The sequence below is a fragment of the Photinus pyralis genome, unplaced genomic scaffold, assembly GCF_008802855.1.
Source record: "Photinus pyralis isolate 1611_PpyrPB1 unplaced genomic scaffold, Ppyr1.3 Ppyr1.4_LG7, whole genome shotgun sequence".
NCBI lineage: Eukaryota > Metazoa > Arthropoda > Insecta > Coleoptera > Lampyridae > Photinus > Photinus pyralis.
In genome coordinates this window covers 282,717-404,612 of record NW_022170738.1, presented here as the reverse complement: position 1 = coordinate 404,612, position 121,896 = coordinate 282,717, and the positions used below count along the sequence as shown (strand labels likewise).

The 121,896-nt window shown below is 36.7% G+C and overlaps 6 protein-coding genes and 2 long non-coding RNA genes across 11 annotated transcripts; 6 read left to right on the top strand and 2 right to left on the bottom strand.

Annotated features, from left to right (window-relative positions):
- Positions 1-3,241: 3,241 nt before the first annotated feature.
- Positions 3,242-14,256, top strand: LOC116175976. Of its 2 annotated transcripts, XR_004146397.1 has the most exons (11): positions 3,242-3,394; positions 7,472-7,516; positions 7,686-7,710; positions 8,062-8,101; positions 12,068-12,240; positions 12,829-12,889; positions 13,166-13,208; positions 13,380-13,411; positions 13,587-13,617; positions 13,797-13,840; positions 14,047-14,256. It is a non-coding gene; the product is annotated as an uncharacterized LOC116175976 (long non-coding RNA). The 2 variants fall into 2 exon arrangements; XR_004146396.1 differs by having other exon boundaries at positions 13,797-14,256.
- A 65-nt stretch (positions 14,257-14,321) lies between these two features.
- LOC116175977 lies at positions 14,322-15,009 on the bottom strand. The gene is made up of 2 exons (XR_004146398.1): positions 14,619-15,009; positions 14,322-14,551 (listed from the first exon to the last, which is right to left on the bottom strand). It is a non-coding gene; the product is annotated as an uncharacterized LOC116175977 (long non-coding RNA).
- Positions 15,010-15,879: 870 nt separating this feature from the next.
- On the top strand, positions 15,880-30,781 carry LOC116175975 (constitutive coactivator of PPAR-gamma-like protein 1). Its single transcript, XM_031494375.1, has 15 exons — positions 15,880-16,087; positions 16,319-16,614; positions 16,665-16,837; positions 16,887-17,000; positions 17,055-17,201; positions 23,782-23,946; positions 23,992-24,184; positions 24,396-24,520; positions 24,573-24,669; positions 24,780-24,974; positions 25,027-25,284; positions 25,335-26,024; positions 26,078-26,352; positions 28,393-28,478; positions 28,528-30,781. The coding sequence occupies exons 2-15, from the start codon at positions 16,404-16,406 to the stop codon at positions 28,658-28,660; spliced, it is 2,862 nt and encodes a 953-aa protein (XP_031350235.1). The 5' UTR covers positions 15,880-16,087; positions 16,319-16,403; the 3' UTR covers positions 28,661-30,781.
- A 16,594-nt stretch (positions 30,782-47,375) lies between these two features.
- LOC116175385 (protein glass-like) lies at positions 47,376-63,669 on the top strand. Of its 3 annotated transcripts, none has more exons than XM_031493473.1 (5): positions 47,376-47,514; positions 57,675-57,928; positions 57,996-58,312; positions 58,369-58,612; positions 62,994-63,669. In XM_031493473.1, the coding sequence occupies exons 2-5, from the start codon at positions 57,712-57,714 to the stop codon at positions 63,404-63,406; spliced, it is 1,191 nt and encodes a 396-aa protein (XP_031349333.1). In that variant the 5' UTR covers positions 47,376-47,514; positions 57,675-57,711; the 3' UTR covers positions 63,407-63,669. The 3 variants fall into 3 exon arrangements, with proteins under 3 accessions (XP_031349333.1, XP_031349331.1, XP_031349332.1); XM_031493471.1 differs by having other exon boundaries at positions 57,675-57,938; positions 57,991-58,312; XM_031493472.1 differs by lacking the exon at positions 47,376-47,514 and having other exon boundaries at positions 57,638-57,938; positions 57,991-58,312.
- Positions 63,670-66,765: 3,096 nt separating this feature from the next.
- On the top strand, positions 66,766-68,496 carry LOC116176918 (facilitated trehalose transporter Tret1-like). Its single transcript, XM_031495754.1, has 2 exons — positions 66,766-67,035; positions 67,085-68,496. The coding sequence occupies exons 1-2, from the start codon at positions 66,921-66,923 to the stop codon at positions 68,488-68,490; spliced, it is 1,521 nt and encodes a 506-aa protein (XP_031351614.1). The 5' UTR covers positions 66,766-66,920; the 3' UTR covers positions 68,491-68,496.
- A 5,582-nt stretch (positions 68,497-74,078) lies between these two features.
- Positions 74,079-75,918, top strand: LOC116177360 (facilitated trehalose transporter Tret1-like). The gene is made up of 3 exons (XM_031496326.1): positions 74,079-74,149; positions 74,209-74,435; positions 74,486-75,918. The coding sequence occupies exons 2-3, from the start codon at positions 74,264-74,266 to the stop codon at positions 75,823-75,825; spliced, it is 1,512 nt and encodes a 503-aa protein (XP_031352186.1). The 5' UTR covers positions 74,079-74,149; positions 74,209-74,263; the 3' UTR covers positions 75,826-75,918.
- Positions 75,919-84,915: 8,997 nt separating this feature from the next.
- Positions 84,916-86,979, top strand: LOC116176776 (facilitated trehalose transporter Tret1-like). Its single transcript, XM_031495534.1, has 2 exons — positions 84,916-85,517; positions 85,599-86,979. Exons 1-2 carry the CDS (start codon positions 85,361-85,363, stop codon positions 86,939-86,941), a joined length of 1,500 nt encoding a protein of 499 aa, XP_031351394.1. The 5' UTR covers positions 84,916-85,360; the 3' UTR covers positions 86,942-86,979.
- Positions 86,980-97,451: 10,472 nt separating this feature from the next.
- On the bottom strand, positions 97,452-103,591 carry LOC116177297 (facilitated trehalose transporter Tret1-2 homolog). The gene is made up of 2 exons (XM_031496231.1): positions 103,261-103,591; positions 97,452-99,013 (listed from the first exon to the last, which is right to left on the bottom strand). Exons 1-2 carry the CDS (start codon positions 103,307-103,309, stop codon positions 97,680-97,682), a joined length of 1,383 nt encoding a protein of 460 aa, XP_031352091.1. The 5' UTR covers positions 103,310-103,591; the 3' UTR covers positions 97,452-97,679.
- Positions 103,592-121,896: the final 18,305 nt, after the last annotated feature.

Below are 121,896 nucleotides of genomic sequence, written 5' to 3'. Positions count from 1 at the left end.
TCAACTCTACTTTTAAAACACGAACCTGAATTTAAAATTTTATATTTTGCCAAAGCTTGTCGTTCTGAAACAGCACTTGCTTAGTTAATAAACTTTACGGCCCTAAAAATTACAATACCTATAACAGAATTTACACAAAAAATATGGTGATTAGGAAAGAAAACCATTCTTGTCAAGCTATCTTGACATATTTGTGAAATATTAAAGCCACAGTTACTCTTTAGTGTTCACTGTTTCAACTGACTTCGTGTCCCTTACGGTTTCCAGGATCACCATGGTGGCCCCTCAATCTGGAGTCCCCTGTATACTCCGTTAGTTTAATTTTTGGCTTGACTTCTTAGTCTCCAACAAATTAAAATTCAATTCAAGAAAAAAATGTTCTGAAAAAGGACGATTAAAAAAAATCCGAAAATGACATTTGGAATTGATGAATTATCCTATATTAACATACCCCACCCCACAGCTTGGAATACTCTAGCCTAGGCACGAAAAACCGACTTTAGTTTACCCTTTAGCTTAAATTCACATACCCAGGACTACGGTGCCCCCTTACCAAAGCGAACCTCCATAAAAATGTTAACACGCTGATACGGTGGACATAGGCGATTAAACACTATTTCGGATATCGCACTTGGTCTGCTATATTGATTAAATATCCATCGATATCGATTAAAAAATTTAAAATTTAAACCACTCGCGTTAGAAAGTAGTATTGAATTGGGGTAAACAATGCGCCCCCCCCCCTCTTTATTGACGGAAATACACGTTTTGAATCAATTGCAACCAGATTTGGTGCACATAATATTCTTAGACATAACATAAGCGTTCTACCAAAGAGTAACTCTTTGGTTCTACCCTTCATGGTATTATATAATGCAAGGTCTCATCCAAATGAATTGGTTTCTACAAACTATAAAATGAGTTGGTGAAATGGGGGGGGGGGGGGTTAATTTTATCTTCCATGGTACTCTAATTAAAGGTCTCAGCAAAAGGAGTTGTTTCCAATGTTAATGAAACGATTCCAATATTTCCGAAGCATTTCTGAAACAGTTTCTGGACCATTTTCAAAATTCTTTCAATATTCCAGAGACACTTAAAATTTTCCTGCACTTTTCCAACATCTCTGAAATCTGTGCATAATTTTTTACCAATTTTCAATATAACTTGGGAAATGTTTTCAAAATTTGTACACATGTTCCAATGTATTTCCAAAATATACTTCCATTATTCCTGAAGCATTTCTGAAGCATTTTCAAAATTCCTTCAATATTATTAGAGACTTGTCCAACATTTCTATATCTTACAAAATTTCTTACACAAATATGTATTTCCAAAATTTCAGAAAAAATGTGGCAAAATTTCTGCAATTTCTTAAACATTTCCAGTTTTCTACACATTTGAAATATTTTTATATATTAATTTATATTTCATAATCATTACACATTTCAGAGACATTTCCAGATTTCTTACACATTTCCATTTTTAAAGTAAGTATTGAAACATTTTTTGCACATATTTTTTTATATATATTTATTTATTTTTGCCTTTACTTTTGGAGTGGGTGGGGTTTCACCTAAGGCTGCTCTACCAACCCAACCCAACCATATAGGTATATATGTATTTCCAAAATTTCCTACGGATTTTCTAAACAGTTCTGAAAGATTTCAAAAATGGACTACCGACTAACGGTATTGGAATGGCTTGCGCCCACACTAGTTTTTCCTTGGCAAGTGGAAAACGGTCTCCCTATGAAAATGCACGCTATAAGGAAAAAATTGATAACTGTTTTTATTTATTGATCGATATGGATATCAATGCAAATTTAATCCAATATAGCAAACAAAATGGAGTTGAGATCTGAAACCGTGAGACGGACTGACGAAATTAACAGCTGTTTTTATCACGAAAAATACATAAGAAGAATATGACGCGCATTGGTTGTTTAATTTGGGCTGACGCAAGTGTAGTACCTCAGGCAATCGTGGTTTACGTGGGACTAATTGAAGAAGTTTCCAACAAGGACGCAGACTGGAACACAGATCTGGAAACCACACGTCGATGAAATTTGAAATTTTTGGAATTTTTCTCTTCCTATAAAACTTTCCAAAATTAAATTGCGCCTTGTAAATTTGAGCCACTTTAACATGTGCAATCTTTACATCAATTATCTTGATATCACCACCCATAAAAAAGAGCACAAACAAGATACCTCTATCAGAAACGACATTGATAAAAAGTATTTTTGAATTTTTGAAGTGTGCATACAAAGTGTGCCATTTATATTTACATAAGCGATTCTTTTGTTTTAAATCATTACATAACTATATCCACTGATTAACTATTTTAATTAATTCTAGAACTATGTATTTAAAATCGATTCTGGAACAAAGAGACTTACGATAGAGCCGTATTTATTTTTTCTCGCATGATGTGCTGAAACACGCCGATGTCATCATCTTCACACCGCCAACACAGTTTCGCAGTATCAAATTTTCTGCGAAAGTACATGCATGCACATTTTAGAAAGGTGATTAACTGTAATTCTCCATTAATCAACTATTAAATTACAATCGGCAAATGAAATTCGACACCGACGTGTTTCAAGGAAATTTAAGCGGATTATTTGCACTTCTACGCTAAGGGTAGGGGGTAAGTTGGGCACAGTAGCGATAGATGGCGGCCAGTAAAAGGGATGAATTAACAAAATTGTGCTATTCCTTTTAAATAAAAAATGTAGAAAAAGTAATTGACAAGCAAACGTCAGGTTCGAGGATTAAAATCTGGTAGGAAACCCTCGTAGTACCCAAGCGAACGATTATAAATTTGTAGGTAGGTATTGCATCAGATTTTTTTTTCATTGATTATATCGCGAGTGTTATCGTTTAAAAAATAAATGAGCCAATAGAAATAACTTAAATGAAATTAATTTGATTTGTACTTACATTTTCAATGCTGGGCGGACGTCGCGCACAGACGTGTTGTTTTAGCAAGGAGGATTTTTCAAATAAGCAGATTTAGCAGCGGTGTTTTAACTTTATGGAGGAGTGTATATCAATTGAAATACTTAGCTTAATTATAATTGCTAAAACGCGAACTTGTGTGTATATTTAACCGACCAATATATAACTTAAAAAGCTTAATTGATAATGTAGAGAAAGCCAGATAAGCCTTTTGAAAATGTACCCCATTTGATAATTTTTTGAGAAATTTTAATTGAGGACATGAAACTGTAATGTGATTGGTTACCTTCAGGTTTTTCACTTGCGATTGGTGTCGATCTGTCTGCGTCGTTTCTACCGTTTTTCTACACTCATCGCATTTCGTACACTGAAGTCGTTGGCTGTGCACGTCATTTATAATGAAAATCGCAGAGCCACCCAACCCATGTAATTAGGTGAGTTTACTTTTTTCTCATGCATTTTCTGCTAAGTCATGTTTACACAATTATTAACTAATTCCAAAATTAGCAATGTACCCATTAATTACGGGCAATTACAGAAAACGTGCAGCGGAAATGTGAGGTTATGGTACTGCACGTGGTTATCGATTTTTGCTTTCGTGCATTTTTCTCCATGCCAATTTATTCTTCTGTAAGGTGTTTCGTGACAATACTTTTGTGTGTGAAAGTTAGATTAATTATTACGTGTAGTTCTCATTATAACTTCCATGATAGGATACCTACTCGACTTGCTCTCTTGAGGTTACAAACAGTAATTTCGTTTGTTACTAGTGCTGAGGCATTACCTTTCCGAAGTCACTTTGTGGTGTTATACCATTGTCGATAAATGTTAATTTCTTGTCACATTAAAATTGCCTTGTTCATGATGATGCAATGCTTCTGTTCGTAATTGGCTTGTATGCTTGGTGAAACGGTAGGTGCTCAAGAATAGGCAACACAAAACCTGCCCATTTACCACAATGTGCTTTGTAAGGATAATAGTCCCAATATTTGCATTGTCTCTGTGTGCTAGGTTCTGACCGTATCTAGAACACTGAACAAATGTGTCTGGCACAATGGTAACCCCCTATATTAATCAAGGTACTCGATTTTGCAAGCCGATTGTGGGCCCCACGGATGAGAAAAATGCCACAAATGCTCTGGCAGACCGAGAATGAAACCTGGGTTCTCGTCAACCTTTCGCCCACTTTCGTAAGGGGTCTCATCGTACCTTACTGACTGACCGTGGAAGCTTGCGCTCTGATACTAGAGCGTTTCGGTCTGTTATCTAAGACTTATTTCATTTGAATTTTTGTAAGTCGTAATTTTTGCTGCATTTGAATTTTGTGTGCTCCTAAGCTGTTCCCTCAGTCTGGGAAAACAATTTTTGGATTATTTTGTATTTCACTGAACTTGATTTTTGGGTACATTTAATTTAATCCCTCCTCCTCTTAGATATCACCTGATTTGTATGCACACTCGGTCAACTAACCAAAATTTTTCCTTATTTTTGATTGCGGAATTTTGGTTCATACTTAAACCAGTTTTAGTTGTACCGCACAGCTTATGAATGAAGGCACCAATTACTTTGAATCCCAATTTTTTAATCAAATTTTTCTGGATTATTAGAAATCTTTAAGCTGTCTACTCGATCTTTTCGAACGTTTGTAAATTGAAATTTTTGGGTACAACCTGATTTTATTGTTGTTTCCTACTCAATTGTTAATATTTGTGTTGACATAATGGTTTTTTTAAAGTCAAATTAAGGTAGAGTTTCCATGAATTTAATTATGTACGTATGTTATAATTGCTTCCTCCCCCTCGGACAAACTTTTAACATTTTTTTATAAATAATTGAATTGTTCTGAATTTGGACCTGATTATTATCTAATCCCCACCACCTATTCTCGATTTACCAAGTAGCGCACTTAATTTAATTGATTTTTTTCGGATCGTACCTTTTTTCTTTGCAATTGACTGAATTTTGATTATTGTATCCCTATTTCCTCTTCGCGGAAAACTGCTTTTAAATTTTATGTACACCTGATAGAATTACATACATGCTTTTTTTGTCTACGTTTGAATTTTTTGTAATTCTAAAATGTTTATTTTCAATTTTATGATTTTTTCCTTCTCATTTGTTACTGTATCGCCGTGTAAAAGCGGTCTTAATTGATAAATTTTTTTCGAATTTTCTCTTTGTCTTTGCATTTGAATGAATTTTTAGTATCCTTGTTTCTGTGTCGCGGAAAACAGCTCTGAACTTTTTTTGTCTATATTTGAATTTTTTATGCGATTCTGAAGTTTTTTACTCTCAATTTTGTGATTTTTTCCTTCCCATTTTTAAATTTTTTTTAAATTTGAATTTTTGTATACCTGATTGTCTGATTTTATAGTTCACACTAACTTTTTTTGAATCCTTATTTTCGAGATTTTATTGGGTTATTTAATTTTTTCAATTTTCTAAATGGGTCTCATTTTCCTATGTAATGCTGAAAATCGCATTCCTGCTTCTGTCTAAGGGAAAACGGCTGTTCACATTGACTGATTTTTCATGAATTCAATTTGGCCGAATTTTGTAATTTTTTAATCCCTCAACTACCCTCGAAAAAAATTTTAAAATTTGAGTGTATCTTTGATGGAATTATTTTGTTGACATTTTTAATATTTTAAATTTGTTCCTTTATAATTATTAATTCTCTTTTGTGTATACGCTATGTAAGTTTTATTTTTGTTAATTAATTTTCAAAAATTATTTTATTTTTCTAAGCTTGTTTCATACGCAAATCACGTAGTAAAATTGGAAAACTACAAATTACCAAAGGCAAACACATCGCACTTAGTAAAAATCCAATGTGCGCATGCGCAGATTGCAAAATGCCAACTGTTTTACTTATGAAGATCTCTCTTTAACATTTTAACCATAGCCGCTTCTGGTAAAAACAAACATCACATGTAGATATTAAGTATAAATTAAATGTGTGCATGCGCGAACGGCGCAACGTCAACGTTCTTATTTACGGAGAGACATATTTCTTTGAAATTGTAACCATAGATGTCTAGTAAGGAAAAACAGCGCACATAGCTATGGCCTTTTGGGATCAATGTATGGAAAATGCGCCGTATGGCGAAAACCTTTTTACTTATTTTATTTTTTTCCTGGAATTATATATTTTGCTCACGTTCTATTACAAGTTTTTTTAAAATTTACCTCCTACTTTATATTCGAGTTTATTTGTTTTTTGTAAATTTGATTTTTGTGAACCGTATGGAATTAGTGAATTTTTTTTAATTTTAGCATTTGTCTTTGTTTTGAATTTTCTCACTAGATTTTAGTTTTCGTGTTTTTAATATTTGTTTTAATATTTATATTCCTACTTCTAATTTTATTCCCTCTTTGGGAACATAATTTTGAATTTTTAAGTACACTATGGAATGTGTTTCCGAATTTTCTATATTTTTTCGATATTTTCAAATTGTAATTAATTTAAATTTTTGGCTCCTTATTTCACTCGAGTTACTTATTCGTGATTTTCCCAATGTTTTTCAATCTTTCATGTTTGAATTTTTCTGTATTTGATTTTTGTCTGCACTTAACTGTATGCTTGTCACCCCCTCGCGAAAAATGATTGCAATTTTTTAGTTCGCACACAGCTTTTGAATTTTGCTAAATATGCATTTTTTTATACTTGGGACTTTCTTTTAATTCCATTTAAGTTTATTGTCGAATTTTTGCCTTGAAGTTTCATGTTTGATTTTTCTCCTCTGAGAAAACAACTTGAATTTTTTCTAACTCTTACTTCTCCCTCTGAGACAAAAAAACTTAATAGTGTTAACTGAATGGATCCTTTTAAATTTTAATTTGACTGAATTATTATGAGGTTTATTTTGTAATTGCTCTTCCTTCCTCGGAACAATAATATTTTTGTGCCCAAGTGATAGAATTGTTTTTGTCTGAACGAATGATCATATTTTGTGTGCATCCGAATTTTTCTGAATTTTTTAGTTTAGTATTATGCTTTATAATTGTTTATGTTTTGTGCGATCACCACGCAAGTTTTATTTTTCTGTAAGTATCTTTGTCGAATACAAGTTTGAATTTTTAGATTTTTGAATATTTTTAAATTTGTTTGTGGTAATTTCTATTGTCAAATTTTTTTATTTTTCTCGTTCTTCCGAATTTTTATGAATTTGAGTTTCTGCGTACACTACACCAATTTTTATGAATTCGCTTTCACGCTCAGTGACTAAAATTTGAGCACATGAGAAGATTTTCACATTCTGATGGAAAGTGCCAACATTTGTCTACTATGACGATAAAAAAACCTCGTACGTTCTGCAAATGTTTAAATATGAGAACGTCAAATCACTTTTAATGGGTGTACATAAATAATGGTGTCAAGAGGCTTGGCATATTCCCAATGTTTGCAGATGCCCTTCATGCAGATCTTAAAAAGCGGACCCAACTGCCAAATGGACTTAATTAAACAAAGTTGACCTTCATCCATTTATTAAATAGTTTTTTTTTTACAGGTGACTATCGTAATCTGAAACATGGGTCACCATAGGATACACAAGGTGAGTTCACCAAACATTTATCGATTACTTTACCTGCATTCGTGATGTTTTTCAACACCATCTTTCGTCAAGAATGAGTGATTGACAAGTTTACTTTTTCTGATGTCTTCATAAAAGACCACTGAAGGCAACAATTTCTTCTGTAATTAATCTGATTTTTTTGTTACAGATAACGGGGAACCTTCCTTTCAAGGGTGAGCCTATTAAAATAGGTTTGAATTATTTAAGTATGCAAATATAAGGCTTCGGGCAGATTAGAGAACTTAATTCCCATACAGGACATTGACACTAAAGTAGAAGTGATATCATCATTTCTATGACTTGCATTATTGAACAATGTACTTAGTCTTGCACAATTTAAAAGTGGTCTACTGCCATAAATGAATTTATTAATTTTCCTATGTTTCTGGTGTTTAGTATGATGCTTTTTAAACCATCTTTCGTCAAGAATTAGTGATTGATGAATTTTTTCTGAAAACTTTTTAGAAATTAATTAGTTCGTTGTATCGAATTGCCAGTAAATTTACATTGTACTTGTTTTACAGATTCTAGGAAGGACTGCTGTTGCTACTCTCCTACATGAAGGTTAGTATTTTAATTTTACATACATCTGACTTGTTGTTTTTTGTTGGATAACAAAGCTTGCAAAGCGCAAGTAAAGTGAAAAACATTTAATTTTGATAGATGCCTCGTGTACACTAAATTGTTTGCCCTCTTTTATCAAAGAATAAATATTTTTACATTAGGATAGGTTTCATTGTAGTCATTTCGCAACATGATGTCACTTGTTAATGTTATCTTGTTTGTTTATCTTTTTACAAAATTGGGCCTATGTAACATTTTTCAAGGGTTTAAAACATTATACTATTTTACAACAGTTTGCATCCCGATCTTTATGTCAGCTGTTATGGTTTCCACATTTCGTTTTTCTGTGACGTAGATGCGGGATTATAACTTCCCATAAGTGAATTAACAAAAGCTGGATTATGAAGATTATATGTTACCTTGATAAGAAGTTATCTAGTGGCCAAATATAATAAACTTAGTTTTGCCATGTTTTTGCAATTCTTTGAAGCTTTCCGTATCTCAATCAAGCCAACCGACAATACTTTAATTTAATGAAATCCTCCCAATCAAGTCTCAACAGCCATGTTTACGTACCAAGCATACATATATTGAACAAAGTTGTAATTCATTATGATGCGCCAAATACTATTTGAGATTGTTTTGCAAAATTCTGTTATGAATCTATTACAATTAATTGCTGTCTACACTTTATTTTGCCTAATGCTAGCCTTCAAATTTTTTTTGTTTAGAGTGGTGTGTATCTTGCATTTTAAAAATATCCAAATTGGTTGAAATGCTATTTACAAGAATTCAGAATATAACTCTTTGTTTTTATACTATGATCTTTTGCATATAAGTGGATGTTACAACTATTGTGTATGGTACTATCAAAAAAAGGTGCCGTAGTTTATGTTTCTGTTTTATTATCATATTGGTCTAAGTCACTTAAGTGACACTTTTTTGGTACCTATGCCCGTTGCGATGTTTTTAAAAAATTCATCTGCTAGATGGCGCATTAATGCAACGTACAAAATAAAATTCTAATTTGGAAGAAATTTGGTCTCTGGGGATTTTAAATTTCGAGAATAAGGACTTGTGAAATGAATTTTTTTCTATATGTACATGAAAAGACTTGCCCGTACCTTGTCTAAAAATATGAGAAAAGAAATGTAGATGTAAATCTTAAGATTTGTCTATAAACATTTTACTTGATTTTATTGCCAGGTGAAGGAGGTCCATATTTTTTGTGAGAATTTGAAATTTTTATAATTGATTGTTTAATGTATGCAGTCATCACTATTGCCAATCTTTTTTGGTAGCGGATTAGTATGCTGTTTAAGTTAGAAAATTCAATGTAGTCTTGATGTTATTAGGTTTATTATTTAAAATGCTACCATTAGCAACAAACTGAAGAATTACATAATTATATTATACAGTATACACCTTGGATGCATTGTGTTGTCATACTAGGTGTAATTAAAAAAAGTTATAAATTTATATTTTTGGGCGCTACTAATAGTTTACTTAAATATTTTAATGGGAATGATTGTTTTTTAAATTGAATTTAATAGAATTTGTCCTAAATCAATGATTAATATTCTTTTGATTGGAATTTTTCACCCAAAAAATTAAAAAAGCAAATTTTTCGAAATGTCATAGCATGCCATGGAAACAATCCTCAGTATGCATCGAGTGGAACAGAAATCGTGAGCAAACATTATGTATACTACAAAAGTGCTATAAATATCCCCAATTTAAATGCTGTTAATTCTACTCAAATTGACTACCATTTTGATCAGTGCACAACTGGCACCTATTAATTACTCCATACATGGAATGTAACAAAACACTTGGGGTATTTCACGACAAACATCAATTATTATCGGTCTCTGATGGTCCACACTGTCTGGCCCCAGAAAAAAATTCAATGGTGTCAGATCGGGCGAACATACCGATCTATCCTCCTTGCAAGAAAATTGCATCTGACCAAATAATTTTTATATGAAACAATGGATCTTGTTATGATTGAGATAGTAATTGCAAAATTTTTGTCTGCAAGCATAATTATCTTTCAGTGTATGTACTTTTTGGAGAATGTACGATTTCATATTATGTTGTTTAAAACTCCATGAACTGTTTGGTTTGATGCTGTTCTCTCTTCGGTTTTTTGAAGGAACCATAATTTTGCAAGTTGTCTAGTGGATTCTGGAGGATCTAGATTAGCGAATCGTTCGCGATGCAGACGCCCTCCTTGCTTACGGTTTATATTGCACTCGAGGTACATTTGCAACATCAGTTAATTGACTGAAAAAATTAATCTAGCTACCACACTAAATTGTAATAATGGCAGCTATTAAACGATTGTTTCTATGGCATGCTATAAAATTTGAAAAAATTAGCTTTAATTTTTGGTGTTACAAACACATAATTATCGTCGTTTTGTAGTATTTTTGCAGTCAGTTTTTGTTGCATTAAATTCCGACAAAAACTGTAAGCGCTACAGCTCGCGGCGTTGTTTAAATTATACTATATTACTTGTATGTAATTAATCACGAAAAACTTTCCTAATGTCTAAACATTCAATGAACACGTCCTCAACGTTTGTATTTAAAATTATCCAGGTACGACTGGAAATGTTGAATGAGTCCCCTCCCATTTTTTCAATTAAGAGATAATGACCTATTAATTAGGAGTTGTTAGGATAGGGTGTCATTAAAGAGAAAGGGGTTTTGCATAGCAATATTTCAAATTTTCCAAATTCCTGCAGATTGCAAGGTATCCAGGTCCAGTCTTTAGATATTCTCATGAAAAATGGTCATAGAGCAAGGGACACTATTCATTGTTGCCTTCTCATTGAAATTCTATAAAATCTACAAAAGAAAAGGTTGTGCTCAAGCCGGCATTTTGAAAAAATTTTTGTGTGACCAATCATGACATAAAATATGCAATTTAGGGCCAATAGTTTTCCTCTAATTCGTAAATGACCTCTGTGGTCTTGGTGAGAAACTAAAAAATCAAGTGAGATCTTGCGACCTGGGTGGCCACTGATTGATCCTCTTCTCCTTATCCCACCTATCTGGGAAAACTGTCCAATAAGCAGTCACAGATCTTTCTATTTGGGAACCAAAATCAAAATTTTAATCTAATTGGTCAATTATTTTATTAAAAAAGTATTTGTTTCTTTTACCATAAGGGCTAGCGCATACATACAACTTTTAGTTGAACAACTGTTTTGTTGTGTATCATATGTTTAAAAGAATATATTTAAGCGCACATACTGTCAACTCGATAGTTGCTCGACAAAAAAGTCAAAAAGCTTTATCGATTTGCTTTTGATTTAAAAGTTGGACAACTAACGATCAAGCGCTGAATTTGTAATGCATTGTATTATGTGCACAAACCATCGACCAAACAGTCGATCCGCGACTGACTGCGACTGCCAGTCTCGTATAAGCATTGGAAGCGGCGCCACGTCTCTTGTCACCATGGCGGGAACTATTTCATTATTTATTGTTTCAATCGATCTCAAGAGTAATCTACCTCAAATAGACTAGATCCTGCATATCTACACTATAGCAGAAACCTTTAGTAAAAATAAGTTTTCTTCGCTCATTCTATAATTTTGAAAAACTTGTCTGGGTGCTCTTTTAGCTTAGAATGTAACGTATGAAATATTCCACTAGCTAGATAATCTATCACTGAGTATCGACTAACAAGTCTGCTGAGTATAGGATGTACACAGTATCTGGTCGATTTGAGGACATAAAAAAATCGATTGTATACGCACCTCCATCAACTAAACTGTTTAGTTGAGTAGAAATCACGAAAAGTACAAAACTCCACAAAACAGTTTAGTCGATGCAACAGTTGTATGTATGCGCTCGGCCTAATTACACGGTTTATCAAACTTGCCTGGTTTTTTATTACTTTAATAAATAAATTCATTCTAGATAAACTAGTTACATTTAAACATTTTTTTCTCAGCGCGGAAAATTTGGACGAGAATTGCTATGCAGAATATACAGAGAAAACCTACATAAAGAAACCAGAAGTACTACAGTGAGCAAACATCTCTTCTGCACAGTTTGCATGAAGGGAGCAGTGACGCGCTAACGCAAGCTGACAAGGGAGTAGGTTCAATGGATACGTGGAACAAGGTAGAGTAACAATTTTGTCACCCCTTTGTGGGGAGTGGGGGGCTATATTATAATACATAATACAAAGGCGTTCATTTTCAAAAATAGAAAATTTTTGCAATGACAAATGACAGCAAAACCACCTTCATAAATCCTACTTATTTCAAAGATTTTTTTGTTGCAATGTTGTTAGTAGACTAAGTTATCTGTGCAAACCACTTTTGTGTGTGCAAGAGTGTATGCCAATATTTCAAGAAAAATTTAGTACCTGCAATAAAATTAAAACTAGATGTCACTAATTACAGAATATGTGTTGATTTATTAGATGTATCAAGGTTACATAGATCTAATATTGCAGACATGATTATAGACCACTGAAAAATACCAATAGTATTTAAACATATATGATCTCTTAATTGCGACTTGTGCAATAGGAGAATTTACATCAAGGGTAACTTGTAAATCTACTACTTAATACACATGATGATTTTAATCACCGTAACTGATTAGTGATTATATTTTAAACCATGCACTACCATCTGACGTTTAAATATAAATTCACGATCTGAAATTCTTCGACTTCCAATAATACCATACATTTTTTTACAGTGACATACTCTATTGGCTCAAACTTCCTATACACCGGCTGCACTGGCTGAAAATGTGAAACGTAAGTATTTACGTACGAAATTGATAACCCATAGAAAAATAAAAACAAATATTTGGACTATTTATTTACATATTATATAACTTCAATTCATCAAATTATTAACCATCAAGAAAAAGATCTACATACAATTTTTGTTGTTATTTCGATTACAAACTGATGTATAAATTTATTGCTAGATTTTACTGTGGTGGTATGTTTCAAGACGGAACTTACTGATATGATCACATAAACATTTATTAATTCCTAATATGTTCTTATACTCCATTTTTTTTATAGTCCATGGAGTACCACGGAGACGCAATCGCAGTGAAAGAATCATGTAAGTTGGTTTGTAAATTGCTAAATTCACTTTATTCTTTATGATGATTCCAATCACCGTATATGATTACCATTGATTACTATTGTAACATGCACTACCAACTGATAGTTAAAACAAAAAATTTATGAGCAATACACTCGACTTGTAATAATTTTTTGTCTTTTTTTGTAGGTCCAACTTGAGGAAAATTATGATCATCTCGAGTAAGTGACATCGAAAATCCATCATTTTAATTTTTGATTATTTATGATGACTTCTAATAAATCATCTTTCGGGGCTGAGAAACCTTGACTGACAACTTTTTTTAACTGATTACTTAATGACAAAATACCAGGGTGCTGTATGTAACCTTGTCTTATACTATTATTTGTGTTTCAGGTCTTTTGGACGTTTCAATCTTTACAATATGGTAAGTGTAATACTGGTCAATTGCATTTTGAGTCTCTATACTAAATGATGCTATTCACAAAATCATCTTTCGGGTCTGAAATTTGCTGAACGACAAACTTATTTTCTGAGATATTACTTCATAAAATTTTTTTATCTTCTATTAAAACTTTAGGTAGTAATTCAATGTTTTTATTTCAGATACTGACAGATAGTGGAATTCGTATGTACATAAATTAAAAGAGGTACGTAGATAGGACATTGAGAGAGTACCTTCTGCGGATCAAGTATTGTATGCGTTGAGATACATATACTTTTCTTTTGTTAGAAGGAGATTATGAACAATTTTTTGATGGGGGACCAAGAGATTTGATTGCTTGGTCCCTCAAACCGGATTGTAACAAATTAAAAAAAAAATAATTTTATGTTGTATTACTATTTCGTTTTGCAGGTAAAGAGAACAAAATTGACTTACCAAAGTCATCATTGTGCTGCACAATATCAAAGGAACTAGTAGTGATCGCATGTCTGTCTATTAATGGTATAATTTTTGTTTAATCCTAGGCTTAATAGAAGTGATCAGCAATTATATTTATTTAGGCAAATTGTGTGAATTTGAATATATTATATCAAATATAATAAAAAAATTATACAATTTTAATTGTGTCCTCCAATCCTGACCTTTTCAATGTGGTTGTTGTTTTTTAATAAATTATTGTTTCAAGATAATTTTCAGTGGTTTAGTGCAATTTTACAGATTATTGGATAAAAGTTTTATAACTTCATGTTTTAAATGGTTAACAGAATTTATAGTGAACTTTTATTATTTAAAATATCTCCTAGTGCTGTGATGTTGGCAATCGGGCACATTGTATTGTATAATTTTATTGAAGATGTTTCTCATTGTGCTATTTTCATATAACCTTGATCTGAGCATTCCACATAACTTTTTTAATCTGCAAAAAAAACGTGATAAACGAAAATTAAATGTGATTTAATTGAAACACTCATGATATACTTAACTGCATTTTATTTTAATTTGTACGTTGCATAAATAACTCTAAAATACCAAAGGGATCTAGTTGAATTAATAAAGTATTGAGAGGAAAATAAAATCTGAAATGAGGTTAGTGTGGATTATCATTAACATTTTTAAACATTGCAATTAATGCTAATGATCGTAATATTTATCATGTGGAGCAATTTTCCAGTCAAGATACCCTATGTGCACACATTGTTTTCATGGAAATTGATAAGTTTTAACTACAAACTCATACGAAAATTCTTAATGAAACTGGACGGAGTGTGAAACAAAGCAGCTTTGGATATTAGGTTATTTGTAGGTTTAGGACATTTTTTTAAAAATGCAAACTCATACAAAAATTCTTAATGAACCTGGACAGAGATGAGGGGCCTGGTATGTCGAATAGTCGTTGTGGTCACGTTCGGCTTAGTGTCCCTTGCACACGTTTCGGCGTTGTGTACTTAGCTACTTAGCACACTTGTCGACGATGTGGGCACGGTCGGCATAGTATCCCTAGTCGGCGATATGGATCATCAAAAAATCGTGTCGGCGAAGTGTCCTAGACCCCGACAACATCCGTAGATCCATACGCCACCTAGTCGCTAAGCGAAGTACCTCTCTGTACACAACAAACACTAGTTAATTTTTCTTTGGCCGTTACATGATCTTTCGGGAAGTACTGATCAATTAGCTTTTGGGCTACCCGCAAATTTAACTTTTGTTGGTTTATGAATTAATCAATAAATACATGAAAACACTCGATGAAGATTTTAACTAAGGCGCCATCTATTGAATGTTCTCCAAACTTATTGTATTGATACAGTTTTCCCCCTTTAGGATTCCCTTCTGTCACCTCTGCTGCAGGTGCCACTTTATCTTGCTTACGGACCTGCATCCAGATATGAAATTTCGTTGAGATAAGATAGGAACTGAATGTGTCAGGATGTTGGAACGTAAAAGTAGGTAAAGTTATTATGTCCTTCTTTTGCCGGAAAAAAAGAAGAAATTCCTAATTCTACGTATAACGTTTTAATTAGGGCCGCACTACCATACTGCGCTGTGGGCTCCACTGAGATAAATTCGTGACTGTGTAAGAGTAATCATGAAACTGAAATAAATATTAAATAGATACCCCTCGGAGACCTTTAAATTTTCGGGTCGAACTCGATTTCTCCTTACCGGCTCCAAGTAAGGTTAAGGCAAGTGTATTTCCCGCCAATTTTCAAACGCATTCTAACAAATGCTGCATCCGACATGCGCAGTAAGGTTTGTGTACTCTTTCCGCTAAACATTTTGTTGGTGTGTCTCTGTATGATGGCTATTCTTTATTATTTTCAGTAAGTAACACCGTTTTACGAGGCCTTTAAACGAGCAAAAAATGTTTTCAATTTATTAACGAGTGAAATGAACGCTGCACATCGAGTGTCCTTCGTCTCTACGTATTGTTATTACTCTCGTAAAGTTACCGGTAAGTGGAAGGCGTGCATCAAAGCGTCTCGAAATATTACCATTCAAACTAAAGTGAATGTTGACTAACCAAAATTTACTTCTACTAGCAATTAATTAATCAAAAAACGAATGTTTAAACCAAACCGTTGCCCTAAAATGACACTTCTTGGGTGTTTGTTGATCGACGTTTGTTTTAGTTTAAGTTGACATGGCGGCTGATCCTATGATTGAGTTTTCTCCTCACTTTCAGCTGATAATATTTTGCTGCAGATGTGAAATGAAGCAGAGCGTGTGCAATTTTTCAATTTAAACGCATTTAAAGAATCAACTTCAAAATGGGCATTCAGGATTTGCAAACATTTTTGGAAAGTCCTTCCTTGGATGGCGGTTATGTTTCCGTGGACTTATTAAAAATTGCGAGGAACGTTACACAACGCCAGCAACCGCAGTATGCAAGTCGTAAAATTAGACCGATTGGAAATAAGTTAAAGCTGATTATGGATGCTGAGTGTTGTTTGGACAGGCTGTATGGAGGTTATTTTTCGGGTACGTATTTACCATAATATTAAAATTTGGGTTTTATTCGTATTTTAAAGACTGGGCGTGTGGTGGTCAATGGAATAGGATGGTACAATTTTTATCTCTGCTGATGCAGGCGATTGAGCGTGGAAATATTGAACTTGCATTGGTATTTAACGGTACGGCAGTTCCCGAACGGATGTCAGAGTGGGTTGCGGAACAAGCGTATGTTAGGCAGAAAGTTGGATTAGTACGTTTGCGTTCATATAATTCCAATGGATGACCAATGCAACTTTTAGGTTTTAAAACACATAAATACAAAGGGTACACCTCCACCCAAAGTTTGGTGGACACCTCCGACTTGCATTAGGACTGCTTTGCGAATGGCATTGAGGCATTTAAATACGACTGTGGTATGTATCCGATAGTCTTCTTTTTATAATTGGTTGCATTATGTTACGTTGTAGATGTGCACAATGGATGATCATCATCAAGAGGTAATCGCGTACTGTAGAGAGTATGGGTTCCACGGACTGTTAGGAGATGATGCCGAGTATGCTGTTTTTGATCCACCCCGCTATTTCTCCTCGGAAAATATTAAACTCACATATAAGGTAAGAACTTTTCCTGGTATACAGAAGTCCCAAAGTATATGGGGTGTTACATAATCATAGACCTAATTTTTTATTGTGAACATGGCATAGGTATACAGCCATCGACATATTGCTTTGTACTGGGGGAGTGTAGATTCAAAATTGTAATCATTTGTTGTTTTAAACTTGGAAGTAGCATAAAATCAGTTTGTCTCATGAGGGTCACGTTTTTGTGTGTATAATTTCTCTATTAACGTATTGAACTGGTTAAAAGGAAGTTTCACGTGTATCTGATCTATTAATGGGGGACAAATTTGATTTATGCAGTTTTGCATAAAGTTTCCTGGAATTGATAAATTTCACATAAGTAATTTGGTGGTATGTCCGGTTATGACAGAAGTTGAAGTCAACTTTTGGAACGTCCTATATATTGTTTCATTTGTTGAGTATAATTATGTAAATTTCTATCTACATGTCATTTATAATGTTGTATACCTAAATTTAGCCGTTTTTGACATATTTTTGTTTATATGAAAACGTTTGCAGTCCCAATAATTGTTAATTAGTTTCCTAGCATGTGCTAGGTAGCTATTGCGATAGCCGTTTTTTGAACATTTCAAAATTTCATCAAATGTCGACGTTTTAGACCATTTTAAGCAACTTTTAAAGAATAAAATTTTTTCCGTCTGTATGTATGTACGTACGTTTGTTGGCAATTTTCTGAGAAAACGGCTCGACGGATTTTGTTGAAATTTTGTATATGTTTTAGGCATACCGAACAGAAAAATAACAGGCCGGATTTTTGAAAAAAAATTTTGGAGCGCCGTAACGGCATCGAACTTTTTTTTTCAAATAGCAACCTAAAATTTTTATTTATTATTTGGAAGACCTTATTTTCCTGTGTACAACCTACAAAAAATTGGGCCGGGTTATATTATCAAAAAACGGAGAAAAAAATTGGCAAAGTCAAAAAATTGTGTTGCATATGTGCAAAACGCAACGATCTTGTTTCTGAAGCAATTTAAACGAAATTTCTATGGTGTCCCTTTAATAAAAGCAAACAAAATTCATGCGCAAAAATCGTGTTGCGCATGCGCAGAAATGCAATTTTCTTATTTATGGAACAATTAAAACGAAATTTGGATGGTAGGTCCTCCTAATAAAAGAAAACAAAATGCATGCGCAAAAAATCGAGTTACGCATGTGTAACATCCAACTTTCTTATTTATGGAGCAATTTTAACGAAATTTGGATGGTGGTAGGTCCCTCTAATAAAAGCAAACAAAATGCATGCGTAAAAAAACATATGTTGGCAATTTTTGGTTTCAGCTAGGAAGCTATTCTGTCAAGAATTTGACACCTGGTTTTTTCTATATTATTTATGTGGGGCCCATTTCTTTTTAGAAGGGATTCCACATAGCAGAGTGTGTTGATTTTATTAAATACAGGAACTCACAAACGAACATAAAAAATCGTTCAAATTTTTTTTAAATAAAAACTCAAAATTTTTATTCCTATTAAGCACCAAAAATAAGGGTATTATAATAATAATGTTTATTCATCCTGTTCACATAGGACATAGGATTATGTAACTTTGTATAAAGTGATCTACCTACAGTAGACTCGCGTTTATGTGAACATTCGCATATTATGAACATTCAGTAATGTGAACAACAGTAGATGAGCAATGTATGTACGGGACCAGGAAGTGACGTCACACCAATCAGAATGCAGTATTTCGGTCACGTGGTCACGTGTGAGCCAATGGGAGCGCGTGAGTCGGCCATTTTGGGACGTCACATTTTGGCTGTTTTGCATCCGGTGTTTCTGGACCAGACAACGCGTCACACCAATCAGAATCGAGTATTTCGGTCGGCCATTTTGTCTACGTCACATTTTGGGTTGGATCAGGAAACGCGTCACACCAATCAGAATGCAGTATCGGCCATTTTGTCTACGTCATATCTAGTTTTCCCGCGTTTATTTCTGGACCAGGAAACGCGCAATAGTGTTTATTTATAGCAGATATGATAAGACTTTTAAAGGTGTAATAACCATTTTATTTTAATGCATGTAATAAATACCTACATAATATTATACAAAATGTAATGCTAGATGTGTTGAAGTTACAATTATAATGGAGTACATCAATGATATTATATTCCTAGTGGAGTATGCTACATCGGATGCAATAGTTTGAAGAGTTTCAGGCATAAATAATAAAAAAAATTAATATATTTATTATACAAATTGATTATATTTTTGTAACAAATTATTAAAAGCTTCATCATCCTCTTCTATTTCACTTTTATATTTTCCAATGCGAATACAAACGTCCATCGCAGCATAATGCGTGTATTGCACATAATCTCTAGTAGGGTATTCATCATCTTCTAATAGTTCCAAATATTCCGTTACTCTTCGCAGTAAAAGCAAAAGTTCTTTTAAATATCGAAATCCTCATCTCTCATTACGTTCCATACTTGCAATTATTCGCGTACGTTCCGCGTCTAAAAGGTCCTTCGCGCTTTGTAATTTTATTAATTTACTTTCACAAGAATCTGGAATATTTATGTCCACACAATCTTCTTTGTTTGAAAATTTGCTCAATCCCACATTAGTTATACAATTTTCCGTAATACGTAATAAAGTTGAACCATTTAATGGCACATTAATTAAATCATGTAACTTACTCAATTTTTCTTCAAACGAAATGGCTGTTAAATTCCCACCACTCATTTTTGATCGCTCATTATATTATAAAGATAAATATTTTTGGTTTTGGTTTTTGGTGTATTGTAACTAGATTAGTATAGAATAGTATAGTTAAAATATGAACATTACCGAAAATTCGCGAATATTCTCAATATTCGCAATAAATTACAGGAGACTTAGTGTGTGATTGTCAGAGGACACAACTTAAGGAGTGCAAATGGTTGGTTTACCTGCCAAACTATTGGGGAACATTCCTCTTAAATAAAAATAAAATTCGCTACAATTTTGGTCTAGTAACTTTTAGTCATAGAACCAAAAATAACAAAGTTATAAATGACAATTGATGAACATTTTGTAAAAAATTTTTTCATTTTACAAAAAGACATCATTTTTATAGAGGGGTTTCAAGGAACAATTTCATTACAAACTTCTTCATTGTTATTCATTTATTCATGATGGAATAATACAAAAAGCACGCTTAAAAAAGTCTAAATGCCTGTTCACAAATTCAGAACAGTTTCACTGAATTCAAAACCGTGTTCACATACCTCAAAATCGGGTCCACAAAATTCAAAATAGTTTTCACAGTGAAATACACAATTAAAAAATAAGTTTCTTCATAACTTAACAGGGTTACTGCCCAATGCAGCCAAAGATGTTCAATTTTGAAATGACTAGTAAGGTGGAAGTTACCCATTTCAACTGTAAAGTTTTACAACATATTTTAAGTTATTCAGTATTATTCGACGCGATCAAACATTCATTAAAACGGGGGGTTATCTTAGGGGTATTTCATTAAAAAAATTAATTTTTCCCATATTTAAGAAGGTTTTTGAGAAAGGTAAATTTTTGAAATACCACATACTCCATTAAGTTATCTCTGTGCTGGCTCCGACTCTTGCTATTTGAAAAAAATTGCATGTTTTCTAATTAAAAAATCAAAAAAGACACTGAAACAAAGTGTGACTAGACTAGAAATTTTGAATACTGGTTTTTTGACATGTTTCTGCTCTTTTTCTCGCTTTTTCTGACCTCATAATGGACAAAGACAAGAACACAGCACTTTGAACAAAAGTGAACAGCTACAATATTATGTTTCAAAGCTGCAAATTCATACTTTCTATAGTCTTCCAGGAATTATATATTGAATGTTGGCATATCTGCATGAAAAATAATGCTGAATAAAATTTTTGAGGGAAAGATTCAAATGCTAAATTGAATTGGGGACTGTAAAAATAAAAAGTCGCTGATTTGGTAATAATTGAATATAATCCTTGTTAAACAAGTCTCCATTTTTTATTTTATAACTTCAGCTTGAGGAGTATTGGTAGTATTTTTTTCTGTGACTACTTTTGATTTTCACTTTTTGTACTTATTAATATATCCACAAAATTTGTTGTTGGTAGGCCAAATGCTATCTGCTATACAGGGTGCTCATTTTTCATGCGCCATCATAGGATCTAAGTGGCCTTGAAAGATACTGTGTTGGTTAAATTTGGGTTAAATGTGTAGTGGAACTTATTATGAAAGCACCTTTTGAGCTAACTTGTTTTTGTAAGAAATAAATCTGAATTTTGCATTTTAAAAATTTTATTTTTGAATTTGAATCGTTCCCAGAGTTAATTTAGCAATCACTCTGTTAACTTATTGTTTTCCCAAAAATGGTGGTATCAGGGTCTTTGGAACACAAGAAAAGGTGCAGAATGGAACAAAGTAAGTGTCAAAACACCTACCACTTTATGTTTACCCTCCTGATACACTTACTTTTCCAAAAAGTCCCAATTAAATCATAACGGCTCTCATATACAAAAAATTGCCAATTATGCCAACGTCATTTTTGACATATTATACAGGGAGTCCCGTGAGGAAAGGGACAAAATGTTACTATGTGTTCCTTATGTGAATTAGAGTCGAAAATGTCTTATGAACATGGGCCTGCAAATGCTTTGTTATCGAAATATGATTTTTTTCATTTAATAATAGTAATTTTGACCTATGTTCATAGTATACTTTCAAGTCGATTCACCCAATGAACGAACACATTAAAATTTTGTCCCTTTCCTCGTGCTACACCCTGTATGTATGTCAAAAACCATTAAATTTAGGTATATAGCATTATGCGTGAAATGTATAGGTATAGAATTTTGAAATGAAATAATATATAGGGTGTACCATTTAAAATGAGCAAGTGGGCAACAAACTGCAGTATAATCAGAAGTGCTTGAAAATACGAGGTGCGGCTATTAAATCACGAGACTGGTTACGAAAAAGGTCTTTATTATAAAAATTACAGATCCAACGAATGTTCCCTTTCAATATACTCCCCTTCCCTCTGCTCACACCGAATCATTCGCTTTTCCACTGTTGGAAGCAGTGCTGAAAGTCTTCTTTTGTGAGCCCTTTGAGTAGCTGCGTCGTTTTTTGCTTCACCTCCTCCATTGACCCAAAACGCGTTCCTTTTAGGGCACACTTGATCTTGGGAAATAGGTAGAAGTCGCAGGGCGCTAAATATGGCGAATACGGCGCTTGTTCAAGCACTTCGATGCTTTTATCGGCTAAAAAACGTTTTACAGACAGCGCGTTATGAGCAGGTGCGTTGTCTTGATGCAAGATCCACGACTTGTCACTTCAAGGTTTCCTACGATGTGTTCATTTCCCCCTCTACACTTCTGGTACGCGTTCTGCGCGCGCAGTCTCGTTATATAATAGCCGGACCTCGTACACCTGCAAATATTTTAGTTAGAAGAATTCCTCTTATTGACATTATAATACTGCCAAATTTGCAAAGTATTTCAAGGTTTAGATATGGGCAGTTGTTGTAGGACACCCTGTATGTGATCTGATGTCGATCAGAGTTGAAATCTGTCTACGTGAACAAATGTGTTTTTATGGAAAGTAACTGTCAGGTAAGTTTCAATGTGAAAAACCATCCCTCGAGGTTGGTCTTTTGTGTTATGGTTATCTGACAGTTAATTTCCAAAGAAACAAATGTATCCCATAGGTAGATGGTACATGGAAACAAAAGTAATTTTGAGTTCATTAGTTGTATGTTTAACAAGCTAAAGAGACCCAAATTGACAGCGTACTATCTTGGAATAACACTATTTTTAATTTTTTTGCAAGATCTTAGCATCACACCCAATGATGCTTTCTTGTTTCTGTATACCTTCTGGTTGCTCAGAAAAACAAAGAATTGTAAATTGTGAGAGTTAAGGGTAGCGAAAATTTCTAGGCGCTTTTTCCGTCCTTTGCGTCCTCGTTCTTCTGATGACTGCCCTCTATCAAAAAATGTCCTCCCCTGACTAATGTACATTTTCACAGCACTGAGCACTTGCAAAAACTCTGTGACTGAACTCTAACCTTTAAAACCGAAACACGATGTGCCAGTTGAAGCATAGCCACGGGTTGGAAATTTCAACTGCACACCAGCCTTGGGTTGATGCAACGAGTCCATCCGTGGTTGGAAGCACGCGCGACGTTAATTAAACACAAAAATTGTGTCAACCCTCGGTTAACACCGGCCCTTGGAGAAATTTTTGGACCCTACGTTTATTTGTAAAAAAATTCGTTTTGGTTAAGGTACAATTTTTGTGTGTGTGGATAATACACCACAAAACTGTGTGAAAGCTCTCCGACTTTGTATAAATTTCGTTATAAAAAAATGTTTGGAAGGAGCATATCCTGACCTTAAGAGATTTTTCGGGGCGATTTTAACTGTAGATAAAAATAGACACATGCTGTTCAATGTTGGTTTGCACATGTAAGGCCAACACTGAATACGATATACGTATAGTTTATGTTAACAATTTGATCTTGCTTTACCATTTGTTTTCTGCGTACTTTAATGTTACACACAAATCTCCCTAAATATTGTCATTCTTTATAGGGATCACTGGAGACCAAAGAATACATGCTTAAAGAATTGACTAAAACCTTACAACTTAGCAGTGAGCAAATTTGTGTTGTCGCCGCGTTAATGGGAAACTTTATTTTACCTGAAAGTCACCTTCAAGATATTTACAGAAAAATTGTCCTTATTTCCACTGGGAAGGTAATTCAATAATATGCTGGAGACCTTGTTAGACTTTTTTTATAGTTAACGGGCGACACTGCGGTGAAAGCAATAGCTGAGTTCGTGCGATCTCTTCCCCCACCTTCAGATATGGAAGATTTAGTTTCACAATTGTTTGATAGCGGCGATAAACGCGCAGATCTGTTTAAACAGTCTGTACAGTATTATTTAAACGGAACTGCGAATGGGTTTTTGAAGTACTGCAGTGGGTCTTCCGGTAAGATATTACACGCTTTTTGAAATGTTGAGTCTTCCGTAAGTACCAGCATGATCTTCTACAAGCATGTTGGTGTTGTAGGAAGTAGATCATAGTGTACGTTTTAGCAAGAGTTGTAGGTTATACCACTCTGAAAGGAGCGTAGCAAACAGTTTCATTCTCTTATTATTATTTGTACATCTACAGACTTGACAGTCATTCTTTTGAGTAGGTAAAAAAGACTTCAAGAAGAAGAACCTACAAAACAATAACAACATAAATTGTGCAACCAATGCTAGGGTGGACGATGCCGAACTTGACACATCGGGTTTCGCATCAGAAACAACAGAGCAAGAGGTTTGTTTTTGCACTTTTTAAAAAAATTATAATTTTGTTTCTATTTTTTTAGCAAGAGAGCTTGCAAAATTATAAATTGGCAACTGCAAATGCTGTGATCTCTTCGGACATTGTTATAGGTTTAAGTGAAATAGATATTTCTGCCAAAGGTAAGTAAAGGTAGAGGGGGGAATAGCCACTTTATTTCTTCAAGACTCAAATTTTTTATCATCATTATTTGTTTGACAAATTATAATAGTAGCTTTCAACTATGTTTCAGATGATTCTTCGCCGTCATCAGACAGTTCACGATTAAATGGACATAGTGATTACGGCAGTGGGGAGGCGACAAATCACGTAGCCAGTCCCAGTACCAGTTCCACTACCCCTAGAGTTAATTTATTTGTAAGCTCGAGTAGTTCAAACGCGAGCAGTGTTCCAGAATCTCCTAAACATTCATTATCCCCACAAACAAGTGAGAACTCGACCGCCACAATTTATTTGAAATAATTTTGCGACTTTTGCAGATTTATCAAATGTAGTAAAATTGTCTGTCTCATCTGATGTATTAAGAACTGCTTCTCTTCGACACCAAAAAGGTCTTATGGCGCCGATGATTTTGCATCTATTAAGCTTGCAAGAAGTCCGCCTGCCTTGCGTTATGGAGGATGAGCATTGTCGCGAGTTTCCTCCAATCCATGAAATCTTCCGGCTGATTCGGCAACGAGTTTACGCGGTTCTTTTCAATCTACATCATATACGTTTTGTTCACTCGAAGAAAATAGGTACGTTTTAAATTGCTACGATTTTCTTTGTATATCGGAGTTTATCTTAGAGAAAGGAGAAGTGCCAGAAAATGATCCACCTCCGGATATAATTCTGAAAGAGTGGGTGTACAGTCGTGCAAATCCTTACCAAACTCCAGTATTGGTTAAAGCGGATCCATTACCATGGGCGGTGCCAACTCTTCACAGGTTATGGTTTGGACCGGGAGTAGATGACAAAAGGCGTAGGATGAGGGCGCTCTTGTCGTGTCTGAATTCTGATACACCCCTCATTCTGAATACGTCGTATGTACCGCAACATATGCTGGTTATGGCTTGCGTTTTGAGATATATTATGTCACAGTCTAAGCCAATTCTGAGACGGCAGGAATTAGACGCATTTTTATGCCAGGCTTACAGTCCCGATCTTATGAACGCGCAGTATCTACAGGAATTGACATTAACTATGGTTACAAGCAGAGGTGTACAATTGGCAGCTATGTTTATGGAGGGAGTCGAAATGGCTCTGGTAGCTAATGATGCATGTGGCGCTCCACTACCGTGGCTGATGTGTTGCCCTTGGTTATACTTTGATGGGAAATTATTCCATCATACATTATCGAGGTCTGTTCATGTGAAGAATTTGTTGGAATTGTGTGAAAACCACATAGATCGCGTGGTGAAAGTGGAACGTATGCGAAAAGCGATCCTGGAAGGATTGGATTTCCAATTTGCCAAACCACCACTGCCACCCCTTACAGGTTTGTACCTCGACGTTAATTTTAATAAACTCCTCTAATTCCAAACCATAAAGGTCTAGTTCGTCAAGGGTTACCTCCACCATGTAACCTGCCTACACTTCCCTTACCTTCGACGAGGGGCGCCGCTGGACTTCGACAAAATCCCCTTCCGGCTCGTGGTGGTCAGTTACAAATTGCGGGTGTTGTTGTAGGTTCCTGGGGGGCCAATTATGGTTACATGAGGCAACAACCGCAGTTAATAGGTGGCCGCGGTCGGTACATGCCTCCTCATCAAAGAGGTCAACAGCGTAAACCGGGCCCTCCCACATATCCTGTACATAAAAAGGGAGTAAGTAACTACTACAAACATTCTTTTTAAAATGTAGTTTTTTATTTATTTTATCAATAAAGTAAAATAGAGGAAGTAGTGTAAATTAAGCTCTCTGAAGAGTGGATTGTCACACGGGTGAAACTACAATGGAGAATGTGTTCTTAATACACTACCGGTGTGAAGAGTGTGAAATAGAAGGTGTGTGGTAGATTGAAGTAGTTTGTTTCTTTGTATTTTTTAATGGTAAACAATAATACTTGTTGATGAAAATAAGGTCTTTGATCTGATGTACTCAGCACTTGAGAACCAACAGAGTTAAATCCTCGTTGGGTGGTACTGTGTTGAGGTTAAAAAAACCAAGAAAATAAAATGGAGTCTGTATTGAATAGTTTTGCTAAAAATTATGATTGTTTTAAATCTTTTTTATTTGAATAAAATTTTTGTGAAGTGAATTTTTAACTTAAAATGGATTTTATTTTTTCTGCATCATCAAATTTCAGTTTATAAAATCTTCCATAAGTACCAGCATGATTTCATGCAAACATGTTGGTGTAGTAGGAAGTAGATCATAGTGTACATTTTAGCAAGTGTTGTATGATATACTACACTGAAAGGAGCGTAGCAAACAAAATCAGTGCTTGTCCTCTAATTGTCAATTCTCATAAACACCTACAGTAGTGAGATTCATGAATAACATGTCCTTTGCATAGGAGCAAAGCGAGCAAGAGAATTGTCCTGAACATTTTTTAAATGTGAAACCTTTTGTTAATAGATTCATTTTGATTGCTGTTGGTAACTACTACCTAATGCATGTGGTGAACATGGGGACTGTAATGTTCCCTGCAAAATATCCACGTGGTGGGCTGCTTTTTTGCTTGTATTGTGTCCTCTGCAGCAGCTTGTATTTTGTATCTTTTTCATTATTTTCAGCATGATCGTTAACCCAAATAAACACAATTCATTGATTGACGATTACAAAAATTTATTCCAAAACACATGAAACAATTATAACAAAATCCCTGAAGAAAGAGAAGCTTACAAAGCTTGTTTGGTACCTCGCAGCAGGCGGTCGATAATTGAAAATAAAAAAATCTAAAATTACTTACAATTTTTTTTCTTTAATAAACCAAATAATTTGTTTTAAATTTCGTCCAATAACAAAACTTCTGATCCCAAACGACCAGATGTCCCTACATTTTCACACACAATTTTATGGTTTACAATTAAATACACATATCTAGATAAACCATTTACAATAGTGATAAACTTTAAATATGGAAAGAATACGCATTTACAAACAATTCTAAAAGGAGAAATAACGCTGAGACACAAATTCAAGTAAAATAAAAATAAAATATTCTTATGTACAGGATGTCCCGTTATTACTTTTGGGGTTTAGACCGAAATAACGTCCATATGACGTCTACACAATAATGGATAATTTTTTATCCTGTTGATATCGTGAATGCATAGTGTCAAAGTTCTTAATCAATCATGCTGGTTATCAGGGCGCGTGGTAAATGGTTAATTTCATATCAACTTTCAGAAAAGGCTTTGCTAAAGGGGTAAATTGTTTGCAATGAAATTGCTCGCTAACCTTTTCATCTTTGCACTAAGATTACTGCTCCTAAACTTTTAAATTGCATACTGACTCACCTACACTTCTGAATTTAGGGAATTACGGCTGTTCTATTGATATATTACTTGTTCCATTCTGTGGAATTCATCAATTACCAGGCATTGCCCCAGCTTAGTACTGTGCATATCAACCGAACAACCGATTGTAACATAAAATCTGGTTGTTGATATACAGTGGAGTCACGATAGTTTGAGATTCCATGTAATTTAAGGCAACTAGCTCAAAACTTCTGCATTAAAAAGATGTAGTTTTCCTAACGCCTATTCCCTAACCTCAGATTTTTCTTTAAATGTAATGTGTAATTCCAATTTTTCACAATCCGAGGTACCTTCAGTCCTATCCAACTCGAATTACCGGGACTCCACTGTATTTATACAAAATGTATTTAGAACTTATGTTCTATCATGTATTGCTTTCAGCCAAACAAGAAAAAGAACTTTCCTGCCAAACAAAAGCAACAACCTGTCAGTCGCGGTAGAGGATTAATCTTGAAAACAGATAACGGGTATGTTCTTACTAATCATAGTTAGCATCGACTAACGCGCCCACTTTAGTGACATGCTGGCTAGTGAGGTATTAAAAGATCAGTTGACACCATCCGATGATGTACTGTATGAAGATTGTAAGGAACCCGAACATTTGGGCCAAGGTGACGGTTTACTACTTCACATGGATCCGTCATACTAGGTCGCTTACCAAATGTGTTTCGTGTACATGTGATTAATTTGTTTAGTTGATTTACATTTTATGTGTTGACTTTTTTTAATTGATATTTGTTTAAAGAAGATACTGTTTTCAATTATTGTGCGCGAGGTGTTTTACTTAGACGTAACAAAGAAGGAATTGACTGAAAGTATTTTATTGTCGTTTTAATGTCGATAAAAAGACAAGGTTTTACTACTTCGGTAAGTTGTCAACGATTTTTATATTAGCAGTGTGCTGGTAACATATTCATACGGAAAGAAAAACTAGATGTAAGTTGTGTCGGGTTGCTGTTAAAACTCTGCTGGCACTGCCTCGCTGTGTTCCAGATAAACCTGTACATGTCGACTGATTGTTTGAGAACAAATGTATATTTTTCTATGTTTGTTACAACTGTTATATAAAATATATTGACTGAGAAGAGAGAGCATGCGCCTGTATTGGCTGTGATCGTAATTATGGTATTTATACACTAGATCTGTTGGTCAGCTTGGTTGAATAGAAAATTTACGTTTACGAATCTTTACGAATGTTTCTTTTTGTATTGTATATTATTTATCGATAGTTGTAGTTTTTTTATCTTAAAGATGTAAATGGTAACTTTTATATTCTATCAAGAGTGTTGGAATTTTGATGTTGGTTTGCTCTATTTATGATAAAAACAGTTCATAATTCAACAAGAATTGTTACAAACGTAATTTATCCAAAGTTAAAAATTCATCATCTTAACAATTTGAAATGCAATCAATGCCCAATCTCTTAACCAAACTGCATTTTGCTACACAAATTAAACGATTTTTGATATGAGTACGTGCCCTGCTTTATGGATTATCATCGTTCCTATAATGCATAAAAAATCAATTTTAAAAGTGCGCAGGGTGTTGGTGAGAGTTTACGAAATTCTTGCCGATACTAGTTGTGTTTCCATTTCTTGCTCAATTGCTCATTGGAGATCAATATAGCAAAAACATTTCAACTATACACAATAAGAAGTCTTTAAAGAAATGTTACGATGTAAATCTAAAATTTACATTTCATTCACAATTTTTGCACCTTGAATTTGCTTATTTGCCAAAACAAGGTAATTTTTTTCTAGTAGAGGTTCACAAGTATATTCATGTATTTGATTCTAGTCTGCTTCGGACTATGAACGGAAATATTTGAACGAGATAAGTTCAAACAGAATTTTTTGTCAGTTGTAGATTATTGTGCGCTAGCAAGGTCAATTTTTACTATTTTCTTTCGTATTAGTTTATACCTCAATTTAGGTTTTTTAAAATTGTAGATGCTTTTTGCAATTGTCTTAGAATTTACAATGCCAATTGTATGTGAAATAATATGCAGTCTAAAAATAGTTTTACGCCATAAAAGTCTGTGTAATTTTTATTTTTAGGCTGTTTTAGAAACTATTTTTGAATTTATATTTAGATTTTTTGTTTTATTGTGCTTATTAAGTTAAAAGTTTCATGTTGTATGTAACTTTATATTTGCATTTTTGGAATAATTCTGTGAGCACCTTTAGATAGACTATGTACGATTGGTAAACTCACTTATTTTTTAAATGTAATAGTAACGAAAATTTCAATTTGAGAAACCGTTTAATATAAATGTTGGCGTTCACAGAAATTTGTCTGCCTATTACAGTTTTTCTGAAGGAAATATCTTCAGTACCAATGTTTATCCATTTATAAAGTTAAAATATACCTATCTGTTATTAACATAGTAACTTCAAATATATAATTATGTGTATATTGGCTCTTGTGGGTGAAAGGGCATCCATGAGTACATTAAAAATATAAAACTATGTATTTTTAGAGTAGTAAAGTGATTTTTTGTTAACGCAGGGCAATATTCCCTTCTTAATTTGTTGTTGCGATTAAAACATTTCTTTTTTAAATGACGAATATTGCCTATGTGGTTTATGTAAAATCGCTACATTTAAGTCCGTTTTTTGCTTCTCATGTTAAGAAACATTAAAAACAGAACAGTTCAACAGTTTATAGGGGCGTTTTAATTGAATTTGTATTGTCAAAATTAAGTAGTGAAGGATGGCACACTGTGCATGGAGAGAGAGATCGATATGTTTGGTATAAATTTTTGAACCAATATGTTTTTTATTTATCACGTTTCCCCATCTTTCCTTATCTCACTGAAACTTCTTCTTTCGTAGTTTGTAAATTACGTCCATGTGCTTTTTTATAGTTCGCGAACACCTTTTTTTAAATGTTGGGGTTTACTTTTCGCATTTCAAATTAAAATCGATTTTTTTCATAACTGCAACTCATTTTGTATTGACTGAACAATTATTATGAGAAACTTATTACAACATCCATGAATTGAACGACTTTAAACTTATTTTTTATTATGCCTATTATCGTAGGTAATTGCACAAGTGCATCAAAATTACCGATAATTTTTTTGAAAGCATGTTGTCTAAAAACTGCACGAGTTTTTTTTCATATTTTGGCAATTTTAACAAAATATGAAAATGACCGAATGCAGTTTTTTACTGACAACATGCTTGAATAAAAAATTATCACTTATAATTGCACAAGAGGTTTGTATTTTACCGAGTAAATTTGGGTTGTTAAGGTAATGAAAATCTGTTGCCTAGCAATTCGACGAGAAAAACTGTCAACTAATAAAAATGCGACACCGCAGGTGGAGCATTTTTAGGTTGACAGTTTTTCGAGTCCAATTGCTAAAAGGAAACAGATTTGAATTGCCACAACCCAAATTTACTCGGTTTAAATACAAACCTCGAGTGTAATTCGGCAGGACAATTTAACGAACAAGAAATTCACCAAACTAGTCAATTATTGACAGACGTCAAACTAGTCATATGGGTAAGGATAATGCGATAATTGGTTCGAAAATGAATAAGTGAAAAAACCACTAGTGCATTTGTCGCTGGAAAAGTTGCAGGTAACTTTTGCCGCTGTCAAAGTGACAATTTCACTGCGGCTTATGCGATTTTTTATACATGAGTTGAATTGTCACTTATAATTGCACAAGAGGTTTGTATTTTACCGAGTAAATTTGGGTTGTTAAGGTAATGAAAATTTGTTGCCTAGCAATTAGACGAGAAAAACTGTCAACTAATAAAAATGCGACACCGAAGGTGGAGCATTTTTAGGTTGACAGTTTTTCGAGTTCAATTGCTAAAAGGAAACAGATTTGAATTGCAGCAACCCAAATTTACTCGGTTTAAATGCAAACCTCGAGTGTAATTCGGCAGGACAATTTAACGAACAAGAAATTCACCAAACTAGTCAATTATTGACAGACGTCAAACTAGTCATATGGGAAAGGATAATGCGATAATTGGTGCGAAAATGAATAAGTGAAAAAACCACTAGTGCATTTGTCGCTGGAAAAGTTGCAGGTAACTTTTGCCGCTGTCAAAGTGACAATTACACTGCGGCTTATGTGATTTTTTATACATAAGTGCTCCTTCGCACTGGGCGACTTAGCAGCGCTTCTAAGCAGAAGGACAGGACGCAGTGCGGCCCTGCTAAACAGACCAGTATGAAGGGGCAGTTACGAGTATTTACTTTGAATTTTGCAAGTATAAGCATTTGCTTACTTTTATTCATACGGCCCAGTGTCGCATCTATGGCGTAGAGGGAGAGAATTTGCAAATGCACGAATTTTCCCGGGGAACGTCGGACTATCCCGTTCCTTTACTGTATAGGTTCTCTACAAAGGTCTTTCACAAATGAAACAAGATTGTCCTTATTCATGTTAGTGACATGGCACAGAGTCAACCGTCATCACATTAATACTTCGAACCAAAAACTTCAACAGAGAAGGGCAGAGCTCGAGGTTATATAGGAAGCGGGAAGGACTGTTTAGAGAAGACCAATACTTTGGACGCTATCTACAGACGACAAAAAATTGGTCTAGTTTGAAAGTTGGGGTGAGGGGAGTAGAGGTTTATCAACGCAGAATTTAAAGCTCTTTAGTTTCTTTCCGAGTATAAAGGTTTTCGCTAGGATGCGTTGTTTAGGAGTTATAATATAAGCGAAGAACGGAGGAGAGTCGGAAAATTTGTGGGTAGTACCTTACTAGCTACCAACATGACGATGAGGTATGCAGGTGTCAGTGGGTATAAGCGTTAATTGCAACAAGGAACGCGATTATTCAGTATAAAAGCTGAGCTGGTAGTAGCCAGTAGGTCATACTCATAGGATATAAAGATAGTATAAGTATAAGCATTGAGTAATCCTAATCCTTCACTCAACGGTATAAGACAGCATTTAGATTACCTAAGTACTATAATATCAGGGCCGTAGCCATATTAGTTACTAAGAGCGGACACATAAATCTACAGAGCGGGCGGGCAAAATGTTAATAATTTGCTGTTTCTCGCGCAGACACTACCCGCTGAGGGAATTCGTTTTTAGCACAACCCACGAAATTAGAGCGCATATCGTCACATTTCCGCTCGTCTGTCTGTCGTTCCGTGCTATAGCTCAGTTTCTAGACCTCATATCGACTTCGGGTTTTCGCTATATGAGAGCTTATGGGTTCCAGGTGTTCACTACCAAAAATTTACTTTCTCATTTATAGTGTTATGTTGCTCTAAATCGGTGAAAATGGTTAATTAGGGATAGGGACAAATTTTCTTGGGAAACGGACGGGGAAAAAGATCGAATGTCGGTTCTCAAGCAATCGTACATGTGCATTTTTGGTAACCAAAGTATTTTTGGACAAAAAGTGTAATTCGTTAACTTATATTATCGATTTTTTTGGGAAGAAGATCTCGTATCGACTTCGAATATTGGATAAGTATATGAAAGCTTATGGCAGTTATGGGTTCTAAATGTGCAACTACCGAAAATTAAATTTGACATCCATCACTTTTCTTGCCTTAAGTCGATTATCGATCTCATTTATACGATAGGTACCCCAATTTTCTTGGGAAAAAAACGAAACTCGATTGCTCGATAGCTATGAGAATTGATACATGTGTATCGTATTGAGTTTAAAAGTAGTCTACCCGCCTGGTTATATGTGAGTAAGTTGCGCTGGAAATACCCATGTATAGTAGAGCTTTTGGCAACTTGTTCTTAGAAAATACAGTTCGCATAATACCAAAAGGTTCCTGGGAAACACAACCACGGAAACAACAATAAACCTAACTTTAGTCCAGTCAAATAAGAAAAAATAAAAACATTAATCGGTAAAGATCTGAATTTTGGTACACATTTTCATTAGTGTTCCCTATTGGACATACTAAAAGTCCCCGTCAAAATCTGTTGCGCTCGAGGCGCCATCCTGGAAAAAAGGAGCACTTTTTCAGTTTCTTGCCTATATATCGGCAACAATTATCGATACGGAAAAATAGTTCAGATAAAAAATATAGTTTATTAAATTGCCCACAAAAAAGCGTATTAACATTTTTTTGTATGTCCAATACTTTAGCTATAATCCGACATCGAATAGGGAATCAAGTATCCTGAGCTCTCGAAACAGTCGCGCAGATATTTTTTTACAGCTTTTTACAAATCATTAAATTCATTGAAAATTCTACCAGTATTTCGTATATATGCGAAGTCGTCGCACTCAAGCTTGGTATGAGACACGTTTAAAGGTTTCTCATAAAACTCTCTCTCAATAGAACTTTCATCTTCAATGTGAGCACTGAGTGTGGACTGGGAGCCTTCAGTGCAGTCCGAACAGGGTCAAGGTAATTCTGAAGGTCTGATAACGATGTCGGTTTTAATATCTCTCACTAGCAGGCACGTTATACTTATGCAGATAAGGGCGTTCTTCGCTTCAGAAATCACATCGTTGCTCCAACACTTTTACACATTTTCGCTTACCTTTTTGAAAAAAACATGATATATCATCAAACATTATGTCATTGCTAGAATGCTTTATCGCACGACAATTCTGTTCATTTTTTGGCTCTGTTACAGCTATCGGTGTAGTCATAAAAAAGACGGCCTCCTTCTATAACTACGATACGGGGCTTAAACGCGTTCTGACGTATTCAACATGAGATTACAGCTAAAGTATTGGAGATACAAAAAAAATGTAAATACTCTTTTTTATAGGGAATTTAGTAAACTATATTTTTCATGTAAACTATTTCTTCGTGTCAGTAATAATTGCCGAGACATGGGCAAAAAACTGGAAAAGTGTACCGTTTTTCCAAGATGGCGTCTCGAGCGCAACAGATTTTGACAGGGACTTTTAGTATGTTCAATAGAAAGTCCCAATAAATGTGTATACCAAAATTCAGATCTTTACCAATTAATGTTTTTATTTGTCCAAAATTGTGCTAATTTGACTGGACTACTTATATATTTAATAATAGAAAACTCTTCTCTCCTTTTATTAAATTGATAACAAATGATGGTAAGTTTAATGACATCAAATACCTTAAGAATATGTAAAATAAAAAGACACTGGCGCTTATGTTAGTTACGGGCATAGATGGATTAGGATCCTGGACTATGAGGGTGATATTCTGAATTCCCCCCCTTTAGTATATCAAAAATGCCGAAGAAGGTGTCCATATTCACATGAATATCTATATAGCTATACCAGATTGCAGGGTAGGTCATTAGTGCGTGGTTCATTGTCGGGGCATGTTGAAGTTGCAGGACTCTTAAAGGCTACAACTTACAAATATTTGCACTGCAATATCAATTGTGATACAGGCTGATTTTTATATCAACGTTGCATTTTTTAAATAGAACCCCCATTATAGTATTATACATATATTTTGATTCCTTGGTCAATTTTAGTGCGACTTCATTTACCTCTATATGTATGTAGTGTCCGTCGGCGAAGTGGGCATGGTCGGCGTTGTGTCCCTTGCACACTTGTCGACGATGTGGGCACGGTCGGCGTAGTGTCCGTCGGCGTAGTGTCCCTAGTCGGCGATATGGACCTTCAAAAAATCGTGTCGGCGTTGTGGGCATTCGGCGAAATGTCCCGGCCTCGTTTATTTGATATGTCCAAGAAAATATTTTTCAAAACCTGCAATAGCTTCGATTTTTCATTGATATAAAAATGGCGAAGGAGGAAGTTTGGGTTGTATGCACCACTCCTTGACTTGATATCGGCCAGGTGCGAAATTGTTTGAACTTGTCTTCAAATTTAAATTTTTATAAGCCTACTTAAATCCATAAAATTCAAGTTTACAACTTGAGCAAAATACCGCAAGGGAGGGTGTCCAGTCGAGATACCCTACGTTGGATACCTACGTGCTTGGCAACCACGCGGACCCTAGCTGGTTACCTTACCTAAAAAGGTGTGCCATCTCTGTCATAAAGAGGTAATTGTGTAAAGGAGATTGACCTTGTTCTTGCCGTTATTCAATAACCATCATATTCGATTGCAATATCACTCGGTATAATGTTTCACTTTTAGGTACCCAGTGGATATTTTGAATGGTGTCCTATCCTACAAGCATCGTTACTCACTGGTTTGAGAAAGTGTTGATGGCCTATAGTAGCTTTAGGATTTTGGGAGTTAGGCCATTAGATATCTGGCATAATTTAGATAATTTTTTTCCGATTATATATTCGAATTTGGTGTGATTAGAACAATGAAATTTAAAAATAAAAAGAACAAAAATCATATGTATACAGACAGTAGGTACTTACAAAGAATATGGGTTATTATTTATGAAAATCGCCAAAATGAGGGAATTGGCACGATTTATACGAAAACTAGAAACATTATTTCTTATTGCCACATCTAATAGATTATGGAAAAGGATCAACACGGAGACAACCTCAAAGAGACACTCTTAACGAATACACTCATTGATTTGAAAAAGTATCCCTTTCAGAAAAAGAACGATCTAATGAATCAATGATCAAAATAGTTGTAATATTAGAATAAAATAATTCAGTATTGAGGGTATTTTAGGTAATAGAAATTATGTGAAATTAGTTTTAAATGTAAAATATACACAAAAACACAACTAATAGACTTTAATTGTTCTTATCATGAAATTGTTTGTACTACAGGTCCAAACAAAATTTCGGTACCTCTGACCTAATTATCCAATATTAACATTCATTAAAATTTTTCATAATTTCACATTTTTCATTAAAGACTCTAGCCCAATTTCGTTGAAGTTCGTACCAGGTACTTTACCTATTTTTGAATAATAGCGGATTTATTCTTTTTTTTCAATAAATACGTCAAAGGGCGGCATAGCAGTTAATTAATTGATTAGTTTTTGTAGGGTTTCTCAAGAAGTTCAGGGATCATTTACAAGGTTTCAGCACATTGCCTTTATTGAATTAATGTCCATGAAGTAGTGCGCATTATACATATATTCTCCCTTTTCGGACCAGTTTTCATACAAGCAACACTCATTTCTATTAAGTATAATATGTGCAGGATTACTGAATAATCATAAGTTAAATTCTTCTTGTAAATGTCAGAAAACTAAATTTCTTGTGATGAAGCTGCAGAATTGTGTAAATTCGTCAAATATAAGAAATTGTGATCTACCAAACGATGATTTTTCCAGGAACATTATTTTCAGCACCAAACAATACCTACACATACGCCTATTAACAGTAGAACATGTAAAATCGTTTGACTGACAAGATTTTACGGCTCATATTTACGACCCTATGCAAGTTTTACTCTTGTTTCGTAAGATTGTTCGTCTTGCAATACATTTCGACAAGTCTTCTTTGTTTTGATTTTTTTTTGCGAGAAGAAAAATACAAGACAATAAGAGTGACACGTTCAGATTTTCGTCAAATGATAATATATGTAGGTATCATGAACAGATTGAAGATTGCGTCCATAAAGCCTAGAAATTGTTCTTGTCGACACCCGGTGTGACCAATTTCTGATCTTTGTCAGAAGCACACTATAACATTAAGGGTTGAAAATAAAAACAGATAATACTTATAGTAGTGGATTTCATATTATTATTATACCTACAAATGAGAAAGGTTAAGACAACAATAATAATAGGATGACATGTAAGTAATGAATAAAAATTACACGGTGTTAAATATCACAAAGGCACGTGCTGGTAAGCTGCGGCACGCGTCTATGGCCAAATTAGAGACGAGTAGGTACTCTGAACAAACAGACTTGTTTAAACAAGTGGCTACTGTAATTTAACCGCGCGGTTAATCTCTTCCCTATTCTCGATATTTAGCAAAAGCACCTGTGTTTATTTAAAAGATCGCTTTACCCATCTCGCTCAAAATGCGAAACGTAATTCTTTATGCAAAGCTCGTTCGGGTAGGTAGATAGATGAAATCGAGTCTGATCGTAATACATACAAATGTCTGCAAGTAAATGGATATAATGGCTCACTTTAGATGATTACTTGTTGGATTAGATAAATGGAAATGTGCCCGATGAGAGGATAAATCGTGGCGGGCACGTGTGTATGTGGTCGTAGAGATTTTCAAATGAAACATCAACGATATCTTTAACTTCTAATTTAGAGAAATGGGGATTGATTAATATTATATAAGCTGGATTATTGGCAATCCATCAATCACGATTCTAAGTTGTTGGAACAAATTCGTACATAACAAAATTCAGGGTGTTTTCAGCAGCCTATTGTATGACTATTTTATCTTACCATTCACTTGTAATCAAATAATTAAACTCATCTCAACAATGACCATGTTTGAGCATATTTGGGTATTTGAACGTATTATAGTGGAACAAAAACTATTTTGCTTTTCTTGGTCTGCAGCGTTTTTCCGTAGGTTTTTCCAATTTAGATATACATGAAGGAATGCCATATTTACATGACATTTTATCAAATTTTAAGATGCGGTTTATTTTGAAATTTTTTTTATTTGGAGGGAATCGCCATTTAGCATAAGGAGATGAGATGAATTCTAAATAAATTTGACGTCTGCATAGCGCGATTGGACACAAGGATTGTGGTTGTACGATAGACCGATGTTGTTCAATTTCGTAATGGTCTTTTGCAAGTTTTGACATTATCAGCTCTACCAGTTTCTAAGTGTTTGGAAGTCCGATGAAATTATGAATTAATTAGAGCAAATATAGGTTATATACCTAGTACTTCTGTGTGTAATTTTTCTTCTTTTTTGCATCATTGAAGAGCGATTTTGGTTTACTTCTGCAGGCATGCCGTAATTAGAGTTTTTCAACGTAGTACGCAGTCATTCGATTTATGTTCTGTAAAGCTTTCTTTTCATGGATTTTTCCACCAGGAGATTCTTCCACCTTGCTCCTAGTAAAGGATAGTTGGTTCCGGTTGCGGAAATGCGGAAGCCACAGGTTGGAGAAAACGGACTCCAGGCATCTTACGGGTAGACGGCGGTTGGTCACTGGCGAATAATCTAAAACAGAATTACGGCACACGGCAAAACAACAATTTCCCAAACACGTAACGGAAGTAAAAATTTAATTAATCAACTATTGGAAATCGAAACCAATGAAAGGTCCATTTTAACAACCGTAATAAAATGTGTCAACACATACCTTGAAATTATGCGGTACGATAAATAACAATTTTGATCAGGCCTAACTACGCACGTTACCACGATGCAAAAGCAAAAAGATCCCCTCTAAATCACTGTTCTTACTTTCTATAAATTTTGTCAATTTCGGGAAAGGAACGGTTCCAACCAGTCCGGCCAACTCGTATAATAACGCTCAAGATTAAAACTTCTTTAACTAATTGCTCGGTTTCCTATCTTAAAAATCTGGGAAACATCCTGATAAATTAGCTAGCGCGTATCCAATGATACTGAAAACAACATAATCAGACGAGGTTTGCTACAGCACATCTGATAGCTACCGGTTATTACCTACGCTCACTTAAATCGCCGGGTTGAAATTCAAAAATCCGGTGTTTTGATATTAAATTCGGTGTGACTAGCCTCCCGGCTCCGGTATTCATACGAATCCCGGTTGCACTATGACATGACGCTAGTGACGTCAGCGGCGACCGGGATTATTATAAATCCCGGCTGACAACTTGGTGCGATGTTTGTGATTGTTTACACGTGGGTTTTACGTTTAATATTTCAGTAACTTTTTCTCTGGTGCTGTTTGGCAAGTTGTCCAACATTTTATCATTGCGAAAAGGGAGCAAAACGAATGGCTGTGTGTGTTATGCAATTCAGAAATTATCAGAAATCAATCTGATTGCATTATGTGTGCTTCATGCCTCCTGTGGAAGCACGTTAAATGTACAACTTTAAAGAAAATACCAAAATGTTCAAATAAATCGATTTGTTTGGAATGTAAGACGTGAACAATAATAATTAATATCTACGAGTAACTCAGTTCACACTATTAATACAATTCGTATATATAAGTGTTCAGAATTTATTATATTTTTGTTGTTGTAGGTACGATTAAAATATTTACCAATTTTGAATAAATATTATATACTCCTATAAAGTACCTACGTATTTAAGTGTATAATGCTATCAACTCTATCTTGAATGTTTAAATAACTTACCCCGCCGGGATTTATAATAATCCCGGTCATCGCTGACGTCACTAGCGTGATGTCATAGTAAAACCGGGATTCGTATGAATACCGAAGCCGGGAGGCTAGTCACACCGTATTAAATTCTGTGAAAGGTTGCAGAACTAGAAACGATTCATCTGTTCGATTGAAATTGAAATCTTTCATCTGATATGATTATATCAGTAGAACAGCCCTTCGCTCCTGGAGGCACTTCTGCTCCACCTCGGCTTGAGCGCTCGCGAGTGGGTGGGATTTCCCGGGGACGTAACTAATGAGTAACCTTGTTTTGTGGTGCAAGTTCGTGCCTTGGGTTTTCCATGGCTAACTTTGCTTGTGTTGGTTCTTTGGCAAAAATTCTCGAGTTTAATTTTATACAGTTCAAGCTCAAAATACACAAACGGACGATAACAAATATAATTGAGACCTAATGATTTTGAATTAATTAGAAATTCATGTACAATTTCTTCAGAACTTGATTTTTAGGTTTTAATAATATATTTGAAATACATAAGTAATCAATTTCGAGTTTATTTCTATAGTTCGATAAAAAGGATTAATATTTTTGTCTCTTGAATAAAATTTTGAGGTTCTAAGTTCAGGAAGATATTTGAAATACATTTCAGAACTTGTAAACATTTCAGAGTTTAATTTTGAGTTTTTAATTTTAGGAAGATATTTGAAATACCTTTCAGAACTTGTTAAAATATTCGAGTTAGGCTTAGATTTTTTATAGTCTCGCTTTACATAGGGATATCGCCCTGAGCGAAATATCGATTAAGATCCAGTACCGCAACATCCTGACGTATTTGGATCGGACATGACTTCTAAATTTCCAACTTCAAAAACAAGATATATTTCCTACACTTTCTGAAATTTTTGTTGAAACTTATGGTACCCCCCCGTATACTAGACCTTTACCCTTTTCTTTATCATCGACCACGTGACAGAAATTTACTAACAATAGTGACATGGCAAAGTTAACTTTTTTTACGAATGTGTTGGGAAAATCACGTTCCTAATTGCGCTGTAATAGAAATTCTATTTCCTGTTAGTGTTCGGCCGTCTACAGATGCGTTAACATTAACTTATTATCCTAGAGTTTACGCGGTTATAGTGAGATTATTATGCCCTTTGCGTGTGTATATTGGGTAAACTTCAGGAAAACGTGATATGTAAGTAAGTACAGAATCTTTTTCGTTTTCTTTAAACGTTTTGCTATTTTTTGTTTGTAAAATTATAATACGTAATTTGTCATTTTATGTTTGCAATATGTCTTATCTCTTTCTTTTCTTTACAACTCCCTCTTCACTCGAATTATTTAACTTAAATCATTTGGAAGTAGAGGTTTCACCCTTAACTATTCAATACTTCACTAATTTTTATTTGCAATAATAATTATAATAATAGTCACATATTATCCGGTTCTCAGTTTTGCAAATTCCACTTATTCGATTGGTTGTCTATTTTTAAGAACGCCCATGAATAACTAAATAATTTCTGAAAAATCATTTCTCTTATGCGGTAAAACTAACTCGAACATTAGACTTGAACTTCAGATTTTAAAGAGCGATAAGAGATCAAATTTACGCAAGGTGGGGGTAATAATAAACCTTTTTTATTACCGAGCTAGCTTTGGGAAAATTTAAAAATTAATTGTTGTATTGGGATTTTTGTCAGGGCCGTAGAGATTCAATTTTATTTTATGCAAGTGGGGTTATCAACCCTTGTAATTGTACCTAGTCCATTACAAAGTTCTGAAACGTATTTCAAATATCTTCCTAAAGTTAAAACCTCAAAATTCTCAAAAATGGTGTAGAAGTGGTACAGGAATCTAATTAATTTAAAATCTTTATCTTTCTATCAATCTTTTTTTATCGGTCGTTTGTGTAATTTCAGATAGCCTGAACTGTATAAAATTAAACTTGAAAATTTTTTATATATTTATTTAAGAAAAGTAAAGAGGAAATCACGTAATTTTTACAGACTCGTCTGTTATATTTATAATATTTTATTTTTTGATGATTTTTTATGATGACTTCCTGCGAAACCTGAGCTTTTACGAGAAAAAGTTTTCAAGTTTCTGCTGATGCATAGTTTAATTAATGCTCGTTTAATTAATTTGTAACAGTAACAGTATTTTTTAACCAGTGAGAGTAGTTATTCCCAGCACTTCTATTTCCTTTCTGTTTTGCATTTTCATTTGGATAGTTTATTATACGTTTGTATGTGTATGTGGGGTGTGCAGATGTATGAAGTATTCCAGTACTTCGCTAGTGGAGGGGGGGGGGAAGATTTATGGGTCTTTCCCCCCAAAAATGTTTAAAAAGAGACTGTTGAGCTTTAAATTAAGCTTTCTGTGTTGGATACCTGTCAACGGCTCAACGCTAACCTGTATTTGTGCACAAATACAGGTTAGATAACATGTTATCCCTTCAATTTCTAATATCATTTTGCTTCCGATGTCTTGTTTGGCAATATCTCCTAACCGTTTTAGGACATAGGATGTAGTTCTGGGGACTGCAATAGTACTTTAACCCCAAAATAAAGTTGAATAGTAGGATATAGGTACAATTTTATATAGCACTAAAAGGCAGCGCGATTAAAAATGTGTGTAAACGGGTTGTTTCAAAACTGACTTGCGAAACCTTGTAAACGACATGAAATGGATATGTATGATTAAGGGACTACTTTCCCTTTTGGAGGAGATGCCGCGTTTAAACTACCTAGATATTGAACCATCCTGAAAACGTAACAGACTATAAAAGATCTCGCAGGAATTGTTTATATTTGAATAAATTTTGTAATATAAAAAGATTGTGATAGGGGACTTGCAGTTCATTGCTCATTACTGGTATTAAGTTATTTAGTCAGGTGGTTAGCGAGTAGATATGTAAGGGAGAGGGTGTTTTACCATAAGTATCGATGGCGATCAACCACGGGAAGTTAAGAAATTTGATATCATCGAACCAGCGTGTAGTGTTTGATATTGACGTTAAAAAGTATCTCATGCTTAAATCCTGAAACGGTTCCCATCAATAAGGCACAGCTGAGAAATGAAAATTTCACCGTGTATTTTTTGGTCGTTTTTAAATCGCTAATCGATTGCCCCTACAATTTCGTGAGAAAAACTTGAAGCATAATTTAGAAATTTAGGTAGAAGAAACCGCAGTGAAAAGTGATATCTTGTTAGTAACGACCAAACCGAATGTAATCTAATACTAGCGAAGGTATTTCACCAAAAACCTTTCTTTTTGTGCAGAATTGGATTTGCGCGTTGTGCGCGAAATGTTAATGAGATTTTATAAACACGTAGACTTAGGTATTTTATAGGCAAGACTTTTGACATTTAAACTCTCACGGACCTTTGGCAATTCAAAACTGTTTTCTACGTTTTCATTGGTTGCTAGGGATGTTTTCACCCCTTAACGAAGGGTGAAATCGTGACGCCTACACAATTTCCGCCATAAGTGCCTTATTTTCGTTCATTAGGCCTTATTTTTCATTCGTCTTGTTTTTCTTCATCTAATTCTTAATTAATGAAGTTTGTGTTTTACTTCTCGTTACATTATTGCCTATTGCATAATAAATCAATAAGTATAGGTACGCAGATGTTAAAAATGACCTATTCGCTACCTACACTCGATTTGGCAAAGATTCTGATAATGCCATCTGAGCTAGGCATTCATCCATTCTTGGCTACTTACTTTTGGATTACGAACATCAAAATCGAATAACAGAAATGACCAAAATGTTCTCTTCTCATCATTAGCATACCCGTTTTGTACGTTTTACTGAAACAAGACAAAGAAAAATGGTTGAATTGGAGATAAAGAATAGGTATGGTATACATGAAGATATAGACTATGTTTCCTACTTTGTATGTTATTATATTATAGGTGAACAAAATAATAGTCATCATTCTGTTTTACCGTTAACATAGGTAAAATTAATAATACAGGCACTAACGGATAAATATATATACAAAAATGAATATATAAACTGACCCATAATAAACTCTAACTGTAAGAGTTTATGCAGTTCCAAAAAAAGAAACGTTGGACTTAAAATCAGTCATGTCGACTTGTTGTGAGAAACAGTTGCAATAAAAGTGTCATTTGTTTTCAAAAATCTTTTAACATAAAGTTACAAAAAAAACATAAATTGGTGCATTTCGGATATATTCCAATATTTCCAAAAGTGTTCAGAATTTTACTTTCTAAGCAGTGTAGATTTGCCCGTTTTTTTCTGATCTGTTATCTCTTACCCTGTCCGAGATCTTATCGCCTTTGAATTTGGGATACCTACCCTATACCACAGATAAAATACCCAATTTATCTGTGCCTATACGTTGTTTTGGAAGAATGTGCCTAGACACCGAAAAATGGCATGGCGCTTTCCACCAATAAATAAAGGTTATTACTCCACTATGTTTTGGGCTACTTTTCAACCCATTTTCTCAAGGATGTCTTGTGGAGTTTTTTAATTTTTTCGATTTTTAATTTAAGTTTTCCGAACGTTTCTGCTTTTTTACAATTTCTTCTTAATTTCGTTGTTTTTAGAATGAATTGTTTGTCATCAAGATTGGTGTGCTAAAGAAAAGTTCAGAAGCTGCTAGGGTTTGAGTGTAGGGTCAAGTACGCCTTGTTTATCGCCAACCGTTGAACGACCAAATTATTAGGATTACTAAAAAAGAAAAAAATGTCATTTTAAAATTTTGTTATTTTTTTGCCAAACGTCTGCGTGCGGGGTAATTTGTCCAAACAGCTGGGCAAACTTCCCTTTCTTTCAGGAATTTTGTTTAATGGTGTTTAATGTGTTACTGAATAAAATGTTGTCATTGTCAATCAATTAATTGGGCGTTTATTCAAACACATTGTGTGACACGGATCACGATCAAACGTACGTAGTCTCTGCCTTTTTCGTAAATACATTTATCTAATTTTTGTAATAGATTTACCACGGATCAAAATTTCTCTGTAATACCGTCCACCGTTTCTATTTTCAATTTTCTATACCTATAAGAGAAAAATCATTCGTGTGAAAATCGGCGACTATACGTTAAATTGCACCCACCGAAATAGGTAACTCGGTTTTTATTAGTGCTCAAAATGTTATTCCAATGGTGTACGAAGATGCATAATTAGCCGTTAATTTCTACATAAAAAGAAATTTAACTGAAAAGGTTCACGGCTACGTGAAGTCGGCTGGGTTAATGATTTTTAAAGCGCCTCCAATTTATTTTTTCTAAATTAAGCCCAAATGACTCAATTCACTCGCCTTAATAATAATGAAGGGCTCAAAAGGCCTCCAGTAAAATATTTGCCTCTACTAGAATTTTCTGATAATTATGACTCATTTCACATCATCAATATATGTGTGACGTCCAGACGTTCCACCCGCCATTTATGAGTACCCTTCTACGACACTCTTGTCTCGAGATATGGGGATCGAAGTATAACCGATAATGATAAATTGTGGAGGAGGAGGTAGATATTAATTCCATTCGAAATCGATACCCTGTGAAAGATAAATTTTGATACTTGTACTACTTTCGTACCTTTCCATAATTCCAAATATATAAAACTGGAGCCCTACATTAAGATAATTGTGGGGAAAGTTTTAATATGAAGCTTTGACAGGACAAACCGGAAAATGATGTCAAAATAAAATTCAAGATGACATATGAATGTTAACATTTGTATACCTAGAGGGGATCAAAACAAGCACTTTTTCCAAATAAACCGAAGGTCCATTGTGTTTCGTTGGAGAGCCACCCTAAAAAAAGTGACGAAATTTGCAGTTCTTTAATTTTTTCCAGTAGCCATAAGAGTTAGGAAGACTGGTGGCAGGTCTTTGAATAGGTTTTTGGATATGCCCTCTCCGATTTTGTAAAAAAATTTGAAAATTCCTGCTACGTAAGGGCGCTCCCCTAAATGGGGGTGCGAAAACAATTCTGATTTAGACAAAATTTGGTACCTATCTGGAGGTTTTTGAACATGAAAATCACGAATCCGATATTAGTTTTTGAAAATTAATGAAATAAATTCACTGCAATTCTTGGCCGGACAACGAAAATGGAGAGATTCCACGAAATTTGTTGTGTCCAGATTCTTCCCAACGAAAAAGGACATTGAGATTATTGCGTTTGGAAATTTTTTTACGAATAGTTTGACATCTTTCGGCAACAACCCACGTGGCCGCGAACTTTCATACTAAGCCATTCCGCTGCTGAGATCTCAAGTGATTTATAAAAGGCGCCCAAGTGACAGTTAGTGAAACCATAAGCTCTTTTTAACGTATTTTCCAACTCATGTTGGAAGCATATTATGGCCACCTTCTCCGGCGGTCCGTATACGCCAATGCATTTAATTAAATTCGAACTTTTAGTGGAAGACAAAAGGCAATTCTTAAATTTTCTTTACATAAGTCTCTTTTGTTGAACTAGTGCAGCAGCATCATGAATTGGAAAAAACTTTATGAATTTTTTTATATTCACCGTATGAATAAATAAATCGACGAGAAACTCAATGTTTATTGAAGACTTATCGTCTCAAACGAAAGTATTTTACTATCTTAACCAGTGCACTAAGGCTAAGCCATTTTGCCTTACAATTCAAATTGCGTTGTCCTTTTGAGCGAGGAATATTGTATCCAGTATTAATTGGCTTTTAGAAGTCTATTAATTTAGAGATTGAACTGAGCTGATCCATTGATTTCAGATATTACAGATGAGATTCGTCCTTCGGCAAATGTGAACAATGGTTTGAATTGATTTACCTAATTATGAAATATTTCACTCATTAAAAATCGCATGGATTCGATAACACATTCTGTAAGTGAATCAAACAAGGTGTAATTGGTTTAATTTCCATTGTAACCTTTGAATGAAAAGAAAAAATGGATAGCGCCCTTTAATTAAAATAAAAATAACACGTTGTACTTCTTGTGTTATTACAGTAAATTCGAAAAAAAGAATTTTAGTCAAAAGCTACCTACTCAATTACATTGCGTGAACTTCAATCGTCGGTGTTAATTTAAATTGTGCTAAAATTGGTGTACACCGATCGGGGTGTAACTCGGTATGAGGTGCAAAAAAAAGCAAGTCCCTACTGATCTTATAATGTATCGCCAATAATTACACATGACAAGTTCGATCGGAAGGGCAAGCGGGATACCTACTCATGACGGGGTTGGGGGTGATCGGTCATTCATCATGGTAGTGTTTTAACAGTTTGTTTGAATAACCACCCGCAAACGCCCACAAGCTGATTGATGTCGGGCGAATTATTAAGTGCTTTCGCGCGGGTTTTAATAAATTTACTGTGATTATAATTTGTTTTTTCTGCTTTACGTACAAGAGGATTTTACGCGTTTTGTAAGTAATAATACGATTAATTCTTTTAAATGTCCTTGTTCGCACTTAGACTGATCTAATAAAATAGAACCAAGTAAATTTACTTTAAGGTATATTTCCAATTGTAAGTAACAGCAGAGAAATGCATTGTAGGAACACCAGAATCATTTGCTTAGGAATCATCAATAATCATTAAACGCGAAACGATCATAAAACTATAATATTTCTGAGCATAAAATTTCCTATTAGATCTGTCGAAAAAGGCTTTAAAACTGTGAAAGTCAAGATAGTCGACTTCAACGCAAATTTTGAAGAGAACCTTTACGAAATCGTTAAAATTTGTCCTTTTCTTCTAATCATCTAACGTTTTTATTTATTTGACGTCATTCCATGAAATTTTATACACGCATCGGCTATCGCATCGCAGCATCGCCACTTCTCCCTTTTTTAAATTTTCTTATTTGTGCGTTTGTTCCTTTGATTTTTTTGCGTATGGAATCTCAGATATTTAAATTTTCTCACTTTCTTCATCCCTTTCTTTTCCATTTCTTTTTACCTCTTCGCTCCCTTCCCAAATCTCTTCCATATCCTGTTTATTAGTCTTCTCAATTTTTTCTTGGTTAGACCTGCGGCGTATCATCATCCTTCCCTTTCGCCTCCTCCCTCTTGACGCTCTTTAATTGTCGCTAGATGTCTTTGCTTGACATCTCTTCCTCTTTCTTCTGTTTTTCTTAGGACACCTATAAAATGTTTCCTCCAATACTAGGTATCTATTTTTCTCCACTGTCCTATATTTTCCCCTTTATGTGTTTACCAACTTTCATAAATACATTTCTTCTTCTTGATTTATCAGTTTCCATGTTTTCTTGTAAAATAGGTACCTATAGTTCGTGAAAAGGAGGTAGTGCCTATTTGGGCTAAATTTCGGACTCTAGTTAAGATTCATATCTACTCATACCAGTAGGGTATGAGCAAAATTGTAGGGTCCCAAACTTCGCATCAAACCCAAAACTTTTGCTACGAATTTTCTTAGATGAAGATAGTGGGCATTATTTAGGACATAATGTTCATGCGTATGCCACATGTCAATTACGATTCCATAGTCGCATAGCCGTCTTAGATGAATGAGGGTAGGATTTTATTTTTCGATTTTTACACAAAAAGAAGTAAAGTGGAATTTTTAAGGTGTAAACAAATTTCACGGTTCTAGAATATTTTCGCAAACGTCGCGTCGCGTGTTGGTGTGCAACTTCCAATTTGTTTGATTGGAGTCATGAGTGGTGTTTGGTACATCCGTGTTGGCGTAGTCCGACTTTAAAATAGGTCTCTGTTCTTAACGATCGAAGGTTAATGAGGCTTTTTGTATTGCATTTGCTACCCAGCATTAGGTCATCTTAACCTCATGAGAACTTGCCAATGTTGAATTTTTTTAATTAAGCTACCACCCTAAAAGCCATTCGTAATTGGGTGAAAGAAAGATGTGAATCAATAAACAATTAGGAATCGCCATATGAAAGGATAATTTGCGATTGTAGGTGTGAAAATCTACTCAATAATTAAATAGGGGATCATTTAGAGAAAATAATTAACAGATTGAGTATCTCAGCTAACAAGGAGAGATCTCAAGTCAGTTTGTAACAATGGGCTCATCCCGCCTTCATTTTTTATTTCTGATCCACAAAGTACATTAAAAATAAAAAGACCCGTGTGTCCTCAATTTTTATTTGAAAGTAAAATAAACCCAAAATAAATTATTGAAAAGCTGTGTTTTTAGTCCGAATTTGAAACGCTTCAGACTAAATACGTCACAAACCTACAACCAATCACGTAGAAGTGAGCTGGCAACCTTACGCGAGGGTCTGACGTTTGTCACATTTGACGTTTTGAGAGAGATGTTTAACCGCATCTAGCACGAAAGTGACAAGTGCCTGTGACAGATGACGCAAGTTATAAATGCCATTCTTCTGCATTATTGCCAAGTCGTTATGTCATCTGAATGGTTCTAGGAGCTGATTGGTCGGGCTTATTACGTCACAGAGCCCGCCACAATCATATCGTTTTGAATAAACCTTTAAAACCGCAGATGTTCATTATTTTTTTGCTAATCAGCCTCTATTTTTAAACAAACTTTTACTGTCCAAAAAATGTTTTATGGTTTCAGGTACACGCTTATTAAATTAGAACTACGGAATTCAACTATACTGTAAACCCCCATTCTCGGTGGAAAGTTTAAATTTAGTTGGGCGCTTATATAGTTTTTAACACCAAAGGCGGTTTGAGTGAAGTCAAGTTTTCGTACCGAGAAGTTGCGTTTTAAACAAATGTATAGAGTGAGCGAATTTCTCATTACACGTTAAAGAAAAACTGCGTCGGTTTCGTGGCAAACTCTCGCGAGACATTTAATTAAATCGTACTTAAAGGTGGAAAAATTGTAACTGAAACTGTCGATATTTTCAAAAATAAACTCAGTTCAATGGGTCCCATTGTTGGAGGTCTCACTATTTGGAGCTAGTGCTTACTGAAGGGTTGCACGGAATAGTAAATAGTATTATCAGTAAAAAAAACATATTTATATGTCCCCAAATGAAAGTTTATTTTCACTTACAAGTGAAATCAACCACCATAAATGAGCCATATCGTAATCAAGAAAAAATTCTCTTTGAAGCCCAATATTACCCGAAGAATCGGCAAGTTTCCAAATGCATTTGCTTGAATGAAAACGTCTGATAATCTGAGTATGTATTGCAACCACTCAGCTGTCACTAAATACTAAGGACGAGAAGACTTGTAGTTCAGGGTTAGTTGTATTTATTTTGTCTAAGCTGTATAAGTAAGTAATTATTGGATACCTTCAAAATCCTAATGTAAACAAGTTGTAAATCAGCATGTCCATAATGATTTTTGGTAATACAGATTAGACTTTTATTAGCGAGTAGGTAATCTACCTCAAAGTAGACTAGAGCCTGCAAATCTACACTATAGCAGAAAGCTTTTAGTGAAAATTGGAAATCTCTAGCTATTGTAATTGCTGAGATCTCAGCCGGACAACCAGCCTACCAGCGAGATGGCCAGTCATAACGAATATAATAGCGTATTTCAAAAATGCGCTGAAAACGAAATCGCCGAAAATTTTTAATATCTGAAATAAACATTAAACAGTAATGTGTCAAATGAAGAGACTATTGAATTTGGTGTAGATTCAGAATTCGTTTTGTTCAAGAATTTAAATTTTATTACACAATCTCAATACAACAATTTGACAAATTTAAAGGCTTATTTTCAGATCTTAGAAATTAGGTTAACCAAAAGGCAGAATGAGATGACCATTTCAATTTAAATTGTTGTAAACATTTTTTCCCTGTTTAAAAAGATATCAAAAACATCTAGCACTGCCTCATATGAACTTTTTAAACTCTACAATATGGTGCCCACAAATTTTCATTGCGACATTTCGTTTATGAGAAACCATCATCAACTTCGTATTTTTATATGTACCGGAAAAAAGTACATACTTTGTATTGAGTAGCATTTTTATTAAGACTACACTGATGTATGGCACAATATGATTCTTTATTAGGTCATTTAAAGGAACTAGCAATGAATTATTTTGTCATTTTGTCAACGCGTAACTACATCCAAGTATTAAAAATTCTTTATTATTTAAATTTAAGTCAGAAAAAGGCTGTTTATTAAATTTATAACATTTTGGTGTAGTAGGCGCTGACAAAAATGTCAAAATAATTCATTGGTGGTTCCTTTAAATGACATACTTTATAATTGGCTTGTTACATGTGGTATACAGGGTGGTGCCTAGCGCAACGCAGCATAGGGATTTCCATGGTAATTTCTTTATATGTCAATTACTAGCTCCCCTAATTATTTTAGAGCAAAAGTCTAAATACGTTTTTTTTTGGAGAAAAAAATACTGCATCTGTTCATACTTTTAGTTATAATTTTCCATTTTTCAAAACCGTAGAAATCGACAAAATAAAAAATTACATTTTTATAAATCAGTGATGCTTTGGAATCTTTTAACAAACTACAAGTACATCGCATCTAAGTTATCGTTATTTGATGTCGAACGATTTTCATATTTAATTCTGTTACAACTATCCGATGCAAGAAAAAGCGGCAATTGGGTAGTTTTTTTAGAGAATGTATGCTGCATCTGAATCAGATACTATTTGTTTATAAGAGAGAATCAGAGTACCTACATAATCGAAGAAAAAAAAACTGATTTGAAGCAGATTTATTCCTAAACTTATATTCGGATTTTCCGCTACTGCAGCCAAAACGTTGAATGTATTGTCGTTTTCCTGATGGTTTTGACGGACATCTTGAACGTTATTTCACTTGCAGTTCTTTAACTAATTTGTAAACAAGTATAAATTTAATATACGTAAAAGGCAAATAATGAAACGTGATCGCTGTTTTTTTTTGGGAAATTCCAAGGCATATTTGATTTATTGTAAAATGAACCTTATTTTATTTTGTCGATTTCTACGGTTTTGAAAAACGGAAAATATGAGTAATAGCATGAACAGATTCAGTATTTTTTCTAAAAAAACTTATTTAGACTTTTGCTCTAAAATAATTAGGGGAGCTAGTAATTGACTATAAAGAAAAATTATCCTGATAATAGAAGCAAACTATCTCAACAAAACTTAAAACTCTTGAAATTTTAACACGTTTGCGGATCTCTGTATGTTCAGATGAACTTAAATCATAAAAGAAGCCACCCACACGGCCACGCCCTGTATATAAGATTATTCTAACTGCGAGGCTTTGGTTATAGGCAATTTATTTATTGCTTTGCCAAAACTGTAGGAATTTACTTTTAATCTTATCAGAGCATTTGCTTCAACATTCATTGGCCTGTATGAATAAAAGGAAGCATATGCTTATACTTGCAAAATTCAAAGTAAATACTAGCATTGAATTTAATAAATTCAATGATACTAGGAAGTGCTCCTTCACACTGGCCGACTTAGCAGAGCTGTTGAGCAGCAGAACAGGACGCAGTGCAGCGCTGCTAAACAGACTCATATGAAGGGGCAGTTACGAGTATTTACTTTGAATTTTGCAAGTATAAGCATATGCTTCCTTTTATTCATACGGGCCCATATTACAGCAACTTCCAGATAGAAATCTTAAAAATGGAAAAGTGGAAAATCACTATTTGTGTAATTATTACATCAGCTTTACGTAAGCAAGAGAGGCGTTTAATCAATTCGGTATGTGTGCCTATCAGAATTGCGTCGCGGTGTGCGCTTTAATTCTGATGCTATACAAATTTTCAAAATATAAAATCCTTGTCTTTCACAGTTCTGAAACATCCCTCCAAGATTCTTGAGGGTCGAAAATATTGTTTTGATGTTATGGTTCATTAACATTTTCTCTGCCTTGTTTGGCTTTTGGCTTGCTCATCTTCCATAATCATAATTCATTAAGAAGTGTATTAAGTGTTTATCTTCTGAGTCGTCTATCCGACCGGCCGTTACGACTATTCAAAATTATAATAAAAACTAAGCTTCGTAGTTAATGTAAATTTTCCAGCTCGGCCTGATGATGACGTGGTACGTCGAAATGGATCGCATTTAGAAATAAAAAATGTTTGAGTCTCAATTTTCAATTTTAATTTCTCCATGTCTACATGTGAATACTCAAACACAACATATGAAGTTCTTCTTCAACAAAAACTAATCAATTATCTTTGATGTTGTAAACCATACTGATACACCCTCTGGAATGAATAAAGTTTCTAGTTTACCATAATTGAATATTGTCTATGTATGAGACATTGAGGCCTTCTTCCGACGACGGCGAGCCTATTTTTCACAAATATCCCGGATATATTGGAATTGTTTTTCTACACAGTTCCTTCGATCAATTCTGTGCAGCGTTTATAAAATTCTAATGTAATAAGTTCAAGTTGAAAATTTTGACGAAGTTTAGTCCGTATAGCAACCAATTAGCCACAATAGGGCAATAGTAAGGATTCCGAAGCCTGTAAAGGTTATTTTGGTAGTCGTCGAACTCGATGTTGCGTTGAGATGTTTTTAGTTTAATTTTCGTATTTTAAATTAAATATCCAACCCCCTCGTTTATAGTAAATATTTAAGGATGATTGAGTAACCTTTCATATAGTTCCTTAAGGATTTGCTTTATAACGTTAGAGAATACCTTGTCCGAAATTTGTTACCTCTCAGTGCAGCAAACTAAGTTACTCTTCTATTACGTGAACAACAAGAGACAAGTGTTCTTGTATATGTATATTTTAAACACGATTTTCTAAATATCATTTCGTTTTAAAGGTCTAGAATATTTTCCAAGCGAACAATTTCAACATTTTTACACTTAAAAAAAGGAGCGCTGTCAATAGGCAAACTCTGTATAGGTTATCTCTTTAATACCAGCAGGTTGTAAGTGACAGAAAATTGATGTCATTAAGATATGTCGAGTCAGGTGCCCTTTGGCATTTGTCACATGCTACTCACAAACCTTTTTTCAAGTGTCTTCTGACACAATGAACTAAAACAGCAAATTAAAGAATAGTAATAGTAGTAATCAATATACAAGGAGAACATTTTCAAATGCCACTATGAGATCTCGGTTATGATAGAAAGTTACGAATTTTCGTGCTGAATGATAATCCGAAAAAGCAATTAAAAACACCTTCAATTCATTTTTAATCATTTCCAAGATGACGAAAAAACACGTGGCAACTTTATTTTTTCTCGTGGACACGGTTTTGGATGAGATTGCGCCTGTTATACTACCCGCACGTCAGTAAGGAACGTACTGCGATTGGCGTAAAAAGTGACCCCTCACTTTTTTGACGAAAATACACGTTTTAGCACCAGCAATCAGAACCAAACAAAATCTCTACGATGTCGATCGGTCTGTCGATCTGTTGGTCTGTACTCTAATTTCTGGCTAAACGGCTGAACCGATTTAAACCAAATTTGATACACATGTTGGAAGAGCTGAAAAGCTGCGGAAAATCGTGCATGCGCAAATGTGTCAAACGGTCATTTCCGGCTAAACAGCTGAACCGATGGAACCAATTTGGTACACATATTCTTAGGCATGAAAGGGCCGAATCGCGCATGCGCAGAATGGCGGGTGGCATCTGTTCTAGCCTTAGCAAATTTTTTCTCTTTTACGATTCAGTGTCACATTTTTTTCGATATTTTCAAAACAATTGAAGATATTTTAAATTTGTTTTCAGATTATTATTCAGCACGAAAATTCCCAACTTTACCCTCATTTAACCAACTTCTATCTCTTTAAGATAGCCCCTGATAATTTAAAAAAAACACGCTGAGAGCAGGAACTCTTTTTTATCAAAGAATGCAAGGAGAGATGGAGGACTTTTCGAAGTAAAGTAAAAAATCCGAAAAATCGAGAGAAACCAAGAAATTTAACAATCTGAACCATACAACGAATGCGCATAGAGGTTTGTAGCAAAATTTTACGGGTTTCTTGTATCCATAATTAGAAGAGATCTTCAAACTTCTGCAAGATATTTTTGACAAAGTTATGCATTCTCCAGAGAACATTCTTCAAATTATCTTCTGAGATACTTTAAGTAGTTCCTAAATTCTTTAGATTCGAGACGGATTCCTAGATGCTGCTATGATTTTTCTAGTAGCTTTTTGGAGATTATTAGTCATTTTAGAAGTATTCCCTTGGAATAATGCAACTTGGTTTGCTGGCGGGTTTAGGAATCGCTATTTTTTAACTAAATAGACTTGGTAGAGCGGATTCGAATAAAATCCGATCGACTTAAATTTGTACACATAAATATAATCTTTCTTCATTTCCGCATCTGAATCTCACTATTATTTTAGTATTGTTTCTTCCTTCTTACAAATATTTTGGTAACCATTCCCTTTCTAACTACCACTTCCTGTTGTATTTGCATCCAGATCCCTTTTTGCGAGCTCATTTTCCATCTTTTTTCCTACTCCTCTCCTCCTGCCACCTCATCCATTTCTTTCGTAATATTTTCCTCTTTGTTCTTCTCACATTCTTTTTGTGTTTATCCTCGTTTTCAAACATTCTTTTGCAATTTTTCTTTCTCTATTGCCCCTTTTCTCGTATTTTACTGCCCTGCGTCACGACGCTATCCTTATCTTTTCCATTTTAGTGCCTTCCCGTGTCCTTCCGTTTAATCCTAATACCCATTATAATAATCTTCTTTGTATTTCTTCCAGTTTCTCCTATTCCTTCCACCTCCATATCTCGTTTCCGTATTTGAGCACCATCATCGTATCGTACAGGTACTTTTTTGTTCTAAAATCATTCTTGAACTCCCTCTCTCCAATTCCACGCGCCTGTCTCATCACCGCCGCCCATTTTTCTCTTATCTGCGCATTTGCCCGATGGTTTCCTTGTATTTGGTGTCTTAAAAACTCATTTCTTTTACCTCTTCTATTCTTTCCTCCCTCCATTTCGATTCTCGATTCGTCCTTTTCTTCCCATTCCCAAATCTCACTATCTTCCACTTTTCTACATTTAACTCCGTAATTTTTCTTCCCCAATACCTCTCCATTTGTTCTACTACTGTTGCCATAATCACGGCGTTGTCCGCGTACGCCAGGGACCATATCTTTCTTTTTCCTACTACTATCTCTCCCCTTTGGCCCTGCCTTAATACTTTTTCCATGTCTCTTAAGTAGAATTAAATAAGGTTGAGTTAAGTGGGTATCCCGATCTTAGTCCTTTACATGCCCGAAATACTTCAGACTCCTTTCCTTCTATTCTTACCTTCAATTTTTTCTGTCCATATAGTTCAGTTTTTCAGTCCTTTAACTTCCTGCCAATTTCCCCATCTTCAATGATTTTCCGTACTTTTTTTCCACTCCGTCAAACGCTACCTTTTAAGTTCACGAAAAACGCGAACACCTTTCAACTGCTGCAAGAAATATAGGCACTCAGGGCCAGATAACACACACCACGCAAGAAACGATCGATCAAACACAACCTACCGTAACCTACCTTACGTACGACGGTAACCGTAATACACGCTTGAGCTTAACTAGATAAGAAAATTATTGGCCACATTTACGCTAACAATAAGTGAAAATCACATATACAGTCGAGTGTTCCCCTCCCTTGTGTTTCCTTTAGCATTGTCTTCTCTTTTACTTCTCTTTCTAACCTTTTATTCAAGACCATCGCATATATTTTGTAGGCTGTTGTCATTCTCCTTGAAACTATCTGTAAGGAAAACCCAAGCCTCATTTCTTATTTCATCACTTCCTGCCGCTTTCCCTTTCTTCGGTCTCTAATTGCTGCTCAATCTGTTCTCTTGAAATCTCGTCTCATTCCACCTCCTCTCTCCCTTCCTCCTCTATCGCTTTCCTCCTTTCCTTAAAGTGCTGCTTCCAGTCCTCTATTTATATTTCTCTCCCACTTGTTCCTCTTATTTATAATCTTCCAAAAGTACCTACTTCTCTGTTTTTATTTCCCTGATTTTTTCTTCATATTCTTCCTAGTTCTTCATCTTTTTTCTTTACATTGCTAACGTCCCGTACTACTTCTAGTAAAAAATATTCCGGCGGAACCTGGTGGCGAGTTTTGTTGGCTGCGAATTGACCGATCTAAATATTTCCGAGACCACAAATATTTCAATTTGCCATTAGTTAAAGCTATTAAAGGCTTGCAGAAGTCTCGAACTTCCCGAGATCGAACTCCAAGGACGAGTTTGCGAATTGTACTTATGGGGGCGAGTTTTCTTGAGTGCGAAAGTTCGGAGGCATTACTTAGAGCAATTAACCGGTGTAAATATTTCTGGGTATTTAAATTTTCCGTTAGTTAGAGCTTAACCATCTTATTAATCAATAAAAATCCAAGTAGTGTCTTTATTTAAAAGAAGGGAATTCTGTCCAATCCATCAAACCTCTTTCAATTAACTGGTGATTCCTACAATGCAATTCATCATAGTGAGAATGAACATGTAAGTAGCAGATATCAACACACCCTTCGCCTCGATTGAGACTTTTTACGTGAAACCAAGAAAAATCTCAACAAAGAAAGGCTTAAATTCCGACTAATTGAGTTTACTTTTCTCATGAGAGGTCGTCAAGTATTATATTACACCTTTTTAATTAGTTCCTAATTGCGCCCGTCGAGATGAATCTCGCAAAAATTATATCAAACTCAATCTCCAACAGGTGCGCAGGATTGCACCACCTTCGACATTCACAAAATATGGATGCCAGCTACATCCCGAACAACCCCCAGTTTGGGTTGCAACTCGAATGTAACTGGACCACCGGAGTACAACCTTGTCAAAATTCATGCCAAAGTTCCTGTCCAGATGAGCTGTCCTCCTGCTGGCCTGAAGATATGGGCTCATTTACTTTACCGCTTGATTTAGAACCGCTGCCGACGCTATTCCCATTTTCGCCCTGTTCCAGTGCTAACGGTTTGTTTAAGTGAGTTTGAAGGCGGAATCGAGTAATATTTAGAGTAATCGTTTCTTTTTAGAACAGAAGAAGCGTTACAAAATTCTTCGCCTATAACGAAAGATACTAAGGCGCCTTCCGCTGATATGGCCGACGTTTTACTTTCACTGAAACATGCCGTCGTTCATCCCGGTCAGACCGAAAAGTACGATCCGCAACAGCAAATGTACCATCCGCAGGTGTTGCTTTCGCCGGGTGGATACGGCGGGAGTTTCTGTGATCAAGCCTTCCCTCAGCAGCCGCCGATGTTTCCAAGCATGTCCGTGAACGTCTCAATGAACATGACGATGCACGGTTATCATCCCAACAGCAATTACCCTTCGGCGGAAATAACCTGCCCGCAGGTAGGAGACGAAAACCATATCAATAATTTAGTTTATAATCAGCGATTAATTACAAGGTTCAGTGGAATTCGGCGCCTCAAGTTTCCGTACCTGGCGGCTACAATTCGCAAGGATTGTTAAGTCCAAGTTACGCGGGTGCTACCTACTCGTTTACGGCGGATTTCAGGCCGCCACAAGACGGTCCCGTCATTTCCGCCTCATATAAACCAGTTTCTGTGTCTTTTGGCTCGCCTAGACGAAAACATTTTCAAAATCCCATGGAGGACGATTGCCAAAAACCAAACGTTTGCCGGATTTGTGGTAAGTGCTACTCTATTGCTTTACGAATCAACTACATTACGTCACCCCATTTCGCCCTATAATACGAGTGCCCTAAATGGTGTAGGTACAGATTCTGAAGCGGTGAAGCCGTACGAAAACGAAAGTTAATTAAATTTTAATCCATTTTTTCTTTCCTTTAAAATAGCCGTCTTTCACACGACTAAAATCAACTGGAATTCATCTTTACACAAAAAATCTTGACTAACTTTAATTTTTCCTTTTTATTTTTGACAAAGAATGTTAAGACGTGCGCTTCAGTTTTCAATTTTATTGAAATGCTTGTATATTCAAACTGCTTTCTTTTTCTTTCTATAAGTTAGTTGAATACCTACGGCACAGAAAGACCATGCATTTTACGCCTGTAAGAAGAACCTTCAACAAGTCCCACATTCCGGCTCGAAAATGGGTCAAAATTTTAATAGTTTGTTTGTAGCACATTTCACTAAGGAAATCCGGTTTTATGCTGACTTTGTATGTTTGTTAATATGTGTGTTTTTGTCTCGGGAAGTAATAAATTATTGTAGGACTCGACGTCTTGGGCCCTTATCAGGTGGAATGAAAAGTGTCAAAAATTATCACCAATTAGTTTTTTGTTGTTATCGCGTTTTCCAACAAAGTTGGGTGCGCTATTGTAGCCACTTTCTCTGTCCGTCCGTTTGTCCGAGTCCTTAACTACTCCTACAGTTTTCAAGATATTTCCTATTTATATAGATATTTTTTGAAATTTTAACTATAGTAAAGATAAACATGTCGCATATCTGCCGGCCCGTGTGGCGCAGTTCAGTTAAAGCTGAACTCTTGTGCAGACAAAGCGCATTTTTTTAAACCGAAATAGCTTTTGTTTTGACATCACTAATGAATATATTCCTTGCAGACGTCTCAATCGCCCTTTGTGAGTACCCTCTTCCGTTAATCCGTTTTTGAGGTATAAGGAAATATACCCGATCACGATAAGATGTCGAGGAGGAGGGCTATGGTTGGTAGACCTTTCATTAGAATACCATGAAGGGTAGAACATGTGTTTACCCCCGCCCCCCCCCAAATTTTCCAAAGTTTAACTTGGCACCACTAAAGACATGCGTATGCAAAATATGAGACCAATTGGTTGTCGTATGTAAAAGTTATGCACGTTTTACTTTCAAAAACAGCATCTCAGGAAATAATTCGTGGAGGGGCTCCCCCTTTTAGACAACGAAATTGGATGACCGTTTGGCACACCTTCAAAATATAGGCTACCTACTGCAAACAATTCCAGGACTCTAGAACCATTCCCCTAGAAGTACCACAGAAGTGGATCCGAACGGACGGACGGACAAAACGCAAACAATAGCACATTTTTTTTTAATTCTTAAAAAATGCGCTAAAAATAGAGTTATATGACTACTCTTCTTATTTACAATTTTTTCTTCGACGTGGAGATCTGGAGTTTTGACGGTGAACTTTTTTTTCTCATCAATCTAGGGTACATATCAATGTTTTCAAAGGTCTCCTGTCGGCTTGAAACAACCTCTGATCTTTAGATTGGATTTTTGACAGTTGGTTCGGAAATACAGGCTTGCGCCTGATGATAATTCTTTTGCTGATCAGTATAGTTTTGTTCCGAAAAGTTCGTTTGCATACACACTCAAATTAAATGGATTTGTATTTAAAGCTTGATTTAACAATTTCCCAAGTGAACTTTTACACTCAACGGCCTTTTCCATTAGCGCCACTAATACCGAACTTAGTTATTATGTATTTCACGAACAGTTTCCTTCTTGTAAGTCCCGTGAATCACTTGAATGAAATTCAAACTTCCTTTTTAACTGTGTTCAACTGCCCAAATACGCGATAAAGTTTCTTAAGGAAATCGCTTATAAACGCGTGCTTCGCGGACTACGAGTTTTTTTAATTCCACAATGGAATGCGTAAATATCCCTTAGTGTAGATTTCAACACCCTCGAGATTCTCGTGAACTGCCACTTTTTTGATAACTATCGATCACAACTTGTTCGCACAATTACGCTTTTTTATAATGCTCCAAAAATGTCACATGGCCTTTGTCACCACGAAATTTTTTCCACTTGGGCAAATGAGTTTTCAACAAAAAACCAACTAGCTAAAATGGACCACAAGGCCGCCTTGAATCTACTTAAAATTGTGTTTTTTCTAAGCTCAATTATCCAAACGCTCTGGACCTTACGAAAACGCTAATTTTCCAATCTCTATCTAGATCCACTGCTGCTATTCGAACGCCTGAATCTCGTGCAAAACTAATTCCTTCACTAGCTACTATGTCATTTTTTAACGCCTACTTCATGGTGAAATAGTAATGGTGGAGATGATGTTAATTTTTATTGGTTCATCTGGTCTTCAGGGCTGGTTCGGAGCTTTTGAATCTGCGAATTCAGTTTATTTTTTCCAAATTGCGCTCAATTTGCAACGTTGCATAAGTTACTTAATACGGCCTGTTTCCAACGTGTAATTCAACACCAAAGCCAGACAGTGGGGTTACAGACACAATTTACAACAAATACTTCATTGCCGAACGGGTGAGAACAGCGACGTCGGAAGTATGGGTCAGACGGGGCGAGTCGTCGCCTCAGTTTTTACACAATGGGGGCCGCGTCCCCTATAAGAATGAGTAGATAAATCACTCAAAAGCGACTAACACATCTTCTACTGCGTATGCATGCAGAAATTACAAAAATTGTAGAAGTAGAGGATATATTGAAAGAATTTGCCAGCAAAACTGCGGAAAAGCGGAAAATTTTTGGATATATTTAATTTTTTATACTTGCTATTTTTTTTACAATACTCAATAGTGCATTAAAAAGGAACAAAATGTTTGTAACTTTTGTATGTTCTAGTTGTTCATTATTTTTTAAATAAAATATTAATGATCTATGGCTATGGTTTTCTCAATCGCGTCAAGTATCTCTGAGTTGCTCAGTTGCATATCACTAGACATCCTCCGACACTTTTTTAAATTTTTTTCAAAACTTTTCTTTCAAAAATACGTTATTTGATTGATTAAATAAACAGGTTTCAGGTTCACTTAAAAACCCAATGATTTGCATTAATTCGTACACCATTTTACATGGGATGGACCTTTCAGACTCCATGGTCGCTGATTTTTGCCCCCCCCCCCCCAACTGTTATTCACTTCCGACGTCGCTGGGTGAGAAGATAACTAAAGCTCGCCGTATTACCATCGACAAGATAAAAACCCACTTACTTCAAAGGAAAATGCCCTCGGTATACCCATTGAACTACATAAGTTTATTGTTGAAAATATCGATAGTTTTAGTTATACTTTCTCCACACTTATGTACTCTTTAATTAAACGGCTCCCGCGATTGTGTTAATACGGCACGAATGCGACACTGTTTTTTTAACGCATAATGATGAACTCATTGGATCAGTACCTTTATTCCCGTATTCAAAGGAAGTCTTTATTTATAGGTTTGAAATTCTACACTTAAAGAATTTTAATTTTCCTCTTCAGTTGATTTTGATCACATAATTAATCCTTTTTTGTAAATAAAAACGCAACTTCTCCAGTTGAAAACTCTTCGCAAAATTTTACACTACAATTTTACTTCTCTCAAACTGCCCTATGTTGTTCAAAACTATCGCTCAGAAACCAACCAATCACCTCGAACCTTCTTTAAACCGAAAATCCAAATTCTCTCCTGAACTGAAATCCTGTGATCTTTCCTTGCCCGCTCAGAGACTCAATCCATCTATTTTTCCAACTCTGAAATAATCCCTTCTTTAATTACTAAGTAAATTTTTTACACCCACAAATTGCGATGTTTATATTTTTTTTGGTTAGTGTCTTTTGTACTACTACTTTTTTTAAACATTGAATACCCACTACCCAGCACTGTTTGCTAACGGGGGACGACTGTTAATGATTAGTTAGTGATTCATTGTTGGACCTTCCACGCCTTCTAAACGCACTAACGACTGTTTCCAATGTCTTTGGAATGGCTAACCACGAGTGTCAGTTCTTATTTGATGATTCGGATGAAATTGCATGTTTAAAAAATGTCATAGTCCATTACACAAAGCTTTTGTCTCTAGATACCACTATCATCAATGATTTTTACCATTCAAAAGCATTGCATCAAAATGTCAAAATTTTTAATTTATTTGGAAAGGGCCGTAGATTGTTGAATGTCTTATCAATCTGGAGCAGTCCAGTTGCGATTGTTGAAAAAAATGGCGCTATAAGAAAATGTACAATAAAAATAACAGACAAGTTCTATAACTTTTGTAGACTTTGATGTAGAGTCATAACTGACCTTTTCTAAACTTGTAGTATCGATAACAGCTTAATATTTCTAAATCGTCTTAACCAATGCTTATGTTTTAGGAAAAAGCTACGCTCGTCCCAGTACGCTAAAAACACACCTAAGGACCCACTCAGGAGAAAAACCATACCGATGCGTTGACTGTAACAAATCATTTTCTCAGGCAGCAAATCTAACCGCCCATATTAGGACACACAGCGGCGAAAAACCGTTTCGATGTCCGGTCTGCGATCGCCGTTTCTCACAGTCGTCTTCGGTTACCACGCACATGCGGACACATTCGGGAGAACGGCCGTACAGGTGTCGGCTTTGCAAAAAGGCGTTTTCGGACAGTAGCACCTTAACGAAACACCTTCGAATACACAGCGGCGAAAAACCGTACGAGTGCAAATTGTGCTTGCTGCGATTTTCGCAGAGCGGAAATCTCAACAGGCACATGAGGGTGCACGGAAACGGAGGAATTTTGACCACGTGATTTTTATTCAAGTGATCGCTTTGTTGTTCAATGGGAGCAGTGGTGGGGCAGCAGATTTGCCTTTGTGATATATTTTTCGATTGGAATGATTTGTTATAACGCAACCACACGATATTTGTTTTATCCCTATCTGTTTACCGTACCTTGTGTCTACAAACGCAAGCTATTTTAAGCGTAGATTATTTAAAATAAAAATGTGCAACGATTTGATAACGAATTACATGAAAAATGTTGAATACCAAAGATGTAATTGAATTGTTAAGTATTTTAAATCTAGTCATTTTACATGAATCATGTCGATCTCAATGTTAATATAATTTTTTATTAAATATATTGTATATACAAGGATTCTACTGACAAGGGTCACTATGTTGGACCCAGCCGAAGATATGCTTTGTATTCAAATGCCTTTATATGTTTTTTACTTTGGGATGAGTTTGGCAAACGTGGTAACTCGCGACCGACGAAAGCTCATTTTCACCGCACAGAATCAGCAATAACTCAGGAAGAAAGTGACCAATCCAAATAAATTTTGTTGTTCTGGTCTCTGGGCTGTACTATACCTTATATAAGAAAGAAACCACAACGAAATGGCTTATACTGGACGGCTATTAGTGGTACAGACGGACAAAGTGCGGAAAATGGCATCCTTTTGGAAAATGCGCAAAAAAATGGGATGCGTTTCAGTGAGATCCGGTAAATATAATCAACCGTTTCGATCTCCATTAAAAGACGCCTTCAAATACTTCACGGCGGGTTAGAGCGTTTCTTGTAAGCGATATACAGGGTGATTCCTATAGTACCTGCCACCGTTTGGGAGCGTATAGGGGGTGCCTAGGGGAGTATTTTGATATAGGACACTTGGGGTCGGAAATCTAAAATAAGGGCGCCAGAACCAAATTTATCTTCTGGAATTTCACGCCTGTATGTAGGCAACCCAACCGACCGACGTTTCGCGCGGAGCGATGCAGAGCGAGTTAGCGCGAGGAAGCGACATGGGAGGGAAGGAGGGAAAACGACAGTCAAAAGCAATAACGTTTACAAGTGTTCAACGTGGCCACCGTTGTTCTCAATGCACTTCCTACATCTAGCCAACTATTATTATACTATTGCCATAGTGTTTATTCCTTGATACGCGTCGTTGCAGACGGGATTTCGTGGGTTTAAACAAAATTCTGATCAAGTGTCAGCCACACATCGCCGCCTGAGATCGCTCCGTGTGCACCGCCGGCCGGTTGGGTTGCCTACCTACAGGCGCGAAATTCCAGAAGGTAAATTTGGCTCTGGCACCCTTATTTTAGATTTCCGACCCCAAGTGTCCTATATCAAAATACTCCCCTACGCACCACCTACACGCTCCCAAACGGTGGCAGGTACTATAGGAATCACCCTGTATGTATACAAACCTATAAATATACTGGTACCATTTCAACAGGTACTAAGAAATCTACCTAAGAGGATACTATTTTTTTAGTAACCCAATGTTAGATTAACGATGAGATTTGGAAATAAAATCTTGTACGACTTCAGTCGGATGTTCAATGTCGCATCGCATTTTTCAGATAATAATAAACATGTGATTTTTTATATCGAACACTCTGTATACTATGGTACCATATGACAACTTATTAAATTCTCTACAACAGTTCTTAATGTACCATACTCGAAATACTTCAAATAACCAAAATTTTTCAATTATTTTCATTTTAATCTAGTTGTCCATGAAAAGGACAAAAATACATAATAGTATTTAATGTAATAACTTGACTGGGACTTAATACTTATTATAGTAGGTTGTTAACAAAACAAGAATAACAGGTGAAATCAATCAATGGTAATACATATAAAAAACATGTTTTCTATGAAATAAACTTAAATAGCGCCATGTAATAAACTTCAAAGTTAGTTGTCAGATACTATACAACAAATAAGGTCATTTTACCATTTTCATGGATAACTAGATCGAAATGAAAATAATTTAAAAATCTTGGTTATTTGAAGTATTTTGAGACTTTTGTAAAGAGCTGTAATATGATGAAACCTGAAAAATGCGATAATGTTTTTTTTTATTACAGATTTGGATTCAGTAGACAAATAGTTATTTAAGTTACAAGGAATGTAAGTAGCACATTAAGCTTCGAGGAAGTTTATAATATATAATATTATTCTTCCAAGAAGGTTAATAGCAACTCTTTAATCGTAAGGGTAGATAAACTGAAACAGATGACTGTGCATTCTAATGACATCTGTCATTCTTATTTCTAATGCACGATTAAAATGACATTCAGAACATATGGCATAAAAATATTTGCACCCCAATCTATGTACCTATCCAACAAAATAATCACCAATAGCAAAATGTTTTAAGAAAGTTATGAAGTTTGGGTTTGAGGTTTTTCTATACGATTAACTGCATAAAATTGACCAAACTATACTCTGATGTAATTGTAAAAGTTGTAACATCACACGTAAACATTTTCTATGGTTACGCGCCACTGCAGAAACCGAATTGTATTGCAAGTAAATAAAAACACAACCTTTCTGACCACTCGCCGTTGATCGAAATACGATCTACCTGAATTTAAATGACAAAGAAAAAGATATTTACATACTTTAGTACAGTTAAATTATTGTAATACCTTGCATCAAGTATGTCATTTTTATTTTTTCTTTTAAATTGTTAGGATGAATATGGATGTGAAAATTCCAAGTTTTCGACATCGAAAGACCTGTGCGAGCGACGCGGCACTCGTCTACTGTTTCTCGGGATTTTTTTGTTTTAGCATTGTATAAAGGGACACGGTCAACTCGCCAAGGGCGACTCACCACCGGACCACTCGCCACCGACCGACTAGCCAATGGGACAACTCCCCAATGCGACAACTCGCCAATGGGACAACTCGCCAACGCGACAACTCGCCAACTCAAAAAAGACAGGACAGCAGTTCATTGTCGTTTATAAAGTCAATCATTGTAATGCGGATTTCATGGCCTTTCGTAATCATTAAAGGAGTGTTCAGTTTTTTATTTCCTACTGCAACGATAATGCAAGTATAATAAATCGATCAATTTTGGGAGAAATGGCGCACATTTTTGATTGTAAAAAAACGACTTGGGTTGGGAAAAACCTTTGTTCTTCACCCCGAATGTTAAAGATGCAAATGCATTTTATTCCAAGTTACGTAAAGAAAGAATGACGTGCTGGCAAATTAAATTATGAAACCTATATCAATATAATTTATAAAGAGCGTTTATTTTATTTACAAACCCGTTTAGCAACATTTCACTTTGTTTAGACAAACAATGGTACTAAGTCCTTACGACGAGAAAAAAATGAATGTTAACCTTCTTATACGATGCACACGTCGTAGAATGGGTGATACCTCGAGTCAGTGTGCTCCTCGCTTGACGATTTGAGGAATTTGTACCTATCGAATCGATAGATAATGATAAGAGCAACTATTTAATTTTATCGGTAGAGAATCGCAGTTCACTTCTAGTTAGTGAGTACAGGATGAGTGATATGGGAAGAATGGAGAAGATGGACTCGGTCATCGAGCCAATGCTACTAGAGAGTGTGAAGCTGGAGGAGGCCCAAAAAAAGAATCAATACATCGGAGCCGTCTGCGGTAAGTCGACCCCGCTGACTTCCGGTCGAGGTTAATTAATTTTTTTTAGTGTCTTTGGGGGCGGTATGTGCCGGAACAGTTTTGGCGTGGACCTCTCCAGTTTTGCCACAGATTCAGATACCAAAATCGAACATGACGAATGCGACCGGCGGTGTGAGCCTGAACGAGACAATTTTAACGAACCTTACACAAGTGCTTGGAAATGCAACCTTAAATTCGACCGATATCGGTTTCAAGTTGACGGAGTCGGAAGGATCACTTGTCGGATCGATGCTGGCGATAGGGGCGTTAATTTCTGCAATACCCGGGGGATATATTGCCGATAGAATTGGACGTCGGAATATTAACATGCTCATAGCAATTCCGTACATCATAAATTGGCTGCTGATAGTATTTGCCTCAAACGCAGTGATGCTGTACATTGCGAGATTTTTCGCGGGACTGGCAACTGGGGCAGTTTGCGTTACCGCGCCGATGTACATTGGAGAAATAGCGGAAGTGTCTGTACGAGGAAGACTCGGATCATTCTTCCAAATGTGTCTGTGCTTTGGAATTTTTTTGACTTATCTCGTTGGCGCGCTACTCCCTTGGGTTGGACTGTCCTGGGTTTTGCTGGCGATTCCCATACTGTTTGCGATCGCCATGTACTTTCTGCCGGACACACCAGTTTACTTGATTAAGTGCGGTCGTGTAACTGATGCCGATAAGAGCCTTCGGTATTTCAGAGGACCTAATTACAACGTATCCAACGAAATGAAAGTTATCGAGGCTAACTTAGCAGCAAGTGAAGAAAAGAAAGCGGGGCTAAAGGATTTAGTAGCTTCAAGAGGAAACCGCAAGGCTATGATCGCAGCTTTAGGCCTTATGTTATTTCAGCAGATGAGCGGAATCAACGCCGTTATTTTCTACACGGTGCCTATTTTCCAATCAGCTGGAACGAGTATGTCATCCGATGTCGCCGCGGTAACTGTATCGATAGTTCAATTCGTTATTGCCTACGTAGCGGCGATGATTATCGACAAACGCGGAAGGAGATTTTATTTAATGCTGTCCTCAATTGGCATGATGGTATGTGTGGCGGCTTTAGGGTTGTACTTCCACCTGAAACTCAACAAAATTTCATTCGCCGGACTCGGAATGCTTCCTCTGAGCAGCTTGGTATTGTTTATCGTGGCTTTCTCACTTGGACTCGGACCGATACCATGGATGATACTGAGCGAGCTGCTTGCTCCCGAAATTAAGGGGGTGGGTAGCGGAATTACAGTGATGACTAACTGGTTATTCGTATTCGTCGTGACGTTCAGCTTTCCCCTGATGAATTCGGGGCTTGGTGGACATATCACCTTTTATGTATTCGCAGTTATTTTGTTTTTGGCAACTTGTTTTGTCTACTATTACGTTCCAGAAACGAAAGGCAAAACTTTAAGTGAAATTCAAATGTTATTAAACAAATAAGCAGCACCCGTGTGTTTTTTTATATTATTATTGATCCTCGAGTTGAACTTGTTTAACCAAGATAACGATAATAAATAATTTACGTAAGTGATTCAGGTTGGAAGTTTCCAGTAGTTACTAATTCGCATCAAAATGCATTTGTGACGCACAATGTACCTACGACCTTCAAAACTGGTAAAAGATTTTTATTTTACCGACTAAAGCCCGCCATACACCTACCTAATGCATATACTGTTGCGTGCATGGCAGGCTTCAGACGAGGAAGAGAAATTCAGTTCCTTTCTAATTTAACCCAAATATTGGGAACCTATTTTTTTCCCGTCTTTACTTAATGATTTTCAATGCGTACTTACAACGTGTCTTTGCGTGCGCCTTGCTCGATAAGGTCAGGGTATCCCATCCTACTATCTTGTAAAAGTTGAAGAAATAGAACAAGAATTTGGGCGGGACTGTTTATTTAACCGCATTCCAAGCACATAAATACTAGGTACTATTGACCAAAAATTTAAAATCAAATTGTAGCTAGTGCCTGATTTTGAAACATGTCATTTTAGCGCATTTTCCAACTCATGTATGGCCACTTTCCCCATCCGCCCGTCCTTTCGAGGCCTTAACTACTACTACAGTTTGCAAGATATTCAATTCGTTCTTTTTGCATTGTGTAGTTTATAGCTCTAGCACCTGAGTCAAGAAAAATCTTGACGATTAATATGCGACTGCACAATGTCAACTTTTTTATTTATAGAGATAGTTTTTGAAATTTTAACCACAGACGCTTCTAGTAAAGACAAGCATATCGCATATTGTAAAAATCAGATGTGGGCATGCGCAGACAGCACAACGACTACGTTTACGCCATAACTTTCGATCGGATGTAGGGAATCCGTTACGTTAAAACCTACTTTTGTGGGTGTATATGCCATGGTAATCTCAAGTGGATACGTCGAAATAACTATTGAGTCCCTAAAATGTTCAAAGTAGGATTTTCTTGACCGTCGTTTAGACATTAAACATTCTTTTGAATCTCATTGCAACCATGTATCTCGTTGCAAACGACAATCGACAAATAATATTTTACGTGGAGGTTTTGCAAATACAAATGGAATTTGGATTCAAATATTTTTGAAGCCATAATTTGCAAGGAAACCCTGTCTTAGTTATCATAATCCCTGATTGATTTAGCGCAACTGATAAGTACCTAACTCAATACTTGGATACTGGTACGTACCTCTCTTACAACTTAATTTACTACATAAAGATTATATCGGTGACATTCCTCTTCAAATTATCTTTAAAAAGGGTATGATAACATCTGGAGTTTGATAATGAAAAGGCGTAACATTCCACCTAGCTGTAGATGTCATCGCGTTGAGCAATGCTATGCTATCGCCAGCCAAGATAGTTTTGTAATCGTATAGGTATCAATATAAATTCCACAGGTATTGAGAAATGGTTTCATAGAGGTTTTTCTGTTGCTCAAGTAGACCAATTGAAATATTATTCAATATCTCATACACGGGTATCTTTTGTCTAACTATCAATGAAGGAGACGTCTAAGTATGCGTTCTAGTATTCAATGGTTCGACGCATGCTATTTTTTTGTCCTCCCTCTAACCTTTGAATATAAATATTCAAAGCTCTAACCCTGTGTGGGAACGGGGAAAGAATATTCCCACTGCAGAAGTCCACTGCATGCGGTAAGAGTCCGCTAATCAAAGGTACCATCCGCTTGTGAGACTGTGTGAATGTGGATTAATACCCCATTTGACTTGTGGTTGTGACGATGCTACTCGTATATTTCTTAATTTTGGTTTTTTAGGTGATAATCGCGTTTATTTGAGAGCGAAATGGGTATCTACAAAAATCGATTTTGACATTTTTTACCATGATTCAGATCATTTGGATCAAGTCAAGATTTTTTTGGGTTTAGATGTCATGATCTCTACGTTACCCAACCCAAAAATGTAGAAGCAACGAGACAGACAGTGTAACAGGTGGTCGCTTAGCCGTTTTCAGAAATTGGTTTTGAATTTGTATTTTGTTAAACATAGAGAAATTTACACATATACCGCTTCATAGCGAACGTGAACGAAAGTTTGTCTGACGATAAGAACCGATAACAAGAAAAACGTATCGGGGAAAGCGAGCGTGGTTGCCTTGATCTCTTCGAACCTAAGAGTTTCGTCCCGTTCTATTTAAAGAAGGGCACGTAACAAAAATGCAAGCTTACTACTCGTTTAAAAAGATACGCCAGTCGAGGTCGTTACCTTCAGAAAGGAAGGCCCGCTTCGGTTTTTCTAACGGGGGTGATTCCAAACGCATCATTTTGGGTGCGGTAAAAATTTGATCCTAAGCTGGTTTTCGCGAGCTGCGTTAGGTACGCGAATTTTAATTCTTTGAGAAGTTAGGGGTGCGAGTCAATGCCAATTTGGGAGCGACCAAGTATAAATATCGATGTTTGAAACAATAATTTCGCAGTCTGCATTTTTAGCTGGCTTGCAAGAAAGATCCTCGCGTTTGTGTGAAGATTCGCGGTTCGACTTCAACAACCAGAACTCGGAATTAATTGATAAAATCTCATTTAGGTTTCTAGCGTGCGTGTCTGATTGCGTCATGTGAGTATATATTCTTGGAACTTGTAAAAAAGCGCTCGGGTGGAGAGAGTCAATAAGATCTTGATAGACCAAACTGCCATGTATAAATATCCAATTTATGGTGATTCAATGAAGTGGTGCAATATTGTTGGCAGGTGAAATGAATATAAATTGGGAAAAAATAATTAAAACAGCTGAATTTTTCCGCGGGTGAAATCACGAGGGTTGAAAGGGGTGGAAAGTGGTGTTTTGCAAATTGTGGCAAAAATATTAACTTTAGACGAAAGTGTTCAATGTAAAAGTTATAGAGATTAAAAAAATGAGCATTTGTATCTCCACTATTTTCACATAACCTCAAATTTTCCTAGAAAAAGCGGAAAAACTGTTTTTTTCGTTTTTTATTCTTATTTTTGCGAAAAAAAGTCGTAGGGGTTTGAAAGGAAGGTTTGGAGGAAACATAGCCTGTTTTATGATAAAAAGGAAGATAATTTTTTGGGCCCATAAAGTCGAACCGTTTCCAAGATTTCACGATTTCTGAAAAAAACCACCTTTTTTCAAGGGGATAAAAATGTATTTTTTCTCATCGTACAGAGGTGCGCGGGGTTGCAAAATTTTCGGGAAGTCTTATATTTTAATAAACAAAAATAAAAAAGTATTCCTATAGCAAAAAAATTCGAGAAAATCGCCAAAAACTGGAAAAGCAGTTTTAAGATATACACGGTTTTTGACATGATAAATCAACATGTTGGATGTTAATAAAGATTTTTTCGAAATCTGTCTTCTTGCTTCTTTAATGTTGGCTTAAATATTCTCTTTTGTTATCTTATGCTCAACTGTTTTAGTTAAAACATCTTTATTATTTCTTTTTTCTGCATTTTTACCGCAATAAAAGCAATTCGAACTAAAATGGGATTATCTTTCTTCCTGATTCCTGAACAATTTCTTTTTGTTCACCGACTCTTCTTCCTGTCTGTTTTATAGCTGATACAACTGCGTTGGAAAACTTGCAAAATCTGCAATAAGAACGTTAGTTTTACCGGCAATTGACCAAAGCAAATGATTTGAGATGTAAAACCTGGAATAAACTTTATGAGGATTTTATTCATAATTCCTGTAAATTAACGATCAACAGGCCCAGCTTAATCCCATCAGCTGTAAAACAGGCAGGAAGAAGAGTTCGTGAACAAAAACAAATTGTTCAGGAAGGAAAAGAATTCGATTTTACTTCGAATTGCTTTTATTGCGGTAAAAATGCAGAAAAAAGAAACAGTAAAGATGTTTTAATTAAGGCAGTTGGGTACTGGGAAATAAAAGAAAATATTTGATCAACATTAAAGAGGAGAGAGAAGACAGATTTCAAAAACTTTTTATTAGCGCGGATCCAATGCGTTAATTTATTTGCAAAAAAAGCTATTTACCTACTGTCAAAAACGGTATATCTTAATACTACCTATTCCCCCCGTTTTTGCCGCTTTTCTTAAAATTTTTCTATTGGAATAATATTTTTTATATTTTTGATTATTAAAATGTAAGTCGTTACGAAAATTTTACTACCCCGCGTACCTCTCTGCAATGAAAAATAGATTTTTCATCCCCTTGAAAAATTGGTGGTTCATTTTTCGAAATGTGAGATCTTGGAAACGGTTCAACTTTACAAGTCCAAAAAATTATCTTCTTTTTTTATCATAAAACAGGCTTCCTCCAAGTTTCAAACCGCTACGACATTTTTTCGCAAAAAATAAAAAACGAAAAAAATAGTGTTACCGGTTTTTCTAGGAAAATTGGAGGTTATGTGAAGATAGTTTCGATACAAAAGTTGTTCAATTTTTAATCTCCATAACTTTTACATTTAACATTTTCGTCTAAAATTAATAGTTTTGCCACAATTTGCAAAACACCACTTTTCGCCCCTTTCAACCCCCGTAATTTCACCCGCGGAAAAATTCAGCTGTTTTAATTATTTTTCCCCAATTTCTATTCATTTCACCTGCCTGAAAAACCCGGTTTCGCCCGGTAACTAATTTTTTTTTGAAAATAAATTGTTTTAGAGCTATTTAGCTTGGACTATAAGTTCACAAGGTGTGTGCCAGATGGTGCCGCGGATACACACTGATGAACACAAAACGAAACTCATCGGAAGTGCTCATGAGCTTAGGCGCTGTTACCGGGAAAAAGATTAGGAATTTTAGATTCATTTGTAACTGGGGGCACTACTTCACGAGCGAGTCTAAGGAACAATCCAACAATGAATGAATGCCACATTCTGGTTCTCCAAGCCACAAGAAGTTAAAACCCGCGTCCGACGTTTCGTTCATCCTCAATGCGCATTTAAAGTTCTGACTCCATACCACCATCAGTAAGATCTTGTCGGGGGCTACCACATTCCCTCCACAAAATAGTATGCAATTTTTGGGGCACTTCTCATAGCTCAAGCTTCTATATTGGCCCTTGCTGCCATCCAACCAGCTGACCAAAGTAAGATTAAAAGCTACCTTTTTACAAATAAATTTGCAAAAATGCAAAAACTGGGTGGGGATCTTTATAACTTAATGTCCTGAATGCATTTTTCCATTTGCAGTCCTTGCTTATGTTTATCGTATGCGTTTTAATTTCTATGTGCGTTTCACGACTACCATTGGCACAGATTACAAAATCTGTGTCATTGTTCAGGACGTGAAACTACGTATTGTTTGTTTAAAATTGCCGTGCATTCGTCTAAATACTAATTCAAATTTAATAACAATCTCTACGAATCGTATCAGACTTGATGTCCACTTCTTATTGCTGATAAGTACCTATTTGGTGAAATGGGCAACCGATATACAGTTTATGTAGAAAAAGTGCAAGGAAATTACGTTACGTTTTAAATGATAACTTACACGCTTGCAAAATATGAGCACTAAACTTGTAGGATTATGGAATCAACTTTGCAAGACGTAAGAAGTACAATAAATCAAAACTTTTATTTGCTTCTCTAATAATATACTTTCGTAGCAGTTCCACGATAGGATAGATAAGAGGTCTTTGTTTGATTTCGGCCAATATTTACATGCCACAACCACTAGGTACTTACTTATTATTCGTAGATGAACTCGTTGAAACCATTTTCGCTTGAACCTTGAAGGTCAAGATATTTTTTAGTGTGAACCTAATAATTAATTACCTACCTACTCATTAAAATGGATGACCATCATGATGACGTGAAATATGAACGAGTTTCAGCACACGATCATTCATCAACGCAGTGTCCATCGGAGAACATGAAAAAACTGAGTGACAATGTGAAAATTAACTTATATGAAGGTGATGAGCAAGGAAAAGGATTATTTTTATACATCGCCGTGTGCGTAGGTAGGTGTCTTGTCTTTTTTGTATTACGCTAGTGTGCTTTTTTCTTTTAGCAAATCTCACTTCATTTGTCAGTGGGGTGGCAATAGGATGGACTTCGCCAGTCATTCCAAAATTAAATGGGGAAGTCGAACCGGAGAGCAATCCTCTGTCCACACCCATAACAATAAACCAACAATCTTGGCTGGGGTCTTTGTTACCGCTCGGTGCCGTCTTGGGACCTTTCGCCGCGGGGTTATTCGTGGATACAATCGGGCGCAAGAAATCAATTCTAATTTCAACGTTACCGTTCATGGCGGCCTTCTCCATGGCAATATTCACGCATGACATCAACTTATTCTATCTAATGCGCTTTTTATGTGGATTAGCAATGGGAGGCGTCTTTGCCATTTTACCGATGTACGTCGCCGAAGTGGCCGAAGATTGCAACAGAGGGGCGCTCGGTTCACTGTTCGCCCTTTTCATCTGTATCGGCATTTTATTCGCATACTGTATCGGACCGTATGTTTCACTAACTGTTTTTAATATCATCTGCGTGGTGCCATCCGTGATCTTTTTTCCGATTTTTCTCCTCTTCATTCCAGACAGCCCTCATTATTTAATATCCCGCGGTGATTACGCATATGCCGAAGAAGCGTTAATGAAATTTCGCCAAAAGTCTAGATTAGGAGTGCAGAAGGAACTTCTAGAAATCAAAGACACTGTTAATGCATCTATGCGCAATAAGGGTAGATTAATAGACCTATTTAGGTCGAAAGGTTTATTACGCGCACTGATGATATCACTCGGCTTGGTAGGTTTCCAGCAGCTCTCTGGAATAAACATAGTTCTTTTCTACACGCAAACTATCTTCCTCCTAGCAGGGACTACGATTCCATCAGAAATATCAACAATAATTGTCGGTGTAGTTCAGATATTGGCCGGCTCTTTAACTCCTCTTCTTGTCGAACGGACAGGAAAACGATTGATCCTCATCTTCTCCGCTGTAGGCATGGCGTGCGCCATGGCTCTTCTGGGCTTATACTTTTACATCCAAAATAGCCCAATCGCAAAGAGCCACCTTTTCTGGTTACCAATCGCAAGTCTCATTTGCTATAACATTTCTTACTCTGCCGGATTCGGTCCATTACCATGGGCCGTACTAGGAGAAGTCTTTCCGGCTAACGTCAAATCGGCCGCTTCCACCCTAACGGCATCGGTTTGTTGGTTGCTGGCGTTTATTATTACAAACATTTTCGGGGTCGTGATCGAGACAATCGGAATTTACGGAACTTTTTGGTTATTTTCCAGTTTTTGTATTGTAGCGGTCTTTTTTGTATACTTTTTGTTGCCAGAAACGTCGGGGAAGACTTTACAAGAGATACAAGCCATTTTGAATGGCGAAGGTGCCTGAAGGTTTACTGTTATAGTTTATTTATTATTAAATGAAATTAAAAACTTTAGGTAATCCTGCTTAGCTATAGTAATAAATCTTCTTTGAACTTTAGTGTACCCCAAGGTACTGAATTTTATTGTTACTTAGCCGTTGTCAGGAAATCAGCGCGCAAAATTTTTCTGCCCGACCTCACTCAAGTACCAACAAACTTCGGGTAATTCTCAGAACTCAGAATACATATGATTATATTAATTTAATTACTTAATTACTCCTCCAACTACAATACTTTAAATGTTGGGTTTTTCACCTCGGATATCTCAATCCTGCGAGGAGAAACAGATAAGGGGGACGTGGGTGGAGCTGGAGGGGGCGGTGGCAGAATAATAATCACTCTTTACACATCGCTGTAAGGATCGAGTACTCCGAGGCAATAATAATAATAATATGTTTATTGCCTGTGATCAATATACATTGACATAGACATAGTCACTAACATTAACAAAAACACATTAAAAAACACATTAAAAATTTTTCGTATCACAGTTGGTTAATATAAATCACAGTGTATACAAATCGCCCGTTTTATAAAAACAATTGTGCACTAAAAAACTTTTTAGTTTTTATGCAATTGTACAATGGTCCTTTTTCGAATTTGGTCGTACGGTGAACGGGAATAGTGAGGATATGAGAGTTTCTTGTCTTATAGTCACGATGAGCATTCAATTGGGTAAAGTATTTACGATTTTTATGGACAAACATGCTTGACTTATAAATATAAATGCTTGGAAATGTAAGCATTTTGATGGCAATAAAAGTGTTTTTATGTGAAGTTAGGCATCGCGAAGAATTTCCTCGTCTGCTTTCACTTCAAGGTTCGCAGATCTTTCGTTCCACCAATTCATCTTTCTTCAGCGCCGAGCCTTTCACTATATCATTGTCCACCATTTTCCGATGTGGCCAAAACGCCCGTACCACAGGTCGCTATTGCTCATGGCTTCTTCAAACATCGGGCCAGTCGACTCTTTCACTCGCAATCAGAGTTGGACTGGGTCAAGCATAGAGTGACCCAGTGACCCGGTGACCCAGTTAGTTTACTGACCCAGTGACCCGGTGACCCGGTGACCCGGTGACCCAGTTGACCCAGTGACCCAGTTTGACCCGGTGACCCAGTTTGACCCGGTGACCCAGCTTGACCCGGTGACCCAGCTTGACCCGGTGACCCAGTTTGACCCTGTGGCCCAGCTTGACCCGGTGACCCAGCTTGACCCAGTGACCCATCTTGACCCAGTTTTACTTAGTGACCCAGCTTGACCCAGTAATTAAATTCTTGTTAGGTATCATCCAAAACAATTTCAAGTAACTTTTAATTTAAAAAAAAACTTCCTCAATAATATTCGCCAACAAGCACGTAGCCCAATTTCATTCAAGAGAACTAATACCTAAAAAATCAAATGCATTTGTTTATAGTTTGTAGTCAAGTAGTCAATGAAAGTATTTAGAGAAAAGATTTATTTGGATTAAGCTAACTAGTAGAAGAAAATTAAATGTGAATGAACACCTGTAAGCAGACTGGTAAGCCCTGAAACAAAGAAATGAAGAAGGGAACTGTTTAGAAATAACATTATTCTAATACAATTCGGGACATGGAAAGTTTTTTACGGCAATATTAAAGCAAACATCACAGAAATGGCAGTTGTCAAGCAATCGAGTATTATTTTCAACAAACCAGCATTTCATTTATTTCATAATCTGTACATTTGAACCGAGGGCACTGACTTAACTGCGTTATTCGATCAAACTAGGTTACTGGGTCGAATTGTGTCCCCGGGTGAAATTGGGTCGCTGGGTCAAACTGGGTCACTGGGTCAAACTGGGTCACTGGGCCAAGTTGGGTCACTGGGTCAAACTGGGTCACTGGGTCTAACTGAAAAGAGTATGACGTGACCCAGAGACCCAGTGACCCAGTTTAATTCAGTGACCCAGGTGACTCAGTTGACCCAGTGACCCAGTCCAACTCTGCTCGCAATACTTCCACGTTCAGTTCGTACAGTTTGTGTTTTCGTTTTCCCGTGCGTGCAAACAACTTCACCATTTCACAGAATCTCGGAAATGTTCTTCCGGAACACCATTTTCATCCTCAACAGTCCGACACTTTGGATCGGAAACAAATTCTGCCTCAGTCCGGGTGACGTAAAGAACTTCGCCGACCACACTGTTCAATCTTCTATTTCCGACCATCCACATTATGTTCACAACACCACAGTAGTTGCTCTCAAGCGTCTGTCCAGAAGCCACATTGACCAACATTGGCTTGTCCAATTTTTTCACGTCTCGCAACCAGTCAATCGATCCAACCATATGATCCGATGCGGGCGAATCGAGAATCCTCGAAACGCCATTCTTCTGCCAATAGCTTGCCACGTGGACCAAACTGACTTCAGCAGGCCTTCCACATGCATTCCTTTCATCGAACTTTGAATTAACGCCATGTCTTCGAACTTGAAACAGAATATTGAAACACCACTTCCACGTTCGCACATGGTTCGTACAAACTAGGCGAAAAATACAGGTACGATAGTGCACGCGAAAACAACCATATGCGTTTTCGGTTCCTCATGTAGGGGAACGTGGGGCAAAGTGGACACCTTAAGAAAGACCACCTTATAAAAAATTAATTTTTTGATTTATAGAGTTCCTTATCTTCAAGACTTTTAGTATATTTATTAACTTAGATACGGTATATATCTATTGGGCATAAAATTTGAAATTGTTCGGAATATAATTTTTTTAGTAAACATACGCAAGAATTTCACTTTGCCCCTTATAAGGGGCAAAGTGAAAACCAACCTGGGGCAAAGTGAAACTCTAAGTAGCAAACTGAAGAAACTAAATAAATATGATACAACAAGATGGCGAGCAATATATTTAATTTAATTATGTATTTGTCAATAATAATACGCAAAAATTCACAAAAAATAATGCTGAAAAAAAATTTACTTTATATCAAACTTGATTTGGCCATGCCGAAGCATTTTAGGATTAAGTAGACGACCGACAACTTCGCTGAAAAATATTTCACTTTCATCAGGTATCTCAGGAAAAACGTATGTGTCAAAGTTTTGCCTATATTGGCGCATAAATGAGACTGTAACTGTTGTATCCTCAATTTGTTGAACTTTAGCAACAAATATTTTTGTGCTTTTACTTTTTACATCAGCAAGTTTTACTTTTAAAAAATCTCCATCTTTAATATCTTCAACGTTCACTTGCTCAACAGCAAGGGATTGATGCAAAGGCTTTGATATTTCATCCACATCGTCTTCGTTCCAACTCGATAATGAGTCATCACATAGATCTTTACTTTCTTGCAAAGAGGAATCTGAGCTCGACTCTTGGATTACCTTCAACTTCTTCCCTTTTTTTGCAGCTGAAAAAAGTTTCCGTGTAGCAAGATTCTTTGGCTTCCTTGATTGGCACACTCGATTGTGTTCCTTGAGTTCCTCTACATTAGGGGTAGAAGTTAGAATCATGGTCTTCCCTCGTTTATAGTTCCTTTTTGGTCTCTGCGTATCAGCTTTTGGAATTGGCATTATGTCCTGTGGGGAGAAATATAACTGCTGAGATTGTTGTTGTTTATAAGAACAGCCAGGTAACGGCGATGAATTTGCATCATTGGGCTGTGGTGGAATATTTTCAACTGTTCCAGGTGAAGGTGTACGTTCTATGGGATCAGGAGGAGTGTTGCTTTCATTTTCTGGCGCATCTTCTTCTTCACCGTTTCCGTTGTTTGATTTTCTGTTAGTTGTTTCAGCTGGTTCAAACAGATCGTCGGGGAATACTCCGGGGTTATATGGACAAATGCCTGTATTTTTGAATCCACTCAATGCATTTTGTATGGTTGCAGCTCGTTGATACGCTCTTCCAAATAATTCTCCACTGTCGTGTATTGTAACCACCTTTCCAGGATTGTTACGCAACCCATTTTTACATTCCTGGCCATAATACGAACTCAGTGGAAACATAAACGACACATCCAATGGTTGCATCCGATGGGAAGTGTGTGGTGGAATTACAAGGATGTGCACATTATTTTCTTTAGACATTTGAACCAGTTCTAGGTTTTTAGTGTGAGTAGAGTGACCGTCTAAGATGAGAAGAACAGGTTCCTCCTTTGTCGGTTTTGAGTATTTAAGAAAATGGTTAAACCAAGTTGGAGCAAAAATGTGTGACTGCATCCAACCTGTTGGGTGACACTCGACAAGAGACTCGGGAGGCAAACCTTTTTCGAAAAGAGGATTTCTTCGCACTCTGGGAAATATCAGCAGTGGTGGGATGTAAAATCCAGCTGCATTGTAACATATTTCGACAGTAATAAGGGTACCCCTTTCTGCTGAAGATAATATTCCGACCTGTTTCTTCCCTTTCAGGGATATAATTTTGCCAGGTTTGTTCGGTACAGTAGATATACCTGTCTCATCACAATTGTAGATATGACTAGCTGAGAATTTGTACCTGTCCATTAATTCTCCGAGGAGTTCGAAAAATTTAGTTACGTTAGGCCTATTGAAAGCTGATGCCCGTGCAGCTGACGTTTTTTCTGGTAAGCGCATGGATAGTCGTGGATGTCTCTTCAAAAATCCCTGAATCCAGTCACGTCCTGCCAAACCTGATTTTTGATCGAAGTTATTAGGAATACCTGCAAAATTTTGGTAAATCTTAAAATAAGAGCTATTTAATATTCCTATTTTACCATTCCTTACTGCGAATTGATAAGCAAGTGAACGCAAATCCATTTGACTCAGACCAAAGAGTCTCTTTTCCATCAATAAAATATATTCTAAGATTTCCCCTTCTTGCTGCACATTGAATACAGTTCTAAAACGACCTAATCCCTTTTTGGCAGCTGTTGAGGCATTTTCTTCATTGCCTTTTTTTGCTCTTCTAAATAGGGTCGATTTTGGCACATTATATTCTGCCGCTGCACTTTTGACTGTTAAACTTCCTCCGAGTACCTCCTCTATAGCCCTTTTCATCGACTCTTCACTCCAACTCTGTTGGGTGGTCTTTCGATTATATTTTCGAACCATTATTCTAAAATACAAGATGTATACACCTATAAATATGGACCATTCCACTTTGCCCCCATTAATAAATTTCATTTTGCCCCACATGGATCTGTTCCACTTTGCCCCCATTAATAAATTTCATTTTGCCCCACATGCATCTAATAGGTTAAATATAAAAAACTAATATTGAATTGTATTTATATGTCAAAGTATGATCATAAGTTTTATGTCATATGATAACACAAACAGGCAAACTAGATTTGAAACCATTTTTTGATATGCTAGTTTAAGTTACAGGTTATTTACTTACCAGGTATTATTACAACGGATGCACAGAAAATAAGTTTTCACTAATTTTGAGGTTACCTAATGGAAGTGTTAAAAAATAACTTTACAGAGAGTTAGACTGATGAATTTAATTGTTCTTAGCCGAGTCTCTCAGAGATGGAGCCAGTAGCTTCAAAATTATTTGTAAGTTTCACTTTGCCCCCAGGGTCCACTTTGCCCCACGTTCCCCTACTACAATATGTAAATCTATCTCACTTATGTCTTAACTCCAGGAGCGACAACCACATCCACGCGCGCGCCCAGCAACGCTCCGCGCCAAGATATTAGGATTGGAAAACTCTTCGCTCCGCACTATGCAAACTTTGCGCGATGACCCCTTCCACGTTCGAACTTGGTCTGTTTGGAGGAGTGTACACTCCAAGTTCGATGAAATGAATGCACGTGGAAGGCCTGCTTTACAAACACTTCTTCTTTAGCGTCGAGTTGTTACGCGAGACGCTTATGCTTTCTCAATTCTCAATCGTCCGATCGCTCGCCCGATGGCTTCAATTATTGTCCATCGATTTAAAAGAGAACCAACGGACCGATTTACGGTGCAATTTCTCAGGGGTTCGTGATTTGGCATTGTAGGCCAAAAGTAAAGAAGGCCCTTTTGTCATCTCGACCGAATTGCATCAGATTCAGGGTATAGCGATATAATACACGTTACCAAAAGTTGAGCTTAATCGATTTAATATTCATCTTTTTAGCGCATTTTTTTAAATTTATTTGTAAAAACTTCAAACGCGAATTGCCGGTGAACGGGACGTCGAGAGTGAGTACCGTCAAAGGGAATATCTAGGGGAATATGGCAGCCCCCGACAACATCTTACTGATGATGGAATAGAAAATGGCTAATAGAATACTGATCTTCAACACAAAAATGGCGCCGAAGTCCCTTCGATCTCACACTTTGACTTTGTAGTGGAGCGACATCGGGCAAAAAGTCGTCTAGAAATGGAAAAAAATTGTTTGAAGGTATAACAAGATCAGAGCTAGTAGAGTATGGAGATATTGTAAATCTGCATCCGAAATGGTGTTTTACGGCATTTTCCGGTGGTAATGACAGTTTTTATAGTCCAAAAACCACTCAAAAGAGTGGCTTAATAAAAATTTATGGTTTTAGAGATTTACCCCGGAATATCTCGGCTCCCGCACGAGATATTGTTATAATTGTTTCAGTTCTATAATGCCAAATAGTAAGTGCTTCTAACTACTTATGCCCATTATATCGCAAACATGATATACCTGCATTACCATAATTGTCATCAAACACCCATAAATCGATTATTGAGAAGCGTAAACTTCACTCTGCGAGAAACTTTTTTATTATTTGAGGAATCTCTATACATGTATCGTACAAATTGTAGCTGATTTTAGTGATAGGAATTACCGTATTCGAGTAAATGATATTTCTATATGCAGCCCGTGCGTGTCCGCGGTCCGCCTATCAGCACACTACTTGCTTGGCTGCTATCGACGCCGACCGGACAGTCGGCTTGTCCCCTGTAGTGGAGCGAAATAATGCCACAAACTATAATGCCAAATGGTAAGCGCACCTGTTCTGCATATTATATTGCAAACATAATGTAACTACATTATCAGAAAAAAATATGAAAGTCGATAAATCAATTATTGTGCAACATAAACTTCACTCTGCGGGAAATTTTTTTGAATTATTGTTGGTAGTACTTCTAGTGTTACAGTTTCTGTGTGCACAATAAGATGGATAGGTATCCAAATATTACTTTACATGGATCATCCAACATCTCCGATGTTGTCGAGTGTTGGTTTGCATTGTTTGCTGCGGTACCACACGTGTAATTGGTAAAGGTATGTGTTACGGTGAAAGTAATTAATGTCATTGTGATAAATTTAGGGTGCATTTCCATTTTAAACTTTAGGGGAAGGGAAACTACTGCCATTTAGGAACTCTTTAAAGCACGCGCAACGGGTTTAATGGCACGACGCGAAGCGGAGTGCCTTTAATGTTGCAAGTACTTTAAAGACAAATTATACACGTGTATCCTATACCTAGTATTTTTTTATTATACCTGCAGTATAATTTAAAAATAGGAAATACAATGAAATCATATTGACGTTATACTTGAATACTCATGTCTAATTAAGTGGGCTGTGTTTCGTAATTTCACGATTGCCATGGAAATGTCACTTGACGTTTGCTTATAAAAATCATCGTCTCTGTGAATAAAACGATTTCTGTTGAAAAAGATAATACACCGTCCATTAAATCGCTATAAATTTCGCAGTCGGAGAGCAGAAACTGACATCTTGGGATGCCCTAATCTTCCGAGTGCTGTTGCAATCCTTGCAGTCTCGACGTAGGACTCCCGGTTTGCCGCAGTCATAGCAGCGCAGGACGGTGTTTGCCTCGGTGGAGTTTTGGGTTTTGACACCTGTTCCTTCTTCATTCGACATACGCTGACATCGTGAACTCGGAAATTGCAAAAGCAACAGCGTTGCTTCTTCTTCTCATTTGCGAATTCCTTCTTAGTTCCGTTGGAGTCTATGTCCACCATGGTCAGTTCGGAGGTCCTCATCGAGAAGTTCTTTCAAGGTTGTGAACCTTGACATCGGCCCTCGTTTCCTAACGTGGTGACGTAGCAGCGCGTAAACCATGTCCAGTTGTGTGGTAACAGTATGGTTACGCGTGAATTGTGCAAGTATGGCACGTTTGATGCACACAAAGCGGTCGGTTAGCTCCCCGTCATCCCGCTTGTTAGCGAATAGTTCCAGGTACACTGGTCATTGGGAGAGGGAGAGGGCCCCTTGCCTCTGTTGTCTAAGTTGTTCCTTGGTTATTGATGGGGTGGAGGCAAATTTTGAGCAACTTTTGCGTTTACATCGTATTTAATAAACGGACACCTAAATCAAAAAGTTTTACTCTTAAATAAAGTTTCGTTCATCGTTTATCTTTACATTGCACTGAGAATTGTAATTTTATCTGCAATAGTAACCAAAATATCTAATTAAAAGTAAAACAACGAACTTTTTACTCACTTACAAGCGACGCGCTTTCACTCCGGTGAATACAATCTATCTCTACATTTCCTGTAGCTCCATTTCGCTCTTACATCATAGGTATGTTCTCGACACGGGTATAACAAAGTTTTGCCAATATAATTGATACAGATAATTATTAATTACATAGGTAAATCAATAAATGGAAACTCAAAAAGAGACCAAACCATAATTTTAAAAACGGGTGAACGGGACGTCGAAGGTGGGTACCGTCAAAGGGAATGTGGTAGCCCCCGACAAGATTTTACTGATGGTGGAGTCAAACTTTAAACACGAATTGCGGGTGCACGCGGAAAGTGGGAAGCGGGTAACCGACAAAGTGAATGTAGTAGTCTTTGACAAGATCTTTTAATGATGGTTGAGTCAAAAGTGGCTAATAGAATAGTGATCTTCCACACAAAAATGCGCTGAAGTCCCTTCGATCTCACACGAGGACTTTGATAATTTTTTCTTCTTTCCGTACATGTGCTTAACTCGTTTTTCGGATTTTGTGCCCTAATGCATGGACCGATTTTGGACGACCTTGACATTTAGAATCGGTATATCCATTGACTAATAACCCCCCGTCAATAGTATATCATGACCTTTCATTTTTTGTGAATTTCAGCTTGTGACACCCCCCCCCCCCCCCGGAAGTCAAAATTTCTGCCACGGAGCACTGTACTATATACGTATAAAGAATGAATAAAAACTGACTGTGACTGCTTCCCTATTTTCATAAAGGCCTCGTGTAATTACAGACTATCCAAATAATCATTTATCTCCTATCTAGCTCCTAAACTGGTAAAAGCACTATAAATTATCACTTTTGATAATTAGTATCCCCTCGATAAACGTAGGTATGAAAGTAGGAAAGGTACGTGGAATAAGTCAAAACTTTTATTTACTCTTCTAATATACCTTCATAAAGTTCTATTAAAGAGCAAATTAAGTATATTCTTTGGTACTATGATAGATAACAGTTTGAGTTCGAGCAATATTTACATGCCACACCTACCTTAAGCACGCTTTATTATTCGAAACCGAACTGGCAATTAAAATATTTCCGTTTGCATCTTGCAGAAAGCAAGACCTTTTTTTTTAGTAAGGATACAATCATTAATTAGGCCCTCATTAAAATGGACGACGTCAAGTATAAACAAGTTCCGGTACACGATCACTCGTGCTCACGGTATCAATCGGAAAACATAAGTGAAAATGTGAAAATTAATCTCAATGACGTGGGTGAAGGTGAACAAAGAAAGGGATTCTTTTTATACCTCGCTGTGTGTCTAGGTAAGTTTCTTTAAACTTTTCGTTTGTCTATCCCCCTACTTACAAAATATATCACGTTAAGTCGCTTTGTCTTTATTTCAGCAAACCTAACTTCCTTCTCCAGCGGGGTGGTTTTAGGGTGGACTTCGCCAGTCATTCCAAAACTAAATGGAGAAATTGAGCCAGAAAACAACCCTCTGCCCCACCCCATAACAATACATCAACAATCGCTGCTGGGTTCACTTTTACCACTTGGTGCCGTCCTGGGACCGCTTGCCGCGGGGCTGTTCTTGGATCGAATCGGGCGAAAGAAGTCAATTCTAATCTCAAGCTTACCGTTCACGACAGCATTCGCGATGGCAGTATTTGCGCACGACATCAATTTATTCTACATTGTACGCTTTCTGTGCGGATTAGCACTGGGAGGCGTCTTTACCATTTTGCCGATATATGTCGCCGAAATCGGCGAAGACTGCAACAGAGGGGCGCTCGGATCACTGTTTTCCCTTTTTATCACTCTGGGAATCTTATTCTCCTATTGTATCGGACCGTATGTTTCACTAGCCGCTTTCAACATAATTTGCCTGATGCCTTCGCTCCTCTTTGTCCTCACTTTTCTTCTCCTCATTCCAGACAGCCCCTATTACCTAATTGCGCGCAACGATGAAGCAGGAGCAGCAAAAGCTTTAATGAAGTTTCGTCAGAAATCTTGTCGAGGGGTGCAAAAAGAATTGTCAGAAATTAAGACAAATGTCGAAGTATCTATGCGAAATAAGGGTAGATATACAGATCTATTTAGATCGAAAGGTTTATTACGAGCAATGATGATATCAGTTGGATTGGTCAGCTTCCAGCAGCTCTGTGGGATAAACATCGTTGTATTCTACACGCAAACTATTTTCCTCTTAGCAGGCACTACGATTCCATCAGAAATATCGGCAATAATAATCGGTGTAGTTCAGGTATTGGCTGGCCTTTTCACTCCTCTTTTTGTCGAGCGGACAGGAAAACGATTCATACTCATCTCATCCGCTTTAGGCATGGCGTTCGCTATGGCTCTTCTGGGGTTATACTTTTACATCCGAAATAGCCCAATTGCCAAAGATCACCTTTTCTGGTTGCCCGTCGCAAGTTTGATTTGTTACAACATTTCGTACTGTTTGGGATTCGGTCCGTTACCGTGGGCCGTAGTGGGCGAACTGTTTCCAGCTAACGTTAAATCGTTTGCTTCCACAATAGCGGCGTCGATCTGTTGGCTTCTGGCGTTTATTATTACGAATAGTTTCGGCACCGTGACTGAGACAATGGGAATTCACGGATCGTTTTGGTTGTTTTCCGGTTTTTGTACTTTGGCATTCTTTTTTGTTTACTTTTTGCTGCCAGAAACGTCGGGGAAGACTTTACAAGAAATACAAGCCATATTGAATGGCGAAGATTGCTCATGATAGTACGTTAAGTTACACCCATTCGTGTTCATTACATATTGTAGTTTATTATTGTAATTTTATTTTTTATTATAATGAAAGAACAGTTTTTAGTATTAATTTTTGAAATTTTGTGTTCACGACCACCTAGTTTTAGTATTAATTTTTGAAATTTTGTGTTCACGACCACCTAGTTGGAAAATGAAAACACAATGCCAAATTTTCGTTGGAAGTGTTTAGGGAAGGGACTCTACCAACCGTTTAATTGGCGTCATTAAACTTTGTTATTCATGTGTATTTGTGTACACTGTGCAAATTTAGAACACTTCTGCCATATTCTATTTACCTTTATAAGGCATTAGTAAACATCAATTAATGAGTAAAAAATCATAAATGGAGCGTGAAATTTTATCTTGTTGAAATGACTTTCATAAAATTTTTGCTAATTAAGATTCTAACGGGGTTTCCCTATAGGTACAGTAATTTGAAAGAAGGCAGGATCTAAATTTAGATACGAATGAAACCTTGAGCGTACGAATGTATGTCACTATGTGTAGGTATGTTTTAGGTACGCATTGCAAGGAAATTAACTGTTTCATTTCTTATGAACCAAGTTGTTTTATTTAACCGTAAGGAAACTAAAAGGGAATTAGAAGCGCGGTGAGAAATCCAATTTTAATACATATGTGAATAGAATAGGACAATAAATACTGCTTTACGTATTGCTGTGTGCCCCACGTTGGACGCCACAAAAGAATGCTGTGTGCCCCACGTTGGGCGCCAATTAAGAATGCTGTGTGCACTGGTCCGTAGACCAGAAAGACCGTACACAAAACACCACAACAAAAACCGAGCTAGCTCTTTGCCTTTATTTATTATCACGGCACAGAACTTCTCCCTAGCACAGAGGAGAGTTTCGACTCTGCTCTCAGTTTACCTGTTAACTTCTAACAGATTGTGGGTCAGACCAAATACCTTAAACTCCAAGCTGAACTGTAAATGTTGTGAATGTGAATGAAATACACGAAAATTTTATGTGAGAATTACAAAAGTGCGATTTAATCGTAACACACAAAAGTAAAATGGTACACAAACACAAACACTTATTACAAATAGACTAAAATTATTAAGACTTAACTACTTTCATTACTTGTCCGGGAATTGTAATCCAAATAAAAGGTATCCGTACACAGTCCGTACACAATTACAATTTTTAATTAACACACTTATAGGGGCGCCGACAAACACCTCTCCTTGCAGCACCTTTGATGGTCAAAACGTAGATCAAAAACTAGCCGCGAATTCGGCTTCCGGCTACGCAAACGAAACTTCGTCGAACTTCAAACTCACATTGGATGAAAACTTTCAATACTGGCTGTGGCTGAAAATGAATACTAACTCGCCGTAATTCAACGATGTAATTCGCAATAAGCGAATAAATACTTCTACAAAACGTAACTCGGTGCTGACGTAGCAAAGAGTTGAATTAATTTGGCTGCGCTTTGGCCCTAAACTTGGCATAAAGCCGATTTTAAAAACTTCAACGAAACGTAGTTCCTCGTAGATTGTGGCTAAAAGCGACGCTTTCTTTCTTCACGTCCTATATACGGCGAAACCCTTCTTCCGAAAATGTTTATAAATCAATTTGGTATCAGACATTAAGAGACTTAAATTCTAGGGAAAAAAATTTCATCTCTTAACTACACAGAAAAGGCGCTAAATCACATCCACCTGTCAATTAAATTAAGCATTTACATTTGATAACAGTTAAAGACCAAACAAAATTCCCAGAAATGTCTACGTTAAATAAAATAAAACAAAAACAACCTTGATCGCTTTCTCGTATGACATAATAATCTCCGTGCCGTCACATAGACCAACGCCAAATTAATCAAATTTAATTACAAAAGTTAATTACACTAGAAGGAATTAGGATGTCCGAAAATTTCATCCTGCCAGACGAAATAAACACAGCATTATACTCGGAATGCAAAAAGCTGCTAAAAGAGTTGCGTTAACTTTATATAACGGGCGATCAAAAATGAGTTGCTGTCGAGTCGCCTTTGGAAGTTCAAGTTAAGTGGTGACTCGACAGCAACTCATTTTTGATCGCATAGTACAAATTCGCAAACTAAAGCGGAAATTAATGACAGTAGATAAAGTACGGCACGTATAAATATAAGTGAAAATAGTGGGATACTAGCATTCGTTCACTGACAGCCTCAGACGCCAAATCTGCGGCAGTCATAATCGTAGAGTGTGTCGCACGTTTTAAACTAAATCATCCGCCAGGACGGTTTCCGAAAAGCGAAGATTATACCTACAGCAAGGTATCAAGGTCACCGTCGTATCACTGAAGAAGTTTTTGGCAACATGTTCAAAAAGAGAACCACGAAACATAGCACTGTTACCCGAACAGCGAAATTGAATGAACGCACAAGGTATTGTTTACACAGGTGGATAGTAAAGTCACTAACACACAATAACTAGGAGAACAAAGAAACATATACAATAGTAATTATTAAGAATAAGCAGTAGACATAGGGATTTACATGCGTTATTTTTTCCTATGTGTACTTTTAAATGACAAAATCCTTCTGAAGGGCGCCTAATTTTATGCAACCAAAATAACTTCTTACAACAAATAAAGATCTGGCTCTCATATTAATTAATTTGAATATTGTTACTTTGGCTTCACAGAAAATAAATCTCTTACGCTGTTACCTGTAGGTACTATACCGATTGACAATATCAACGTTAGAGACCAATATACACGCGTATTTTTTTTATTATACCTGCAATATAATTTAAAAATAAATGAAATAAAATAAAATAATACCGATTTTATACTCGGATACATTTCTTATTCGAAATTTCATGATTGCCATGGAAATGTCACTTTGTTTATTAAAATCACCGTCTGTATGAACTTGGTTGAAAAAGATAATAGACCGTCCATTCAGTGGTTTGTTACAGAAGCAGAAGAAAAGTCACTACCTAAAAATCTAGTAAAGCCTATTACAAAGAATATCAAAAGTTGTTGGCCATGGCCATATACTTATGAATAGGTAGCATCTTACGAATTCATCGATAACGCTGGAATATATGAAGGAAATGTCAAAGGTAGCTACATCTTGTATCCATTTGTACATTCATTCAAAATTTCCAACAATGCTGTAATTAAAAAATGCCACATACTTTGCACTGCGTTGGTGCACCGAAGTTTTTGGGCTAGCACCCTCAAACTTTGGCGCGGGATAGTGTTAGGTAATTGGTAGCTATCCATCTTATAACGACTCAAAACGGGGTGAAATTGACTAAGTGGAAATTATAAAAGCACTAAACCTTCCCCATACTTCATTTAATTGTTTCAGATTTTAAATTCAGACATTATGTGACAGCACAGCGACTATAGTTTCGACCCTGAGGTCATTATCAAGCTTCAGTTTGAAGGAACATATAAAAGTAGTTGAAAATTACATATTAATTGGTAACATTTGGTTGATAATATGGGGAAAAATTACTTATTCGAACATGGAAACAATTACAATTACAATATTAACAAATTTAAGGCTTTTTTGCCCTCACATTTTATAAACAATTGTTAAATTAAAATTGAACGAGATGGACGCAGCCATCTTGACAAGCAAAGTTAAAAATTTGTTAATATTGTAATTGTAATTGTTTCCATGTTCGAATAAGTAATTTTTCCCCATATTATCAACCAAATGTTACCAATTAATATGTAATTTTCAACTACTTTTATATGTTCCTTCAAACTGAAGCTTGATAATGACCTCAGGGTCGAAACTATAGTCGCTGTGCTGTCACATAATGTCTGAATTTAAAATCTGAAACAATTAAATGAAGTATGGGGAAGGTTTAGTGCTTTTATAATTTCCACATAGTGTTAGGTGATAACAACGTGGTTCTAAAGTTTGGGCATATATTGGTTAATTGGGGCAGGGGTGAACATGCGCCAATATAACCAAAACATTGTCTTCTAAGGTAATATGACATTTTAATTACTTAAATGCTTAATGTGTATAAGATTAAGGGCCATCTCAATAAACCTGTTTTTTTTAGTTGGAGGTGGTTTTATAACTTTATTAATAGTTGAGCTAAAAGCCTTTAATCGTACATATATAGCATCTGTATATCTAATTTAAGATTGCTTAATTAGCAGGAGTTTTATTGATAGCGCAATAATCTTAATGTAATGTTAGCGTGGATTATCACCAAAATTACAAAAAAAAAACAGGAAATAATTTCAGAGTGACTCAACGCCGACCTTTTTAACGGGTCAGAGTAAAAGTAAACGATACATACACACATAGGTAAGTTCCGCTAGTTAAAGCTCCAGCAAACATATTCAATTCGATCTTGACCCATTATTGCGATAGGGCGCTGCAACATCCTTTAAGCACAACTTTTGGAAATGGCACTAAGTACTAAGTGGTTTGGATTCTGAGCATTGCGAGTATGGCAATTTACTGTCATGCCCTTTGGGTTGTGCAACATCACCGCAACGTTTGAAAGATTAATGAAATGGTCTTAAGAGGTTTATCCTGGAAGACGTGCCTTGTAAATTTGGACGATGTAATTATGGTTGGTTTAACGTTCGAAGAGCATCTCCAGAATCTCGAAGACGTGTTTATGAGGTTCTGCGCAGTGCTAGTGCAACCTTTTCCAAAAAGAAGTCAAATATTTTAGTCATTTGGTTTCGTAGGCTGGAGTGATAGTGGCCGGGTATTTCCGTAAAGTCTTCTCTAAACCGGAACGTCATCACTGTGTGGATCGAGGGGAACTAGTCGAAATTAAGTCAATCTAACATTTCCCTAAGTATCTGTATGGCCAGTTTCTTGTAAGGACGAACCATTCCACATTACGATGGTAGATGCAATTTAAGAGCCCAAAAGGCCAAGTCGCCAGATGGTTGGGAAGACTGCATGACGACGACGAAAATTTGCTACAAGACTCGGTCAGGAAAAAAACTGTGGAGAACGAGTACGTGGAAAACCTGCGTCAGAAATTGGGTACCACGTACCATCCATGATAAAGTTCGCCATAATATGCGTTTGGCAAGCGACAGAATGAAAGTGCGGTACGAGGTTAAGACCCAAGCTGATGGTTATCAACCTGGAGATCTGCGATCTTGTTTGAAGCACCACAGCTGAATTACGTTCTGGCTTATTCCGTTAGCCAACGAGATATTTTGTATTTTTGTTTTTTTTTGTTCATTTTTTTTTGTTTTTCTGTTTAAAGGCGAAGAGTGTCTGTTTATTGTTTAATTCAAACCGGTGGAACTCGCGGCGAGAGGACACGACGGGGTTTAAATTATATACGAGTGCATACGTGCGCAACCGCGGATCCAGAGAGAGGTCGCGAACGAAGCGATAGAGTAAACAAAGGATTACGGTGAATCGTTTACATTATTGCATGCTTGAATCTCTTTAGAATAGAACTGAGATAGATGCGTAAATGAGTAGGTAGTAATATCGATATCAAATTATATGCGAAACGCTCTCGTTGAGCGGGTAAGTTTTATGGATGTGCAAGAAAAGAGGGGTCAAATCGACGACGCATATGTTGAGACCACGAACTTATAAATTAAGATGAACTGCTAATGCTGAATTGGCAAATGACACCTATATGGGGTCAGCCATGATGTGCACTCGTTTGGCGCGAAATTCAAATCAACTAATAAACAAGCATTAACCTCACGTTTTCTAAATAAATTACTGTGACACATGTCATTTTCCAACACTGCAACAGTCTCAAAACTTGAGCACTAGAAAAATTCCCCTAGAAAACAATTAAAACGTGCACATCATGGCCGCGCCCATGCTAGGGCCATTTTTACATCTATATGCAACTGTTTGATCAGCAGTCCATCTTAATTTATAAGTTCGTGGTTGAGACCATTTAAGGGAAAATGATATAGCATGGCAGTGACAATGAAATTTATTTGGGCATTTGGGTACAAACACCGAGATTTTATCTTATCTCGATACAAAAAACGATTTAAGGTCAGTGCGCCCATATTACAAACAGGCAATTCCTGGAAGTAAGGTCGATCCGCACATAAAAGATAAAAGGCTACCTACTAAAAACGTAGATATGGAGTGTAGCTGTATACGGATACGAAACCTGGACAATAGGCAGGGAATTCCAAAGTAGGATAGAAGCATTCGAAATATGGTGCTATGGAAGGATAATGGGGATGAGCTGGATGGATGACAAACGGAGCAGGTTTGGAGCTAATACAGGAAGATAGGGAAATGTGGAAAACGGCACATAGAAGATGAGAAGAATGATAGGGTACATGATCAGACACGGAGAATTAGTACAGTTACATATACTTAGCTATACAAGGTAGGTCAGATGGCAAGAGGTAGACGGCAGAGGCTTATATACATATTACATAGATCAAATAGTTAGGGACGTAGGCAAGGGCAGTTATGTAGAAATGAAAAGATTAGCGGAGGATAGCAAAGGGTGCAGGACGGCGCCCAACTAATTCTAGGATTGTGGACTCCTAGAAGAACACCATTTTTTTCGTTATTGAACTTAAAAATAAATTTATACAGATCGATTAGGTATACATATAAAAATAAATAAATTTATTGTACACAAAAGTAGATTAATATAGGTTAGATATCTAATCTAAATTTATGCTTTAAAATTACTTTAAAAGAAATTGTCTAATGTGTCAGGAATATCTTCAAAAATAGGTATTAGAGAAAAAGGTCAGTGGGTGTGAAGCATCGACATACAAAAAATTAACTGGGCGTGCCAGTGCTAAGCACTGATACTGCAGGTGAGAGAGAAGGGAAAACTAAGAGGGCAAACTGTCTCTTACGGTTACGCATCTGATTGGTTCTTTCTATTTAATTTGAATACGATCGCGACCGCTTCTGTTGAAAGAACCAATCAGATGCGTCACCGTAAGAGACAGCTTGTCCTCTTAATTTTCCCTTCTTTCTCACTTGCAGTATCCGCACTTATCATTGGCACGCGCAGTCCATTTATTATACGTCGATGGTCTGAAGTATGGTACAGTCGGAATCGTATGTCAGCCAATATGTATAATTTCTACAGGTTTTTTTTTTATGATTTTGAACTATTCTTCCTTATTATTTGTACTCCAATGCCTTTTGGCAGTTTCGGTTTTTAATATACTTATCTTCCCTAGATTTCTTAAAAAGATGAGTTGTTCTTATGTCAGAGCGACAAATCTTTCTATATTGTTGAGGAAACTGACATTCCTCCTTCAAGTATCTCGGCACACAATATACACATGTATGTGTAAACAACACTATCGTAACCCTTCACAAGTGCACAACATTCTGACTACTGAACTTGAACTAACTGATAAAATGACTTACTCTGATACCATGCGATCAAAAATGAGTTGCTCTCGAGTCGCCTCTGGAATTTTTGTTTACATGGGAAATCGTATTTATCTTGAACTTCCAAAGGTGACTCGACGGCAACTCATTTTTGATCGTACGTTATAAGCACATAGCCAAATAGTGTTGCCAGATTTGAAATGCTCCTCGCGCTAATTTTTTGCTGAAAAAGAGGTAGAGTAACATTGTAACGGTAGATTTTCTATAAAGGCAATTTTACGATTTGTTATAGCCTAGAAATGTAGCGGAGAAGGGCTCAGTTCGTTTGTAGCTATATAAATAACGTGAAAAATAGTACCTTCAAGAATTGCTAAAAACCCGTAACTTTAAATTCATGTATCTCCTAAACTATAAATGGTAGAGTAGGTACCAAATGAAATAACAAATTATAGGTTTATACTCTACAATTTTGAATAAAACATAATTTACCTAAGTAGGTATTGACGTTGGCGACATAAAAAGTCGAACATTTACGTTGATCTTTGACCAGGAAAATTTTTCTCGACGTCAGTCGCGTTGGAAAATTTGGTAGTAGTAAGTATGAATCCTATAATGTGAGTTACCGTGCGTGTTACAGTTTGGACTTTGGCCAAAAAGTCTTTATTGGGGAACTAGAAATAAAGATAGGGTGAAGGCCCGGGGATCCCTTTTGAGAAACTACCCCATAACCACCCCAAAGGTGCAGTTTTTAGTTTTTCCCAATTTTCTCAGAAAATATTATTTTTTCGGAAAATGTCAAGAACCCTAATTTAAAGAAAATAAAATTTCCTATCGATTGGTATATAACATGTTTATCTTCAACAAAAAATAAATTGTAAAATAACCCTACAAATATTGCAAAAATACATTGGCTCTATCATTTCCGACACTATTCAATTTTCAACAGGTGAAACATTGTTAGTTTAATACCTATGTACTCTGGTACACTCTTGAATATAAGGAATATCAAAAAGGCAAACTTAAAATACATATATAAAAAAACAACAATTAAGAATATACCAAAGAATTTACTGTGTAGATATATCAAGATTTTAAACAAACGCATTTACATAACAAAGTACAGGGAAGATTCTTTTTTTACAACTGCATGCTTTAAGGCAACCCTTCTTACAGTTACACGTTCTTCGCACGCTTTACTAACTTGTGGGATTGATATCCACTTTGGGCTAAGTTTACCCTCGGGAGATTTCACCCAGCCAAAATCAGAAGGGTCTGGATCATGAATCAAAGGATTTTCGGCAGAAGCCCATATGCTCGCTTGATACACAGCCCTTTTGCAGTGTAACAGTAAAGCATCCTGCGTGGGAGGATGGTTCCGGTGGCAAAATATCTCCTTTCTAAGCTGGTTCAAACTTTTTGTTTCCCCGCCGTAAATTTTAACAAAAAAAAGTTTCTAGTTCACTGAACAAGGGAGAGTTTATTTCAAATACCATTAAATGGTTTAGCCAAAATCTCACACATTGCGGATATTAATGAGTCTCCTCTTCTTTGCATTGCAAGAAAAGCGGTCTTTTTTATCTTTCTCTTATCGACGATGTGGATTCACATCCTTTTAAGGTGGTAAATAGGGGAAGAGCGCGGCTAAGTTTCGGCCCCAAAGCGTGGTAAAGGTTTCCCTTTCCAATGTTTAATTTCCTTCTATTTTTTCCCGTTCCATAATATAGGTATATTGAACATTCAAGACTAAGCTGTTGGAAATATTCGAAATGATATACATATTAGGATAACAATTATATCGGAATCTACGCTTTTCACGAGAACTGTTTTTGAACCTGTCTTTACAGCATGAATTATATATAGGATAATTTTAGTATCTGCTTCTTCGTGATCACAGTTTTCAAACATCTCTGCTCCCGGGCCAACATGTCGAACAGTGTTTTCATGGGTAATGTAGAAATCACACTGGAGTCTTAATTTAACCTTTGAACAAGCAACAGTTGTTAGATATAAAAAAAAGATCAATTTTATTATTCGAGTTCCGAAGAAATCTTAAAAAAAGTCTTAAAAATAACTGAAATAACTCAAAATAGTTACTTTTCTTCAACATAATTAGATCATTAGAAGTTTGATTTCTATTTTTATTAAAGATGAGTAGTATTAGTCTAGCTCGCCACATTTTTTTATTTTTACCTTCATTTTATTACCTTATTTTCGGTTAGTTATTAAGTGATTATAAACATTGCATACACCAATCGATAGTAAATTTCTTATCTTTAAATTAAGTCTTTAGACATTTTTCCAAAAAATCAATAGTTTCAGAGAAAATTGCACAAACATAAGAAAATGTACCTTTGGGGGTGGTTTTTCTGGGAGGATCTCTGGGCCTTCATCCTATCTTTTTTCCTAACCCCCCAATATACCTATTTCCAGTGTAGGCCAAACTTTAACACGCATGCGGTAACTCACAGCTCATTTTATATGGGATTTTTCGTACTTAAAGGAGTAAAGGGACAACTTCACTCCATTATGACAAGTACTGAAGTGTCACTTTTTGTCTCGCCGGGATTAAATTTGGACGAAAATCCCTGAAGGATGAAATTACTTACAAGGCAATTTCAGTAGGTTGTTCCACATTCTGTACTTCTTAAACGCATCGTACTGGCTCATATAGTTTTTTTGGATTTCGGTGGTATCAATTCTGTACCTACTTTGGCTGCTCTTTTATCAAAATGAAATACACCTTTGTCACCCACGAGTCACGACCAAAATTATGACACTAGCAATGACAGTTTCCAAATTATTTTTGTTACCATATCATAGGGTTTGTCGTACCAACGCAACGTTCCCATGGTAACTTGTTAAGCAGCGATTTTTTGAAAGAACGCGTTCTCTATTTCCATACATATTATATGTTTCAGTTTCGGAAGTACGAAAAATATCGTATATACCTTGCGACTGAAGTAGTAGTCTTAATCCCTCAGGTAAATTATGGTCGGGCCATAAACTTTACCTTCGGGATTAACAGTGCTACTTCAGTCCCGCGGTATATAATATACTATAATACCTACTATAGGAAAAATAAAAGGTAAATAATATGTAAAAATATGTTCCGAGGTATGTGATCACGTCTGAGGTGTACTTTGCACACAATGTTAAGGTGTAATCATTTCACAACCATGATCTGATCTGACCATACAATATAATTTTATTCTTTACTTAAAGTACATTTTTTCCCCATACAAATTATATCACACACTTACAGGTTACAGTACACTACAACCACTCTATAATTTTTCATAGAAAAATATCAGTTCAATTATTGTAAATATGGTAAGTATAAAACGTCCATCAGTCTATTTTATTAAGATCACATAGATATTGTACCATTGTAAAACTCAACGCCCTCATTAGCGGGCTAATATTTCTTGAATTTCCTGGAAGCTTTTGCCTTTCGTTTCTATGACAAAAGTAAAAACGAATATTATTGCCAAAAAACAAAAGCCTGAGAATAGCCAAAACGATCCACCCATTCCGATCTCTTCGGTGACCGACGAAAAGAATTTAGTAACGATGAATCCCAAAACCCAACAGAACGATGCCGTAGCGGTAGACGCTGAGGATTTTATATTTGCGGGGAATATTTCTGCCATCACTGTCCAAGGTAGAGGTCCAAATCCAAAGTTGTAAAACGTGATGTAGACGTTTAGGCATAGTATTGGCAACCAGAAGATACCTTGAACGTCTTTGCCATCGGTCTGCAGGTAAAAATAGAGCCCCAAGGGAACTTGAGAGAGAAGCATGCCAGTAGCAGACACGATGTGAAGTAATTTTCTTCCCGCTCTGTCTACTATTAAAGGGGTAATACAGCTAGCTATCACCTGTACGCCGCCGACAATCATTGGGGATATATCTGAAGGAATCGAACTACCGGTCGCTTCAAAAACGGTTTGCGAATAAAACAGTACGATGTTTATTCCCGAAAATTGTTGGAATCCAACCAGCGCCATTGAAATAACTAACGCTTTCACCAACCCTTTCGATTTAAAAACGTCCATAAAAGTCCCTTGATCACACATGGCAGATTCAACGGAAATTTTCATGTTTTGCAACTCTTTATTCACCGCTGAATCACTGGATCGTCTGAAGCTCTTTAACGATTTCATTGCGCCCACAGAGTCGTTGATTGATAATAAGTAATACGGACTTTCGGGTACCATCATATAAAAAAGCACAATAAAGCACGCAGGTATTATTGCGCAAATTATACTGAAAACCATTATGGAGGTGAACGGACCTACAACATAGGCAAATAAAGGTCCTAGTACGACAAACACGTTCATCGACGACGAAATCGCTCCACGTATCGAATCCTCGGCCACCTCGCTGTTAAAGTTTGGCAAAACCGTAAATACGGCGCCAACACCGAATCCGGACAAAAATCTCCCGACGTAATACAGCGCGACGCATTTGCCAAACGCCAGCATTATAAATGAGACTAGGAACGGCACGCCGCATACAAACAGCAGTGTTTTCTTTCGGCCAAACCTGTCGGCCGAAAATCCGGCGACGAAGGGTCCGAAAATGGCGCCAAAAGCTAGCAGTGACCCTATCCAGGATTCTTCCTCGGCGGTTATTAGGCGCCCGAACGGATTTTCGTCGAGATGCAATGGGTTGTTGAGCTTTGGAATAACTGGCGACGTCCATCCTAGTCCAATACCTGCCGTGAGTGCGACAAGGTTACCTGAAACGAAAAGCTTGTGTTAGTCACACTATTAACGCTAAACACTATGGGTAACAATGGAACCGTGTATCTTCAAGTGCCGGTACTTGATAATTTGAGTCAATTGCTCGAGGTTACCGAAAATTCAAGGCCAATATCGTGGTTTCTCAAAAGTCTCTTACGAATTGAATTGACAAAATGTTCATCTAACATGATCGGTAAGTACAGGCACAGATTGTATTTAATCTGTGGTACAGGTCATTAACAGTTAGAATTAAAAAAAAGTCCCTAATTCATTGTTTGATCGGATCGCAACATGTTCAAGTGCAAAGATATAGGTCAATTGAATCTTGACACTTGAAAGTTAATCGATGATAAGACAATTAATTGAATTGAGCAAGACATTTTCAATGGGGAATGTTGCCGAAGTTTAAGCTTGCAGATTTGCGGAAAATTCGACGAAGAGGACATTTAGTTTAGGCTATCGTAATTAGAAGCTTCCCTACTTTTTTGGAAGCGCAATGTACCCTGTGTCCTATTTTGGTTGAGACTGCAGTGTGTCTTGGCTGTTTTTAAAGATAAAGACTTCGCGACCCTGTACCACTTTTTTGTGAAGATTTTAATACTACAGAGTCCATGTTTCTACGATTGCTTCTGAGATACAGAGTAAAAACGAAAAGTTTGACTTTTTGAGATGTTATCATATCTTACTACCCATGTAACCCACTGTTTGTTTTAGAGATTTTTACGTAGAATTCAGTGATGTAGTAAAAAAAGTTGTTTGGATGACCGTTTCTGAGATTTGACCCTATGTTAGTAATATTTTTTATTTTACCCACGATAACTAAGGCACCAATCCATAAAACTGGGTGACCGTAGAAAAATGTCATTTCAAAATTTTGAAAAAAGTGAAATAATACCTATAATATAATACAATTACATAAAAATGTAAGTTGTAATACATCAATGTAATCAGGAAAAGTAATGCAAAAAATTGACGTTAAGATATATAGCGTCATAGAGTAAATAATATAAGCATATTGCATTTAAAAAATAGCAACTTTGGGTCAAATCTCAGAATTGGTGGCCCAACAATTCTTTTGTATTGTTTGTTGTTGTTTTGTTAGTATTATTAAGAGTTTCACAAAAAAGTGGAATAGGGGCGCGAAAATGCATGCCGATTGGAATTGTCATAAACGTGTTCGACTTCTTCAAGTACATGGCAATTATTGACCCCTTTTTTGAGCGCAAACTAAATTATCTTGGATCAGAAAGCCCAATCACAGCAACGTTGTTTACCCTATCGTGCAACATAGTAACAGAATTGAAAAATCGGCGTGCAAAATCAGGCCCATAAAACGCACAAAAATTTAAACACTTATGGCAAAAAGACCAAGCCAGGACCCGAACCAACAATTTGCAACGAATTTAGGAACTTCCAAACAAAATAAATCTTAAACAATTAAAAAAATGCAAAAATAAGAAAAGCAATTTCGAATTTTAAAAATCTCATCACATGTACCTACGTATGCGCATACTGCGCAATGTGAACTTTCATATTTATAGATATTTTTTTGAAATTTTAATCAAAAATTTTTCTAGTAAAGGGAAACATCGCATATTGTAAACATCATGCATGCATGCGCAATGTCATTTTTCTTATTTATGGAAATATTTTTTAACCACAGATACTTCTAGTAAACGCAAGCATTCGCATATTCTAGAGATCACATATGCTCATGTGTATACTGAGCAATGTGTTCTTATATATACCTATACATATTCAATGGTGGCCCATCAATTTGCCCCCAAAGGTAAATTAGGTAACATTTTAGCTCCTAAATAAACTATCGGGTGTGGGATGTGTTGCCGTTCAGCGGAGCATTGGCAGGCTGCTCAGATTTTCCGGAGGAGCCGCAAAGATAGTCACTTTTTTATTCATCATATTTTTTAAATTTTTGAAATTAATTATCCCCGAGTTTTTCTACAGAATTTTCAAACTTTTGTCAAGATTCTCCCGACCGCTTCTCAAATTGCTCTCAAAATCTTCTGAAGTTCCTTCTCATGCTTTCTTCTATTCTTAAATTCCCTCCATTTTCCCCTTTCCTTTGACTATATTTCATGTTCCTCATAACCTTCCCTGAATTTCTCAACATATTCTTTTCAAGTTCTCCTCAAGTTATTTTCACGCCATCTCTCCTTAAGTTCCTCGTAAGTTGTAGTCTTCTTAAAGTTGTTCTTAAGTTACTGTAAAGTCTTTTAATCGACTTCTTTTCAAACAAATTCGGTTCACGTTCCTCTCAGCCTTATTGCAATTTCCTGAAGTTCTTACGGCGCCTTCGATTTTCCCCTTAAAGATGTCCACAAGTTCTAAAATTCCCGATCTTTGCTCAATTTCTTTTTAGGAGTCTTTGAAGTCCCTTTACAAGTTTGTTTAAGTGTAGTTATTGTTCCTCTTCATGTTTCCTTCAATTTTCCTATATAAATACTTTTCAAATCCTCAAATTCTCTTCCAATTTCCTGCATATAATTTTCTTATAAGTCGCTCTCAAATTCTTATCAAGTTCTCCTCAAGTTCTTCTTCATCTTTTCCCATCTCCCATTCCTCTGAAGGTTCCATCAAGTATCCCTGCAAATCATTGTAATCCTGATGTTTCATTTTCAGCTTTCCTCAAGTTCCTCCCCATGTGTGCTTAATTACTATCAAATCATTCCCATGTTCGCCTCAAATCCCCTTCATGTCCCTTCCAACTTCCCTTGCGGCCTCATGATATGCCTCGAAAGCTCATTTCAAATATGAAAAACTAAAAAATTTTAAAACTTGCCATTAAAAGTACTTCCCACAATCCTTCAATAATCAAAAAAATTAGAAAGTTTAGAAGTTCCGAAGCTCGATTATAATAATTTTCTTTTATTTTTTTTTATATTTTCGATATAGTCATTATGCTATTCGGGTCGAAGAGGAATCCAACAAATCAAAAATCATGAAAATCATTTATTTGAAATTTTAACCATAGATACTTCTAGTAAAGGAAAACCTCGAGGAAAACTATGGCCTTTGGGAAGCACCATTAAACTCGGTTAATTTCGAGGTTAATTTCCATTGCCATAAAGGCCGATCTTTCATGATTACGTTAAATTTACCTAATGAGTTCTATATGAATATTAACAGGCAGATATTTCGGTAAAAGATGCCCTCGAATCTTGGAGCTTTAGATCTATCATTATAAATTTTTGTATATTTTCCGAAAATTTTGTTACATGGCAACGGATGGTTGTCGTTGTCGTAACTACATTTTCTTTGTAAATAGAACCAAATTTAGAGCTATAATTTGGTTCTCCCACAAATGTGTCGTGCTTTTAGTCATTTTTTCCTTTCGAAAATTAATTCATTAAGGGATGAAAATTTTAGCACGTATGTAAAACTATACTCGTTCTGATGAGCGAATGTCTAGGCTAATGTTTTTCCGTTATAAACATCATAATAAATAAGTGGAGAATGATTAATTGATATAACAGTGAGGTCTTCAGAAAAACACCCCGTATATAACATGAAAGATTATTTTTTCGAAGGTTGAAGATTAGTGCACATTAAAAGAAAATTAAGGAAGGTATTTACATGACCCAATAGGGGTAAATTGTAATTCCGTTAAATTAGAAAAGTTTCCACTACAAGCATGTGCTAGATTAAATTCCATTCAAATATTATTTGCTCGTCCAAAAATGCACACCGACAAGTGGGAAAGTTGCAATTGCGATAAAAATTTTCGCAATAGCAGAGCGCGCGTTCTTTGCAGGGGCGCGATTCAAGTAAAACAATTGTAAAATGCCGACCCAAAAATAGCCGATAAAAATAACACCGTATAACAGTAGCCTTAGAGTGGATCCAGTAATTTTCCATTCATACGGCTCATCCAGATGGTCAATACCCTCTCCTTCTCTTTCAAATCCAAATGCAATAACCGGCGGCAGTTTAAATTCTGCAAGCTTTTTGCAAACCTACTCATTGGGGCGAGTTGCGCAAATCATGACCTGCCTCAATAATTTTGAAGTTGCAAATACATTAATTAATTAACGCACGAATACGATGGAATGCACGCAAGATGCTAGTGGAAATTTTTCATTGCCCGAGGGAACAAGGACCCTCAAGTTCCGCATCCCACATCTAAAGCTGCATACACACTTTAAATCAAATGCACCGCGTAATTGCCATTGTTACCGTGAAAATTTTCGATTTGTGCTTAATGAGAGAAACAAAAACAACTTACCGACACATACGGCAGCATACAAAAAAGTCCGATCCCCCGATTCGTGCATTGTCAGTGTCACTTAAAATTTCGCCACTAATAAAAACAGGACCGTCTTGCTATAGTAACAAATTTGAAATAAACGACGCGCTAACTTGAAGCTACACGTTCTTTTATATCAAAGTGTTGAAGTGCACTAGATGATGCAATTTTTAATTGCAGTATCTGCCTTTGAGGGCAATGCGTTACCAATCTAATGCTTTTCGTTTGGATGTAAGTGCTTTAATGTCAAGTTCCTGGGCTATACTTATATATTTACTATTCTCACTAGCGTGCCTACTGGCATCAAGAGATTTTGGATGCGATTTACCCCCATTTTTCTACATGTCCACTTCTCATTATCTAATAATTACGATTCGTTGTTAACGAGATATGTAATCACAGATCGACAAAAAAGGTAGATAATAATTCTAATTTTTATGTAGCGCTGTGATAAACAAATGTACGCTCGTAATTACAATTTCCATACAGAAAAAAGCGCCGGAACAGTGATGGAGTGATTTATGCCATAAATATTCATTGCATAAAATTATAATAATTGGAAACAGTGCGCAACAGCAATTTAGGATTACGTTGTCGATGAAATTCATTCAATTAATGTATACCTACTATATTGCACTGGGTATTGTGGATTGACATGATGTCAAGACTTTTTGGTGATACTTACTATGTCATTTACTTTTGACAAAAGACAATATCATCAAAATAGAATAGGGTAGGTAGTTTTATTGTAGCAGTAATTACCTAAAAAAATTCCAAAGGTATGCACGTGTCGCGATAGTTTATGGGTATTACCAATGTCGATATGTCGATAACATTCGTCGGTACGTGCGGATAGACGATTTGCAAAAACAACAGTTGCTGATATTAGCTCAAATATTCCTAGGCTTTCGGTAAAATATGCAAGCAAACGAGTGTTTCACCTTGAAACCCGCTTTGGTTCGGTTTATTGCGGTTGGACCCAGATTGACTCGGTTTGATCCAATTTTGACATGTCCAAAAAACGGTGGTCGCAATAGTCACTAGCTCAAGCTAGAAACCTAAAAAATGTGTAGCGAGAGAACACACAAATTATGTCTAAATAATCGGAGGAAGTCCCGAAATCTAGGTTTTTTAAATTTGTTTCTGTAAATTACGTAAAATGACGACACCCACAACTCACAATAGGCCTGGCTTTTGCGATTTTGTAAAACTTTTTGCAAATTTTGACTAAGGAGGTGGGAGGAAATTTGGCATCCTGAAGACAAAGAAACGAACCCACATATAGTTCTTAAATGTTTGGAAATGGTTGAGTTCTCGTCCGTCCAAAGTCCTTATTATTTTTATTTTTTGTATTTTTCAAATATTTTAGTAGTTATTCTGCTGTTCGGGGTATACACACAAATCCAGCAAATTCGGGATATTGTTAAGCTATAATTTCCCACTTCATATGAGATTTATTTCATACTAGTAGACTCGGCGAACTTAGTATCTCGCCCAAACGTCCCGTTCCCGGTGGTATATTTTTTTTAGGTTGGTATTAGCAAAATTTCACGTGGAAGTGAAATAGAATTGCAGCAAGTAAAGGACAACATTTTCAAAAAGTCATTAAGTCACTTCACTTTTGACTTTTATAAAATAACTTTGAGCACGTAAAACGGGTTTTAAAAGTCTAGTGAAGATATTCATTACATCTTGCAAAAACTAAAGCATTTTTTTGTTCGTATCAGGTAGATTGTAAATACACTGAGGCGTTCATGGAAAATCACAGAGCTTAACACCTACCAAAGCACCTACCTAGATGGTGGTATTTACAAAAATTTTCAACAAATTATCGACGTAGGTAATAATAAATAAGTTTATTCATTATCGTTGATTTAATATTTGCATCATTTTACATGTGTGTAATGGAACTTTTTGATCGGTCAAAATTAGCAATCATCTTTCTTTCACGTTGTCCGCCGATACACGAAGGATTTACTTGCAGCATTTCTGCGGCTGATCGCGCTTGTCATGACCGAAATATTTGGCTTTAATTGATTTATTAAACTAAACGAATTGTTACAGGATTTAAGCAGTTAATTGGGTACACAAGGTCATTAACAACATTTTGCGATGGTCATCAATAAATAATGTAGGTGACCCACAAATAGTACCGTGGCCCCACTTCCTGTTTATGGTGCGATGTGGGGTTCTAACAGTAATATTGGATATCAAATGGTAGGTGTAAGTAAATAATAAGAAATACTGTTTTGTTCTTAGTCATTATCATAATTAAGAACTAGTAGGTATCCGAAATCTTAATAGAATAACTAAGCGCTTTGAACATTTTTTTGAAAATTCAAAAAGGTCATTTTCAAAAACCTGGAAAATGCGGTTATTTCAATCTACTATAGTTACCGAATCCTTTTTCCTAGACGTATTTCTTCATTTTCGTGCATTAATCTGCTCTTCCATATTATATAACCGAAAAGCTTTTAACACATTATAGTATGCCTCTTTGTGCTAATTTGTACGCAATTTCCACGTTTTGTGCGTCAACGTTAATGGAGATGGTGCACATTGATATGGTGGGTTTATACAATCATTATCATTAGTTCACTAAGCTCGGGATGGTTTCGTTGGTTAGCAACGCGCAATAAACTTTTGTTGCTATTGCATATTTCATAATGATTTTTGATAGTGAACTAATGATAATGATTGTATAAACCCACCATTATAAGTTTGATAGTAGAACGTATACCGAGTAGGCAAGTAATAGGCTTGATCTTTTCAAATGTCAATAAATTTAGATTTATGTCAACGTTCGTAGTTTCCGGTTAAAATTAGCAATAATTTTTTCTGTGCCATTGAGTTCTATAACGCGGTAACGCGTTCCGGAAATCGTTGGCCCCAACTGTCGGTCTTTCAGCATACACAAGGTAGAAATGTTAGTTTTACGTGCTTAAAAACGCAAAATTGGGATGAGATCATTCCCTGCTACACGGAATTTAAACAGCGAAAAAAATAGGTAGGGATTAATATGGAGAGATTTTTGGAAGGCATTATAGGTCGAGCCACCTGAGAGCTCATTACTTATTTGCCAATAATCAAGCGGTAAAATAATTCGGGTTTGGCCACTAACATGGTCAAAAGTAAAATTGTTTGAAGAAATTCGGTCTTTAGAGCTAAATGATTAAATAAAATAAAATTTGTTCGAGAACCAAGTTTTATTTCGGGAATTCGTGAAACGAGAATTGTAACGCGAGTTTTAATAATTGAACAAACTAACACGAAACGAATTAATGAAACGTGTTAGATTTATTCACACCAAAAAAAGGTTGTTGCGCACCGATACTGGGTTCAGTGCCGCCTAGTGGAAGTTATTTAAAATATGCTCTGGTTTGTAGTAAAAGAATGGGTTAGTAACGAACTGCAGTAATGAATACTAGAAGTTCAACGCCAGCGAAACTACGTCCAGAAAGCATCAATTCCCAGAGAATCTATAGAAGTGAAGCTAGACGTCGCTAAGATCCAATTTGCAGTTCCCATTGGTCAATTTTCGAAATATTGTCAGGCCAAGTCTGTTTTGTGTTAAAAACATCGCCTGCGGAAGGTCGCTTTGATATATGAGGTACAGTGACTTTAATTTATGTATAACTAGCAGACCCCGCGAAACTCACCCACGAGCACCTGTCCATCAGCTAGCTCAATTAAAACAAAATCTTTAAAAGAAATAATTATAATTTTTCTACGGCACATCCAGCTTCCGCCGTGAAGAAAATCTCGATAATGGCGCGTATGAATAAAAGGAAGCATATGCTTATACTTGCAAAATTCAAAGTAAATACTCGGAAGTGCTCCTTCACACTGAGCGACTTAGCAGCGCTGCTGAGCAGCAGGACAGGACGCAGTGCAGCGCTGCAAAACAGACCAGTATGAAGGGGCTACGTTTCAGCGTCTGTTGTGTATTTTGAGGTGGCACACTATTAGTTAAATTCACATGTCTTTAGTTTAGTAAACTTTAATTAATCATAACGCAGAAGTACAGAAATTATTAATATCGAATTTAATATCCTAATTGAAAAAACAATCCGTAACTAACTAACAAAATAATAATTGACAATCCTTTTTTTCCCCAGCAACAGCGCGCTAGATTTTTCGACTTAATTCTAATTTTAATTGAGAACATAATAGTCTTCCCCCACAAAATTATGACAGTTAATTATAAATTTAAAAAGTAAAAGTTGTAACAACAGTTTAAATCACATGACATAGTCTCTAAAACGTTCTGGAGGACGGCGAGGTCGAGTAGATCGCCGGACGGATTCCACTGTTGGAGATTGTCCAACTTCTGAAGGTTCAGCTTCGACATCAGGAATAACATCCGATCCAGGATTGGCTGGTAGGAGCAGGGACGCCAATTTTTCGTAGTGGTGGTTGATTTCAGGTGATTCCGAATCTGAAGTAATTTGTGGAGGTTGCAAGGGTGGCTGACTGTTGGGGTATATATCGACGTTGCCTTTCAACTTGGTGGTGGAGATGTTCGAATTTTTGGATGATCGAACCAAATTTTCAAGTTTTCTTGTTGTTCGAAATTCGAATACCATCTTGCTATGTACCTTGTCCCCAATTTTGAATTGTCGTGATGGTGGCAGGTCGAATCATACTCGTTTTTGGATTTTTGAAGTAGGAGGCTTGAAGACGTCGAACTGGTACCTAATGTTTCCATTCAAATGCAATTCGGCTGGAGTTTTGCCATTCTGGAGAGGAGTGGTTCTGAATCGGAATAATATTTCGCGGACCTTGGTTGAATAGAATCTGGTTCGGTCATACACTTCAGTTTTGATTTCAAAGTTTGTATATAACGTTCGGCCAACCCGTTAGTTGCAGGATGACCGGGCGCTATAAACTTTTGCAAAATGCCATGGTTCAGACAGAAGGTTTTGAATATGTCACTGTGAAAAATTGTCGCATTATCTGATACCATGATTTCAGGGAATCCATGAGTGCAAAAAATGTCCAGTAGCAGCTCTATGGTAGTTGCAGTCTTCGGGACGTCTTTAATAATGCGAATTTCAGTCCATTTTGACTTGAAATCAAGGACAAGAAAATGGTGATTCAAAAACGGCCCAGCGTAATCAATATGAAGGCGTTCAAAATTATGCTGCGGATCGTCCCAATGATGGAGAGGAACTTTAGCGGGACTTTTCTGGGATAGTGCGCATTCCTGGCAGTTTTTTACTATAGCTTCTATGTCTTTGTCGATGTTTTTCCAGAAGCAGTGGCGTCTTGCCAACTGTTTCATTTTTACGATGCCCACATGTGTTCGATGCAGTTCCAAGAGAACTCTTTTTTGAAGGGCTTCAGGTATAAAAACTCGTTGATTCTTGAAAATGATGCCATTGGAAGTGCTGTATTCGGGGTCACCTCGTTTTCCAGAAATGAGACCTTCATGAAGGTTCAAAAGAAATGCGTCCTTGGCTGTTTCTTCAGCAATAGTTGAATTGGTGATGACGTCAGTAGAAATCTGGAAATCTTGAGGTATAGGAAACTGGAGAGATACGAGAAGGAGTGGAAGCACTGGAGAGACAGAAGAAAACGAGCCGAAGGTAAAGTAAGTAGAGAGGCTAGAATGAGCAGAATGAGACACTTATGATGCTACGGGGCTTTGAGTAACCCGCAAGAAATGGCCGATTTAGAGATGCGAAGAAACTGGAACCGCTAAACAAACTAGGAAGAATAAAGTGCCTGGAGAATCTGGAATATGGCTGCATCGGGAGGATGAAGAGACTACATAAGATGGAGAAGCTACCAGTTTACCCAGGTAAATTCTCCCTCAAGAAAATTTGTTCCGCGGTAAATTCGCCTCTCGGAAGATGCGCCCCCGAAAGATGCACCCCGGAAAACTCGCGTACAGGATATTTATTTGCTCCCGATAATTTGTCCCCCAAGACCTGTCCCCTGAGTATTCTCCCAGAACATTCGCCCACGGACGATTTACTCATAGAAGACTCGTATGAGGAAGATGAGCCCAGCAAATTGCCCCCGAAGACCTCGCCCATTGAAATTTTGCCTAGAGAAAAATATTTACCTCCAGAGGTATACTGTCGACAAATTATAATGGAGGGAAGAGATAGATTTTCTCCTCTTGATGGCTGCGCTGCGGCAGTGGATCGAATAATGTCGAAGATGGCCGAAGTGGTTCTTGAAGTTGATGTGCTCAGAACGGCAGCTTGAAGCACAATCGTTCCAGTTCCTCCGGAAAATCTGCCTTCTATTTGTATCCACACCTGGAGGTGGAACTGCGAAACTGTGAGGTAACTAACGGAAGGCATTAAACACTAGCACCACCTGTTGGTAATAAACTGAACTAAAAGAAATTAATAACATTTACCCTTACAGGTCTCCTATAAATTATTAGAAAAGAAAGCTTGGAGAATATTACCTAAACGCAAATATGGAGGGAGATTGAGACCGACAATCTGTGGAAGAGGGAGGAGAAATAAAAGAATTTAATATAGGATAGAATCGGATAACCAGCCCATGGGAATGAGTAAAAAAGTAAATAAGAAGAGCAAGACAGAAACGAAGAGAGGCACAGATGTAGACAAAGAAACTAAAGAGATTTATAAAAAGTGATTAGGAGGTCAAGGAGAAGAAATAGGAAAAAGATTAGATGAGTGGAAAATTGTCAAGGAGAGGCACTGATGTGGGAACCGGTAAAGGAAGAGGAAGAGAGAGGGTACAGAAGAAACAGATACAGAGCAATGATGGGGAAAGGAAGAGCTAGAAGAGTTGAAAGAACAGAAAACAAAGCACACAAAAAATCAAAGAAAGGAACAGAAAAAATATGTAGAATAAATTAGCGAAATAGTAACATAAAAGGATTTCTGGGGGATTATAAAGAGAGGAAAAGGAAGAAACATTATAAGCGAGAGAGAAATAAAAATAGAAGACAAGAAAAGTAGAGGAAAGAGGGTGTGATGGAGGAGGTAGGTAAAGAAAGATATCAATAGAAGAGATTAAGAAACAATGAAAAAAGCTAAAGAAAGGGAGAGGGGCAGGGATGACGTAAGAAATGCGGCTTGGATTTTCATAATTAATTTGTAATACCAAGGACAAGCAGAGGAAACTAAAAACAAGATGTGGAAATAGGGCAGACAGCCTGAACGATAGAAGGAAGGGATAATAGTGCGGAGGGACAAATACTGTATAGAAAATTATGGGGAGATCACCATAAATGACGTGGAAGGGGAAATAGTACATACACAGCACAGTGCTAATGGCAACAGAAGAAAAACATGGGACATGATGGGAAAGGTGGAGAGGTACTGGGAAAATGCAATTAAATGTGGAAAAATCTAAAATGATAAAATGCATTGATGCATTGATGATGCAAAAAAGAGGTTAAATGAAAGTGGAGGGAGGAAATAAGTTAATTTAAATATTCAATACTCCAGATGCCATAAAGTAATGGGATAAATGCGCAAATAAGGGAATAAAGAAAAAGAGAGATGTGATGTCGGAAATAGGAGAACAGAAATTCAAAACCGAATGCGGAATAATTGATGTATGGAACGGAGATTTGGAGATGGAGAAAATGGAATGAATTAGAAGGAGTACCAAGCAGGTATTTCAAACGGATACCACGAAATGGGAGATAAGAATACAGTGACAGGGACGTAGGGCGGTAATATTTTAGGAAAGGGGAGAAAGGAAAGAGAGAGAGAGAGAGAAAAAAATCGAGAATTAAGGATAAAACAGAACGTGCAAGTAGCTGATAAATGAGGAGGTGCCGAAAGATGTAGGGGGGGGGGGGGTGCAAGCATTGAACTAATAGCGAGGAGAGAAGAAAGAATGAAGACTAGGTGGAAGATGGAGAGCGGAGGGGAAGAAGATAATCTTATATTGGAGGGAACAAGGGCAAGCAGTGGGGAAATACCGGCGAAGAGGGAAAAGGAGCAAAAAAATGGATGAATAGTATAATAGAAAAAAAGGAAGAATTGCATAAAAGATTATGTAGTTGTCATTTATTGTAAACAGCTTTTGCCAAATGGCGGAAATCGACCTTTCAAGTTTTTTATAAATTTTAGAGGTAGTAATCTCCGAGGTGGAGGGACCAGCCCCTAGCTATACCAAAGAATAAAAACCCTTCTTCATATTCGACTGGTGTATTTCGTAGCCCATTTGGTCAGACTTTTTGGTACGTGTACTTGATGAGGGAATAGATGCAATTAGAAGGCGACGCGACGGTCAACTACAACTTCCGATCTGAGCACATATTTCCCCGCGGAACACCGAGATACAATTTATGACCATTGGTCCTCGGATTATAACGATTCATATCATCCATCTGTTACTCCCATCTATACGACGGAAATACGTTTCACTGCATTCCTAGTGCGGGTGAAACTGTTTCTTGTTGCATCCGGCGTAATTAACGGAAACAAAATTTCTTATTGCCATAGGTTCGGAAGTAGTGAAAGCGCAGTCTTTGTGCAAACATGCAAAGCATCTTTGACGAGATTTCGATCAGGTAATCCCATTGCGTAACCGCCGTTAATTGAGTTACGGATAAAGGAAAGAAAGTTCCGGTCTTCCTGTAACTATAGGTATTTGCTCTCGATACAAATTTGCAACAAACGCACGTGCTTTTAGATTTTCCCCACCGCGCGCGAGACGCCTTAAGTATATAAAGCGGGATGCGTCTAGGGAAAATAAGTAATTGCGTTGGCGCTACTTTTCTTAGACATGTACAATTTGCAGGTGAGAGTTGTTCTTTTAGTTTATCGAGAGAGTTTATTCGCGCAAATTGCAGAAGTTCGTCCTAGTACTTCTCCTGATCGGGGCCGTTTTCGGATTTCCTGAACCTGACAAGTAAGTCCATCGAATCTGGGGCAGATTCACGAAACCTTTACTTTTAGGGTACGCATACACGTACCCGCCAAGATAAAGACGATATACAAGACTAAGGTAATAAAGGTACCCGAGCACCATCATCATTACCACGAGAAGTTGAAGGAGGTGCCGAAGTATGTTGCCATCTCGAAGGACCACCACGATTCTGGACTGTTAGGGGACAGTTTTTGAGAAGTTGTACCTGTTAATTGGTTAAGTTTTTGTTTGCTGCTCTTGTTTTTGTTGTTGTTACTACAGTACCTAATTTTTACGCAATAAAACTTTTACAATGACATTTAGCCATACGTAATGAATTTTATTACCGCTGTAAAATGATGGATGACAATTAAGTAAAAGTTGTTTAGACGGGATGCGTTGCCGATTATTTGACTATTACAGATATTGTAAAATTTGACAATAAAAACTCAAAATAGGCAAAGTACGCAATATAAATGGCACAAAGGGGTCTCCATGTGATACAAATCCGTATGGAAAAGATGCTAGATCTGAATTTAGTCAACTGTCGCAGGGATGTGTCCCTGATAGGAACTAACAGATATAACGGTCATCATCTCCATCTTCAATTCTTCTTCGGTTTGGTGCTAATTATTTTTTTAACGCTGCTCCAATTTCTCTTTAACATTTTCTTCTAATGTTTGGTAATGTTCAATAATGTTCTTCAATAACTTCATTTCAGGTGACTTGAAATCTCGTTGTTTACGTTCGTCAAACTTCTTTTTTATGTCCTCTATTTTTGCTTCTTGTAACTTAAGTTGATCTTTATCTCTTAATTCTTGTTCTAGATGTTGGTTTCTTTCTTGTTGTTCAATCTGCTGACGAGTTCCAAATTTAACTGTTGTGCTTTAGCTAGTTTTTCTTCCAATTCTTTTACTCTCTTCTGCCAAATGTTGCTTTCTTCAGGTTTTTTCTCCACTTCCTCCACACTTCTATTAAGTATCGATTGGCTTTCTATAGCTTCTTCTTCAACTTCGTTCGTTACTTGTTGTAGGTTTTGAATTAGTCTGCTTAAATTTTCTTCTTCTCCATTCTCCATGGTTTCTTCAACTTCTGGTTCTTCAATTCCATCTGCTATTTCATCTTCTCCTGGTCTTCTATAGCTTACTGATCCTCCAAGTACTATCTTAGTTTGACTGTCGGTATTCTCCAAAAAGTTTCGTTTGACCCCTTCCAGCACTCTAGCTATGACGGGTTTGATTATTTTTTCTTGTTAGTTGTTTGATGTATTTGGTTTTTTAGTTCTTTGAATAAAGCTTTTTACAAATTTGATGTGGTTGGTTTATTCCTTTCGTTGTTGCTGAATCAGCGGGACTACTGGTCCAGCGTCTATTCGTTTCCCCGTGATTCTCTTTCCATATTGTGCTCCTGTGGACCTCTTTCTTCATAATTTCTTTCATTGCGGTTCCATCTCCATTTTCTTGAATTCGTAATCTACTTGTTGTGTAAATCCAACGTGCTGCTGATGTAAGCCTTCAATTTTCTTTTCTTGCATAATGAATCTCTTTTCGCATTCTTCTTCTTCTTTTCTTGACTTTTGATGATTTGCTCTTGTCTCACTTTCATCTCTCCTTTCATTTCTTCTTGTCCTGCCTTCATTTCTTGCATTAATTTTACCAAAATTGTTAGGTCCATTTTTTGTGTTTGTACTTGAGTGGTTTCTATTATGCCTTGGCTTTCTTGACTAAATACAATGTCTTCACTAACTTATGTTCCCTCCATTTTATTCTTCTGAATTGTTCCAGTTCCTTCCTTGAAACCGGATCTTAATTCCATACCATGGCTGTAAAAAAATGTTGGTTTTGTTTCTTGCGTCTTAAAAATTTTCTTGGGTATGCCACTGGTATCGATTTTTTCGCATTGGCTCTTCTTTACAGGTGTTGATGGTTCGAAGCCCACCGATTGGGTGCCATTTTGTAACGGTCCTCATGCTACAGCCCCACGTTGGGCGCCATGTTGTAACGAATGGTTACAAATCCTAGATGACTCACCGTGTATATCATTATTTTGTCTTCCGGCGTCGATGTCGATATATTTGGAACTTACCTTAATTTCTTACTTTTATACTTCCAGCTAGCTCAGTTATACAATGGGTAAGTAACAGGAAATAATTAAGTGAATTTTGATTTTAGCAGGTAAATGGTTAATTTCACAATTAATATTCATAATTTAGGGCAAGATTTTACTATCGCAATTTATACTCTAATAATATGCCTGGAGGGATTACGCAATTTTCATAATTCGGTGTACTTTTGAAATTTACTCTTTCTGTCCCTGTGAGAAAAATTAATGTTTCGTTTCGTCGATGTCGATCCTGGCAATTTTCTGTGACTCACCAATTGCCGACTGTGTAGATGGCCACCTTCCACTTGTTGAAATTATGTGGTCCTCCTTTTCTAGCTGGACTACCGTAACTCAATTGGGATTTTATTAACCCTCGATGCTCCTTTGAGGAATTAGCCACAAAGACAAGATACTGGCGAGGAAGACAAATTGCAGGCGCTAAGATAAACACGCTTGCTTGGGGCTCCCCGTTATTTCAGTTGATAATTTAAAAAAAATCTCTCTGAAGAATTCCACTTACTGTGATGTTTTCCATTCTGATATTTACACGTGAAAAACAATCAAGATGCCTCTTCCTAACTCTGTAATACGATTAACCGGTAATAGATCGAATATGTGCTCCTTAATTTAAACTGTGGGTACTCTGGGCCTAAACGACACTGTTTTTTTGTTTCACCTTTTTAAAATATTTCGCAATGTTATAAATGCTATTAATATAGTTTAAAGCATTTTAAACTATATTAATAGTATAACCGCTTCGTTACAAGTATTTCAGCGCGTACTCCGCTTTTTACACTCATATCAATTTGCTCCCTCTCCTCCGGTCAAAGTCCATTCCCCTTAATCTAAGTTTAACACTACAGCAGATTTTACCTTCGTTCACAAAACTTATTTGTACTAGTATATACAGTGGGTTACAACATTTTATTATTTTACTCCCAGGTCAAAAAGGATTTTACGTAACTAAAAATTCATACCCATTACACAGAGGTGCATCTCCACCACTTTTTTTTTTATTGCCTTTATTTTATAGTGGGCGGAGTGTTAGCTAATTAGCTATTCTCCCCACTCAACCCACTATACTATCACAAACAGCCATGTCTTACCTGGGATTCGAACCCAGGACCCTTGTAGCCAGAGCTAGAGCTACTAACGTAAACTCATCTGAGCTACGCAGGTTGGCTTTTGTTGCCATTGCGCAGGGCCGCGACATATGCCTAACAATGTGGTGGATTTTGTAGATTGGGGCGGTTAGGGGGGTGGCGGCGGCTAACTGGGTGCTGTCCGACCCGAAAGGGTACGGTCACAACTTTCCCCTCTGGTATAATTGCATTAGAAGGAACTCGGCTTCTAGTCCAGGAAATAGAGACTGAAAATGGACCATTTCCTGCAAAACGAGGAGTAGTTCCAATTTTTTTACATGTCATGGAAGAATATCTGGTGGTTTTTAATAAACATTCCACAAAAGGTAGTGTACATCAAAGTTGTGTAGAATTCTATGGTCTACAATTTATGTTAACAATATTTTTTTCTAAAGTGAACCATTAAAAAGATATGATTGAAAAAATAAGAATGCAACAAAATTTCAGGGGTTTTGGGGGTGCTACGGGGAAAGCACAGGGGGTGGGAGGTCGAAAACCTAAATTCTTAACCACCAGATGACTGTCTATGACATGCAAAAGAAATCGGAAGTACTTCTCACTTTGCAAGTTAAAACTCTCCATTTCCTGGACTATTCCTGTTGATAGCCTCTCCCCCTTCATTCCATGCTTCCAATTCATTGAGCTTAATTCCACCTTACTTGTTTCTCTCTTCCTTATTGTTGCCCTTTCATTGTTTCCCTTTCTGCCCCCCCCCCTCCTCCTCTTGGCTGCTTCTACTTCCGTCTGATTCATCCTCCACCTCCAGTACTCGTCTGCTTTGTTTCTTCATTTTGTGTTTGTCTCTGCTCCACTCTTCCCATCTGTCTACGAAAACCCCCGAGCCCGCCACCGTTTGGTCAATAGTGGTGTTCCATGTGAAGCAGGGCCGGCTTTTGTTTTTCCTGTTGATATGCCCCCAATATTTCAGCTGCCTCATCTTCAGTTTCCTGGTGATCGTCTTTCCTCCTAGTAATTCCTTATCTGCTTTCTTGTGAGGTTGCTGTTTCCAATCAGTACCCTTAGCGCCTTCCGTTCCGTCCTCTTCGTTGTTTGTCTGTTGATCTTTGCTAAAGCTGAGGTGTTCACTCGGTATAAGATTTTGAATGCTATGATCGTGTTGTAAATCACCATTTTCAAGCTGTCCGGTATCTTCTTCTCTCGTATGGAGTTCCGGATTCCGTGTGTGACTCTGAATGCGTTGTTTATTCTGTCTTTCACTGTGATATCTCCCAGCTATTTAATCTTGTGCTCCCTCCCGGCTATTTGAACTTTCCTCATTCCTTGTATTGGGTATTGCTTCCTGGGTCTCTTATGATCATGTAGGTCTTCTTGGCCAATAGCCAATAGTTTCGGTAGTTGTAGGTGGCGATCCGTGTTGAAACTCGCCGGACCCACCCACAGAAAAAAAGGAAGAGAGCCAGGAAGCCGCCCAGCGGAAGGCAACTTTTCCTCCAGCTCCAATCAAAGCCAAGACAACCCTTAGCACCTCGTCGTTCTTCGGATGTGACACACTAGGCGGCATATTGAGCCAGTGTCGCGACAACGCGAGTGTTTCGCAGATGCACTTCTTCGTCACGGACGCCTCCGCCCCGCGAAAATCCACACCAGACCTACAGACCGCGAACGTCCCCATCGCGGTTCGCATCAGTGTATCGGAGGTTACGCCCAGTATGACATGATCTGTGCCGCGAATTGGGAGTTTGTCCACGTGATCCTCATACTAACTGGCGGAAATCCGCGTCAAACCACGGTATTCACAGTGACAGTGCCAGTAAGTCTGATAGATCGCAGCATCACGGCGGAGTTTTTAGTTCTGCCAGACGCCCGAAATCGCATGTTCCTCGAGGTACCTGTATTTCATCGAAGATGCCCGCTTACCTTTAAACATACCGGGAGGAGAATGGTCGTTTTAATTTGTTTCCACACACTACACTCTAACAACGCGCTCCCGGAAACAAGTCCATCGTGCCTACCCGAATTAGAATTAGAATGACCCAAGACCACAGACATATAGAAGGAGCCCGAGCAACACAGCCGCTGCCCAAAGCTCCCTTTCCAGGGACCAGGTAGAAGTAACAGCATTACCGAAACCGTTACGATACCACATCATCTTCCCACACTCGCTACTAAAGAAAGATAAACTCTTTTTTTGGAGTAGCAGTAGATGATGTGGTCAGAGTTGGACTGGGTCACTGGGTCAACTGGGTCACCTGGGTCACTAAATTAAACTGGGTCACTGGGTCGCTGGGTGACGTCATACTCTTTTCAGTTAGACCCAGTGACCCAATTTGACCCAGTGACCCAACTTGACCCAGTTTGACCCAGTGACCCAGTTTGACCCAGTGACCCAGTTTGACCCAGCGACCCAATTTCACCCGGGGATCCAATTCGACCCAGTCACCTAGTTTGATCGAATAACGCAGTTAAGTCAGTGCCCTCGGTTCAAGTGTACAGATTATGCAATAAATGAAATGCTGGTTTGTTGAAAATAATTCTCGATTGCTTGACAACTGCCATTTCTGTGATGTTTGCTTTAATACTGCCGTAAAAAACTTTCCATGTCCCGAATTGTACTAAAATAATGTTATTTCTTTGCTTCAGGGCTTACCAGTTTGCTTACAGGTGTTCATTCACATTTAATTTTTTTCTACTAGTTAGCTTAATCCAAATAAATCTTTTCTCTAAATACTTTCATTGACTACTTGACTACAAACTATAAACAAATGGATTTGATTTTTTTAGGTATTAGTTCTTTTGAATGAAATTGGGCTGCGTGCTTGTTGCCGAATATTATTGAGGAAGTTTTTTTTTTTTAATTAAAAGTTAATTGAAATTGTTTTTGGATGATACCTAACAATAATTTAATTACGGGCCACCGGGTCAAGACGGGTCACTGAGTAAAGCTGGGTCAAGATGGGTCAAGCTGGGTCACCGGGTCAAGCTGGGTCACCGGGTCAAACTGGGTCACCGGGTCAAGCTGGGTCACCGGGTCAAGCTGGGTCACTGGGTCAAACTGAGTCAAGCTGGGTCACCGGGTCAAGCTGGGTCACCGGGTCAACTGGGTCACCGGGTCACTGGGTCACCGGATCACTGGGTCAGTAAACTAACTGGGTCACCGGGTCACTGGGTCACTCTATGCTTGACCCAGTCCAACTCTGGATGTGGTCCTACGCCCCGATGAAGCACCAACTTCATGACACTGAGCAACTTTCTCCGGGTAAACAGCGACATCTTTACTGGAGTAGGAGCACCCATAACCTTTGAAGTCCACACGATAACTAACCAAGTCGCGAGAGTCCACATAGTCACCACCACACCGACTGAATGCGTTGAAACCCTTACACTCCGAGCTCGAGACATGCTGAAGACATATCATAACCACCATCGACTTGCAAGGTAGATACCGGCAAATCGCCGTGAAACTAGCAAAGAGGGAAAAGAACGTATTCGTCTTTACTTTGGGACCACACAGATACAAAAACGTGCCCTTTGGGTTACGGAATGTTTCAGCCATGTTTCAATGTGTCATCGATCATGTAAAAGTCAATGGGTTGGCAGCATTGTCCTCGTCTACTTGGACGACATTATCATCCTGTTCACGCCATCATCTTGCTGCCCGGAAACGTCAATGCAATTTCAAGGCGCGGAGTGAGCAATTTCACTTGTTGCAGATCATCACGTCCACTTGCATCACCACCAATCCCGTAGAAATTTTCGGAATCTCCGATCGAAACCCGTCACTCGTGCAGATCTGCTCGTGGTATCGACGTTCCGTGTCCGAGTCACAATACGCAAAACATCTGACCTGACCAAGGAACCGCATTCAATTGAAGGAACTCCGGACCGGCGCCAAGTAGACCCCCTCTTCCCCTTCATCAACAGAGCTGCAGGCGCTCGCCAGTTCGCGATTGGGGCGGTTCTCGCTGCAGATGGATTAAACACAGATTCAAGAGAGATCTAAGAAGAAGGATGATGACTCAACGAGGAATCAGTGTTCAGGAACGGTTAAGGATAGATTGAGTAGAGACGTTTTGTGCTTGGAGACTCGTGTCATACAAGGTGCTACTATTAAGTGTGATATTATTTTACTATACTAAGCGTTCAAAATGATTTCTAGCCATGCTCATTAGGTAAGATTTTTAATGTCCTTTGCAAAACACATCCTCTAAGATATGCGGCCCCTAAGAAACAAGTTCCTTCCTAAGTTCCTTATCTGGGGGTGTTTCAACATAAACGTAACCCATCAAAATGCAGTTCGAAAAAAGTCAACTGCAATCGACCTTTCTTGGTCCAATCAAATTTTTATGAAATTAGGCTTGTTTTAAAACAACGCTCCCAACAAAGCCTTTTGTACACCTATCTTGTGCCGGGTGGTTATATCGTAGAAATTACGTACTCTCACCATTTCGAGTTATTCATACTTATAGAATGTTGCTTTGGTTTCATTTTGTGCTCTTCTTGCTATATTGTAGACAATTTGTGTTCTTATAACCATTGAATAAAAAGTGTTTTTATTCAATGTTATAACTTACTCACCATTTTAGAATGGGACTGCATCTCTTTAGTTTTTGGGTGCGTTTAACTCTGAAATCCTTTTGTACAACAATTTTATGCACATTTTGTGCCATTTGTTTCCTTTATTTATTTACTTTCTCTTGACACTTTATAGGCTTGCGCCCAATTACAGAGTGATAATGCTTTTTAGAGGTGTCCGGTATTTACCGCAAAAATTGGGAAAACTGCAGGAAAGCCTAATTCGAAGTAGCCGGCAGAATGCACGAAACAGATCTAAGGAAATTCCCACCTCTGTCACAGATGAAAAATTCTTACCTCAGCCCAGGTTCGAACACCCGACCTCCGACTGTGTAGCCTAGCGCTCTACCACTGAGCTACAAAGTCGCTCATATTCTGAGGATAATTTTACAGACTTTTTTTAATGCAGGTCTTGTGTGAAACGCACTATCAATATATTTGGGATTCTTCCATACACTGATTATGAAGAAAACCTTTTTTTATGGCACAATTTACGGGCTTTCTTAAAGTATAAGTAAAAAATGGTACCGGCTAAATGTGGATGTGCTCTTCCGATCAGAGGTGAACTTCCATTGAATACCAGATTCACTTACTGTGTACACTTTTCAAATTTATTTCTAAACGCCTTAGGGACATATTGCACCTCATGAAGCCCATTGTATGTCGACTATACCCGAATTGCCGTTGAAGGAGGCAATTTTGCAGCTTGTACGGATTGCGAATCAGATTGCTGGAAGTTGATGAAGAATCTTACGCTTTGGTTTGACGTTTGAGTAATAAACTTTATCGCTAAATAATTTGAATATGAACATTCGCTATGAATTTTTAAATGCTTTAGGGATATGTCTCACCCCATGGGATGTCCACACCTTTTTTTCGCGTTAGAGTAAAGCAATTTGATATCCTAAAGTATGGATGTGCTTTTTCAATTTAATCCATTGCCTTAAATTCGTAAAAATGCATTAGGGGTTGATTTCTCCCCGTGAAACTCACTGCAAGTAGGTGAATTTCTACGTCTACGTTTCATGTGAAGGTAAACAGCTTTAGGGCTAAGTTTCAGTTTAATAATCACATATGGAGACAGTCTGAAATTATTTCGGTGTTGATTTCACCCTGAGACCCCTTAACTAACTTTTTGCGTTGTAGTAGGTCAGTTTAACATCCGGCTTGGCTGCGCTTTCATTAGCAAGTGTTTGATGTGAACTAATAAAATCATTTAAGGGTTGATTTCCCCCCTCCCCCCTCTCTCTCTCGTTCGTTTTCTCTCGTTTCGCGTTGAAAAAAAATGTGTAGTGTCTTAACCCCCAGGTTCTACGCTAACGTCACACTACAAGAACACGGAAATAAAGTCAAGCCAGGAACGTTTAAAAATGGCCACCCAAATGACTATTCCCTCCAAAACTAAACAAGATCCCGCTTAAGTTTGAAAAGTGGCACGTGATCAAATATCTAAGGCAGGACCCCCTTACGGTAGTGTAGACAATGCTTTGACCTGAAGCACAGTAGGGAAGGAACGTAAAATAAAACACTCAAATTGTGAAACGTTTGTTTAATAATGATCGCAATTATTAAGATTGTGAAAGCTCGGAAATTTAAGTCGAAATAAATTACATTGCAAAAATAAAATTTGAAAATGGTAGTTCAACGAATAAAGATAGAAATAGGCTGGGAAAAAAAGAACTTACCAATAAAACACCCAGCCGTCAAATTAATATCAAATTGTGTTGTAAACTTAATTATTTGTAATGATGTGAATGCATTATAATTATAACATCACAAAAAGTAGCAGGTAAACTTCAAGAGGTAACGTATAGGTTAAAAGCAAGTTTTGGGAATTATGGGTCAGGTAAGCAGGTACCAAGATTCTAAGAAAGCGTGAAATACACAGGATGTGACTCAACTTTGGTGCAATAAAGTCTTTTTGTTAAAAGCAAGATGGAAAATTACATGGCCTTGTAGGCAAATTTAAATAAAAACTAACTAA

Coding starts and splice junctions, on each gene's coding strand:
- LOC116175975 (XM_031494375.1), top strand. CDS start 16,404: ATGGGCATTCAGGATTTGCAAACATTTTTGGAAAGTCCTTCCTTGGAT. Junction 26,025..26,077: donor ACCACTGCCACCCCTTACAG/GTTTGTACCTCG, acceptor CAAACCATAAAG/GTCTAGTTCGTCAAGGGTTA. Junction 28,479..28,527: donor ATCTTGAAAACAGATAACGG/GTATGTTCTTAC, acceptor CGCCCACTTTAG/TGACATGCTGGCTAGTGAGG.
- LOC116175385 (XM_031493471.1), top strand. CDS start 57,712: ATGGATGCCAGCTACATCCCGAACAACCCCCAGTTTGGGTTGCAACTC. Junction 57,939..57,990: donor AGTGCTAACGGTTTGTTTAA/GTGAGTTTGAAG, acceptor GTTTCTTTTTAG/AACAGAAGAAGCGTTACAAA. Junction 58,613..62,993: donor AAACGTTTGCCGGATTTGTG/GTAAGTGCTACT, acceptor CTTATGTTTTAG/GAAAAAGCTACGCTCGTCCC.
- LOC116176918 (XM_031495754.1), top strand. CDS start 66,921: ATGAGTGATATGGGAAGAATGGAGAAGATGGACTCGGTCATCGAGCCA. Junction 67,036..67,084: donor ATACATCGGAGCCGTCTGCG/GTAAGTCGACCC, acceptor AATTTTTTTTAG/TGTCTTTGGGGGCGGTATGT.
- LOC116177360 (XM_031496326.1), top strand. CDS start 74,264: ATGGATGACCATCATGATGACGTGAAATATGAACGAGTTTCAGCACAC. Junction 74,436..74,485: donor ATACATCGCCGTGTGCGTAG/GTAGGTGTCTTG, acceptor TTTTTCTTTTAG/CAAATCTCACTTCATTTGTC.
- LOC116176776 (XM_031495534.1), top strand. CDS start 85,361: ATGGACGACGTCAAGTATAAACAAGTTCCGGTACACGATCACTCGTGC. Junction 85,518..85,598: donor ATACCTCGCTGTGTGTCTAG/GTAAGTTTCTTT, acceptor TCTTTATTTCAG/CAAACCTAACTTCCTTCTCC.
- LOC116177297 (XM_031496231.1), bottom strand. CDS start 103,309: ATGCACGAATCGGGGGATCGGACTTTTTTGTATGCTGCCGTATGTGTC. Junction 99,014..103,260: donor GTATGCTGCCGTATGTGTCG/GTAAGTTGTTTT, acceptor TTTTCGTTTCAG/GTAACCTTGTCGCACTCACG.